This window comes from Dasypus novemcinctus, chromosome 19 (genome assembly GCF_030445035.2).
Source record: "Dasypus novemcinctus isolate mDasNov1 chromosome 19, mDasNov1.1.hap2, whole genome shotgun sequence".
NCBI classification, from domain to species: domain Eukaryota; kingdom Metazoa; phylum Chordata; class Mammalia; order Cingulata; family Dasypodidae; genus Dasypus; species Dasypus novemcinctus.
In genome coordinates, this window is record NC_080691.1 from 32,430,607 (window position 1) to 32,573,756 (window position 143,150).

The following is a 143,150-nucleotide window of genomic DNA, read 5'->3' on the forward strand; positions in this document are numbered from 1 at the left end:
TCATCACCACAAAAAGTTTTAGAATTATTTCATTACTCCAAAAAGAAAATCTCCACACCTCTTAGCATGACTTCCCTAGCTCTACATAACCACTAATCAAAGTTCATCTTTATAAATTAATTTGTATTTACATCTTATATAAATGGAATCATACAATATGTTACACAATATATTTGGTTCAGAGTAACCATACAGTATTTGTCCTTTTGTGTCTGGCTTGCTTCACTCAATATAATGTCCTCCAGGTTCATCCATGTTGTCATATGCTTTACGACTTCGTTTCTTCTTACAGCTGCATAATATTCCATCATGTGAATATACCACAGTTTGTGTCCATCACCTGGTTTGTTTCCAACTTTTGGCTATCGTGAATAATGCCACTTTGAACATAGGTGTGCAGATGTCTATTCGTGTCACTGCTCTCAATTCTTCTGGATATATACCCGGTAGAGGTATTGCAGGGTCATATGGCAAATCTATATTCAGCGTCTTTAGGAACTGCCAAACAATCCTCCACAGTGGCTGAACCATTCTGCTTTCCCACCAACAGTGGATAAGTGTTCCTATATCTCCCACATCCTCTCCAACACTTATAATTCTCTGTCTTTTCAATAGTGGCCATTCTGATAGGTGTGAAATAATATCCCATTGTAGTTTTGATATGCATTTCCCTAATCAATAGTGATGTTGAGCATTTTTTCAGGGTTTTTTTTTTGTTTTGCCATTTTTATTTCTACTCTAGACAAATGTCTATTCTAGTCTTTTGCCCAACTTTTAATTGGGTCGTTTGTCTTTTTATTGTTGAGTTGTAACAACTCTTTTTATATATCCTGGATATTAAACCCTTGTTGGACATGTGATTTCCAAATATTTTCCCCCATTGCGTTAGCTGCCGTTTCACCCTTTTTGACAAAGTCCTGTGAGGTGCAAAAGTGTTTAATTTTGAGGAGGTCCCATTTATCTATTTTTTCTTTTGTTGTGTGTGCTTTGGGTGTAAGGTCCATGAAGCCACCACTAACCACAATGTCTTCAAGATATTTCCCTACATTTTCTTCTAGTAGTTTTACAGTCCTGGCTTTTATATTTAGATCTTTGATCCATTCTGAGTTGATTCTTGTATAGAGAGTGAGATACGGGTCCTCTTTCATTCTTTTGGTTATAAAATATCTAGCTCTCCCAGCACCATTTGTTGAAGAGACTGTTTTGCCCCATTAACATGGATTTGGTAGGTTTGTTAAAAACCAGTTGAACGTATAGGTGAGGGTTTATTTCTGGACTCTCAATTCTATTCCATTGATTGATCTGTCTATCTTTATGCCAGTCCCATGCTGTTTTGACCACTGTAGCTTTGTAATAAATTTCAAGGTGAGGTAGTGAAATTCCTCCCATGTCACTCTTCTCTTTTAGAATGTTTTTGGCTATTCGAGTGTACCTTCCCTTCCAAATGAATTTGGTAGTTGCATTTTCTCATTCTGTAAAGTAGGCTTTGAAATTCTGATTGATATTGCATTGAATTTATAAATCAGTTTGGGTAGGATTGACAACCTCATGATATTTAGTTTTTCAATCCATCAACACAGAATGTCTTTCATTTGTTTAGGTTTTCAATGCTTTCTTTCAGCATCGTTTTGTAGTTTTCTGCATTTGGTCCTGTACTTCTTTGGTTAAATTGATTCCTAGATATTCTAATCTTTTTGTTGTTACTGTAAATGGAATTTTCCCCGATTTCCTCCTCAGATAGTTCAATACTAGTGTACAAAAGCATTACTGATTTTTGTGTGTTGATCTTGTGTCCTGCCACTTTGCTGAACTCATTTATTAGCTCAAGTAGCTTTGTCATGGATACTTCAGAATTTTCTAAGTACAGGATCATGTCATCTGCAAATAGTGAGAGTTCTACTTCCTCTTTTCCTATTTGGATTCCTTAATTTTTTTTTTATTTTTTATTTTTATTTTTTGCTTGTCTAATTGCCCTAGCTAGAACTTTTAGTACAATGTTGAATAACAATGGTGACAGCGGGCATCCTTGTCTTGTTCCCAATCTTAGAGGGAAAGCTTTCAACCTTTCCCCATTGAGTATGATGCTGGCTGTGGGTTTTTCATATATGCCTTTGGTCATATTGAGGAATTTCCCTTCTATCCCTATCTTTTGAAATGTTTTTATCAAGAAAGGATGCGGGACTTTGTCAAAAACCTTTTCTGCATCGATTGGGGCGATCATGTGGTTTTTTTCCCTTCAGTTTCTTAATGTGGTGTGTTGTGTTGATTGATTTTCTTATGTTGAACCAGCCTTGCATACCAGGAATAAATCCCACTTGGTCGAGATGTGTAAGTCTTTTGATATGCTGTTGGATTCTATTTGCAAGTATTCTGCTGAGAATTCTTGCATCTGTGTTCACTAGACTGATGTGTAATTTCCTTTTCTTGTAGTGTCTTTATCTGGCTTTGGTATTAGAATGATGTGGGCTTCATAAAATATGTTGGATAATTTTCCCTCCTCTTCAATTTTTCAGAAGAGTTTAAACAGGATTGGTGTTAGTTCTTTTTGTAACACTTGGTAGAATTCACCTGTGAAGCCATCTGGCCCTAGACTTTTCTTTGTTGGGAGATTTTTTAACACAGATTCAATCTCTACAAATGCGATTGGTTTGTTAAGTTTTTATATTTCTCAGTGTAGGAATCTGTGCATTTAATCTAGCTTGTCTAATTTTTTGGCATAGAGTTTCTCATAACATCCTTTTTTTTTTTTAAGATTTCTTTATTTATTTAATTCCCCCCTCCCCCGGTTGTCTGTTCTCTGTGTCTATTTGCTGCATCTTGTTTCCTTGTCCGCTTCTGTTGTCATCAGCTGCACGGGAAGTGTGGGCGGCACCATTCCTGGGCAGGCTGCACTTTCTTTCGCGCTGGGCGGCTCTCCTTACGGGCGCACTCCTTGCGCGTGAGGCTCCCCTACACAGGGGACACCCCTGCATGGCAGGGCACTCCTTGCGCACATCAGCACTGTGCATGGGCCAGCTCCACACGGGTCAAGGAGGCCCGGGGTTTGAACCGCAGACCTCCCATGTGGTAGACGGACGCCCTAACCACCGGACCAAGTCCGTTTCCCTCTCATAACATCCTCTTATGAGCCTTTTCATTTCTGTGGGGTCAGTTGTAACTTCCCCCCTTTCATTTCTGATTGTACTTATTGGAATCTTCTCTCTTTTTTTCTTTGTCAGCCTAGCTAGGGGTTTGTCAATTTTATTGATCTCAAGGAACCAGCTTTTTTTGTTGATTTTTATTTTTTGTTGTTGTTGTTCTCAATTTCACTTATTTCTGCTCTAATCTTTATTATTTCTTTTTGTTTGCTTTGGGATTGGTTTGCTATTCTTTTTCTAGTTTCTCTAGTTATTCAGATAAATCTTTGAGTTTAGCTCTTTCTTCTTTTTTAGTATCGACGTTCAGAGCTATAAATTTCCTCAAGACTGCCTTTGCCGTATCCCATAAATTTTGATAATTTGTGTGCTCATTTTAATTTGTCTCAATATATTTACTAATTTCACTTGCCATTTCTTCTTTGAAACACTGATTATTTATGAGTATGTTGTTTAGCCTTCACACATTTGGAAATTTACCTTTTTCCTATCTATTATTGATTTCCCAGTTTCATTCCATTATAATCTGAGAAGGTGCTTTGTATAATTTCAATCTTTTTATATTTATTGCTGCATTGTGCCCTAACATGTGGTCTATCCTGGAGAAAGATCCATGGGCACTTGAGAATAATATGTTAACTGCTGAGTTTGGATGCAACGTTCTGTACATGTCTGTTAGGCCTATCTCATTTATCATATTGTTCAAGTTCTGTTTCCTTGTTGATATTCTGTCTAGTTGTTCTATCTAATGATGTGAGTGGTGTGTTAAGATCTCCAACAATTATTGTAGAGATGCCTATTTTTCCCTTCCGTTTTGCTAGTTTGTCTCATGTATTTTGGGGCACTCTGGTTAGGTACATAGATATTTATGACTGTTACTTCTTCTGGTGGATTGTCCCTTTTATTAATGGCTTTCTGTATCTCTTATAACTGTTTTGCATTTAAAGTCTGTTTTGTCTGATATTAGGATAGCTACCCCTGCTCTTTTATGGTTACTATGTGTGGAGTATCTTTTTCCATCCTTTCACTTTCAGCTGATTTGTATCCCTGGGTCTAAGGTGAATCTCTTATAAGCAGCATATGGATGGTTCATGATTTTTTTTATCCATTCTGTCAGCCTATAACTTTTGATTGGGGAGTTTAATCCATTCATATTCAATGATATTACTATAAATGCCTTATTTACTTCCACCATTTTATTCTTTGGTTTTCATATGTCATATCATATTTTTGTCTGTTTTTTTACTCTTTTGGTTACCCTTTTTGCTATTCTTGCTTATGTATGCTCCTCCAGGCCTCTCTCTCCTGCCTTTTTCTTTCAGGCTCTAAAGCTTCCTTTAATATTTCCTGCAAAGGTGAATTCCTTTTTACAAGTTCTCTTAGTTTCTGTTTGTTTGTGAATATTTGAAGGACAATTTTGCTGGATAAAAAATTCTTGACTGGCAGTTTTTCCCTTTCAGTATCCTAATTGTATGATACTAGTGTCTTCTTGCCTTCCTGATTTCTGATGAGAAATCTGCACTAAGTCTCACTGGGCATCCCTTGTATGTGATGGTTTGCTTTTCCCTTGCTGCTCTGAGAATTTTCTTTTTATCTTTGACATTTGACATTCTGAGTTGTATATGTCTTAGAGTAGGACTATTTGGATTTATTCTGATTGGGGTATGCTGCACTTCTTAGGACATATAAGTTCATTTCTTTGATGAGCATTGGGGGATTTTCTGGTATTATTTCTTCAAATACTCTTTCTGTCCTTTTCCCTTCTCTTCTCCTTTGGAACTCCCATGACCCTTGTGTTTTTGTGCTTTGTATTATCATTCAACTCCCTGAGTGTCTGCTCAATTTTTTCCTTCTTCACTTTCTCTGTTCTTTTTAATTTTTTTTCCTTTTTTTTTTTCAAATTCTACTCAATTTATTCATTTTTTTTTAAATATTATATTCAAAAAAATGAGGTTCCCATTCACCCCCACCTCACCACTCCCCCCACAGTAACACTCTCCCCCATCATCATGACACATCCATTGCATCTGATGAGTACACTCTGGGCACTGCTGCACCTCATGGCCTGCAGTCCACACCATAGGCCACACTCTCCCACGTTCCATCCAGTGGGACCTGGGAGGACATACAATGTCCGGCAATTGTCCCTGCAGCACCACCCAGGACAACTCCAAGTCCCGATAATGCCTCCACATCTCATCTCTTCCTCCCATTCCCCGCACCCAGCAGCCACCATGGCCACTTTTTCCACATCAATGCCACATTTTCTCGATTATTAACTACAATAGTTCATGAATAGAATATCATTAAGTCCACTCTAATCCTTACTGTATTCCTCCTTCCTGTGGACCTTGGCTTGGTTGTGTCCATTCCACATCTATGTCAAGAGGGGGCTTAGATTCCACATGGATACTGGATGCAATCCTCCTGCTTTCAGTTGTAGGCACTCTAGGCTCCATGGTGCGGTGGTTGACATTCTTCAACTCCATGTTAGCTGAGTGGAGTGAGTCCAATAAATCAGAGTGTAGGAGCTGAAGTCTGTTGAGGCTCAGGGCCTGGCTGTCATATTGTCAGTCCATAGATTCAAATGCCCTAGATATATCTTAAACCCCAGTACCAACTACAATTCCAGTAAAGTAGCATGAAAGGCTTGTGAAAAGAGATCACATCTGAGTCCAGCTCCATCACGCAGAAACACCAGCTCCAAAGAAGGGCCAACGGACATGGCAGTGAACTCCATCTGCCATGATCATAGAACCTGTGGGTCTCCTTAGCCCTCAAGAGAACCAATACCTGGGGTTGTATCTACTTAATCTGTGTCTGAGACTCTGCTCAGGTGGGCATAAGGGCAGTCCTTCTGACAACCTCCACACTCTTTTTTAGAGACTCATAGCCATATAAACTCATTTGTCCTTTCCATTTCCCCCTTAATTTCTGTCAAACAGCATTTTTAACTCCTGTTATTATATGTAGACAGGGATATTCTGCTGGTCCGCGTTGAACCTTTAATTCAAGGTGATTTTCTAGTTACATCATCAGCTGGTAATTGGTAGTGATCCCTCAGTGCCAGGTAGGCTCATCCCCGGATGTCATGTCCCACGCTGGGGGGAAGGCATTGCATTTACATGCTGAGTTTGGCTTCGAGACTGGCCACATTTGAGTAACACGGAGGCTCTCAGGAGGGGACTCTAAGGCACAGTGCTGCTCTAGGCCTTGTTTTTATTTCAGGTGTATAGGCTCACAAGCATAGTCATTAGTATCAGGGGTTCACTATTGGACCCTCATTCCTTCCTGGTCCTTGCCGTTGCACCTAGGGGACTGCCGCTGCTCCCTTAGGGACCACGACAGAGCCCCCTCCCCCCCCAGCCAGGAACCCAGTACCCCCCCAGCTGTTGTTTTTAATTGTTTCCACTATGAGTATATCCAAACATTTCCATGCACCCTGGACACATGCCCTGTATAACTCTCTGTCAACCATATGTCCCCTGTCAATAACATCCCATACCAGTATTCCTCCGCTGCCATTGTTGAACCACTCTGTGATCCAAAACTTCCTGAAAAGAGAAGCCCAATATAATGTCAGGTTCCCTTACTAGTAAAATGGAATATAGCGATGAGTTTAAAGGTTAGATATAGAATACATATTGATTTGGAAAAATTCTACATCCTACCTTTTTCTTTTTTCCTAATTATTGAGCTTCTCTTCACAAGAGCCCTAGATCACAGTAATTCATATATACAATATACAGTACTCCCACATATCCATTATAAAACCTTTTCCCTTCCACAGTGATAATCTTTTAACTTATTCATATCATATTTGCTGAAACTGATGTACAGATATTGGGACAATAGCTTTCAAACAAGGTAACATTTGTGTTTACATTGTGGTTTATACTTTATGCTATACAGTTTTCTAAATTTTTTAGTTATCCTATGTTTTACATTATGGTTTACATTATTAGTCTGTCGTCCCCTATATGTTTTTGGTGTAATATTACATGTTTTATATCCATCCTTGTGTACTCTTGTGAAACACTTCTTTTGCCCTCACATTTACTTTGCTTCCATCTATTCTATATCTATTTCCTCCTCCCCTTGGGGCCCACAGTGACAGTCAATCTTCATTTCTTGAGGAGCCATGTTCAGAGATACTTGCAACAGTGTTGAGGGCTTGACTTGCTTAACTGCCCTAATGCCCTGGGAGCCACCCTTTCTCTTGAGAGATACAGTTCCCTCTATTTGATGGCATTAGTCCTCCCCAGGATGTGGGTCTACCTTCACTCTCATTATATGGGTCTCTACCCAATGGTATAACCCACTCTGGCAAAATGAGCATTCAGATATTCCCTAGGAGTCTGTCCTGCGTCAGATTATCCCCTTTGAGTATCTTAAACAGGTAACTTTCCTAATTATATTTTGAAAAGGTTTTCTCAGCATTATACGCTCAACCAACACCTGACAATCTCCTATGTTCATATGTTGCCCCACCCTCCCCCCAATTTCTTGGGCAATATTACCCATCCACCCATCCCTAACCCCCCTCAAACCTGCAAAGTCCCACCCAAAGGTAACCCTATCCCCCCATTTTATCTCTTCCTTGTACACATACTTCCCTCCAGCTTATCATAGATTTCACCCATGTAGATGTCAGCTTACATCCTTCCTCTACCCCCCAATTTCCTGTAAGCCTATCTTCCAGTCTCTAGCTCTCTGAGGCAGCTTGCTTATTTCATATCATTGAGGACATGTAGTATTTGTCCTTCAATGCCTGGGTTGCTTCACTCAACGTAAGGTTCTCAAGATTCATCCATGTTATCACGTGTGTTTGTAGTGTATTTGTTCTTAAAGCTGAGTAGTATTCCATTGTATGTATATACCACATTTTATTGATCCACTCATCCGTTGATGGGCATTTGGATTGATTCCAACTTTTGGCGATGGTGAACAATGCTGCTATGAACATTGGTGTACATATATCGGTTTGTGTCCTTGTTTTCAGTTCTGCTGGGTATATACCCAGCAGTGGTATTGCTGGGTCATATGGCAAATCTATGGTTAGTTTTTTGAGAAACCGCCAATCTGTCCTCCAGAATGGTTGGATCATTCTGCATTCCCACCAGCAGTGGATGAGCGTTCCCATTTCTTCACATCCTCTCCAGCATTTGTATTCTGTTTTTTTCATAGCTGCCAATCTTATGGGAGTAAGATGGTATCTCATTGTAGTTTTGATTTGCATTTCCCTGATAGCTAAAGATTTGGAGCATTTTTTCATGTGCTTTTTAGCCATTTGTATTTCTTCTTTGGAGAAGTGTCTGTTTAAATCTTTTTCCCATTTTTTAAATGGGTTGTTTATCTTTTTATTTTCAAGATATAGGAGTTCTTTATATATGGAAGTTATAAGTCTCTTATTGGATATATGGCTGCCAAATATTTTCTCCCATTGTGTAGGTTCCCTTTTTACTTTCTTGACAAACTCCTTTGAGGTGCGGAAGGCTTTAATTTTGAGGAAGTCCCATTTATCTATTTGTTCTTTTGCTGCTCGTGCTTATGGTGTGATGTTCATGAAGCCATTTCCTATTACAAGGTCTTGTAGATGTTTCCCTACACTGGTTTCCAAGGTCTTTATGGTCTTGGATCTTATATTTAGGTCTTTGATCCATCTTGAGTTGATCTTTGTATAAGGTGTGAGATGGTAATCCTCTTTCATTCTTCTACATATGGATATCCAGTTCTCCAGGCACCATTTGTTGAATAGGCCATTCTCTCCCAGTTGAGAGGGTTTGGTGGTTTTATTGAATATTATATGGCTATATATATGAGGTTCTATATCAGAACTTTCAATTCGATTCCATTGGTCTGTGTGTCTCTCCTTATGCTAATACCATGCTGTTTTCACTACTGTAGCTTTGTAATACGTTTTGAAGTCAGGTAGTGTGATTCCTCCAATTCATTGCTCTTTTTCAATATGTCTTTGGCTATTCGGGGCCTCTTTCCTTTCCAAATAAATTTCATAGTTTTTCTAGTTCCTTAAAGAAGGCTGTGTTGATTTTTATTGGGATTGCATTGAATGTGTAGATCAGTTTTGGTAGGATAGGCATCTTAATAATATTTAGTCTTCCTATCCATGAACAGGGAATAGTCTTCCATTTATTTAGGTCTTCTTTGATTTCCTTGAACAGTCTTGTATAGTTCTCAGTGTATAAATTTTTTACATCTTTAGTTAAATTTATTCCTAAATATTTCATTTTTTTATTTACTATTGTGAATGGTATTGGTTTCTTGATTTCCTCCTGATCTTGCTCATTATTGGTGTACAGAAATGCTACTGATTTTTGCACATTGATTTTATAACCTGCGACTTTACTAAACTCTATGAGTTCTAGAAGCTTTGTTGTAGACCTCTCAGGGTTTTCTATGTATAGGATTATGTCATCTGCAAATAATGAAATTTGACTTCTTCCTTTCCAATTTGAATGCCTTTTATATCTGGTTCTTGCCTCAGTGCTCGAGCAAGTACTTCTAAGACAATGTTAAATAGAAGGGGAGAGAGTGGGCATCCTTGTCTTGTTCCTGACTTTAGAGGGAAGGATTTTAGGATTTCTCCATTGTAAACGATGTTGGCTGTAGGTTTTTCATATATACTCTTTATCATGTTCAAAAAATTTCCTTGTATTCTGAACTTTTGGAGTGTTTTTATCAAGAAAGGGTGCTGTATTTTGCCAAATGCTTTTTCTGCATCTATAGATATAATCATGTGGTTTTTTTCCTTCAATCTGTTTATATGGTGTAATACGTTGATTGATTTTCTTATGTTGAACCATCCTTGCATACCTGGAATGAATCCCACTTGGTCGTGGTGTATAATTCGTTTAATGTGTTGTTGAATACGATTAGCAAGTATTTTGTTAAGTATTTTTGCGTCTAGGTTCATTAGAGAAATTGGTCTGTAATTTTCCTTTCTTGTGGTGTCTTTGTTTGGCTTTGGTACTAGGGTAATGTTGGCATCATAGAAGGAGTTAGGCAGTGTTCCTTCTGTTTTGATTTTTTGGAAGAGTTTCAGCAGGATTGGTGTTAGTTCTTTCTGGAATGTTTTGTAGAATTCACCTGTGAAGCCATCTGGCCCTGGGCTCTTCTTAGTTGGGAGGGTTTTAATGACTGATTCTATCTCTTTACTTGTGATTGGTTTGTTGAGATCATCAATTTCTTCTTCGTCAATATGGGCTGCTTATGTGTTTCTAGGAATTTGTCCATTTCCTCTGAATTGTTGTTTTTGTTGGAATATAGTTTTTCAAAGTATCCTCTTATGATAGTCTTTATTTCTGTGGGGTCAGTGGTGATGTCTCCTTTCTCATTTCTTATTTTGTGTATTTTCCTCTTCTCTCTTTTTTTCTTTGTTAGCCTCGCTAAAGGTTTGTCAATTTTATTGATCTTCTCAAAAAACCAGCTCTTGGTCTTGTTTATCTTTTCAAGTGCTTTCTTATTTTCTATTTCATTTAGCTTGCTCTTATCTTTGTTATTTCCTTCCTTCTTCTTCCTGTTGGATTACTTTGTTGTTGTTTTTCTAATTCCTCCAAATGTGCAGTTAGTTCTTCAATTTTTGCTCTTTCTTCTTTTTTGATGTATGAATTTATGGCTATAAATTTCTCTCTCAGTACTGCTTTTGCTGCATCCCATAAATTTTGGTATGTTGTGTTATCATTATCATTTGTTTAGGTAGTCATCGATTTCTTTTGAGATTTCCTCTTTGACCCACTGTTTTTCTAAGAGTGTGCTGTTTAATTTCCATATCTTGGTGTGAAATCTGGGCCTCTGGCCCTTGCAGATTTCCAGCTTCACTCCACTGTGGTCAGAGATATTATTTTGTATGATTTCGGTCTTTCTGAATTCATTAAGCCTTTCTTTGTGGCCTAGCATATGGTCTATCTTGGAGAATGATCCATGTGCACTTGAGAAAAATGTATATCCTGCTGTGTTTGGGTGTAATGATCTGTATATGTCTATTAGATCCAGCTCCTCTAATATACCGTTCAAATATTTTGTTTCTTTAGTGATTCTCTTTTGAGATGTTCTGTCCAGAGTTGATAGTGGTGTATTAAAATCCCCCACTATAATTGTAGATGCATCTATTCTTTCACTTAGTTTTTCCAGCGTTTGCCTCACTTATTTAGAGGTGCCCTTGTTAGGAGCATAAATATTTATGATTGTTCGTTCTTCTTGACAGATTGTCCCTTTCACTAATATGTAGTATCCTTCTTTGTCTCTCACAATTGTTTCGCATTTAAAGTCTATTTTGTCTGATATTAATATAGCTACTCCTGCCTTTTTTGGGTTATTGTTTGCTTGTAAGATTGTTTTCCAACCATTCACTTTCAGCCTCCATGAATCTCTGGGTCTAAGATGTGTCTCTTGTAGACAGCATATATATGGATCATATTTCCTTATCCAATGTCCCAGTCTGAATCTTTTGATAGGTGAGTTTAATCCGTTGACATTCAGTGTTATTACTTTCAAGGAATTATTTATGTTAGCAATATTTTGATTGGACTTGTGTTTGTCATATTTTGTTTGTTTTTTCTTCTCTTTTTGTCTTTTTTGTTGCTCTTACACTCTCCTCCAACTCTGTCTGTCCTGTTTTTTCCTTTCTTCCTGCAGAACTCCCTTTAGAATTTCTTGAAGGGGAGGTTTCTTGTTGGCATACTCTTTCAGTTTCTGTTTATCTGTGAATATTTTGAACTCTCCATCATTTTTGAATGCTAGTTTAGCTGGATATAGTATTCTTGGGTGGAAATTTTTTTCTTTTAGTACCTTGACTATATCATACTACTGCCTTCTTGCCTCCACAGTTTCAGATGAGAAATCAGCACTTAATCTTATGGAGCTTCCCTTGTATGTGATGGTTTTCTTTTCTCTTGCTGCTTTTAGAATTTTTTCTTTGTCTTGAGCATTGGATAATTTGACATGTATATGTCTTGGGGTGGGCCTGTTGGGGTTTATGATGTTTGGGGTGTGCTGTGCTTCTTGGATATGTACGTCTGTTTCTTTCAGTAGATTTGGGAAGTTTTCAGCCATTATTTCCTGCAACACTCCTTCTGACTCCTTTCCCTTCTCTTTCTCCTTCTAGAATGCCTATAATAAGTATGTTTGTGCGTTTTGCATTGTCATTCAGGTCCCTAAATCCTAGCTGGATTTTTTCTATCTTTTTATTGATCAATTCTACTATCTGTTTGATTTCTGATGTACTGTCTTCCACATCGCTAATTCTCTGCTCTGCCTCTTCTAATCTGCTGCTATTTGCTGCAAGTGTATTTTTGATTTCTTGAACTGTGGTGTTCATTCCCATCATATCTGTTATCTTTTTGCGTATGTCTGCAATTTCCCCTCCAAGTGTTGTCTTCATGTTGTTAACCTCTTCCTTTACTTCATTAAATTTGTCTGTGATATATGTTCTGAGATCTTTAATTACTTGTGTGAAGTTCTGCTCCCCTTCCTGGTTTTTAGTTTGTTCATTGGATTCAGCCATGTTTTCCTGATTACTGGTTTGGTTTGTAGATTTTTGTTGCTGTCTGGTCATCATTTTATCTTGACGGGTTTAATCAGTTCCTTAGCTTTTTTGTCCAGTCTTGGGGATTAATTAGCTGTTGTTTTTGTGTAAGTGTTATATCTTCTCTTTGTCACTTTGTTCTTCTTCTTCTAATTTCTTATTGCTGGCTGAGTTCACTTTGAAGGAAAGTATTAGGGCCAGGGAAAGGCAATTGTGTAAGAAAGGAAAATGTGTAAAGTAGTATTGGTAATAAATGTTAACAGAGCAACAATATGAGATCTGGGAGGATGGATATTAGATTCATGTAAGTTGTGTAGAGTTATAGCAGTAAGTAGAGTACCTATAGTGAGGTAGTCGACTGAATATGGAAGGAATACGGTATGAATTAAAAAGCTAGTGTTTTCTTGAGAGAGGGAAAGAGAAAAGAAAGGCAATAGTTTCAAGAGTGGATAAAAGACAGAAAACAAAACAAAGGTATCAGAAATTAAGAGTTAGACAATTTGGGAGATCAAAGAAAGGGAGGTGGAATATAGGAGAGACAGTAGATGATGGAGGATATCAAGATGTGGGGGAAAGGGGATAGTGTAGGTAGCCAAAATTAATTCACACTGAAATGAGGCAATGGAGGATGAGGAAACTCAGCAAATGTGAGGTGTTCCCTGCAACACCTATTGTATAATTAAGATAAAATAAAATAAGAAGAAAATGAGGGACAAGAGAGGGAAAAAAAAGAGAGAGAAGAAAGAAAGAAAGAAAAAGGGGGGTGGGGAAAGGGAGGGGAACAAGTAAGGAAAAGAAAAAAAGATATGAACAACAACAGCAACAACAACAAAAAACCCTAAATAACTGAAAAAAAAAAAAAAGACCTTGGGGGATACAATGGGAGAAAAGATTAGGAGATAATGCAATGTTAGCAATCAGGACAATAAAAAATAAAAAATTTTAAAAAATTAAAAAAACAAAACAAAAAAAGAAAAAATGCAAACGTTGAGGGCTAGGACATTCAAGGACCTCAGATGGACCTCAGGGCGTGGTGGATTCAGGGATGGAAAGTCTGTGATATTGCAGACTCAAGAGGTGTGAGTCTCTGGGGTGTGGGCCACCAGAGTTTAGGGGACACAGACCTGGCAACATCAAATCTGGTTAACAGGGAGCCTGGGAGCACCGCAGTGCAACACAGCCTTCAGGGATCCCCGCAGCTGGGTGCCAGCCCTATGGGGGAGGTCACATCCGCAAACTCTGACCTATGTGTCAGAACCCCGCAATTCACCCTCTCCCTAGGGTCTCTTCTGTGGCTGTATCATATCACCAATTCGACTTCAGGACACCTCCCACCCTGCAAGCCCCCGAAACAGCCACCTGGGGGCGCCTCTACACTGCAGCCAATTTAATGACGCTGCAGATCAGCAGCCAGGCCCAGGGGGCAGGGCTCCAGCCAGAAGCGCCGATATCAGTGTCTGAAACCGAAATTCCTACGCCTCACAAAAGATTGCCCTAATCGACTTCCAGACGTCTCCCACCCTGCAGGCCCCTGAAACAGCCTCCTGGTGATGTCTCTTTATTGTGAGTGATTTAAGGCCGCTGCAGATCGGCAGCCAGCCTTGGGGGCGGGGCTCTAGCTGGAAGTGCTATTATTCGTGTCAGAAATCAAAAATTCCCAGCCTCGCACAAAACTCCCGTCTGTCTCCCCAAATCGGTCTGCGAAGGCCTCCTGCCCTGTTAGCCCCCCAATAGCCTGCTCAGGGCTTATGAATTCCCCAGTACCGCAGAGCCTCCAGGAATCGCCGCCACGGTGCCGGTGCCGCGGCTCCGCTCACCCCAGGAGGGAGCGTCCTACGCGCAGCCCCATCTCCGTGTAAGAGAGCCTCAATTTTACCTTATACACTAATTTTCTCTGTTACCTTCCCACCAAATCAATGTCCAGACACCTCCTGCCCTGCAAAATCCCGAAACAGCCTGGTCCTGAAGAATTTCCAACGCTGCCCAGCTGCTTCTTTGCAGGAGAGACTATCAGTTGCACTCACTCAACCACCATCTTGCCCAGCCCCCCCTCTGTTCTTTTCTCTCTTCAATTCCAGCTGTTCTGTCTTCAGTGTCACTTACTCTTTCTTCTATCATTTCAAGTCTGCTGTTGTCTGCCTCTAATGTGTTTTTGTTATCAAAGATTTTTATTTTTTTTCTACTCCCCCTTGCTGCTTGTGCTCGCTGTTGCTCTCTGTGTCCATTCACTGTGTGTTCTTCTGTATCTGCTTGTCTTCTTTTCTCATCTTCTCTTTAGGAGGCACCAGGAACTGATCCTGGGACATTCTGTCATGGGAAAGAAGCATTCAATCACTTGAGCCACCTCAGCTCCCTGGTTTGTTGTGTCTCTCATTGTCTTTTCTCTATGTCTCTTTTTTGTTGCATCATCTTACTGTGTCAGCTCTCTGCATAGGATTTACTGGTGGGATGCTGTGTGTTACTGCTGCTCTGATTCTTGATTTGACCTGGATTGTTAGGATTGTCCCTGATAGTTGCTCAAACTGGGCTCTAGACCCAGTAATTGATACAGATCCACTTACAAGGGCCTTGGAGAGGAGGCTATAAAGGCCAGAAAAAGCCTTTCTTATTTTTAATTTTCTCGTGTGCACTTCCTTGGTCTGCCAGCAGATGGCACGCTTTGGCAGCCCTCTCAGGTCAATGTCTGGTTGGAATGTGTTTGTTGCAACACAGACCAGATCAATGTGATAGAGGTTCCTGCCTGGAGGCTAACAGCCTTGTAATTCAAACTTTCTCAGAGACAGTTCTCCAGCCTTCTCTGCTGCCCCTCCCTTTTCCTGGGTAGGAAATATTTCCACTCCCCTTTGAGTCCTCAACAATCAGTCCCTGTTAGTAGAGAAGGATATTGGGACTGTGGTATCTGGCAACCAAGGCAAACAATAGTGCACCCCTGCCTGGACTGGAAGGGCTCCTGGGACACAGCAGGACCTTGTGGGTCAAAGCTGAGTCAGCCTTAGGCTGTGTCCCTCTCCCTTTTCCTGGGGAGGTGCATCCTCAACAATCAGCCCTGGCTAGAAGAGAGGGAGATTGAAGGTCAGATTTCTCCAGTCCTGTGCTGGCCCCCATGGCAAACAACAGCATGGTCCCACCCAGCCTAGAAGGGCTGGTGGGATATAGTGGACCAAATTTGTGGGTCGGAAACTGAGTCAGGCTTAGACTGTGTCCCTCTCTCTCCACTTTTCTGGGGTGGTGGATCCCTGGAACCCCCTTTGTCTGTGGCCACTGGCCCAGAGGGCCTTTAGCAGGGGGGGAGGATGCAGGCAGCAGCAGCCACTGGTTTCAACTCAGAGTTCTGCTGTTGTGATTCCCTCCTTTGTCCCTCTCTCCTCTGGGCAGTGTCCAGCCTTCTCCTGGAGTTCTAAACCCTGGAAGATCTTTTTCCAGGCTGTTTCAGCCTGTCCTCCAGTTATTTTTCTGGAGGAGAAGAGAGTCTTATGTCTTTCTAGTCCACCATCTTCCCAGAAGTCTCCTGGGTAGAATTTTATAAGTGCCTCAACCAATAGACTGCAGCAGAACTGATGATGCATTATTTAGAAGGATGAATCACAAAACACTCTCCCTCCTTCCCTCCCTCTCACCCCCCACATGTGCCTTAGAAGCTCTAAACCAGTGTACCCTGCAGTCACCCACTGTGTTGCAGAAACCATGCAGCACAGCAATACCCCATAGAGATGGAGAGAGATCCCCAGGGGCCCCCAGCTTCAGCTAGTCCCCAGCTATTTGAGCCTTCCAAGTCCAGTACCAAACATGTGAGCTAGCCTTCAGGAGATTCCCGCTCCCAACCTTTGAACCATCCCAGTTGATGCCAAGTGGAACAAAGACAATTTGACTCCACCGAGCTCTGCCCACACTACAGATTCATTTTTTTTAAGCTACTGAGTTTTGGGGCAGTTTGTTATACATGGTATAGCAGTTTGATATGGTTATGGATTCCAAAAATAGATATTGGATTATGTTTGTAATCTTGGCTGTACCTGGGTGTGACTGAGTTATGATTGGGGCTTTGTTTGGACTATGTCATTAGGGCACCCTAATGGTGGGTAGGGACTCACAGATAATAGGCATGGCAAAGGACAGAGTTGCAGGTTTCTGATGTTGCAGTTCTGATGTTGGAGTTTGATGCTGAAGTCTTAAGCTGGAGCCCCAGGAAGTCAGCACGCAGAGGAAAGAGAAGCAAACCCCGGGAAGAGAGGACCTGAGGCCAGGAGAAGAACACAGAGGAATAGAGACAGCTCCTTAGACACGGCAGAAACCCCAGGGAATCAGACAGACCCATTTGCCTGATAGCCTATAGCTGACCTTGTGGAGAAACAGAGGCGCTGAGCCCAGGGGAACCCAGGAAGCCTGAACCCTCACAGACATCAGCAGCCACCTTGCTCCAACACGTGAAAATAGACTTTGGTGAGGGAAGTAACTTATGCTTTATGGCCTGGTATCTGTAAGCTCCTACCCCAAATAAATACCCCTTATAAAAACCAACCAATTTCTGGTATTTTACATCAGCACCCCTTTGGCTGACTAATACATATGGGAACTGGAACAATCCCAAAAACCAATTGAGTATTCAATGCCTCTTCTTTTAAAATGAGTTATTTTGTTCTTCTTGGGTGTTGTCCAATCAGTGGTAAAAAGAGGTTGGTAGATATGCAGCTGCACACACATGTAGGGACACATGTGTAGGAACATGCACCCATGTAGAGACATATAGACACACATAAGGCCCTGTGCACACATATGGGGGGACACACGTGCACAAATAGAAGAGTGATCAAGAGCTCCAGAACCCCACTACCTGGGTTCAAATCTCGGCCCCATCACTTACAGCTGGGTGGCCTTAGACAAGATACTTCTCTTCTCTGGACTTTGTTTCCCTCTTCTATAACATGAGGCCCATCACACAGTTTACCTCACCAGTGTCAGAAGGATTCAACAAAATCCTGTATTCACCATTGTGAATGTTATTAAAACCACTGAATTGTGCATTTGAAGTGGGTAAAATGGGGCCATTTATGTTGTATGTGTTACCACAACAAAATTTTTTTTTAAAATCTCATATCCATCTAACCAGCATTGAATGCACTTCTCTGCGATGTGCCAGACAATAGGTGATGGGGGTGTAGCAGTGAACAAAATGCAAGCCCCTGCCCCATGAAACTTATATTTCAGGGATGCGGGTGTAGAAACCACAATAAAATTAACAATAAAATACCTAGAGTAGCAGAGCATGAGGAGTCAGATTACTTCTATACGCATTCATTATGGCTGAAAAATGAAAACATGATCTAGAGTATACATTTAACAAAACATATGCATGAAGTAAAAGGGATGGCTTTTAATTGAATCCCTTTTACAAAAAAAAGGGGAGGGGGTCTGGAACAATGAGTTACAGTGCACAGTGCTTGGCACTGGGAAAGCATTTGGTGGTCAAGAACCTACCCCCCAAAAGAGGAAGGCTTGGGAAGCACGCCAGCTCAGTGCTGGCAGGACACCAGGCCAGTCTTGTCTCAAAGGGGCCACTTTTCCAACTACAGCCTCAGAGCAGCCAGGAAGGCTCAGAAGGGAGCCAGGAAGGGCCAGGCTTGGTGACCTCCTGAAAAATGCTCCCTTCCGTCCATCTCTAGTCCATGGGTTAATTTTGTGGCTGCACTCTCAGCCAATGAATTGTTCTCAAAGAGAATGAAAATATCTTTATCAGAGAAACTATGAAGAATCTGAAGGAGACCAAGAATAAAAATGCTGAAAGAAGCCAGGCACAAAAGAGCACATAGTATATGATCCATTTATAGGAAATATGCAGAATAGGCAAAGCCATATAATCAAAAAGTAGAACAATGGTTACTGGGAGGTGGAGGGAGGAGGCGGTTGGAAGGAAATGGGGAATGATGACTTAAGGGTACAAGATTTCTTTTGGGGATGATGAAAATGTTCTAAAATTTATTATAGTGATGGTTGCACAACTCTGTGAACATACTAAAAACTCAATAAATTGCACACTTTAAATGGATAAATTGTATGGTATGTGAATTATCTCTCAATAAATCTCTCTCTCTCTCTTTTTTAAAGTGTTTCTTTGGCTCTAAACTTATTTCCCCAGCTCCTCTAAGGACTACCAAAGTAGCCCCATGTCTTTGATTAGGGCTGCACTCATTTCACAATAATTTTGTTAAAGATTATTTCCTCCAAACCTGAAACAGACCCTTTCATGTCCATCCAAAGACCTATTAAGAATTCATACCTATATAAAATAAGAGAGTAAGTATTCAAAGCTTTGCTTTCTTTGCTAGCTAGGCACCCATGTTAATTCCCACATCTCCATGTTACTATGGCAACAGAGAGCTTCCACTGAAAGCTTTGGGGATGTGTCAAAAGGGACTTAGATCTGGATCCAGGGTGGTCTGCAGCCCCTTTGCCCAGCAGCTGCCGGGCCCTAGCTGCTTCACTGACCCCATGTTGCAGGCAGGGGAAGTCTTGAATCAGGTGAAGCAGAGAAATCTGAGAAGGGGAAGGATGCAAGAAGTGGCTCCTCTGGGTCCCCACTCGATCATGCAGGAAGAGAAGAGAGTGTGGATCACATCTTTTAGAGACTATGATCTAGAGCAGTGTCTTAGGCAACTGAGTCAGTCTCCATGACGACAGGACTGCATGTTTAGACAGGAGTAGGTGGCTTCTCAGGCCAAGTAAAACAGTGTGGTTGGACCTCATTCGTTAAACAGCTGGGGAAAGGCAGTCAGCCGCTGGGAGTCCACTGTCCTCACTGATGAGTCTCACGCCTGCAGGAGCCCCCTGCCTCAGAGGACCCTGAAGACACAGCAACACAAGGCCAAGGGGACCCGACGTTCACGCTGCCAGTCAATTAGGCAGGGTTATTGGCACTGAGGAGGGAAAGGTGCGGTGGGGATGACACAGGCAGCCTCCAAGACGGCCCGCAACAAGCCTCACCTCCTGGTATTCGTAGTCTTTTATAGCACCCACAGCCCCAAAACTGTTTGGTCTGTGTGACCAATAAAGCAGAGCAGAGGTGACAGTGTGTGACTTCCGAAGCTAGGACATATTGTGAGGTGACTCAGCCAACCCTGTGGACTCCCTCTGTGGAAAGGAACTGAAGCCCCTGATCAACAAGCCATGTGAGTGAGCCACCTTAGGAGGAGATCATCCAGCCTAGCCAGACCTTCAAATGACTGCAGCCCTGGCTGACATCCTGACGGCAACCTCACAGGAGTCTCTAACCCAGAGCCACTCAGTTAAGCCACTTTCACATTCTTGACCCACAGAAACTATGTAAGACAATAAATGTTGCTTTAGGTTGTTGAGTTTTGGGGGAATTTGTTACACAGCAATGGGTAACTGATATAGGGAGGATGCAAATATCCCCAGGACTATCTTAAAAAGAAAAGATGGCTTTACTAAGATTTTCCCTCCTTGCTTCTCGCCCCCAGTCCCCAAAGCATTTTTACCTAAGGAGGTGATGAGTTGATGGCTAGGGAGTCTAGAGACTTGGAATTGTGTCCTGCCTCTGTCCTTTACCTCTATCAGCCTCAGTTTCCCCACCCGTAAAATTAAGGTTTTAAAGTGGAACCTCCTAGATTTGAAATCCTAAGGTCCTATGGTAGTTAAAACTGTTAAATTCTGAGTCAAGAAGACTCAGGGTTGTGAACCCTGACTCTGTCACTTGCTTGCTGTGACCATGAGCTAATAGTCTAACTCTCTAAGCCTCAGTTTCACCCTCCATGAAGTGAGTTTAATAATATCTACTTCATGGCATTGTTACAAAGATTCAAGAAAATAATACATGCAAACTACTTCGCAGACAGGAAGTGCTCAGTAAATGGTAGTTTTCACTACCAATGAGATAGTGGGAAATCAGAGAGGTTATAGCACTTCATCGGTCTGGAACAGAGCTGAGGCAGGAGTGTTTTATTTTAAAAGCTCCCCAAGAGATTATTTGAGAAACTCCGCCCTAGAGAAACTCCCAAGCATAAGCCAAGAAATAATACAAGAATGTTCACTGCAGCTCTGTTTGTAATATGGCGGCACTGGAAACAAACCAATACCCGTCAACAGGGAAATAAAAAATAAACTGTAAAATGAACTACTACACAGCAGTGTAAAAAACGAATGAACTGGGAAACGGACTTTGGCCCAGTGGTTAGGGCGTCCGTCTACCACATGGGAGGCCCGGGCCTCCTTGACCCGTGTGGAGCTGGCCCATGCGCAGTGCTGATGCGCTCAAGGAGTGCCGTGCTACACAGGGGTGTCCCCCACGTAGGGGAGCCCCACGCGCAAGGAGTGCACCCATAAGGAGAGCCGCCCAGCGCGAAGGAGGGAGCAGCCTGCCGAGGAATGGCGCCGCCCACACTTCCCGTGCCGCTGACGACAACAGAAGCAGACAGAGAAACAAGACGCAGCAAAAAGACACAGAAAACAGACAACCGGGGGAGGGGAGGGGAATTAAATAAATAAAAATAAATCTTTAAAAAAAAAAAAAAACGAATGAACTACATGTGTGTATATCAACAGAAATATAAACTTGTAAAACATAATGCTAAACCAAAAAGAAAAATGCAGAAAGCTACCTAGAGTATACATAACATGAGAAACAAGCAGTACATTGCTATCTCTTATTTAGGAATATACACATGTGGGTGAATGTCAGGTAAGAGAATAACATACATCAAATTCAAGATGTTGGTTACCTCCAGGAGGGAAGGAAGAGAACGTGACGGGCAAGGGTTGCCATGAAGACTCAGCTGCATTCGCAATGTGGCAGGCACACAGGTGCAAAGTATATTATCTAGGCCTTCTCTTATCTGCAGTATTTTGTAATTGTGTATAGAAAAACATCTAACAGAACTGCAGTCAGGAGTTTTTTCTTCTTTTTGTTTCTTTGGGCCCTCTGTTATATCTGTAACATCCCATATTGTTTTTAAGAAATAACACATCTAGTTACTTAATAAGAAAAAGCACTATGTTTCTTTTAAGTAAAAAGTATTACTTTCGCCAAATGACTGCTCTGGAAACAACATTTATTTGCATGCCTGAGTTCTAATATATTGGTGAAAAGCAGTTCAATCCTGTTTGGTGTGAGAACTGCCCTGAAGCCTGAGCACAAGCCAGCACCCTAACACTCACTCACAAGGGTCCCCAAAACCCTGTCTCTTGGGGATGCCTCAGAAACTGGGCTGACCCCGCCGGATATGTATAAAAAGGAGGATTCAAGCAAGAGTCAAATAGGAAGTCTTCTTAGGGCCTCTTTTTTTGGCAGCAACATTAAATTAGGAGGACCAGAAAAAAAAAAAAAAAAAAATCCAGGTAGGCTGGGGAATGAGAGGAACCTGGGAGTGAGAGGAGCCATTACCAGTATGGTGTATTTTCTTTTTAATGAAGTTGAGCCATTCCAGCACCATCCCAATGCAATATAGCCTCGAGTTGGGGGTTTTGTTTTTACCAAGCAATAGAGCTTCTCTGCCAACAAGAAACACTTGACTGCTGTTTCTTAAAGATGCATAAGGTTTTTTGATTTGTTTTGTTTTGTTTTGCATAATGGACACATTTCCCATGCAGGTACTTTCCACGTTCTTTGTCAATGTGTCGAGGTAAGCTGTTAGAAAATACCTTCATGGGCCGCAGGGAGGCAATTTCCACCCCATATAGAATGCTTAAGAAGGAGAAAGCCAACTTTTCAATATCACATCAGGGACCGTATTTTGTGCATTCAACACAGTTGAAAGCAGACAGAGAATATTGAGTATAATCTCCCTATAAGGGAATGGAGTAGGGGAGTGATGCCAGGTGAAATACTGCCTCCTGGTGTCCACAATCTGCAATGTCCTTCAGAATCAAGCCTTCAAAGAAAACATCTCTGTTTTAAGAGATGTTTGTGGTGGGATCATTTACTGAGAGCCATTCCTTTGTATTGGTTCTTTCTAAATTCCCTGCTACCACTCCCTGTCCATCTTCAAAATCTAACACAGGGATGACCATTTGGAGCCTTCTGTAGCCAGTGTACAGACATGTCAATTGTTTAAACATCTGAAGATTTCTGCTTAAAATATAGACTGATATTTCTTTTGAAAAATTGGAAAATCTGGCACCTTTTGATCTGCATCCCAGCATAAAAAATGTGGGCTAGAGCTGAGAAGCTGTTGCCCACTTTGGACAAGACACATGTTGCTACATTCTCCACACTTTCCACTACCCCCTATTGTCTCTCACCCAGACAGCTTCACTTATTAACAGTTCTAGTGTAACTTCTAGATATGCTGTCCAGACCTAAGCTCATTAAACAGGTTGCAATAGTGTCCCAAGATGGAGTGGAGAAGGGAGGGTGGCTTTAAAAGTATATGATTATATCACCTTATGCCTGGGAGAGAGGTCCACAGGGCCATGACACTCAATGAGATTAGGTGACCTGACCAAGGTCAAGTGGTGAATCCTGCATTTGAACACCCAGAACCTTGCTGCTTTCCACTCTACTAACTATCCCCTCATAATTAGCTCATTGCATAGCAGACCCTCCTAATTCGGGGGATTCAGAGAAAACAATGTTCAAAGCTTTTATTCAAAAGATAAAAATGAGATGCCCCACCAACTTGATTTTTTTTTTAAAGATTTATTTATTTCTCTCCCCATCCCCCCCATTGTCTGCTCTCTGTATCCATTCACTGTGTGTTCTTCTGCATCTGCTTGCATTGTCAGGTAGTACCAAGAAACAGTGTCTCTTTTTCGTTGCATCACCTTGCTGCATCAGCTCTCCATGTGTATGGTGCCACTCCTGGGGCAGGCTGAGCTTTTATCACACAGGGTGGCTCTCCTTGTGGGGCGCATTCCTTGAACATGGGGCACCCCTACATGGGGGCACCCCTGTGTGGCAAGGCACTCCTTGTATGCGGTAGCACTGCGCATAGGCCAGTTCACCACACGGGTCAGGAGGCCCTGGGGATGGAACCCTGGACCCTCCATATGGTAGGCAGATGCTCTTATCAGTTGAGCAACGTCAGCTTCCCCCAACTTGATTTTTTGTTTCTTACAAACCCCAATGTGTTGTTCTGCTTCAGATGTTTCAGATTCAATTCATGTAAACAATATTTCTCAAGTATCCACTAGTGCCATGCCCCAAGCTGAGGTCTAGGAGTGCAGGAGACTGGGGCTAGTTACTAGATATAAACAGGGAGCCCCACAGGCAAAGGCCAAACCTGTATGTTCCCTCATTTTTCAATGTCCCTCCATAGTATCTTTCATGGACAGCACGTTTGCCCTTAATCCCAATTCTACCCTGGGTCTGCACACTTCCTTTTGTGCTGTGAGCCAGCAGCTTCCCTAAACTGGAATCAGAACGAGACCTACACAATGTAATACATCCAATTACTAGAATGAAGGAAAATAAAGCACATGATCATAGCAATTGAAGCAGAAAATGCATCTGATAATATCCAATACCCTTTCAGAAAAACAGGCATAGAGGGAAACTTTGTCAACATAATGAAGGGCAATTATGAAAAACCCACAGTTAGCATTATACTCAATGGTGAAAGACTAAAAACTTCCCCCCAAGATCAGGAACAAGATAAGGATGCCCACTTTCACCACAGCTATTCAACATCACACTGGAAGTTCTAACCAGAGCAATTAGGTAAGAAAAAGAAATAAATGGCATCCAAACTGGAAAGGAAGAAAGAAAACTATATTTATAGATGGCATGATCCTTTAGGGAAAAAATACCAAAGAATCTACATGAAAACTATCATAGTTATTTCAGCAAAGCTGCAGAGTACAAATAATTGACTCCCAAAAATTGTGTTTCTATACACCAGCAATAAATGATCCAAAATGGAAATTAAGAAAATTCCATTTACAATAGCACCTAAAAGAATAAAATATCTAGGAATAAATTTAACCAAAAGTTCTATATTTGTCATTAGGGCTAGCTGGTTTAGAGTATCATTCAAATCTTGTATTTCCTTATTGATATGCTGTCTAGATGTTTTAATCTGAAAGTGGTGTTTTAATGTAGAACCAGGAATTTCTCCCTTCAAATCTTTCAGTACTTGCTTCACATCTTTTGGGGCTCTGCTGTTAGGTGCACATATATAATTTTTATGTCTTCTTGTTGAATTGATTCCTTTTTCAGTATATAGTGACTTTCTTTGTCCCTAGTAACTGTTTTTGACTTAAGATCTATTTTAACTGAAAGTATAGCTACCCGGCTCACCTTTGGTTAGTATTCTTGGTATTTTCTCCATCCTGTCACTCCAACCTACTTGTGTCTCTGAATTTAAGTTGAGTCTCTTGCAGACGGCATATGGTTGAGTCATGCTTTTTTATCCATTCTGCCAGTTTCTGCCTTTTGACTGGAGAGTTTAATACATTTACAGTTAAAGTCGCTACTGATAATGCAGGACTTTCCTCTGCCATTTTGCTATTTAGTCTTTGTAATTCTTATACCTTTTTTGTCCCTCAATTCTCTCATTAATTTCATGAGAGAAATGATATACTTTTATATTAATTTGATTTTTTGTATTCTTCTATATGGAGTGCCTTCTCACTTCTATCTAAATACATTTTCCATATATTTTCCTTGTGGCTACCATGGGGTTAAAATTTAATATTCTAAATATATAACAATCATATTTGATTTGATACCAACTTGACTTCAATATCATACACATACACTTTTCCTATACCCCTTCTTCCCCTCATTTTTTTTGTACTTGTTATCAATTATATCTTCATACATTGTAAGTCTAAAACCATAGATTTGGGAAGCGGACTTGGGCCTATGGATAGGGCGTCCGCCAACCACATGGGAGGTCCGTGGTTCAAACCCCGGGCTTCCGTGACCTGTGTGGAGTTGGCCCATGCACAGTGCTGATGCTCACAATGAGTGCTGTGCCACGCAGGGGTGTCCCCTGTGTAGGGGAGCTCCATTCGCAAGGAGTGCGCCCTGTAAGGAGAGTTGCCCAGCGCAAAAGAAAGTGCAGCCTGCCCAGAAATGGCACCGCACACATGGAGAGCTGATACAACAAGATGACGCAACAAAAAGAAACACAGATTCCCGGTGCTGCTGATAAGGATAGAAGTGGTCACAGGAGAACACACTGGACACAGAGCAGACAACTGGGCAGGGAAGGAGGAAGAAATAAATTAAATAATAATAATAATAATAATAAATAAAACCATAGATTTATCATTACCTTTTATTTTATTTGCATTTTAGCATGGTAGACAGTAAGAAATGGATTACATAACCCAAAATATAATATAATAGTACTGGCATTTATAATTACCCAAATGGCTACCTTTAACGGAGGCCTTTATTTCTTTATGCTGCTTTAAACCACTGTCTAGTGTCCTTTTCTTTCAGTCTGAAGAATATACATTCTTCTCTAGGATACATGGATCAATCTCCAGGACAGACCATATCTTAGGTGACAAAACAAATCTCCATAAGTTCAAAAATACTGAAATCATACCATGTATCTTCTCTGACCACAATGGAATGAATCTAGAAATAACAGAGGGAGAAATGAAAAATTCACAAATATGTGGAAATTAAACAACATACTCTTAAACAATTGGTGGTTTAAAGAGAAAATCACAAGAGAAATTAGGAAATGTCTTGAGGTGGATGAAAATGAAAACATACCAAGACTTACAGGATGCAGCAAAGGCAGTGCTGAGAGGGAAATTTATAGCTTTACATGCTTATATTAAAAAAGAAGAAAGATATTAAATCAAAGACATAACCTCAAAACTAGAAGAACTAGAAAAAGAAAAGCAAACTAAACCCAAAGTGAAGAAGGCAGGACATAAAGATTAGAGTAGAGATAAATGAAATAGAGAATTAAAAAAAAAGTAGAATCAACAAAACCAAAAGTTGGTTCTTTGAAAAGAACAATAAGTACCAGAGACTTAAATCTTCAGTATGTTCATATGCCAGTTGAGCTCTGAATCTCACAGAGTTGCAGCCAACACCTACTCTCCAGATCATTGGACTCACTAAAAAAATGATGATGATGGACAACACCCATCCCCCAAAACAGAGATTATCTACAACTTGTACATTGTTAGTGGGAATGTTAAATGGTACAAGAGTTTGTTTCTTCGTTTGTTTGTTTGTTTATTTTTTTTTTAGGAGGTAACAGAGATGGAACCCAGCAGGCACTCAATCACTTGAGCTACTTCTGCTCCTGGGGCCAAACGATTTTTGAAAAGGGACAAAGATCATTCAATTGGGAAAGACAGTCTCTTCAACAAATGGTACTGGGAAAACTTGATACCCACATGCAAAAGAATGAAGGTGGACCCCTGCCTCAAATGGAACAAAGATCTAAACATAAGAGCTAATACTATAGGGAGGGGAGGGGGGGCAGTATATGGGAATCCCCTCTATTTTCTATGTAACATTTATGTAATCTAAAGCTTCTTTAAAAATAAAGGGAGAAAAATGATTCATTGGTCTACTAAAAAAAAAAATAGCTAATACATAAAACTTACAAGAAAAAATAGGGGGAAGCATCATAACCTTGGATTTGGCAATGATTTCTTAGAATAACACTGAAAGCACATACCACAAAAGAAAAAATAAACTGGACTTGACCAAAATTTAAAATTTTGCACATCAAAGGACATTATTAAGAAAATGAAAAGACAACCCACACGCAAAATGGGAGAAAAAAGTTGAAAATCATGTATCTGAAAAGGGCTTAATATCAAAAAAAAATATAAAGAACTCTTACAAGTTGGGGAAGCAGACTTGGCCCAATGGATAGGGCGTCCGCCTACCACATGGGAGGTTCGTGGTTCAAACCCCGGGCCTCCTTGACCCATGTGGAGTTGGCCCATGCACAGTGCTGATGCATGCAAGGAGTGCCCTGCCATGTGGGGGTGTCCCCCGCATAGGGGAGCCCCACGCACAAGGAGTGCGCCCCGTAAGAAGAACCACCCAGTGTGAAAGAACGTGCAGCCTGCCCAGGAATGGCGCCGCCCACTGGGAGAGCTGACGCAGCAAGATGATGCAACAAAAAGAAACACAGATTCCCAGTGCCTCTAATAAGGATAGAAGCGGTCACAGAAGAACACACAACGAATGGACACAGAGAGCAGACAACGGGGGGGGGGGGGGGGAGGGTTGGGGGGGAGAGAAATAAATAAAAAATAAATCTTTAAAAAAAAAAAAAAGAACTCTTACAACTCAACAACAAAAAGACAAATGACCCAATTTAAAAATGGGCCAAGGACCAGACTAGATAGTTCTCCAAAGAAGGTATACAAATGGCCAGTAAGTTCATGAAAAGATGATTCAATTTCAGTAGTCATCAGGGAAGTGCAAATCAAAGCCACCGTGAGATACACTTACCCACTAGGATAGCTATTTTTAAAAAAAACAAAAATGGAAAAAACAAAAAATGGAAAAATGTTGACAAGGATGCAGAGAAACAGGAAGTCTTGTACATTGTTAGTGGGAATGTTAAATGGTACAAATGTTATGGAAAACATTAAGGCAATTCTTCAGAAAGTTGAACATAGAATTACCATATAACTCAGCAACCCCACTTCTAGATATACAACAACAAGAACAGAAAACAGAGACTTAGGTATTTTGTACATCAATGTTCATAGCAGTACTATTCACAACAGCTAAAAGATGGAAGCAACTCAAGTCTTCATGAACAGATGAATGGATAAACAAAATGTGGTATAGTTATACAATGGACTATTACTTAGCCATAAAAAGGGAATGAAGTTCTGATACAGGCTCGCAACATGGGTGATCCTTGAAGACATCATGGTGAGTAAAATAAGCCAGACAAAAAAGATAAATACCATGTGATCTCACTGATATGGAATACCTAGAATAAGCAAATTCAGAGACAGAAAGTGTATAGGTTACCAGGGGACAGGGGGAGGGAGGAATGGATAATTTTTGCTTAAAAGGTACAGAGTTTCTGTTTGGTGTGAAGAAAAAATCTTGGTAATAGATGGCAGTGATGGTAGCACAATAATATAAATGTAATCAATACCTCTGAAATGTAGCTAAAAATGGTTAAAATGGGGAATTTTTGCATTTTATGCACTTTACCACAATAAAATTTTTTAAAAAGAATACCTACCCAAGGACATTGGGAACTCTCTCCCAAGGTTGGAAGAACCTGCAGTGGTAATACTCTTGTGGATAACAAAGAGTCAATGACTGGGTGCTTTTTATAAAAAGTAATTGTGATAGCTGATACTTACCAAGTGTTTGCTCTTTGCCAGGCATGTAGGAAGATCTCACTTCACACTCACACAAAACCTCATCCTATGAGGACTGTGGTCACATTATCCCCATTTTTAGAAAAGCAACGGCGGATTCCGCGTGGGGTCTCTTGCTGAATGCAACTCAGTTGGCAAGTGGCTTTGAACCCAGGGCTGTGTGGCTCCCGCAGTGAAACCCACCACCACCTCGGGTGCTGCCTGTCAAGGGGAATGGGTGTGGTGGAGGAGGTCCGATCCCCAAGTCTCAGGCCTTCTGCAAATACGGAGCTTGAAGGGAAAGGTGAGTTAAGTTGTTTATCCCCATTTTACAGATGGAGAAAGCGAGGCTCAGAATAACTCGCCCAAGGCCACCCAGAGTGAGTAACAAAGCCTGAGTCTGCACTGCTAACATTTTAATGCTTAGCATGTCTCGGGCACGACCCTGAGTGGTGAACTTCAGTATCTGTGGATTAATATGGCGACTTCAAGGGAAAATCTTTTATCTCTTTGGGAAAATAAGAGAATCAGACAGGCCCTTATCAACAGGATGTAAATAAAAACTTAAGGGCGAAAAAGAAACGGTGAGGGAAAAGGAAAAGAGGGCAAACCGGTAGCGTAGGAGAGAGACTAAGAAGAGAGGCTGATGCTTCACAGACAATTACGGGACACTGTAGATCCCCCCAGGGCCCACTGGATGGAACGTGAGAGAGTCTGGGCTATGATGTGGACCATTGACTATGGGGTGCAGTGATGCTCAGAGATGAACTTACCAGGTGCAATGGATGTATCACGATGATGGGAGAGAGTGTTGCTGTGGGGGGAGTGGGGGGCGGGGGCGGTGGGGTTGAATGGGACCTCATATATATATATTTTTTTAATGTAATTAAAAAATAATAATAAATATTAAAAAAAAAAAGAAAATGCTCTAATAATGATTGAAGTGATGTATGCACAGCTATGTGATTATACCATATACCATTGATTGTACACTTTGGATGAATCATATGCTCTATTAATATGTACCAATAAAAGTGATTTGTTGAAATAAATAAATACTTATAGCATTCGACAACAACAATAAAAAAAAAAAAAAGAAGAGAGGCTGAGAAGTCAGAGATTGACAGGTGTAAACCATTAGCATCCTCGTGTTACACCTGAGGAAACTGAGGCACAAGAGGACAGCCCTAAAAGGAGAGCAGCAGTTCTTGGCTACTCTGAGGAAAAGTTGCGCAGCCCGTCGCAGCACGTCACTTCACGCACCGTTCTCCCGCCAGTCGCTAGGCCCCACCCCCTCCCGTGTTTATTGTCTGCCGCAGGCACAAGAGCGACGCAAGAGGCAGCCAATGGGAGTGGCCCACGGCGCTGTCTATCCCAGGGAAGCAAACCCGGACGCGGGAACCCGGAAATGCGAGGGACGGACAAGAGGGGCCAGCCAATCCGCCGCTAGAAGCATGGTGGGCCGGCCAATGGCGAGTCGCCGAGGGCAGGGCCAGAGGACCAGCGGCAGAGGAGGTCCCGGGAGCCGGCTGCTGCAGAGCTTGCGAGCGCGGGGAAGGCGGCGGGAGGGCCCAGCAGTCGCGCGCGGTGAGGAGGGGGCAACCCCGAGGGGCTCGGGAGGAGCGAGCCAGGCAGGCTGCAGCAGGACAGCGAGCCTGGGGCGGGGCCCGGAAAGGGGCGGCTCCGCGGAGTGACCTTAGAGCAGTCCCCTCGCCTCTCTGGGTCTGTTTCCCCCTTCGTAGGGTAGAGGGGGCTAGACAGCCGCGCCCCCAGAACGCACCCCTTCCCCGGGTACACACTCCCGCCACCCGCGAACTTCTCTCTTGCTTTTACCGCCCTATGGAGGGCTGCCTTGGGGAAAACCGCCCAGAACACCTCATCTGCCGTGCCTCCACAGCACGCCAACGTACCCCAATTAGAGCGTACGTCAGTCCATTGCAGTTCCTTGTCAGCGAGGCAGGCTCACTCCTTAAGCCCTGAAAGGTCAGGGACCAATCTTGGCGCATCCCAGAGCAGGTTCACAGGCCCTGCTTGGGGACTCTGGATGCCGACCTACTGGGGTTTCATTCCATTTACACCCCGTGGGACTTCTGGAAAATCTCACACACTCTGTGCCTTAGTTTCCCTCGCCTGTGGAAAGGAGCTGGGGTAGTTCGTCTTTCATAGGGTGAAGTGAAGATTAAATGAGATAATGTGTCTAGCACTCAGCTCAGAGCTCAGCACACTATAGTTGCCCAATAAATGCTGATTGTTGGCACGTTGATGCTTGCATACATGACCTCTCCTCTCCCATCACCAGCCCCAAACACATGCCCATAGTGAGGTGGCTCACAGATCCCCTTTGGGGGCCCAGCATGCTCAACCTAGGTGGGAATCCTGCTGGACAGGTCAAGAAAGAAATGCCAGAGAGGGAAACTGACTTGACTGAAGCCGCACAACCCGGGCTCCACTGGCTGAATAACAGGAGGGTACTAAGAGGCGGCCATCCAGTGTTGCAATAAATTAGGCCCCTGACAGTTTTGCTTATCAAAGAATGGGCCTCAGAACAGCCCTGGCTAGTGACCGTGTCTGTGTCCGTGCCCATGTCTATGTTATCCCAAACCCCAGTGTTTGGGGTCAGAGATTTGTAATGAAAGGTAGATACTTAGAGCCATGGATTCCTGAGTTCAAGTCCTAAGGCTGTTGCTTGCTTACTGGGTTACTTTGGGCAAGGGATTTCACCTCTCTGAGAGCCTTGATTTCCTCATCTGGAGATTGGCATGATGATAGCATCAGCTCCTTGGGTAAGACTGTAGGAAATTGCACATGTGAGATACTTAGCACTTGGCACAAGGCCTGGCACACAATAAGCGCTCATTAAATGTTGAGCAGTGACATCACTTCTCATGGAGTCCAGATGCCCCAGAGGTGGTACCAGTCCTGCCAGGCTAACACACACACACCTACGCATACCCATTTATCTATACTCCTTGCCTTGCCCCTATCCCCATCCATCACCCCAATCTCTGCAGTAAAGTAAGAGGTACAGGTGGTAGGGGTCTCCAAGCCCATCTCCCCACCTGTAATCAGAAATATCTTGAACATGTCCATTTTCCTGCCTCATTTCCAACAACTCTTGGCTTGCCTTGCAGACTCTCCTCTCTCTCAGCTGACTGTGGACATGTGCAAGGAGCCCACCCCTGCGTCCAGATGACTCTCATACCAGTAGTGACTTCAGTGATGGCGGTGACCGAGCCAAAATGGGTCTCAGTGTGGGGCCGCTTCCTGTGGGTGACCCTGCTGAGCATGGTACTGGGATCCCTGCTGGCCCTGCTGCTGCCGCTGGGGGCCATGGAAGAGCAGTGCTTGGCCATGCTCAAAAGCTTCTACCTGCTCAGGAGCAAACTGGACAGGGTGCAGCACGCCGTCAGCAAGTGCACCAGCCCATCCACGGAACTTAGCGTCACCTCCAGGGATGCGGGGCTGCTGGTGGTCAAGAATAAGGCCTCTCCAGGTAAGAAAGACCGGCCTTGTCTCCTAATTGCTTGTTAATTCAGACATATTTATAGAGTGCCTACTGTATCCAGGGCACAGGGCATTACCTGAACAAGTCAGCCCTGTTCCAAGCCCAGACAAGCAGACCGACTGTGATAAGGTATCACCGGCTTCAACAGGGAGGCACAGGAGGCCATGGAAGCACACCAGGAAGGCTTCCTGGAGGAGGGAATGCCTGAGCCAAGACACTTGTTTGAGTAGGAGTGAGTGAAGGGAAAGTGCCTGAGGGGAGTATGCTCCAGGCAGAAGGAACAGCATCCAGGAGACCAGAGGGTAACAGTAAGCCTGGGGCATTTGAGGAACTAAAAGAATAGTTGAATAGATCTAGGAGGCACTCTGTGAAGGGGTGGCCAAGACAGGGCTGAGGAGGCAGGCAGAGGCTAGACTAGAGCTGAGTTTCTTTGCCTCAACACCGTTGACATTTAGGGCCTGATAATTCCTTGTTGTGGGCGGCTGTCCTCTGTACTGTAGGATGTCAAGTAGCATCCCTGGCCTCTACCCACTCGACGCTAATAGCACCCAGCCCAGTTGTGACAACCAAAGAAGTCTCCAGACATTGCTCAGTATCCCCTGAGGCACCATCCCTCCCAGGTGAGAACCACTGGGCTAAAAGAATCAAAGAACAGTCAAGGGATTGAAGCACCCATCCACTAGCCAGCATGGGGAGCTGTTAACAACCCTAAGCCTGAAGGGTCAGAAGGGACCGGCATCACCGGAACTGGGTGGGAGGTGAAGAGGAAGCTGTAGGAAAGGCTGCCTGCCAGGCACTTTGGCCAGAGAGGAACACAGCCACTCACAAGTGCAGCCCAATAGGGAAGGCACGGGGGAGAATAAATGCCCGGACTTTCTCTCCTCTCCACCCCGGGTTTCTGCCTGTGCCTCCCATCAGCCATACCCAGTCAGAAGCCAGGGGCAAGAGAGCCCAGGGAGTACCTCCCAGGCTACAGAGAAGACTTGGGGCAGGCACACAGTGACCAGTGTACCACCTCATGGGGCCCTAAGGAACAATTGCTTTAATAATGTACAGCGGTCCCAGGCACTTGAGCACATACAATGGAGCTGGGATGAGCTGAGGCCCAGGATGCTGGCTGATCATCATAGTCTCCCCAGGGAGACCAACACAGGTGACACCCCCCACACACAATGTCCTTTACCACCCCCTGCCCTCCCTGACGATACTTCCTTGGCTCTCTTCCAGCTGGTAAGTTGGAAGCCAAAGCAGCTTTGAACCAAGCCCTGGAAATGAAGCGCCAGGGCAAGCGCAAGAAAGCCCATAAGCTCTTCTTACATGCCCTCAAGATGGACCCAGATTTTGTAGATGCGCTCAACGAATTTGGCATCTTCTCAGAAGAAGACAAGGACATCATCCAGGCAGATTACTTGTACACTAGAGCATTAACTATCTCGCCCTACAATGAGAAAGCGCTGGTCAATCGGGACCGGACGCTGCCCCTCGTGGAGGAAATTGACCAGAGGTACTTCAGCATCATCGACAGCAAGGTGAAAAAGGTCATGTCCATCCCTAAGGGGAACTCTGCACTCCGCAGAGTCATGGAGGAAACGTACTACCACCACATCTACCACACAGTTGCAATTGAAGGCAACACCCTCACTCTCTCAGAAATCAGGCACATCCTTGAGACCCGCTACGCTGTGCCTGGGAAGAGCTTGGAGGAGCAGAACGAGGTCATCGGCATGCACGCGGCCATGAAGTACGTAAACACAACCCTCGTTTCCCGCATAGGGTCCGTCACCATCAGTGACGTGCTGGAGATCCACAGGCGGGTGCTGGGCTACGTAGATCCAGTAGAAGCTGGCAGGTTTCGGACAACACAAGTCCTTGTTGGACATCATGTCCCTCCCCACCCCCAAGATGTGGAAAAACAGATGCAGGAGTTCATACAGTGGCTCAATTCGGAGGATGCCATGAATCTACACCCAGTTGAGTTTGCAGCCTTAGCCCATTATAAACTAGTTTACATCCACCCGTTCATTGATGGCAATGGAAGGACCTCACGCCTGCTGATGAACCTCATCCTGATGCAGGCAGGCTACCCGCCCATAACCATCCGCAAGGAGCAGAGATCCGAGTATTACCACGTACTGGAAGTTGCCAACGAAGGCGATGTGAGGCCATTCATTCGCTTCATTGCTAAGTGTACTGAATCCACCCTAGACATCCTGCTTTTCGCCACAACTGAGTACTCGGTGGCGCTGCCAGAAGCCAAACCCAACCAGTCCGAGACACTTCTTGTGAAGCCTTAAATCTAATTCACCCTTGTTGACAAGTGGTGTCCTGGAAAAAAAAAAGATACTTAGCATTTCTAGAAACCTAGTCATCTCTGAAAGTAAAAGACCTTAATCATTCTTTACTTCCAAATGTTTTTGGTTTTAGTTTAAAAAAAAAAAAAAGCTAAATTATTAAGCCTTGTCTCTACGATAATTTATAATTCAGCCAAGTTATTTATTTTCTTCTTTTGAGCAAGCTTATGTTGTCGTGTGGTACTCGCTATGTTTGCGCTGTGGGCTGCTCTTAGCACAGTGGTCCCAGGATGCTTTGGGCATAAATACTCCTTGTGTGACTAGAACACAAGATTCTAGAGCAGAATTTGCACGAAGGTCAGGGAGAGAAACCAGGAGCTTTGGGACAAGGCCCAAGAGCACCATAGGAAGAATTCCTCCAAGACTTTGTCTGAAGCTGATTGAGAGGTTCTGTGACTTTAACAGGGAATTCACTCCTGGGAGAACCCTATCCAACTTGTGAGAAATGACTGAAAGCTTTCTGTCTTAAAGGTTTTTGCTCCCCTGCAAAGAGATTAGCATCATGACTAATTTTTACTGGTAGAGCAAACTTTTGAGATAAGAAAATAAAATAAATGTTGACTATTTCTAGTTATTTCCAGGAAGATCCATTGAGCCATAGATATTTGCAGACTTCAATGCCAGAGGCAGTTATTTCTCTGTGACAAGACTTTTTTTTCCTAATTAAAAATAGAGGAGCGGTGAGCTTGTTTTCCTTTGTGAGTCAATGCTTCTCTGACCTCACTTGCAGCAACTCAGACCAGCCTAAAGATACCTGGGTTTTTCACCTAACTGAATCATCCTGCGAATCAGGTACTGTGCAAGTGGGCAGGTGTCCCCTCACCTCCTCCTCTCCAGTTTTCTATGGGTAGGCATAAAAGAATACACCTGAGGAAAGATGCCACATCAACACTGAAGACACATTTTTGATAATGTATTAGTGTCGGTTTCTACTAAACCAAGTAAAAAACTCTGACCACAACCGGTATACGTCCCTTTGGCTGGGCTGTTTTATGCACTTACTGACCCAGCTCCCACTTCCCACAGATTCACTGTCCAACTTCCAAACTAAATAGATTGCCTTTGGAGTGGCCTTATTTTTCCAGCAACTTATAAAACAATGTAGTATGTTATATGTAATGTGGCTAAGTTTCCATTTTATGGAAGTAGAAAGATCTCTCAATCATATATGGCACAGGTGCCAAAACTACTGCTGCTATTTTGAGTCAAAATGGCCAGAAAGCATTGGATTCCTTTCCCAGTGACAGAACCGTGATGTTTAATGCTGTTACTCTTTGTTCATGTTTGAATGGCAAATATATAAAAAATACATTTCTTTTTATGTGTCTTTGATTTGATGATTCAGTTCTTGATAATAATGGGGTCACTAATGTAGCAAGTTATTCAGTTGTGTAATTAGCATATTTAGAGTCATTTTCTGAAAGGTTAAGAAAAATAAGTGGAAAGATGTAAGAAATGGCCCCAGGTGAGATTTATTCAAACCTTTATAAAAATGTTTTCATACTTATACACTGCCATAAGTAATTACTTAAACCTTATCTCTTCTACAGTCTTGGTTTTACATGCACACCAAGGAAGCCTGACAGAAGTGCTTGCTTTGTACTATAGAGCAAGAGAAATTTGCACTTTAGCTATATGTGAAGGATATTATTTTAACGAATTACTGATTCTAATAAAGTATTTTATTACAAGAATGCCTGAGACTTTGCTATCTTATTTGAGATGTTTATACTTTTTAAAAGGCTAAAGGGAGACTTCTTTCAGAACCTTAATCCTATTCTTTATATTGTTGAGAGAGGAACAGACCCAAGAGAGTAACTTCAACAGAAAAACGTCACAGAACTAGTTGGATAAACAGCCTACCTAAGTTAATAAGGATGAATTACTGATTTTTCACTGAAATGCTAATAAATGAAGTGGTCTTTCATGTTTCAATTTACCGTCAGTTTTTGATTTTCTGGAGAAAACAATCTGCTCGTAAATTTCCAGAAATCTATTTCTAGAACAGTCAACATCCCAAACCCAATTGGGTCCTGCTCAAGTTTGAAAAGGTTCATCCCTATAACGTGCCTTCATTGAATTTGAGAATATGAAACCAGATGAGAGTATTTCCTGGCAAGGACCTGACCAGTAGCTAACCCAAATAATCTCACCAACTGTATGGGCTTCAGTGATGAAGCAAGCAGACTATAGCAATACTGCAGAAGGATTTAATGTTAACAGGTTCTTCTGACTGGTACAATAGCCACTGCTAGACTTTAATATAGGAGTAGTGTCTAACAAACAAATTGCAAGTTTAAAGGAACCAATCAATTTATGGGGGGAAATTTTTATTTATGGGACTAAATTTGAAATTAACTATGTTGAGAACATAAAGGTATTGCTAATGATTTTAGGAGTAATGACAAAATTATATGGTTTCTTTTTCAAGTTCTTTTAGAGATACATAGTAAAATATTGACAGATGAAGGCTATTTTGTCTGGGATTTACCACAATATAATATGAAAAGGGGAGAGTAAGCAGGGTAGAGATGAGGAAAGATGTGCTATGAGATGAGAAATGTCAAAGCTCAAAGACAAGTACACAGGAGTTTGTTACACTATTGTGACTACTTTTATCTCTTTAAAAATTTTTCTTTAAATTTTTTAGGTTAAAAGAGGAGGTAAAGCTTAACTGATGCACAAAAACTTAAACCTACAAAATACATAAATCAGGAATTCATTTTCATTACAGATAAAAGAATTCCTGGTTTGCCCCCCACATCCCCCAAGGTGCAAGTACGCTTCCCCTACTGAACTGGCAAAGCCACAAATATTTAATAAAAGATGAGCGGTTAAAAAAGCTAAGTGCCAAATTACTGTAAACTGAAGTTTAAAATAGAAGACAAATCACAGCTGTAATAATTTAAATCAACATGACACTAGGGTTTGATTTACAAAAATTCTATTTACACATCTTTTAGGGAAAGCAAGGTACACCCATTTCAAAATACATCCATATGTGAATGAATATCTGAGTACCATTCAGTAAGAAGTTTTTAAGAACTTCAGTTTAATGAACAAAGCTAAATGGGGAGAATTTAAATTTGTACTTTCCATGGTATTTAAACAAAATCAAAGGGCTAAACTCTAGACAAAACACAGGTCACTAGTCATTAGGCAAAGAAAATGGGCCACAGCAGGTGGCATACAGAATTCTTATATAAAACAAACATTGCCAAATATTTTGCTTTTAGGAAACATAAAAACAGTGAGTTGACATGTCATTTACAAATACATCATATAAAAACACACAGCCGCCTTGAACAAAAATCCATCAAATTTTTTACGTGACTTCCCTTATTCCCACCCCTTTACTAAAATAGGCCGTTCTGGTGAATTACTAGCATCCGCCATTTTATCTTTTAAAAATTAGAGTGGTGGGCACATATGTTGTGCAGGGTATAAGACAAGTGTCTTATAAAAGGGAGCCACTTGGACCAGTGGGTTTCAAAAACTGTTCAAGTTTCACTTCTGTTTCTCACACTCTTTAAGACACAAAATATCTCAGGAAACTACAACCTGCAGAGTGAGCGTTTTCCTCCTCTTGCCCTCAATATGAGGGAGCATGTGAAGCCTCCTTACTTGGAACACCCTTCTTCCTCTCTGTCTAAACCAGAGGAAAACACACTCAGGTGCTGCCCCCAGCCACAGTGCTGTGGTAAGCAGCACCCCAGGCCCAGTGTGAAGGTGGGGGACAGGTGGGCTTCCTGGCCAGCATGAAGTAAGGCATTTTCCTTCCCTCGGCATCCCAGTCACTTTCTCAGAAGCAACTTGGCAAAGTCAGCATTGGACATCTTGGGTGCCTCAGAAGTCGCTGGGGTGGCACCTGCTGGACGTGGGGCAGGGCCGTTCTCAGCCTGGGGAACTGTAGCACTCGGGCGCTGTAGGGCACGAGGCAGGAGAGCGAGCTGGGTCCTTCCCTTCCCCCGCCTGCAAGAGCAAAGATTGAATGTCTCTTTTAAAGTACAATTCATGGCCCCTAATCTATTTGTGAAAATAAGTCAGGACAGTCTTAAATTATCCAAATGTAAAAGGTGAAAAACAAAAAACAAGTAGGATAAGATGATTCCTACCTTCTTAACTTTTCAGCTCTTAGGTAAAAATCACTTTAATAAGCTTTGTTGATTTCACAGTTTCGCAAGGACTGACCGTGTGCAACAGTCACACTGGGGTGGACAAAAATAGCTGGAATCTTTCAGACCTCGCCAAGTAACCCTGCAATTTTGCTGTCTTGTTCCTAGCAGGTGAAAGGTATGGCTTTTATTTGGATTATAGCTAAAGCTCTCCATTATCTTGGCAAGCCATACGGTTGTCAGGATTTGTTTTAAACAGACATGGATTCAATTGGCAAAGGTGATTTAGGCGAACCACCTAAAATTTTTACCTTAAATAAGTTTAAACAGATATAAACTAGCAAAAACCACTGAGAAAAGGGCTTATGCTTCTCGGGCTTACACTCAGCATGGATTTGCTCTAGATGCCCTGCTCCAGCTGAACTGGACATCATCACAACGAAGAGCAAGCCTGGGCATTTTGCTCTAGCTCATCCTAACAGAAAACTAATTCATCCATGGTTTATGCCTTCATTGTCCATGAAATGGTGCTGGCCAGGATAAAATCTGCATTAGACCAGCATAGAAACACTTACGCTCCATACATCTGCCGTGGCACCATGGGGCCCCCTGGTGCTTTCCTCGTCTCTGGCTTCTCTGGAACTTTTCTCTGAGGGGGATTGCTGATAGCCACTTTGATGACATTCTCTTTGATAGTCATGCCATCCATCTTCAAAACAGCCTGTGATGCCTGGGATTCATCTTCATACTCAACATAAGCCAGGCCCTGAAAGAGGCAAAATCCAGATCCCAGTCAGATGCTACAGATTCAGGACACAACTTCCTAATGCAGGTAAAGCGGTTCCATACTAAAACCCCTGGCTTGTACCAGTGAACCAGTTCACAGTAGGCACCTTCAGGACTACCTCCAGGTCGGGCTAAACCCAATGCCATCCTTTTAGGTTTGCTTTCCTGCCTTGTTATTGTTCCCTACTGCTATTCATGATTTTAACTTAAGAAAGCTTTTTAAGTTCAGTACCTTGTGCTGAAAGAAAGAGACGGAGGGAGGAAGGGAAAGAAAACAACAGGTAAGTATAAGTCCAGCAAACAGGCTGATGAGGCAGACTGGACCCAGGATAAGCAGCCCAGGGAAACCTTCACTGTCTCCGTGCCTTCAGCCCCCTCCCTTACTCCAGCCAATTCAAGTAACCTGGATACTGGGTGGGAGAAAGGGAATGAGAATCCAAAATCACACTTAAATGGAGCGCCAAGGATTTAATAGGAGACTGAAGGAAAAGCGGCTCAGGAGAGAAGGGGCGAGCGGGGAAAATGCAGTAAAGGGACTCGAGCAGAGGAAGTGAACTGGCTGGAGGCCTTGTTTGAAAAAGAGGAGCCTGGGGGAGGAGGTGCAGGACTGCAGAGGAGGGACGCTTCACCCCAAGGCCCCAAGTGCCTCCAGCCACAGCACTGCCCACCAGACCCCACAAGCCAGGGACTTGCACTGGGGACCCTGCTAATTCATGGTAATTTTTTTCCCCAAATATCTTATACCTTTTAGTACAATTCTCTACAAGCAGGTTAATCTGATTCCATGTGTAAGTAGAGTCAAATGTACCTATCTTTCTGTTAAAACTATCACTTGTTTCGTGGCAGCCTAAGCTATCTCTAAAAAGATATAGAATTGAAATTGGCCTGAGCCTCCCCTTTACGCAGCCACCCACCCATCCCTGTGAGACTCTCCCAAGCCCAAAAGGCGAAGTGCCATCTGCTTAGATGCAGACCTTTGGCTTGCCAGCCCGGTTAGTAACCAGCCTGAGGTCCTTCACGGTGCCATGAGCTTTACAAATTTCTTCCAGTTCCTCTTTAGTGCAGGAGAAAGGCAGACCCGAAATAAACAGTTTGTGTTTCTCCAGGGCAGTGCTGTACCTGAACACCTACAGGAAGAAGGAAGGCAAAGAAAATCAGTGGCACAAGGCAAAAGCCAGCACACCACATTCTGTTCAGTACCAGCCTCCTCCACAGAACTGGGCTCTGGGACTCAGTACTGGGGTCACCCTGGGCAAGTTGCATGGCCTCTCTAATGCTCCACTGCCTCATCTATAAACTGACCAGAGTACCAGCAGCTGTTCTCAGTCCTGGAATAAGGAGTCAACGAGGCAATATGCAAAACACTTAGCACAGTCCTTGTCACTCATAAGCATTAACAGAAGACAATCATTAATACAATTCCTAATTTGATTCTCATTATGACGTCAACCAAAGAAAGCTATATTTGACCAAGCAGTGAGTCAGACATCAGTTAACATGCGTAGGACAAACCCCAGTTAACTTGGAAGTTTAGTTCTTAATACAGGACAACAATTTTAAGTATATTCCACATATTAGTTGCTGCAAGAAAAAAATGGCTAGTCCATCTAAAGCAATCCTACCTACACGAGAGGCATTCTTTTTTTCCATAAACATACCTTAAAATCAGGATTTTTGCTCTTATCCACACAGGGGGACACAAACATTGGCCTGCCTTCTACATTCCTACGGTCCAACTCCAGTGCCTGCAGAGCTGATTTCTCTTCTTTAAATTCCACGTAGCAGTACCCTCGAAAATCCCCACGGTTGCTGAAGATGGGGCGGATCTCCACCACTTCCCCACAGGTCTCAAAGAGTGGCCTGAGCTTCCCATCAGGCTCACCCATGCTGTAGGGCAGGTTGCTGACAAAAACTGTTATGTTGTCCTTACTGCTATCGTGGGACACCTTCGGCAGGTCCCTCTTCAGGGAGGTTGCCTTGTCCTTCAGTTTTAAAGAGGCGTCGACGTCTGCAGGTGCACTTTTCCCGAAAAGTCCTGTTTCCGCTTCTATGTCTTGTGCTTCTTCAGCTGGAGGCACACTGTTCTCAACTCTTCTATGTTTGGAAGGTGGCTCTATGGGTTTTCCAAAGAAAAGCAGCAATGATTAACTGTTTCTTCTCTGCAGTGAGCTGTTCAATGTAGTTATTAAGTGAACATGCTCTTTCCACTATATATGGTTAATCTCTAACAGTTGCACTTGCTAAACATGTGTTGAGGTACCAGTACTGTGTCCTCTGTGAAGTCTTTCTTGACCAAAAAGATCTGTCCACCACTTTCTGGGCCCCAGCTACATAAGAATAAACGGGCAAGTAGAAATAATAGTCTAAGTTGCCACTGCCCACTCCTAATAATATAAAATGCCAGAAGGTCTCAGACTTCAGACAGCAAAATCTGGGACCACTCTCCTAAAAAGCCGAGGTCAGAAAGTATGGGAAAGAATCTGGAAATCTGCATTGTAATAGGCTCTCTATGTGACTCTGATATACATGTGATGTGATGTTCACAATGAAAAGCATTGCAAAGGGTCTACATTTTCTAAGTAACTTTCAATATTGTTTTAGGTCCTTCAAACAAATTTAGCAACATTCTAAGTCCAACCCACTGCCTCCTGAGGGACATTCTGAAATTCAATCTGAAGCCTCGTGCTTACAGACCTTTCAAGGTATTCTTGGTCCCCCTCCCTGCACTGCTTTCCCAATAGTCTAAACCCCACATGTTACCTTTGAGATCAACCCCAAGCTGAGCCCAGCTGGCTGGCCCGCTTATTGCTCCTGTCGCATCCACCACTGTGTCTGTCCCTCTGCTTTGCGGCAGAACTCAAACCCAAATACTTGCTGCTCACAGGAAATGCCAGGCTGTTGTGTGCTTTCATGCATTGCTAACAGTAGCTCTCTGGCTTGCCCCTTCCCACTTCATCAGCTGACACTCATTCACTCCTCGCTCCAGATGTCAAGGTGCACACATCATTTCCTCCAGGAGGAAGTCTTTCTTGCAGAGAGCAGACCCACTAGTGCTTTCTTTAGCCTACATCACAATTCACACCCATGTCTCCCACAGTCCCGATAACATGCCACTGTGGTTACATGGTCACATTTACCTTATCATTGGTCGTTTCTGAAGGCCCAGAAAAGATGCTTAAGAAATGTCAATTGAATGATGACTCCATTACTGTTGCCATCTGGTTGACAAATTTACACTAGGAAAATGTATAGTCTTTTAATGCCTGAAGACAATTCTCTACTTTATTAATTTTGCGCAAACAAATCTGACCCACAACTGCCCATAACTGAAATAAGTAATAAAAGCACTGGTAGATAATGGAACCTCATATTATTTAATATAACATTTTGTGTGATCTATGTATTTAAATTTTTTTAAAAAAGATAAAAAAATAAATGCTCTGGAAAACAAAAACAAAAAAAGCACTGGTTGAAAAATTCTACCAAGTCCAAAAACCATTAGGTGGGCTAAGCAAGGTGGAGGACTATAGCAGTGGTAGTGGGGAAGGAGTGTTGGAACCCAGGTGGGATGAAACAGATGTCCATCCATGGGGCAACGACAGTGACCCAGTATGGGAAATGGGAACCCAAGCAGAGTGAGGAGGTTTCCCATGCAGGAGAGCAGAGGTGACCATGGCCCAACACAGGGAGTGGAGAGATAAGGGAAACTGTGCAAAGAAGTGCCTGGTACAGAGTGCTGGAGCCCAAGAGGGTGGAGAGCACCCACATGGAGATAAGGCAGTGACAGGAAGTTGGTTACATACATACGAAATTGATCAAATAACACACTGAAGACAATGAGAGCCAGGTTTCTCAGCATTAAGAGAAGAGGTTTACAAATATGAAAAGGGAGAAAATAAAAAAGAACCCCTGGAATTGGAGATATTGATATGAGCTCCTTGTTTTCATTATACAAAGACACAGAAATAAATATGGGTGTGTGCATGTGCATATACACATATACTTGTGCACGCATACACACAAAACACACACACACTCCCTAGCTCTGAACTGAGAAGACCTGGGAGCAGCAATACTCCAACAGCAATGAACACACTCAGTATCCTCTAAATCTCATTCTCCGCCTAAAGGAACCCTGGAGAAATGACTCACTCCAGGACTGGGTTATGGAAAGAACCTAATGGCAAAGTAAGGAAGTACTCAAAGAATTATGCAGACATGTCAAAAGGGCAGAGAAGCCAGTTTAAAGAGACTCTTGCCAGCCAAATCTAGAGTAACTGGAGCATCAACATAAATGTGATAACAGATTATAATCATGCAGAAAATAGGTATCCATGAGTCCATATGCTAAAAATAAACAAATAATGTGAAAGTTCAATGAGGAATGAAACAATTTTCCTAGCCTCAAAATAAAAGTTCACTTTTATTAATGACAAAGAGGAAGAATAAATTCATAGTGGAGAAGCCTGGCAGAAACGACCAAAACCAAAGCGTCAAAGGAAGTGTCACCAGTAATGGAGCACATCGAAATCCAGTGCCACCTGTCAGGACTCAGTAAGGACACAGCATAGCCCTGAGCTACTCCTGCCAAGATATGTAACCTTAATTTCCTCGTGAGGAAACACCAGACAAAACCAAACTGAAGGACACGTACAAATGAGGGGTTTGTCCTCTTCCAAAGTGTCAAAGGAAAACCGAGAACCTTCTAAACTGAAGGAGACTCAAGAGACAGGACAACTAAATGCCACATGTGACCCTGAACTGGCTTCTTTTGCTACAAAGGACACTATCGGGACAAATGGAGAAACGTGAATGGGGTCTGAGCATTATATGGTAGTAAGGCATAGTCTTAAGTCCTTGTTTGCAAGACATACACTCTAAAGTATTTGAAGGATGATGGGGCAGCCATCATTCTAGCAACTTACACCTAAACGGTTTGGGGCGGGGGGAGTTCTCTGCAATTTCTCTAAGTTTGAGATGTTTCAAAGTAAAGTTTCTAAAAAGCTTTACCTTCTTCATCATCACCCCACTCTTTCTCATCATCCTCATCTGCTTTGCGTTTCTCTGCACCTCTCGTCTTTTTCTTCTTTTTCAAGGCTTTCTTTTCAGCTCGGGCCCTCTTTCGTTGTTCAGCCTTTTCTTCTTCTTGCCGGGCAAGGGCTGCTTCCTTCTCCGCAGCCTAGAGAGTTGGGAATATGAAGGGTCACTAAGTGCAGCAATTATATTAACTGTACTGACGTGTACTGAGAACAATGGTGACAGGGGAGAGGGAATGGGAAGTCATTACCCAAATGAAAAAGATCACCGAAAGGACTAACACCCACAGAACTCACTGCCGAGGCTTCTTCAGGCTTCTGAGAATTCTGTCTATACAACTGGGGTCCCAATTCGGGGGTCTTCACGTTCCATTCATTGGGTTAAGTGAGGATCCCTTGTAATGTATGAGTAATAGTATCTGCTTGGCCCTTTTTATTCTTTTTAATCTTTTTCAGTAAATTTTAAGGACAAATTCCCCCACTACATTGAAAAGTATTAATTGTTGGAACTAAGGTTTTAAAAGTAGATGGTACAAGAAAGGTTGAAATATTGACTCATATATTTCATCAATATTGTCTAAAAGGTACTTCTTAGGAAGACCTAAAAGTTTTTGACAAGAAATATTCATATAAACAGTCAAAATAGCTACCAGAGATTCCAAAGACTTCAAATAAATACCATCATTACCTTTATTCTCTGCTCATTCACACGAGCTAATCGAGTTTCAGTTTTCTGAACAGCTATGTCCCAGTCTTCCAAAGTACCTTGATAGGAGAAACAAACTTTCACTTTTTAGGTTTTTGAAGAATAACATAAAATTTCCCTAATCTCCTTATACCTCCCTCAGAGATCTCTTTTATCAGACAAAAAGAACTGGACAGTCAGGTCCCCATTTTAAGAAAAATTAATTAGGGTAGGCTCAAAATTTAGAATTTAAATAGTCCTTCTAGCTTTAACATGTCCCTTTTCTTTGAGAAAAGAGACTTGGAAACCAAAACACTATGGGTCTCAATAGCAAAGGTTATGAAAAATTCCAATGTAAAAAGTTCTAAGACATCTATATTAAACTGAAGAATTTTAAGGGCTCAAAGAGGTAAACTTTCCTTCCTCAGAGTAATAAATGTTGGGGTGTTTTTCTTGTCCTTTTGTTGTTGTCTGAGTGTTTTATTTCCAGTTCTGAGTATTTCATACCCAAAATCCAGGACAATGACCATGGATAAATTCACACTATTTTCCTATTAGTTGTAGTTACACAACTTAATAGTAATGGCTTTGAAATTTGACAAGAGATGCACATATGACCAAGGAATCCATTTAGCTGTTTGCCTCGCTAAGCTCTTTATTATGCTAGAGCAGGGTTTTCCAGCCAGGAGTGATCTTGCACCCAGACAACATTTGGCCAAATCTGGAGATATTTGTCATTGTCATGACTAGGGGAATTGCTACTAGCATCTAGTGGGGAGAGGCCAGCGTTGCTGCAAAACATGTTACAATGCACAGGACAGCCCCCTACCACAAAGAATAATGAGAATTCCTGCATTAGAGCTACATCATGCAGAGTCCTCCTTGTATTAGGAGAATGTGAGTAAAAGTGCAGAAGAACCTATTGTCACTGGGGAGCACAGGTGACATTCTAAGCTTTCAGCATCACCTGGACTGTAAAAACAGTCTGTTCTTACAGAAGCATAAAACATCAGATACTCCTACTTGAGACCAAATGATAAATGGGTCAGACTCCAAGACAGAAGCAGAGAGCTAGGGGTCCCCACCTTCTGTCCTCTCCATGGTAAGCAACACTTCACAAACGTGCTCTGGGTAATCGCTGGTGCACTGGACAGCCCGATGGAGAGCCTTCCGGCAGTGCTGGATGTCACCATGTGCCCTAGGGCAGAAAACAAACCGCTGTTACCTCCGGGACACAAAGCAGAAGGCACAGAGGGAAGGGCGGGTTTCTCCTGGCAGGCAGTGCCAAGGCATCAAAAGCTCTCTGATGATCCTAGCCTCTCAGGAGATGCTCACTTTCAAAGCTAGTCACAGCTATTCACACTATCACTGCCTTTAATGTTTTTTCCTTTTCCCACAAGAGTCCCATATCAAAAACTATGGCTTTCTTCTAAACCACTCTCCCTTAGCAGGTAGGAATTACTGAAAAATGCACCTGGGACAGTGGTCTGGTCTGTAACCATTTTTTCTGTCTCTACAACAATCAAATGTGCAACACATGAAAGGGGTTATTCAGCAACTATATGTAATCTCATAAAGTCACTAGAAAAGTTCTACTATGCAGTCCTACCCGAGCAGAGAATCATGAATCTAGGGTCTGCTGAAATTCATGCCTAGGATCATCTTTTTGAACTGACATGGAAAGATAAACTGATAACCACAATAGTTATAAAACAGTATCTTTTTTATTTAAAAAATTACAAAGAAGTATTTATATATATATGTATTAGAAAATTAGAAGAAAATTTAGAGCAGCAACTCTAAGTGTGATCTACATATCCCAGGGTTGTTCCAAACCTTTTCAGGTTTATACAAAGTTAAAACCACTTCTATAATAATACCAAACATTATTTGTCTTATTCACTGTGTTGACATTTACACTGAAGGTGCAAAAAGCAGGAAAGCGGATGTAAGTCAAGTGGCTGAGCACCTGCTTCACACGTAAAAGGTTCAATTCCCACTACCTCCTAAAAAAAACAAAAACAAAAATCAAACAAAAAAATTAACTCTCGTCAGGGAGTGGCTGAAGCTTAGAGGTTGTGCACATGCTTCCCATTACAAGGTCCTGGGTTCAATCCCTGGTACCTCCTTAAGGGGGGAAAAAAAAGCAATGGTGGCATTTAGTGCAAATTCAGGCAGTATGTGCCTTATTTTTTTTATTTTCCCTTCAGTTGGCTCCCCCATCCATTGTTCTGTTTGTTTTTCTTTAGGAGGGACCAGCAACTGAACCCAGGCCTCCTATGTGGGAGGTGGACGCCCAATCACTTGCACCACATCTGCTCCCAATACATGCCTTTTTTTTTTTAAAGATTTATTTTTTTACTTTTATTTTTATTTATTCCCCACTCCTCTAGATGGTTCTCTCATATGTCTGCTCACTGTTTGCTTGCCTTCTCCAGGAGGCAATGGAACCGAACCCAGGACCTCCCACATGAGAGGCAAGTGCCCAACAGCCTGAGCCACACCTACTCCCCACAGGACATGCCTTTTTAACACTCTGTGTGACAAATGGGAAGGACACATAAAAGCATGCCTATTACACACTGAGGAAAAATGGTTCTCTCAAAGAAACACATGTTATTGTTTGAGTTGTGAGATCCCCATGGATCTCCATTTTTCATTGAAAAGAACAGCTGACAAACTACAGTGATTCACACCTCAGTATCTGGCAGACATTTTCTCAAAAATTAACAAAGTGAGTCTGTCACTTCAAGGATAACCATTGATAGTATTTGTTGCCAGTGATAAAATCTGAGCTTTTCAAGTAAAACTTAGAATTTCAGAACTTGGACTAAGAGTTTGACAGCCTCCTACTTAAAGACATTTCTACTGAGATTGGTAAGGACACTAACAAATGTGACTTTTTTAATACTGTGTAATGAAATGTGTCAATATTTGGAATAGCTGCCTGACACAGTAAATCAATATTTTCCAAAAGAGCAATATATGATGTTACAGAAGCATATAAAAGGTCCGAAGTGCAAAATACAACCAATAGATATTAATAAGAGACCGAAAAATTCATCAATATGGTAGACTGCAACACCTCTAAGAGGCTACTTGAGTTTTGATGTCCTTTCAAGAGAATATCCACAATTATCTGAACAGACTATTAAAATATCCCTTTCTACTCTAAGCTCATATGTGCATGAAGCCAAACTGTCTTCAGAGTCTTCAATGAAAACAACATATTACAACAAATTGAATGAAGAAGCAGATATGAGAATCCTACTGTCTTCAACTAAGCCAAGCTAAAGACATTTGCAAAAGTATAAAACAAAAAAGTATAAAACCATACCACTTTTATCACTGAATTTTTTTAGATTTATTTATTTATTTCTCTCCCCTCCCCCCAACCCCCAACTGTCTGCTCTCTGTGTCCATTCACTGTATCACTTACTTATTTTTGAGATTTGGAAAATATGATCATTTTTCATTAATATACAAAGCATAGGACTATATAACACAGTGAATCCTGTGGTGGAAGTTGGAAATAAGAAAATATTCTCTCATGAATCATAACAAATATAAAATACTAATATGAGGTGTTAATAATTAGGGTGGGCTGGAGGGAAAATACACCAAATGTAAGATATGGGCTATAGTTAGTAGTAATATATATTTATTTAATTTATTGAAGTATATCATTCATACATAAACATACATGAACTAAGTGTATAGTAATAGTTATGACTTGCAAAACAAACATATATAACATCATACAGGACTCTCATTACTCACTCTACCACCAATCCCTTGCATTGTTAGGAAACGTGTTTAACTAATGATTAAAGAGCATCCTTAAAATATTACTAGAAACCAAAGTATCTTACATGTGATGTATTTTCCCCAACCCACCAAAGTATTACTATTATATCATTGATATGTGAACATACATAAACAATAAATGTATAGTAAGAGTTGTGAACTTACAAAGCAAACATGCACGACATCATACAGGAGTCCCATACATCATCCCACCACCAACCCCTTGCATTGTCGTGAGACACTTATTACAAATTATCAAAGAATATCATCAAAATCTTACTACTGGGAAGCAGATTTGGCTCAACGGATACAGCGTCCATCTACCACATGGGAGGTCCAGGGTTCAAACCCAGGGCCTTCTGATCTGTGTGATGAGCTGGCCCACGCACAGTGCTGATGTGTGCAAGGAGTGCCATGCCAGGCAGGGGTGTCCCCAGTGTAGGGAAGCCCCTCGCACAAGGAGTGCGCCCTGTAAGGAGAGCCACCCCGCACGAAGAAAGTGCAGCCTGCCCAGGAATGGCGCCGCATACACGGAGAGCTGACACAACGAGATGACGCAACAAAAAGAAACACAGATTCCAGGTGCTGCTGACAAGAATACAAGCAGACACAGAATCACACAGTGAATGGACACAGAGAGCAGATAACTGGGGGAGTGGGGTGGGCAGGGAAGGGGAGAGAAATTTAAAAAAAAATACATCTTAAAAAAAAAATAAATCTTACTACTAATTATACAGTCCTTATATTACATTTGGTGTATTTCCCCCCCAACCCACCCTATTATTTATTGAATATATTTTTATGACAGAAGTTGTAAACTTACAAAACAATCATGCACATATGCAGAATTCCCATACAAAATCCCTCCATCAACATATCACACCATGGTGGAACATTTGTTACAGAACATAAAATAATATCCTCAAGACTATTACCAGGTCCACAGTGCACATTTGGCACACTTTTTCCATACTCCCCTATTATCAACACAATACATCTTTGGCACAGACGCACGAATATTACATTACTGTTAACCAAAGTCCAGAGGTCATTCCAGTTGTGTTTTGCCCATGCTTCCCACAACCCTGCAACAGTGACATAGATCTGTTCCAGCTCACAAAGGACACTTTTGCATTTGTTCCATCAACCACAATTCTCATCCTACCTCTGGGTTTACTGTGTCATTCAGTCCCTAGATTATTCTCCAGCTTTCCTTCAATTGGCATTTACACCTAGACAACCCTTTTCAACCACATTCTCATTTATAAACCAGCTGTTACTCACTATAATGTGTTACCATCATCTCTATACATTTCCACTTTTACAGTAAAGGTCATTAAAACTTCTACAGACATTAAACATCAATACTCCATCTCAGTCCTTCTCTTATATCCTTTAAGAATCCACGACTTACCACCAGGTCTTAAAGATGTTTTCCAACATTTTCTTCTAGAAGCTTTATAATTCTTGTTTTTATATTTAGGTTTTTTTTATCCATTTTGAGTTAATTTTTGTAATAAGGTGTGAAATAGGGGTCCTCTTTCCTTCTTTTGGCTATGGATATCCAGTTCTTCTAGCACCATTTGTTGAATGAACTGTTCTGCCCTAGCTGGGTGTGTGATATGCTTGTCAAAAATCATTTCACCATAAATGTGAGGGTCTGTTTCTTTTTTTTTGTTAAGATGTATTTATGTATTTATTTCTCTCCCCTTTCCACACACCCCCCTGCCCTGGTTGTCTGTTCTCTGTGTCCATTCGCTGTGTTCTTCTGTGACCACTTCTATCCTCATCAGCGGCACCGGAAATCTGTGTTTCTTTTTGTTGCATCATCTTGTTGTGTCAGCTCTCCGTGTGTGTGATGTCATTCTTGGGCAGGCTGCACTTTCTTTCGAGCTAGGCGGCTCTCCTTACGGGGCGCACTCCTGGCACGTGGGGCTCCCCTACGCGGGGGACACCCCTACATGGCACGGCACTCCCTGCGCACATCAGCACTGTGCATGGGCCAACAGCACATGGTCAAGGAGGCCCAGGGTTTGAACCGCAGATGCCATGTGGTAGGCGGATGCCCTATCCATTGGGCCAAGTCCGCTTCCCAAGGGACTGTTTCTGAACCATCAATTTGGTTCCATTGCTCTATGTGTTTATGCCAGTGCCATGCTGTTTTTACCACTGTAGCTAAGTAATAAAATTTAAAGCCCACAAATGAGAGTCCTCCAACTTTGCTTTTCCTTTTGAAAATGCTATTCAGGACCCCTTACCCTTCCAAAGAAATTTGATAATTGTGTTTTCCATTTATTTTTTAAAATGCTGGTGGAATTTTTATTGGGATTGCACTGAATCTGCATATCAATTTGGGTAGAATTGACATCTTAATGATAGTTTCAATCAGTAAGCATAGAATGTTCTTCCAATTATTTAGGTTTTTTTGATTTAACAATGAGTTGTAGTTTTCTGAATATTAGTGATTTACATCGTTTGTTTATTCCTAAATATATGATTCTTTTAGTCACTACTGTAAATGGATTTTGTTTTCCTGACTTCCTTCTCAGATTGCACATTACTAGTGTCTTTTAAAGCCTATTTCATCTGATATAAGTATAGCTACTCTAGGGGAGCAGATGTGCCTGAGGCCATTGGCCATTCACCTCCCATGTGGAGGTCCTGGGATTGGTTATTGGTGCCTCCTGGAGAGGATCAGCAGAACAATGAGCAGACAGACAAAGAGAATCATCTGGGGGAGGGGGGATAAATTGGAAGTAAATAAAATATGGCTATTTCAACTTTTTCTGTTTTTGTTATTACTGCATGCATGGAATACCTTTTTCAAGGCTCTCACTTTCAATCTATTGTTATTCCTGGGTCTATGGTGAGTCTCTTGCAGAAAGCATATAGGTGGCTCATATTTTCTTATCTATTCTGCCAGTCTGTGTCTTTTGATTCGTGAGTTTAATCCATTAACATTCAATGTTATTACTGTAAAGGCAGTAATTATTTCACCCATTTTGACCTTTGGGTTTTATTTGTTGTATTTTATTTTCACCACTCTTTCGAGACTTTTAGTTACTTTTTACTGGTAAAATCTTCATTTCTAGACTCTCTTCCAAGCCTCTCTCTCTTGTCTTTTCAGGCTGTAGCACACCTTTAAATATTTCCTGCAAAGCTGGTCCCTTGGTTACAAACTCTCTCAGTTTATCTGTGAATATTCTAAACTTGTCCTCATTTTGAAAGACAATCTTGCCGGATATAAGATTCTTGACCAGAAGTTTTTCTCTTGCAGTATCTTAAATATATCATACCACTGTCTTCTTGCCTCCATGGTTTCTGATAAGAAATCGGCACTTAATCTTTATTGGGCATCCCTTATATTTATGCATTGCTTTTCTCTTGCTGTTCTCAGAATTCTGTCTCTGGAATTTGGCATTCTGATTAGTATGTCTCTCGGAGTTGGTCTTTTCAGATTTATTCGGATGGGAGTATATTGTGCTTCCTGGACATGGATATCCATGTCCTTCAACAGGGTTGAGAAATTTTCTAACATTATTTCTTCAAATATTCCTTCTGCCCCTTTTCCCTTCTCTTTTCCTTCTGGGACTCCCATGACACATACATTTGCACGTCTCTTGCTGCCATTTAGTTCCCTGAGACCTTGTTCAATTTTTTCCATTCTTTCCTTCATCTGTTCTTTTATATGTTCACTTAAAGAGGCAATTTCTTCAAGCTCACCAATCCTTTCTTCTGTCTCTTCAAATCTGCTATTACATGATTCCAGTATATTTTTTATTTCATTTATTATGCCTTTCATTCTTGTAAGATCTGCTATTTTTCTATGTATGCTTTCAAATTCTTCTTTGTGTTCATCCAATGTCTTCTTAATATCCTTAATTTCTTTAGCCATCTCACTGAATTTATTAAGATTTGTTTGAACATCTATAATTAGTTGTCTCAACTCCTTTATGTCATCTGAAGGCTTATCTTATTCCTTTAACTGGGCCATACCTTCCCGTTTCTTGGTGTGGATTGTAATTTTTTGTTGGTGTCTTAGCATCGGGCTTACTAGATGTATTTATTCTGGGTGCAGTTTCTCTATTTAGTTCAGGTAGGGCTTTCTTGTCCTTTCTCCTTTGCTGGTTGTATAGCAAGAGTCAAGGATGTAGTTGGTGCTGTAAGTTGTGGCGCTTCAAGATACCCTCACTGCCCCAGAGACCAATGAAGCTTCTCCCAACTTTCTCCTTTGCCAGGTGTAGGGATAGAGACACAGCCATGTGTAATAATCCAAGTTGTACAGGCCTAGACTGTAGTTGCCCAGACAGACTGATGAAGCTTCATAACCCCTTCTTCCCTGCCTGGGGTGGGGGTGGAGCTGCAGGTATGAGCAGAAATCTATGCCATGTGGGTCCAAAATGAGCGCAGTTGCCCCAGTAGACTCCAGACTATTCAGTCTATGCCAGCCAACTGACTGTACCTGCAGTCACCCAAAGAGGCTTGTGCAGGGCCCACCAGTTTCCTCCATTAGAGGTAGGGCTGAATCCTAGGCTAGGTCTACAGGCCCATCTGGGTGAAAGAAGCTAGTCCCTACCTTCGCTGTGATTTTTAGTCAGCGCAGCTTTCCCCCATGCTGGTGGTGGAGTCAAAATGGTGGCTACCAGCCTCTTTCCAACTTGGACAGATTCAAACCTTATCTTAGGGTTATACTTTAGCCAGCCAAATTCACTAATCAGTAGCTGAAGTCAGTGGTCAACCATCTCCTCCTCCTCTGTGTTTGGGAAATGAAGCTTCCAATTTTAGCCACAGAAGAGCTCCTGAGGCAGTTTGCACTGCCAGAGGACAACAACTGGCCTCCATGGCATGGCCTGTATTTTCCCACAGAGGCTGGTGCAGGTCCCCCCAGGCTTCCTTTCGGCCAGAGGTGGGGCTGGGGCTTAGGCTAGAGCTGCAATCCAAATTGGATGGAAAGCAGCAGTCCCTACAAGCACTGTGATTTTCAGTCTACCCCGCTTCCCCTTGTGCCAGGGGAAGAGTTAAAATGGTAGCTACCAACCTCTTTCTGCCTAGGACAGCTTCAAATTTCAGTTGTTCTTAGGATTACACTTTAGTCTGCTGAATTTATTATTTAGTAGCTGAAGTTGGTGCCCAACCATCTCTTCCTCCCGTTTCTGGGAAGTGGACCTTCCAATTCCAGCCGTGGAATAGCTCCTGAGGCAGCTTGTGCTGTCAATGAAGGATGGGCTCCATAGTGTGGAGAGCTCTACTTATGAATCTTCTCTGCAGGAGGACAGTCTCCTCCTTCCATCCCTTCAAGGATGTTGCAGGATGTTCTTCTGGTATCCTGGAGCCCTCAAACAGGTGCTTTAGATAGCTCTGGATGATTACGAACTGCCCTGTCACACGAGCTGGTCTAGGAGCTCCTTATTCTGCCACCATCTTGCTGGTTGTCCTTAGTAATATGTTTATAATGTTCTTTCACAATTTGTAAAAAACATTTCACAACAATGCAAGGTGTTAATGGTGGGGTGATGTCTGAGACCCTGTATGATGATACCCATGTTTGTTTTATACGTTCACAACTTTTGCTTATGTTCGTTATTGTTTATGTATGTTCATATATGAATGATATAATTCAATAAATTTTTAAATGAAAAAAGTCATTTATGTTAAGTGCAATGATTTACTATCTTAAATAAATTAATGAAATATTTTTAATTTCTCAGTTTTAATTTCTGACATGGTAAAATCAATACATATATTCCAGATAAAAAAAGTCCTTTGGGGTCCTCAATAATTTTTAAGAGTTAAAAGGGGTCCTGAGATCAAAAAAATTTGAAAACTAGTGATCCAGAAGAATACTGCTTTAATAACGGTCATTTATTTTTTTAAATATTCAACTCAAATTGAGCATGTTATTTTTTTTAATTAGGAGAAAAAAACAATCAAAAAGGCAAAAGGGGGGGTCATATTCTTTATACCTGCCCCATGTTATAATATTGGATATATTTTATTTAATTAAAATAGTTTTAAAGGTTTAGACATGTATGCTATGATTGAATTTTCATTTAAAAAACTGTTTTAAACAATTAAAAATTTGAGACAGAAAAATCTCAAAGAATATATACCAAACACCATTAACTAACAGTAGTTAGTCCTGGGTCAGTGATTTCAGGTTTTTTTCTGTTTACTTTTTAGTATTTTCCATTTTTTTTTTTTTTTAAAGATTTATTTATTTATTTAATTCCCCCCCCTCCCCTGGTTGTCTGTTCTTGGTGTCTATTTGCTGCGTCTTGTTTCTTTGTCTGCTTCTGTTGTCATCAGCGGCACAGGAAGTGTGGGCGGCGCCATTCCTGGGCAGGCTGCTTTTTCTTTTCACGCTGGGCGGCTTTCATCATGGGTGCACTCCTTGTGCGTGGGGCTCCCCCACGCGGGGGACACCCTTGCGTGGCACGGCACTCCTTGCGCGCATCAGCACTGCGCATGGCCAGCTCCACACGGGTCAAGGAGGCCCGGGGTTTGAACCGCGGACCTCCCATATGGTAGACGGACGCCCTAACCACTGGGCCAAAGTCCGTTTCCCAGTATTTTCCATTTTTATATACAAAACAAATATAATAAAAAATAAGCAGCTCCAAAAAAAACCCAGGCAGATAAAATATTCATAACCAAAAACAAAAGAAACAAACATAAAACAAAAACAAAAGAAATGCATGGCTATAAGAGTGCTAGACATAAAATAATATGAACTTCTCTAGACTTGGCCAATAAAAATACACGCAATAAGAAGAAACAGGATGAAGGAAGGTAGCCTTGTTCTGAGGAAAAGCCCAAACTGGCAGGAAATTAGCTTACACCTGATAAGAACTAGCCCAAGCTCAGTTACCTTTCCAGGTTATAATACTCGAGCCACATGTTGGCAAACTTGGCATTTCCTTTGGTCATGATACTGTCCCAGAGTTCCCGGGCTTTCTGCATATTATTGCACAGTCGCGCCTAAAAGGAATTAGTATGCTCAGTTAGGGGAAGACCCAAACCTTGTAACATCAACATCCATTACGAAAAAGACTTCTAACAGACATGCACAACTGTCAGCTGCTTCAGAAATCCCTGGAAATTCCCCAGGCCTTCCTCCAGTGGTGAAAGGCCCAGCTCAAACACTTCAGTCTTCCCAGTGGCAAGCCTAAAGTCATTTGCCAATGCCTCTAAAGAAAAGAAAACAAGAGCCCACACACATGCTAACAGTATTGGACAGTTGTTTATATTCTTATCAAACCTAACTACTAGTGTTCAATTTAAGAGGCAATTAGATCCCCTATATTTTCAATCTAACTTTTCTGTAATCTAAAACTTCTTTAAAGATTTTTGTTTTTGTTTTTAAATGTAGAGAAAGACTAATCTAGGATCCAGTTCCAGCCCTGCCATTTATAAGGTAAATGAACTTGAACAAGTTACCTAACCTCTCTGGGCCTCAGTTTCCTCATCTTTAAAATAGTTGCAATACAAACATCCTATCTAGAAACTATCTGATTCATATAATAGATTCTTTGATAAGTGTTAATTTCTTTAACCTAATTTCCCCTGCTCAAGAATAAAATATTATTACAAGTTTCCAATTCAATCAGCTGATCAAAAGCAAGTTCCATGTCTTACTCATCTTAGTGCCCCTGACCCAGTAATAAAAGTCAACTCATATCTGCAAATCACTTGTCAAACTGTGTTTTCCACACTAGACAAAAGCCTTATCAGAAAAGGGACCATATCTATCTAGTAAAGTGTCTAGAAAATAGTAGATGCACAGTAAATATGTTCTCATGAATGAGGCAATGAGGGAAAGAGGAAAAAAGTAAATGCCTGGCATTCAAACATTTGCTGAACAACTTCTACCTGAGACATAATATTTTCCCTAGGATATAAATGAATGTGCATTAAGCTAGATAAAAAACACAAATTCTTGCAGAGCCTACACCAATTACCTGGGATTCTGACTCAATTTTAACCAAGCTATTAGATAAAGGTCCTTCAAAAGTGGATGAAACAGAGAGACTTGTCAAAAACACTTACCTCGATCCTGGCCCAGTTCTGCATAATCATGCAGCTCGGATCTCCACTTTCATTGAAACCTTTAAAGAACAGAATTAGTCAAAATTAGAAAGTAATTTAGATACAAATAGCCTTTGACTGAAAATGTAAATCAACCAAGAACAGGAATTACTGCTCCACAAAGCAGTACTTTAGAGCCATACTCACGTTCTTCTACCTCCTGTTTCAGATACTCCAAAGCTCGAGTGAATGTAGATCTCAACTCTTCCAGCTCTTTACTGGAATCTGTTAGAAATTGCAAAAGAAAATGTCCAACTTTAGAGATCCATACAGCATTCCTTTTATTAATCCTACACTGAAACTTCCTGGGAGCTTATTATACAGCTGCCATCATGCTGAGGACACACAGTGGGAGAGAAAGACAACCAAAAGAGTATAGTACGGATAGCACTATGACAAAGGTGAGGACAGGGTGCTGTGTTACAAGGTGACAGAGGCGAACAGCAGAATGGCTGAAGGCTATCTACATGAGGTAAAAGCTGACATGAATGTGCAAGTACCAGTTAAGGTTTTCCTATTTGCTTTTTTCTTTGGTGGGGAGGGGCCTGGGTGATCCTACAGAAGTTCAAAGATTTAAGAGAAACACAGTGTCTTATTTACCTTTACAATCCCTAGCATGACTTGTTAAAGGGGTAAACAATTAAGATTTCTGGAAAGAAGTTATCAATAGCTAATCTACATCATTTCCCTAATCACCATATATTAGGGCAACTGGGACATCTCACAAAAAAGTATGTTAAGAATAAGTTCAGTTCTCGAGTGATACACGTAAACTTAAATACCTTGTTTGAAATCAACCCTTCTCCTGAGATAATCAAGGTACGCCTGCCAAATCTCCACATAATCAGTGGCCTGAATGAAGCCAGCATTCAAAGCTTTCTCGAAGGTCGCTGGAGTCAAAGAAAAGGTCAAGATTTGTTGGCAATTCAAAAGGAAGCCAAGATAGTTACAAGGCTATTATAAAAACCTCTATCAACTATAAAACACTATATAGCTTTAACAAAAATAGACTGCAACAAAGTAATATGAGCTAGAACAAAATGTTCAAAAAACAAGCTAATATAGCACAACACAAACTGGGTTCTAGAATTTGTTCCACAATATGCCCTGCAATAAGAGAATTCAAGGGTCGAATAGGATTGGAGAAAAGTCTATGGCTTCTTGGAAAAGCACAATGAATCATTATGGCATCTAAAAAGCTCTAAGAAGCCAAAGGCACAACCAGTTCATTTCCCCCATACAGCCCTTTTTGCCATTAATGTCCAATATCCCCAAGAAACACCTTGGGAAATGTTGAATTAATGACTTCACCACAGCTCTGTTTCTGACTTGGAACAAAAAACTCTGAAGTCCTCCTACAAAAATATCCGCACCAGAAATCACTCGATGATCAACTTCATATCGCTCCATGGCCAAGAGATACCGACTCCATAGGGCAACTGTCCAGGGGCAGTTTCTAACAGCACGATTATGTACAGATAAAACCAAATCCTTTACTTTCAGCTGCCGATCCTATGATAAAGGATTTCAGGGTTAGGAGATAAAATTCTATTATTAAGATTACATCATCATTGAGATATTTTTGGTACAATCAATTGACAAATTAGTTTCCTTTAAAATGTCTCTTGTCAAAAAACAATTTACAAGGGGAAATAAAATAAAAAGAAGACAGGTGGAAGGGGATCCTATAAACTAGAACAGCCTTTAGAGACATCAATCAATCCTAACGTATAGGCCTTCTTTGCATTCTCATTCAAATCTTTTACATATATATATACTGAAATATTTACCAATGAATAATGATTTCTGGATTTGCTTAAAAATAATATAGAAGAGTTGGGATGTAGATAAAGATAACATGAAAACTACACTAGCTATGAGTTATTAACTTGTTGAAGTTGGGTGATGGGTACATGAGGGTTCATTTTTTTAATGTCTACATTTATATGTTTAAATTTTTTCCATAATAAAATGTTTCTTATAGTCTTATTATTGAGAACACTGTACAGACTATAAGCAAAACTTTTTCCAATTAGTGATAAGTGAAAAAGAGCAGAGGGGCATCATGCAACTGACTTTTGACACACTAAATGATTTCCTTTAAATAGATTCTAAATTATTTTTTAAAACAGATAAAATAAAATTAGAACTGTTATATTGCCTTACTAGGTACTGACTGTACCGAATCCATAAGTCTGGGACAAGGCAGTTCTCAACCAGGGAACGCTCAAAGATCAACTGAATGCGAGCAGGATCTCCAATTTTCATCTCAAAATCAATATATGCTTGATATTCTGCCAGTCTTGGTGCCTCTGCTTTCAACTGGAATAAAGGAAAGTTGCATTGAGGTTGAAATGGGTTACAGAGTACTCTCAAGAAGCCAAACAAACCTTCAAATAAAACATATTTTGGTGAAACTGGCTACACCAAGAAAAGAATCAAAAAACCCTCACTATGAAAACTTATCTAACATGGGATCTACAATTTGATGAGCAGAATGACAGTCTTCCCATTTGGTGCAAAGTCCCTCATAGCAATAGTTCCAAAGACCTCCATAAACCCTTTTCTAAATCTATTCCTAGACCACAGGAAATTTAAATCATCAATCAGGAAGTGAAGTAAAGAGAAACACTTTTGCCAATGACCACAACAAGCCAGCCTTCCAAAACAGAAGTCATCTTCTTAACCTACTGCATGGAGAGAACACAACCAAACTGGGTGATTCAGTGCCTTGTGCCATTTCAGGTTTCTCATTCTAAGCCTCGGTTCCTACAAGAAAATAGGTACACACAGAAAAATGGAGGAGGCTGTACTGAATGTTTACTCATTTAAAAGCATGCAACCAAAATTTTTTTAGACAAAGTACTCTTGATCAACTTGCTTTTCTCTTCAGCCATACTCTCTTGGTGGCCATAACAAAATCCTGCTGGTTGAAAATTTCATTTGAGGCTTTGTGAAACACAAGTCATTTACACGTGAACAAGAAAGGGAGAGGGAGCAAGCAAGAAAACACACATGCTCTGTACATACAAAGACAATGGTTCAGAGCCTCAGTTTCCCATAATAATGGCAAATTAGTTACAATATTAAGGACAGAATCTAAGTGAGAGCAGAAAGCACGGCACTAATGCCAGCTTCAAATACGTTAAGAATTTGACCTTCTCAACAATCCTATGCAGCAGGTACAGTTATTCTCCCTACCTTACATATGAGGAAACTGAGGCACAGGGTGTTTGAGAGAGTACTAGCACAAAGTCAGAGAGATACAAAATGGCAGAACAAGACTTGAAAGTGAGGCAGCCTTAAGTCTGACTCTAAAAGTCTGGGCTCTTATTAATCACTAGGCCATGAAAGATACCAAAAATAGAGTCAAAAAGCCTAAGAAACTTCAAGTAGGACAAATAAAAGGACAGCCACACCTGGACCTACTGTAATGAAATTGTAGGACACCAAATCAAATGAATTTGAGAACTTAAAATCAGCCAGAAAAAAAGTGATTACTGTCAAAGAAGCAAGAGTTAAGAGCAAATATAACATCCAGAAGACAGAAAGATATATTCAATTGCTGAGAGAAAATAACTGTCAGTCTAGAATTCTATATCCTGAGCAAATAACTTTCAAGAACAAAGTAAAGACCTCTTCAGACAACAAAAACAGAAAAACTGTTACCAGCAAATCTCTAGTGGAAAAGATTCTCTTCAAGCAAAAGCGATTCCAGATCAAAGATCTCAAATGCAATCAAGGAATGAAGAGCAAAGGAAGCAAGAAATACATGTAGTAAATATAAGCAAACTGTAATTCTATAAGGCAACATTAACAGTGACTCCTGGTAGATCAAACAAACAAGAAAAGGTAAGTAAGAGTCCAAGTTTGAGGTATGGGAAATGAAGTTGAAGTACTCTAAGAACAAGAAAGGGGGGAAATGCCATTTACAAGTAATACTACTGCTAACACAGAAAATCCAAAAGAACCTATTAATTATTAATATAATAAGAATTTAGCAAGTCTGATAGATAAAAAATTTAACATAAAAACCTAATTTTACTTATCAGGAACTAAGACACCATTTACAGTAGCATCAAAAGTACTTAGAAATACATCTAACAAATATGTTCAAGACACTGGATAAATTTATAAAATGTATAAAGCTTTACAGAAAGATAAGACCTAAATAAAGAGACCTATGCCATGTCCATCAACTGGAAGATTCAATATCTTAAAAATATAAATTCTTCCCCAAACTGATCTATATAGTCTATGTCATTCCAATTAAAATGTCAATGTTTACTTTTAATAGAAACTGAAGGTGATTCTAGATTCAGATGAAAGCGCTAAGGACTATATTGAAGAAGAGTAAAATAGAGGGGACTCATCCTACATCATAAAACTACTGTCATTAAGACAGTTTAATATAAACCAGTGGAATGGCTATAGAAAGCCCAGAAATAGGCCCACACATATATGGATGCCTAACTATGACAGACATGGGACTGTGCATCAGTGAGGGAAGGATGTAATTATCAATTATTTCTCCATATGTAAAAACGAAACTGGACACTGACTTATACAATACCCAAAAATTAATTCCAGGTGGAAGACGACAAAACTATAAAACTCTTGGAAGATAATACAGTTAAATATATTAGTGACCTGGGAGCAGGAAGAGACTTTTTAAACCCAATGGAAGCACAAACCATAATGCAAAAAAACGACAAATCCAATTACATTAAAATTAAGTACGGTTCATCAAAAGACACCATTTTAAAAAGTGAAAAAACAAGCTAAATTGGGAGGGGAAAAAATTGCAATACATAAAACCAAAAATAAGCACTAAGATCCAGGACCCTATAAATCAATTAGGAAAGAAAAAGTCAATAGAAAAACAAGTCAAAGATTTGAACAGGCACTTCACAAAAAAAGGAAATCCAAACGGCCAATGTACATGAAAAGAAACTCAACTTTATTAGTAATCAGGGAAATGCAAATTAAAACCACAGTGAGATGTCATTCAAATTCATCAGCTTGGCTTTTAAAACTTAAGTATGTCAATAGCTAAGACTGGCAAGAGCAATGAGAACTCTCACATGTTACTCTTAGAGAAGTGTAAATTGCTAACTGAAAAACAGTTTAACATTACCATAAAATCTAGCAATCTCTTTCCTACTAATACCCTAGAGAAACTCTTTTTCATCTGTCCCAGAAGATACATACAAAAATGGTCAGAGCAATACTGCTCTTCCTAGCAAAAAACAGGAAACAACCAACTATCCATCAACATGGATAAATTGTGCTATACACAGACAATTTTATAGCAGTGAAAACAAATGAATAAAACCCAAAAACATGTTGAATGAAAGAAAATATATGGCATGACTCCATTACATAAAAGTTCAAAAACAAGCAAAATTAAACAATACATTAATTAAGGATATATACAGAGGTTGTAAAACTATAAAGAAAAGCAAGGGAATGATTATCACAAAAGTCAGGAAAGTGATTACCTCTCGGGAGAGGGAGGAGGAGGCAATCGGAGAGGGGCACATAGGAGACTTCTAAGGTACTGGCAATGTTCTATTCTTAACCTGGGTGGTGGGTACATGGATGTTCACTTTATTATTATGATGTAAACTGCAGTATACATTTATACACTATATATTTCACAATAAAACAAACTTTAAAGATTTACTCACAACTATCAATCAGGGAAAAGTAGATAGGGAGAAGTTTACTACAAAAGAAGCCAACACTTACCAGTGACTCTTCAAAGGGTTTATATTTCTCCAACTGCTGTTGCGCTTTGTTATAGTTCTGAATTACGGATTCTGGTATTGGGTCTTCTGACCATTCCTTATACTCTTCAAATGTGGCCTCCATATCTAGTGAAAGATGGATTCGGCCCTGTGGGTCTTCTCATTGGGTTTTATCAACCAAACAGGTTAAACCATGAGACTCAGGTACCACAAACCCCTCCCACATCCGTGGCCAGGGCAGCTCTTACAGATTGAATCTTAAGCTCTTTTGCTGAGCACACTTGGCCTTAGCATCTGTCTCCCAGGCAATCCTACCAATTAACCATTCAGAATTAAAGACACTAATAGCAACACTTTACAACACTTACCTAGTGCTTCCTATGTTCTAATACTTCACGTATGTTAACTTGTTTGATCATCACAACTCCCCATTTTGGTAGTTAAAGAAACTAGAGCATAGAGAGATTAAGTCATTTGTCTACAGTTAATGGTAGAGCCAGAACGTAAACCTTAGACAATCTGGCTCAAGCTCGTGCTCTAATCACTATGCTAAGCAGACTCATGTTGATAATGTGAGATGAAATCTGGAAGCCAGATCCATTCTAGCTTTTTCTTCATGTCACCCAAGTGTTCAATTAGACAGCCACTTTATAATTTGTTATAAATAAACCTCAAGTGAAAAGAGAAGAAACACCTGGTTAAACCAAGTTGCCCAGAGGCTGAGTATACATACTATATAATTATGCCTAGGGAAAAAGACAAGATGACAGTGCCAAACTCATCTCATATCCTAAAAAAAAATCTTCCCAGCACTGCACATCTTCAGCAACGGTGCCACAAAAAGCTCTGATTTGCCAAAATATATTCACTCAAACCCAAGAAATTCAGATATGAATAATTCTAATTGACTATGCATCTGAACAAAATCATCTTCACAAAGGAATGATGTAGTACACATAAAATCTCTACTGTTATGAAAAGAGGTTACTCTTGAATGCACAACTAAGTGATTATACCAAATACCATTGATTGTGTACTTTGGATGAACTGTATGCTTTATTACTATGTATCAATAAAATTGATATGTGTAAAAAAAAAAAAAAGGTTACTCTTGAAGAGAAAATGCTTAATAGTGGAACTCTTATCCAGTAGTTTCCCCAGGAAATACAGGATGTCAGTTTCCCTAGTTCCTTCAGAGACACTATCTTCCCCTTTCCAACAGTGTCTTAAGAGTAGGTGAGCTCTCTCTGGCTTCTGAGTCTTGCCTCTCACACTTAGAACCCTCTTGGGCTTTAACAATTCAGGAATTTTTTTACCAAGAACCCTGACCATGAGAATAGGAACACCAGCCCTAGCTGCCTCACAGGATGCTGTGGAAAGTCTATTTACAGGACATACCCCAGAGTATCCTAAAAACCACAAAGGACTGGCTGTTGACATGTTGGTTTCTCTTACCATAGAGTGGGATCGCCAACTGTCGCCGGAAGAGACTGTGAACTTTCTCAAGCTGTGAATCAAAGGTTTGTTCCCGGTCAAAAGGGGAAAGGAAGCCAGCTATAGGCTAAAGAAGCAAATTAGTAGTAAATGGCAAACTTTGGTTCCTCCTACTTCAAAAAATATTTCAACAAATTTTCAGTTTATATTAAAAAAATTATATGCCCTCTTATGCATGAGGTTTTTATGCCAAATGCTGCAAGGGGTACAAAAATAAATGTTATCTCTGCCTCTAAGTATTTATAATGGGGGTAAAGGGGAAGGAATATGTGTACCCAAAGGACTATAACGAGACAGAACATTAAGTATGAAAGCAAAGAGTCATAGCATCAGAAGTATCAAAGTATTGTTCATTTTCAGACAAGCTGATCACACTGCTTCATGCTGGTTTTAGGGTGAGTTCTGTTGTTACAGAGAGAGGGAATCAGGAAAGACTCCTGGCATTTGGGATGAGTCAGTAGGCTCTCCAGATAAAGGAAATAAGGAAACCAATTCCCAGGTGAAGGAATAGCCTACGTAGAAGTACAGTGGCAAGAAAGTACAGGAATACTCAGGGGACAGCAGGAGTCCAACAGGGGGGCGCAGAGTCCATGCAGGGATTAGATCAGCCAGGAGAAAGAGCTACAAATGCCAGGCAAAGGAAACAGCCTGGATCCCTTCATTCAAGGGTGACTCAAAGGCACCACTGCAAATTTCTGGACAGGGACATAACCAAGAATCAAGTGGGGCTACTTTAATAACAGTCTATTAGAGGGCTCCACTGTGTCCAAACAATTAACTTTGTGCACACACACCAACATGGTGGCGATGGGACACTGCCATAAAATACTACAAATCAGGGAAGCGGCTACGGCTCAATCAGTTAGGCTCCCGTCTACAATATGGGAGGCCCTGGGTTTGTGTCCCGGGGCCTCGTGAAGGCAGGCTCACCAGCATGCAGCGGAGAGCCACCGGCCCACAAGTGCCACGGAGTGCCTCCCAGCCCACAAGTGCTACGGAGAGCCAACTCAGCAAGATAATGCAACAACAACAACAACAAAAAAGGGAGACAAGTAAAAACACAGAAGAGCGCTCAGGGAATGGACACAGGAGAGCAGACAACAAGCAAGTCACAAGCGGGGGGAATACAATTTTTTAAAAAAATAATAAATACAGACACACAGAAGAACGCATAAAGAATGGACACAGCGAGCAGATAGCACACAAGCCACAAGGGAGGGGGATAAAAAAATTTTTTAATTCTACAAATCATAATCGAAGCTAAATGCACATGACGGGGGTCAAACCTCCACTCAGTTATTATTGGACAGGATTTTTTTGAAGTGACACGGTTATTCTTATACATTCACATGGGACCATGTAACTAACTTAGTAGTACTTTAAATATGAGGGAAAAAACTGTAGTCACCTATTTTTAAGTCAAAGAAATTACATTTGCTACTCCATAAAGACAGTTGATGTTATTTTACTGCCCACCAAGGGATTAGAGACCATTTTGTAAACTGTTATCAGCTCTAAGACTCATCTTATGACATTTCTTCCAAAATAATCCTTTCAGAACTACTTATAAAGACAGCCCTTGTCTATTCAAATGCAAGCATAGGTCACTGAGACCGGGGAACTTACCCGAGCAGCTTCCACGATCGCACTTTCAAACTCTCGATAAGCCTCCCATATGGCAAGTCCTTTGGTCATATGTAAACCGACGGATGAGAGAGCTCTTTCAAACACAGAGCGAACTTTCTCAAGGCCCCCTTTCTGACCAATTCCACCGATTGAGTACTGGCCATACTCTAACCATATGTTAGGACCTGAAAATGACATGCTTCTTTTAGTTTGGATATAAAATGCCCCAGGTTGGAACTGATACATAACAGAAGAAATTTATCCACCAAAAGGTATTCATTCATGCAAAGAGCTAAGAGCATCATCAATAATCTCAATTTACCCACACTAACACTGCAGCATGAAGAAATTCTATCTTAAATGAAGTTCCTACAAAGTGAATAATTGAGCTTTCACTGCATGAACAGTATATGACACGTGGTGATACATAATTGACCATGAGGCTACAGACTTGGCCCAGTGGTTAGGGCGTCCGTCTACTACATGGGAGGTCTGCAGTTCAAACCCTGGGCCTCCTTGACCCGTGTGGAGCTGGCCCATGCGCAGTGCTGATGCGCGCAAGGAGTACACCCCGTAAGGAGTGCCGCCCAGCACGAAAGAAAGTGTAGCCTGCCCAGGAATGGTGCCACACACACGGAGAACTGACACAACAATGACACAACAAAAAGAGACACAGATTCCCATGCCGCTGACAACAAAGCGGACAAAGACGACGCAGCAAATAGACACAGAGAACAGACATTCGGGGTGGGGGGGGGGAGGGGAGAGAAATAAATAAATAAATAAATCTTTTTTAAAAAGTGACCATGATTATAAAGCTTATTTATTAAAACTGAAGAATTCCAGTCATGGATTTTAGTGAAAACAGTTATAAATTTGATTCAGTCTACAAAAAGATTTCAAAGTCTAAAATCTTTCAACTTTTGAATCTTGATTCATTTTAAGCCTTCTTGTCAAACAGAAAGAACATCACCAATCCTGTTATTAGAAATCTATAATTTAAATCTGTATCTTTCATCCCCTTTAAAAAAAAAATCTATATCTTTAACGGTATTTAAGCAAAAAAGAAATAAGTCCTCAGTGTCTTTGTTTCTTTTGCTTTCTTTTCTTTTTTTTTTTTTTTTAAAGATTTTTATTTATTTATTTAATTTCCCCCCCTCCCCTGGTTGTCTGTTCTTGGTGTCTATTTGCTGCGTCTTGTTTCTTTGTCCGCTTCTGTTGTCATCAGCGGCACGGGAAGTGTGGGCGGCGCCATTCCTGGGCAGGCTGCTCTTTCTTTTCACGCTGGGCGGCTCTCCTTATGGGTGCACTCCTTGCGCGTGGGGCTCCCCCACGTGGGGGACACCCCTGCGTGGCACGGCACTCCTTGCGCGCATCAGCACTGCGCATGGCCAGCTCCACACGGGTCAAGGAGGCCCGGGGTTTGAACCGCGGACCTCCCATATGGTAGACGGACACCCTAACCACTGGGCCAAAGTCCGTTTCCCTCTTTTGCTTTCTTTTTAAACTTTTTACATACTCCCATAGCTTTAAGACCAGACTAATTAATTAAACTCTTTATGAATTCATTCTTAGTAAACATTTTGCCTTTTGAGTCACTTTTCAAGGTCTGAAAATAATTTCAAAAACCTATACATTAACTTTTTAAAATAAAAATACTAAAATGATAAATAACGCAACTTGAGAATTATTTCCTTGAGGCTTGTTGTTTTTTTTTAAAGATTTATCTTTTATTTATTTCTCTCCTCCCCCCCAGTTGTCTGTGTCCATTTGCTGTGTGTTCTTCCGTGTCTGCTTGTATTCTTGTCAAGAGCACCGGGAATCTGCGTCTCTTTTTGTTCTGTCATCTTGCCGCCTCAGCTCTCCGTGTGTGCGGCCCCATTTCTGGGCAGGCTGCACTTTTTTCACACAGGTGGCTCTCCTTACCGGGCGCGCTCCTTACGTGTGGGGCTCCCCTACATGGGGGACACCCCCATATGGCACGGCACTCCTTGTGCACATCAGCACTGCACATGGGCCAGTTTCACACAGGTCAGGAGGCCCTGAGTTTAAACCTTGGACCTCCCATGTGGTAGGCGGATGCTCTATCCATTGAGCCAAATCCGCTTCCCTTGAGGTTTGCTTTTTCAATGGGAAACCTATTTCAAAGAACTTAACCGAAGTTTAGCTCCTCTGTTTTCACTTACAAATTCTGAGGTGCCATATGGGCTGCAAAATAAAAATGGAAATGAATTAGCTGCTGAATCTGAGGTCCTTAGTGAGGGTAAGATAAATGGTCTGACAGTTTACAGATGGTCTATGAAAGAGCTCCTCCTCTTAAGAGAAGGTAATTTTCGCCAATAGATTACATCATGTCTCCTCCCAATATTCATATGACCTAGAGAGAGGAAAATATGGTGAAAAGTATTGTAAATTCAGAAAAACCAAGATTAGAGAGTCCACAATGACTTAAGAGGCAAACAAAAAAATGTCACTAGATCCCAGGCTTCAAAATAGGCATGAGTCCTCGCTAAAGACTGCACAAGGAAGGCAGAAGTGGCTTCTGAAGATTCAAAACAAGTGCCACAACTTCCATGCTCTAAAGCTCCTGAAAATAATAAGGCCCTCAGGCCCTTTTTTCAATACTACCTATGAGGCACAATTCTAAGAAGGTTGGTTATCTGGCTTCCTGAATGCAAGGCCTTAAGATATTCAGTCATTCTGATGGTGAGGATCCAGCTTCCTGACCCACAGGAGACCTGAAGCAGCTGGTAGAACAGTAAGACAAGCTAACATCAGCACTAAGCAACAATGACGAAAGACCAAAAACTCATTACCATGTGGAGGGACAAAAGATTATTAAAGAAAAAAAGCTGATGTCTGTTATGATGACTGAGACACAGGAAAGTGGTATGAGAGCATCAGAGAACACAGGAAGATATGTACTCTTAACTCTACCAGTGGTTCTAAAAGAGGACATATATCCAGCACTGAATCAGAGGTACAAGCAGAGCTTTTAAAAGCACATTTAGAATAATTTTATATTCCTAAAACGTTTATTACTGTCATTATTCAAGCTATAATTTTTTTTTATCTTCTTGGCTGTTAAAGGAGTCTATCTTTACATATCAATGCTACTCATAAGGGGAAACACTCAGAGTAGGAAGTGAAGATAATGAGAAATAGGGAAGGATGATTAAGTAAAAATGACATTTTTGTAAAGGCTTTTTTTTCCCTCTCCCTTCCCCACCCCCCCACCCCAGTTGTCTGTTCTCTGTGTCCATTTGCTGCGTGTTCTTCTTTTTGTCCGCTTCTGTTGTTATCAGCAGCAGAGGAATCTGTGTCTTTGTTGTTGCATCATCTTGCTGCATCAGCTCTCCCTGTGTGTGGCTCCATTCCTGGGCAGGCTGAACTTTTTTCACGCTGGGTGGCTCTCCTTACAGGGCGCACTCCTTGCCCGTGGGGCTCCCCTACGCAGGGGACACCCCTGTGTGGCACGGCACTCCTTGTGCGCATCAGCACTGCACGTGGGCCAGCTCACACGGGTCAAGGAGGCCCCGGGTTTGAACCCCAGACCTCCCATGTGGTAGACGGATGCCCTAACCACTGGGCCAAGTCTGCTTCCCTGTAAAGGCTTTTTAAAAGCATTCTGTCCATAACACCGACTGATAACGGTTCTCAATGGATGTAGAGAAAATACTTAAGGTAACTATACTACAAATAGGAAAGAGAGGGAGAGTAAAGGGACTTTAAAAGGAGGTAAGGTTTCTACAGCATCACTTGCCCTGGCAAAATGTCAGGTCTGGAACAAGAGTGATCTTTATGGTGATGGAATAGTACTGTATCTTTCTTTTTTTGGGTCTAATTTCATTTACTTAGTATAATGTTTTGGGTTTTTTTGTCTGAAATTAACATCCTGATTGCAGTGGTGGTTACACAAAATATCACAGAACTTTACACACACATTTTACTCATGTTAATTTCCTGGTTTTGATTTTATACTGTAGTTGTGTAAGATGTTCCCCATTGGGGAAACTGGGAGAATACACGTGACTTCTCTGTTCTTCCAGCTTCCCGTGAAATTTATAATTACAGTCATCCTCATTATTCAAGGATTCTTTATTTGCAAATTCACCAACTCACTAAAATTTACTAGTAACCCCAAAATCAATAACTGAAGTGTTTTCGCAGTCATTCATGGACACACAAAGAGCAGTGAAAAATCTGAACCAGTCAATGCTCATGGTCTCAGCTGAGGTCTCATACTGTAAACCAGTGTCCTTTGTAAAGTATATTCAGTGACACATTTTTAGCATTTTTGTACTTTTTTTGGTGATTTCCCTGTTTAAAACGGACCCCAAGCATAGTGCTCAAGTGCTGTCCAGGTATTCCTAAGAGCAAGAAGGCTGTGATGTGCTTTAGGGAGAAAAACATGTGTGCTGGATAAGCTTCATTCAGACATGAGTTGTAGTGTTGTTGACCATGAGTTCAATGTTAGTGAGTCAACAATATACATTAAATAAGGAATTTTAAATGGAAACAAAATGATAAAAGGTTATATATTGATGTGTTGATGAAATGTTATGATCAAAAGTTTGTAGGGGGAAATGGACTTGGCCCAGTGGTTAGGGCATCCGTCTACCACATGGGAGGTCCGCAGTTCAAACCCCGGGCCTCCTTGACCCGTGTGGAGCTGGCCCACGTGCAGTGCTGATGTGCGCAAGGAGTGCCCTGCCATGCAGGGGTGTCCCCCGCGTAGGGGAGGCCCACGCGCAAGGAGCACACCCCATAAGGAGAGCCGCCCAGCGCGAAAGAAAGTGCAGCCTGCCCAGGAATGGTGCCGCCCACACTTCCCATGTGCTGACTACAACAGAAGCGGACAAAGAAACAAGACGCAGCAAACAGACACAGAGAACAGACAACCGGGTGGGGGGGAAGGAATTAAATAAAATAAATAAATCTTAAAAAAAAAAAAAAAAAGTTTGTAGGGACCTAATCCTGTACTTCCCTGAGGAGCAATAATTCACTATTCACTAACCAATATTTGCTGCAACTTTATAAAACATCACTACCATAAATAACAAGAATCGACTGGCTGTATTTCAAAATTAATAGTTTTTCAGGTTTTTTTTAAATATTAAAAAAAAATACATTCTGTCTAAAACCTCTTGGAAAAAATTCAGCGTGTTAAAGGTAACCTTTAACCACCCATGTGCATTCTGCCTGCCAGATAAATGCTAGGCCTGAATATAGTTATTCTATTACAAATACTTCTTTCATTTTTATTTTAAAACCTAACACCCTGATCAACTGAAGACCTCAGACGAAGATAGAAGTAACTGACCTCAAATCTTTCTGATTGCTAGATTAGTGCTCTCTTGTGGGCAGATCTCACAATACAATCTAAGACAGCAGAGACTGATGCTTGGTGACACAGTCAGAAATCAGGGAACCCTAGAAAATGCCCACGGGGAACTTACAAATGTAATCCTGCACGGCTTTCTCAAAGAGGTCGTATACGTGCTCTCTGTCCAGGCTGTCTAGGGCCATGCTGATCTCATCATGTAGCCACTCCAGCCAGAGCTCTACGAGAAAACAGCAACTCTTACATTACCACTTCCCTCACCAAAGGACAGGCTGACAGCAGAGAACTTTACCAGGAGTCACAAGCGCACAAACATTTCATCCACTTACACAACATGGCGGTTCATGAAAATTCAACTGTTAAAACCTGAACCAACATACAGAAAGTCTTTTGCTTCCAAATAAGATCATAACATCCTATACCTGTTGGGCATTTTGATTTTTTGCAAAGTACTTATACATACATTTTTCTCTTTCTGCTTTTATCATAACCCTGGAAGGAATGTTTAATAGCAAGATTAATAATAGCAACACCTATCTAAGCATTTAAGACAAGCCAGGCATGCATGCATTGTGTTATGCACAGAACAGTTTGTCTAATCCACGCATTGAAAGCTGAAACTACTGTCATCCTTTTTTTTTACTGCTGGGAAAACTGAGTCTTAGAGTGTTTACATAGCTCGTGTAAAGTCACACAGCTAGTAAATAGTATGCATAGCCAGGACTGAATCTAGACAATGATTTCAGCATCCATACTTAGCAATTACGCTTTGCAGGGAGTGGGCAGGGTGTAAGGGGGAAAGCATAGTTGGATCTAGGACCAAGCTTTTCTGACTCCTGCCCAAAGGATAATATTATACATATTCATGAAAATTTAAGTACAAGGATACTCAGTGCAATTTTTTCTAAAAAGCAAATGAGTAAAAACAACTAAATGCCCAATTATTATGAAATTACTCTGGTATGAAACAATAACCTTAAAAATTATTTCTAGAAGTTTAATTATAATATATTTACAATTTTCTGGTTCTGACAGAATGGGTTAAAGACATAATGGAACAAAGAATAGAGAAAAAACGGTGGTGGGGGGAGTTACACAGAAAATTTTTGCCATAATGTTAAGATTACTGGGGTTTCTTCTTTCCACTATACTATATTTTCCAAATTTTCTATGAGGATGCCTACTTGCAACATTGAAAAAATGGCAAACTCTTCTTTAATTTTCTGTGTTTATAAAAGCAGACTGACAGCTGAAGTATTACCTTCAGTCAAAGGAAAGATCTCACTCATCTTCTGGCGGGCCATCCTCACTTTGGTAAGCTCCCCCTCCAGCCGGAGTAACTTAATGAGGTCCACATGGCAGTTGTAGTCATAGATATTGATGGACAGCTAAATGGAAAAGTAACAGAGGTTAAAATTAAAAATGCCCTCATCAAAATAATTTAGCTTTTGTCACCAGTGAGTGGCAACACACTTACCTGTCAAAAATTCAAAATAAATGTGTTATCTGGAAAAGCCACTGAAACATCTACGCAACACTTACCTACAGAAAAAGGAAGACAAAATGATGACAGAAGAGACTTTTCATAATAAACACAAAGGGCCCCCAAATTTGTTACTGGATCCTGTTAAAACATATTTGGGTTCTCTCTGAAATAAAGGAGGCATTTTAACGATGGCAGGTTATTAACTTTAACAAATTAATTAACTTTTCTAAGTCTCCATTTTCTCATCTACAAAATGGGGATAATACTATTTCCTAACTCATAAAGTTGTTGTAAGGATTTAAAAGGTAGTTTTGTAAGGTGTTTAGCACAATGACAGGTACATCACAAGAACCCTTTTATTTTACTAAACAAAAAAAAAAAAGATGAAAACTCTCATTGGAGAAACAAGAATGGCAAAAGGATGGTATCTGTGGAGGATGAGTTGTAGGTAGATAAAGGTTACTTTTCAAAATAAAAATTAAAACAAATTACTTTTTTAAAAGATAAGGGGGAAATTGAAAGAGTCACTAGCCAACCTATCCTAAAAGAGGGACTAAAGAAAAGTTCTTTACATAGAAAGGAAATTATAAAAGAAGGAATCTTGGAGCATCAGGAAGGAAGATAGAATGAAAAAGGCAGAAATATGGGCATGTACAATAGACAATCCTCCTAAGATTGTGTTTTAACAAGACAATGATATTTAAAAGAAGGAATGAGGGAAGTGGATTTGGCCCAATGGTTAGGGAGTCCGCCTACGACATGAAAGGTCCAGGGTTCAAACCCAGGGCCTCCTGACCCATGTGGTGAAGCTGGCCCCCGTGCAGTGCTGATGCGCGCAAGGAGTGCCGTGTCATGCGGGGTGTCCCCCGTGTAGGGGAGCCCCACGCACAAGAAGTGCACTCTGTAAGAAGAGCCCTCCAGCACGAAAAAAGTGCAGCCTGCCCAGGAATAGCATTGCACACACGGAGAGCTGACAGCAGCAAGATGACACAACAAAAAGAGACACAGATTCCGGGTGCCCTGACAAGAATGCGGACACAGAAGAACACACAGCCAATGGACACAGAGCAGACAACTGGGGAGGGGCAGGGAAGGGGAGAGAAATAAATAAATAAATAAATCTTTAAACAAATAAATAAATAAAAGAAGGGATGATAAAAATTTTTAAAAAGTAAAACAAAAAAAAATTAAAAATAAGAGAAAGGATGGTAAGGGGACCTAATGGAAATAAGGTTTCCAGACTTAACTCAAAGTGGTAAAAGATCCTAAGAGACTGTAAGTCAAATATGTATATTGTAATATCCAGAATAACTACTAAGAAAATGATACAAAGCAATATACCTAAAAATACTATAAATAAATCAAAATGGAGCCCTAAGAAATGCTCAAGTAACCTAAAGGAAGACAGGAAGAGAGAAATAGAAGAACAAGAAACAGAGAAAACAAATAGAAACAAATAATAAAATGGTAAACTTAATAAGTAAAGTATTAATAATTACTTTAAATGTAAAAAAGATCTAAGTACACCAATTAAAAGGCAGAGAATGGCAGGCTGGATTTTTTTAAAAAGCACAACCCAACCATATGCTGATACAAAAACTCACTTCAGGGAAGGAGATGTAGCTCAAGTGATAGGGCTTCCACCTAACATATGGGAGGACCCAGGTTCAATCCCTGGGGCCTCCTGGTGAAAAAGAAGAAGAGAAAGCGTACTTGCGCGGTGAGCCAGTGCCCAAGTAGCAAGTCAGTGCCTGTGTGGTGAGGTGAGTGCCCACACAGCAAGTCGAATGCCCACATGGTGAGCCAGTGCCCGCCACGTGAGTCACATAGCAAGACGATGACCCAAAAAAGAAAGACGAAGGAGAGAGTCAAGGTGAAGCATGGCAGAAACTAGGAACTGAGGTACCTCAGGGAACCTCTCTCCACATTAGAGGTCCCCAGGATTGAATCCCAGTGAATCCTAGAGAAGAAAAAAATGAGAAGACCAAAAGAGAAATAGATACAGATCACAGAATGAATGGATAAAGACAGTAAAAACAACAGGGTGGCAGGAGGGGGAAAGGAAGAGGGGAATGAATAAATAAATAAATCTTAAAAGAAATACTCACTTCAAATTCAATGACAGGGAAGGGGATATAGCTCAGTGGTCGAGCACCTGCTTCTCATGTACGAGATCCCAGGTTCAATCCCCAGTACCTCCTTTTAAAAAAAAAAAATTCAACAACATAGGCTGGTTGAAAGTAAAAGTAAAAGGATGGAAAAATATACCACACGAACATTTTTTAAAAAAAGCAAACATGGTAATATTAACATATAAAATATCAGAGCAAAGGAAACTAGTAGAGGGAGTAGAAGTGGCTCAAGCTGTTGAGCACCCGCCTCCCATACGGGAGATCCTCGGTTCAGTTCCTGGTGCCTCCTGAAAAAACAAAAACAAACAACAAGCAAATGATAAAACCAACTCAGAGTCACCCAGGACAAATAACAAGGAGATGATGATGGACAATGGCCATTCCAAGGAACAGAGTCTGCAAATGCAAGCAAGATAGTGCCAACCATCTGCCCCATGGCATCTAAGCCCCCTCTTAATTAGAGGTGGAGTGCACATCACCATCCAAGAATCCTCAGGACTGGAGAACAAACGATAGACTAGAGCAGACTTACTGGTATTCTACTATAGACTTGTTGTGATTCTAGCAATGGAAGAACTTACTGATCACTGATGTGGAGGCAGTGGCCACTGGAGGTTCTGAGGGGAGGAAGAGGGAAAAACAGATGCAATATGGGGACATTTTCAGGACTTGGGAATTGTCCTGAAAGACAGATACAGGCCATTATATATCTTGCCATAACTTACAAAATTGTGCAGGAGAGAGTGTAAACTCAATGTAAACTCTAATCCATGCTTAGTGGTAGTGCTCCAAGTGTGTTCGTCAATTGTAAAAAAAGTACCACACTAATGAAGGATGTGTTAATGTGGGAAAATATGGGAGGAGTAGGGAGCAGGGTATACGGGAACCCCCTACATTTTTTATGTAACATTTATGTAATATAAGTATCTCTTTAAAAAATTTTTTAACTCTATTAAAAAAAAAAAATAAACCTCAGGGAAGCCCACGTGGCTCTGTAGTTTAGTGCCAGCTTCCTACATACAAGGTCCCAGTTCAATCCCTGGTACCTAAAAAAAAACGAAAAAAAAACTGACAAGAGCTTAAAGGAAAAATAGACTAGAACATCCACAAATGTATTTGGGGGCTTCAATACCCGCTTCTTTCAAGAAGCTGAGAGAACTGCTAAGCAGAAAAAAACACAGCATAGAAAAACTCAACACCATCACCAACTAATAGGATTTGACTGACATATAAGAACACTCCAACAACAGCAGAATGTTCAAGTGCACCTGGAACATTCAGCAAGAGAAATCATATCTGGACCATAAAATGAACCTCAACAAATTATAAAAGAAATGAAATTACACAGAGTACGTTTTCTTACTGTAATGGAATCAAATTAGAAATCACTGGCAAACACAATAGGAAAATCTCTAAGCACTTGGAAATTAGCAATACACTTACAAATAAAGTATGGGTCAAAGAGGAAATCTCAAGGAAAATTAAAATACATAGACCTGGGAGAAAAGGGAAACACAATGTAAGATGCAGCTAAAGTAGAGAGAAGAGAAATTTTTAGAGTTAAATATGCACAGGAGAAAAGGTCTCAAATCAATAATACAGATTCTTACCTCAAAAAATTAGAAAAAGAGCAAAATAACCCCAAACAAGCAGAAAGGAGGAAATAATAAGAGCAGAAATTAATGAAATTACAAAGGGGAAAATAATAGAGAAAAATCAGTGATACAAATAGCTGGTTCTTTGAGAGAGAAAAAAATCAATCAATTTGATAAACCTCTAGCCAGACTGACAAAAATTTAAAAGATGACACATATTGCCAGTATCAGGAAACAAGGGGTATCAGTAAAGAACCTGCAGTCATTACAAGGATAGTAAGGGAACACTACAAATAACTTTATACTCATAAATTCAACAACTTAGCAAAAACAAACCAATTCCTCAAAACGCACAAACTACCAAAATTCAACCAGGATTAAATACATAATCTGAAGAATCCTATAACCATTTAAAAAAGTTGAATCCATAATTTCAAAGCTCCTAAAAAAAAGAAGTCTTCAAACCCATATGGTTTACTGGACAAAATCCAACTATTTGTGATTAAAAATTCAGCAAGGGGAGTGGATGTAGCTCAAACAGTTGAGTGCCTGCTTCCCAAATAGAAGGTCCCAGGTTCAATCCTTAGTGACTCCCAAAAAACAAGAACAACAAGCAAACAAATGAAAAAACCAACTCAGTGGTTGTGCGCCGGCTTCCCATATATGAGGTACCCCCAACATAGGAGATCCCGGGGTTCAATCCCCAGCCCTGGCACCTAAAAAAAAAAAAAAAAAAATTCCAGCAATTCAGGAATAGAGGGTATCTCGCCCTGAAGTAGTCAGAGTAGACATCATACCAAATCCTCAAGACTGAGGAATGAACAAATATAAGCAGGGAGTGTAACAATGGACCAAAGCAGATTTACTGTCACTCTACTTTTTATCTTGTGTTAATGGAGTAACTTGCAACATTGATATAAATACAGTGGTTGCCAGGGGTTTAAAGCGGAGGGGAAAGGATGAATAGGTGGACCACAGGACATTTTTAAGGTAGTGAAACTGTTCTGTTTGATACTGTAATGATGGACACATGACACGTACATTTGTCAAAGCCTATAAAACCATACAGCACAAAATGTAAACCATAATGTAAACTACAGACTTTGGTTAGTATCAGTGCTTCAGTACTAGTTCATCAATTTTTTTTTAACAAATGTACCACACTAACGTAAAATGTTAATAGGGGAAACTATGTATGTGTAGTGGTGATGGTATCTTACGGGAACTCTCTGTACTTTCTGTGTAAATCTAAAACTTCTCTCGGGAAACGGACTTGGCCCAGTGGTTAGGGCGTCCGTCTACCACATGGGAGGTCCGCGGTTCAAACCCCGGGCCTCCTTGACCCGTGTGGAGCTGGCCATGCGCAGTGCTGATGCGCGCAAGGAGTGTCCTGCCACACAGGGGTGTCCCCCGCGTAGGGGAGCCCCACGTGCAAGGAGTGCGCCCCGTAAGGAGAGCCGCCCAGCGCGAAAGAAAGAGCAGCCTGCCCAGGAATGGCACCGCCCACACTTCCCGTGCCGCTGACGACAACAGAGGCGGACAAAGAAACAAGACGCAGCAAATAGACACAGAGAACAGACAACAGGGGGAGGGGGGAGAATTAAATACATAAATAAATCTTTAAAAAATAAAAATAAAAACTTCTCTCAAAAAATAAAAGAATAGAGGGTAACTAACTCAACTTGATAATGAGCATTTATAACAAACCTACAGCTAACATCATTCTTAATGATAAAAGGTTGAATGCCTCTTAAATGAGGAGCAAGGGAAAGAGGTCCACTCTTGCCACTCTTTTTTAACATATTCCTAGATGTTCTAGCCAGAGTGATAAAGCAAAAAAAGAAAAGATAAACATATTGGAAAGGAAGAAATAAAACTCAAAATTTGCAGGCATGATTGTCTATATCGAAAATCTCATCAAGGAATATTAATAACAACTCCTAGAATAAGTTTAGCAAGGTCGCAGGATACGAGATCAGTACACAGAAATCATGCAGTAAACATGGCAACTGCCATGTAATTCAACAAATTGCATGCTTCAACATTTTCCCCAGAAAAATAAAAATATGTTCATACAAACACCTGTGCATGAATGTTCACAGGAGTTTTATTTGCAACAGTCAAAAACTGGAAACAACCCAGAGGTCCTTTAATGGATGGTTAACTGTGGTACATTCATACCATGGAATACCACCCAGCCACAAAAAGGAATAAGCTGGGAAACGGACTTTGGCCCAGTGGTTAGGGCGTCCGTCTACCATATAGGAGGTCCGCGGTTCAAACCCCGGGCCTCCTTGACCCGTGTGGAGCTGGCCATGCACAGTGCTGATGCACGCAAGGAGTGCCGTGCCACGCAAGGGTGTCCCCCGCGTGGGGGAGCCCCACGCGCAAGGAGTGCGCCCGTGAGGAAAGCCGCCCAGCGTGAAAAGAAAGTGCAGCCTGCCCAGGAATGGCGCCGCCCACACTTCCCTGCCGCTGACGACAACAGAAGCGGACAAAGAAACAAGACGCAGCAAATAGACACCAAGAACAGACAACCAGGGGAGGGGGGGAAATTAAATAAATAAATAAATCTTTAAAAAAAAAAAAACAAAAAGGAATAAGCTAATGATACACGCAACTCAGATAAATTTAGAGGGAATTATGCTCAGTACAAAAAAAAACAATTCTAAAAGGTTATATACTGATTCTAGTATGATTCCATCTATATAACATTCTTTTTAAGAATTCAAAAGATATTTAGGGAATGGGTGTCACTCAAGCAGTTAAGCTCACACCTCCCACACGGGAGGTCCCAGGTTCAGTTCCCTGTGCCTTCTGGGAAAAAAAAAAAATCAACAAGCAAAACAAGCAAAAAAACCAACTCAGGGAAGCCGATGTAGCTTGGTGGTTGAGTGCCAGCTTCCCAGAGACAAGGTCCCAGGTACCTCAAAAAAAAAAAAAAAAAATGGAGAAAATGAAATTACTGATGCAAGTAAAATCTCATTTTAAATATATGTATACAAACACACATTTTTATATATGGTATAAAAACATATATATGAATAGATCAAGTTTGGAAAAAGTACATTTAGCAGTTGACAATTGACTTTTCCAATATTCTACATTCTTACTCTGAGAAAGAAATAACATTAAATAAGTAGTACTTTAGCTAATATCCGTAAGCATATATGCAAATAAGTTTTTTTGAAACTTACTTTTTTTAAGATTTTTTATTTATTTCTCTCCCCCACTGCCCCATGTCTGCTGTGTCCATTTGCTATATGTTCTTCTGTGTCCACTTGCATTCTTGTCAAGAGCACCAGGAATCAGCATCTTTTTTTTAGATTTTTTCATATTTCTTTCTCTCCCCTTCCCCGCTCTCCCCCCCCTCCAGTTGTCTGCTTTCTGTGTCTATTTGCTGTGTGTTCTTCTGTGTCTGCTTATATTCTTGTCAGCAGCAACAGGAATCTGTGCCTCTTTTTGTTGTGTCATCTTGCTGCATCAGCTCTCCGTGTGTGTGGCACCATTCCTGGCAGGCTACACTTTTTTCACACTGGGAGGCTCTCCTTACATGGCGCACTTCTTGCACGTGGGGCTCCCCTACGCGGGGGATACCCCTGCATGGCACGGCACTCCTTGCGCACATCAGCACTGTGCATGGACCAGCTCATCACACAGGTCAGGAGGCCCTGGGCTTGAACCCTGGTCCTCCCGTGTGGTAGGCGGCCGCTCTATCCACTTCCCTTTGTCTCTTTTTGTTGCATCATCTTGCTGCCACGAGCTCTCCATGTGTGTGGCGCCACTCCTGGGCAGTCTGCACTTTTTTCGCGCATGGCAGCTCTCCTTACAGGACGCGCTCCTTGCGTGTGGGGCTCCCCTACGTGGCACAGCACTCCTTTCGTGCATCAGCACGGTGCCATGGGCCAGTTTACCACATGGGTCAGGAGGCCCTAGGTTTGAACCCTGGACCTCCCATATGGTGTGCGGGTGCTCTGTCAGTTGAGCCAAATCTACTTCCCAAGTTATGTTCTTTTAAAACCGAATTACAGCTTAAACCTGAAGAATTCACGTCAGTTTTCAAAATGTAAATAAAATTCTAGCACACATTGTGGCAGCTTTTCCAATAGTTGTACAAAAGGGAAAAGATTGTTTCTAGTTAAATATTTGTTATCACTTATTCTACTATTATTTGCTCCTAGCCAAGATCCAATAGTTACACATTGGAAATGTGTTTATTAAACTATTTTGACACCTCCTAATATATAGTTTACTTAGGAAAACCTTAATAATAAACTTCCTTTTTATAGTAGCTAGATTCTCAGATACAGCTTATTTATCAAAGTTCTGTTAAGTATCACATAATTCTTAATGCAGGTAGTATCTTAGACTACAAAACTTAGGGTTTTCATAAAACCAGCATTCGATGCTTAGTTGTAGGTTTGTCATCAAAAAGTGCTGCTTCAGAAAGTGGACTTAGCCCAGTGGTTAGGGCATCCATCTACCACATGGGAGGTGCACGGTTCAAACCCCGGGCCTCCCTGACCCATGTGGAGCTGGCCCATGCGCAGTGCTGATGTGCACAAGGAGTGCTGTGCCACGCAGGGGTGTCCCCCGCATAGGGGAGCCCCACGCAGAAGGAGTGAGCCCTGTAAGGAGAGCCGCCCAGCATGAAAGTACAGTCTGCCCAGGAATGGCACCGCACATACAGAGAGCTGACACAACAAGATGATGCAACAAAAAGAAACACAGATTCCCTTGCCTCTGACAACAAAAGCAGACAAAGAAGATGCAGCAAATAGACACAGAGAACAGACAACCGGGTGGGGGTGGGGGGGAGGATAAATAAATAAATAAATCTTAAAAAAAAAAGTGCTACTTCACACTCTGGTTGGAAATCTTTTCTGATACATCCATGAATATTCCTTGTGAAACTGTTTTTTCCCTTTTCTCTTTTAGAGGCAATCTCTTATTTTAAATAATATTCTCTAAAAATTCTGCAATTGCAGTTTGAGAATTAGAAACTTTTTGTTCATTAAATTCCTGAGCACAAATCTGCTTATGGTATAAGTAGTTGGCAAAGGAACAAGCAGTCCATCTGCAGGATTTTTTGACTCTTTCTTAAGTAGTCAAAATGTTTCTCTACTGCAGTTTGTAAAGAGGATACTTGAAGAATTTCCTGATGATCCATTAAGAAAGAAACTAATCTTGCAGCAAGAATCTCATCCAGATCGATTTTATCAGCACAGCACCGATGTTTTGTAGCCTAAGATACTAACTGAATTAAAAACACCCAGAAAAAGTATGTATCATCAGAGATATTGTACCCATTGCATCATGAAGTTTGGGCATATCAACATTTGACTCATATGTGAAATCATACACATTAAAAGCTGAAGCTTTCTACAATTTGCTGGGGGATGTAACAAGCAACATAATTGTAGTGCATTGATGGCAACCTTCTCCTAAACGATGCTACAACAAATTTTGTGGGCCAGGCAACATAAAAGCTGGAGAGAAAGAATTTTCTGAAAGTTCTACTGTACTTTTGTAATCTTCTATTGTTGGTGCTAGACTCAACCAGGTTCACTTTCCATAGCTATCTGTATATTTGTGCTGCCTTGTCCAAGATGATTGACATGATTTGGTTTCATGCTCATTTCAGCCACTGGTATATTGAAAGAGTAGCTATTCTTTCTTATACTACTTCTTAAAATCAAACTCTGAGATCTACAAAGCTGCTTTGGCTTGCATTGCCCTACTACACAATTCCCCCTCATCTTTTTTTTTTTTTTAACAATACACTTTTTTTTTTTTAAGATTTATTATTTCTTTCTTTCCCCTTCCCCCGCCCCTCCCCCGCCCCCCCCCCCCCCCCACAATCTGCTCTCTGTATCCATTGGCTGTGTGTTCTTCTGTGTCTGCTTGCATTCTCGGCGGCACCAGGAATCTATGTCTCTATTTGTTGCTCCATCTTGCTGCGTCAGCTCTCCATTTGTGCAGCACCACTCCTGGGTGGGCCGACGCTTTTTTCACACAGGGCGGCTCAATGCAGGCTGCACTCCTTGTGTGGGGGGCTCCCCTACACGGGGGACACCCCTGTGTGGCATGGCACTCCTTGCATGCAGCAGCACCATGCATGGGCGAGCTAACCACACGGGCCAGGAGGCCCTGAGTTTGACCCTTAGACCTCCTATACGGTAGGCGGAGGCTCTATCAGTTAAGCCACGTCTGCTTCCCTCCCCCTCATCTTGAACAAAGTAGAAGTTCTCTTAAAATCAATACAGGGTGGCTTTTGAATATCTTCCTCTAAATGAAGATTCTCTATATATTCTTATTTGGGCTTAGACTCTAAAAATTGTTTATTAGTTTGTCCTTCTATGTTCAGAAAAGACTGATGGAAAATACTGGAGACCTCCTTACCTGAACTCCCTGGAACATCTACAATTCCTTCCAAAGAACAGAACCTTGGTCTGATGTTAAAAGGTAGAACATGCATACTACTTAAGCCTATTAAATTATAACAACTTCCTCCCATTACATCATTAGCACTTGGTCTTGTTTCTTAAATTAACTAGCTGTATTTTCTTAGCATATCTTTCTTGAAATCCTTGATCATTTATCTGCAGGCTCTCAACAGACTATGATTCTTCTTTATTTTTGTCTTTATGAAGCAGACTGAAAAGATGACACTCAGTTGATCTGAAGGAATTCAAACTGTTTAGGTGAAGGATCTTTGAAGACTGTGGATCAGTCTGAATTTTACGTTTCCCCTGGGTCTATATGAACCTGTGATGTAGCCACAACCAACGAAAATATTCACAAATAATTCATAATACCCAAAGTTAAGTACAGGCTCAGGAAGATCTACAAAATAATCTGCAATTATTCTGAATACATCTCTTTCAAATCGAACATAAATTGGGGTGATTCATATCATTACTCTTGGCCAGTTTGCCTGACACCTCATGGCAGATAATAACCAGTGAAGGAGTTCATGACTGATTGGTCTGGTTGTGTAACCACTCCGTGTTTACTTGTATTGATCATGTTGTTCATTAAATACTAAAGAATAACTTGTATTGGATTTATGACTTCTTCCAGAGATGGCCCATTAGATCAGAATAATATATCTCCAAACTTCAACATCTTGCTGGCTTACTTCTATATGATCAACTGTTTCCTTGATCTTCATCAATTATTTCACACTTTAATTTCTCTGTATTTTCCTGAAAGAAACGTAATCCATGCTTTTTAGAAGTTGTACAAGGTATATTTCGTACTTTTAAAAAACTATCTTTATCATTAGATAAGTTCTCTAAACTCTTTTTTCTCAATTCTGGATACCTTCGTAAAAAGGGTTTAAATGGAAAAGTTGTAGGAAATCTGAATAAGTGATTATTGTCACTGAGATTTTCTGATCTCCATCTACCTTTGATATCTTCAATTATATGATACTTAAGAAAATTTCTCAACAGTTGAATAGTCTGTCACTTGTAACTTCAGGACCAAAGTTGTTATTATTTCTTAATAGGTTATAAAGCCAATCTATTGCTTCACCTGCTGTGAAACAACTGCCATATTTTTTTAAAGTATTGCCTATGTTTTCTGAAAGGCATTTCTGATAGAAAAGATGTGGTAACTTCACTCAACAGCTTGGTGGCCTAATAAGGCCTGGGGGGCACACCTCATTCTCCATTCCACATACTGGGCCCAGATCTCTGACAGCACTGGGTACCACTCATGGCTGCAGAAGGTGACTTGCAGTGACCATGGCGCACATGTTGATTCTATAATGTTCTTGAAATGGCAAAATTATAGAAATAGAGAACAGATGAGTGGGTGACAGGAGGTCAGGAACAGTGGCTATAAAAAGGGCAACAAGTCCTTATGACGATGACACTTCTATATCTTGAATGTGTGTGTTGTCAATATCTGGGTTGTGATATTGTACTATAGTTTTGCACAATGTTACCACTGAGAGCAGATGTAGCTCAACTGGTTGAGCACCTGCTTCCCCTGTACGAAGTCCTGAGTTCAATCTCTGGTACCTTCTAAAACCAAACAAACAAAAAAACCAACTCTCATTAAGGAACAGATGTAGGTTGAGCGCCTGCTTCCCATGTACACGGTCATCCCTGATACCTCCTAAAATAAAAATAAATAAGGGAAGCAGACTTGGCCCAATGGACAGGGCATCCGCCCACCATATGGAAGGTCCATGGTTCAAATCCCGGGCCTCCATGACCCATGTGGAGCTGGCCCACGCGCAGTGCTGATGCGCGCAAGGAGTGCTGTGTCACGCAGCGGTGTCCCCCGTGTAGGGGAGACCCACGTGCAAGGAGTGCTCCCCATAAGGAGAGCAACCCAGTGCGAAAGAAAGTGCAGCCTGCCCAAGAATGGCACACACGGAGAGCTGACACAACAAGATGACACCAACAAAAAGAAACACAGATTCCCGGTGCCTCTGATGAGGACAGAGGCGGTCACAGAAGAACACACAGCGAATGGACACAGAAAGCAGACAACTGGGGGGAGGGGGAAAGGGGAGAAAAATAAAAAAATAAATATTTAAAAATAAATAAAAGCGCTGAGCACAGTGACCAGTAAAGAATGCATTCATTAAAGTACTAATCCCTTCTTTTAAAAAAATTTAAAATGTTACCACTACAGGGAACTGGGTAAAATGTACACAAGATCTCTATTATTTCTTTTTTTTTTTTTAGATTTATTTTTATTTTACTTATTTCCACCCCCCTTGTCTGCTCTCTGGGTCCATTCGCTGAGTGTTGTTCTGTGTATGCTTGTATTCTTGTCAGCAGCACCACTCCTGGACAGGCTGTACTTTCTTTCATGTGGGGCAGCTCTCCTTCCAGGGCACACTCCTTGCGCGTGGGGCTCCCCTACACGGGGAACACCCCTGCGTGGCAAGGCGTTCCTTGTGCACATCAGTACTGCGAGGGGGCCAGCTCACCACACGGGTCAGGAGGCCCTGGGTTTGAACCCTGGACCTCCCATATGGTAGGCAGACGCTCTATCCATTGAGCCAAATCTGCTTCCCTCTATTATTTCTGACAACAGCATGGATATCTAAAATTATCTCAAAATAAAATGTTCACTTAAAAAAAAAAGCTATTATATAAATTAAGGTAGGGGTTATCTTAAGTCTCTACACCAAGACTAGATTAGTATTTATCCTTCCAACACGTGGCACATTTCATCAATAAAAAGATAGCAAATTACCTATACTTCATTCAAGTAACAGTCAATGTACTCTAACAACGCAGATATTGGCTATTTCATTAAAACACAAAGACAGTCTATGAATTTGATAACTTGAACTTCAGAATAAAAATTCAGCAATTAACAAGCAAGTAAATGTTTGTGTTTTTTGGTGTGGTTTTTTGTTTTGTTTTAGTAAATCTTTAAATAGGGGAAAAAAATAACCAGGATTACAGGATTATATATGTATATACATACACACATATGTTTTAAACAAGAGCCCATTATCTTTCATTGTCGATTACAGTAATAAAAGGTCTTCCTTGGCTTCCCAGTGCCCTGAAACCATGCACAAATCCCTGCCTCACTTGGGAAGTATGCATGCCAGGACCCCCCACCTCTACAACCACACCTCAAACCTCTGGGCCCTCAACAGATTCCCATTTCTGTAACTCAGACATTCTAAGCTCTCTGATCTCAGGGGCTTGGCACCAGCTGCTCTTTGAGTATGTAAGGCTCTCCCCCAGCTCTTTGCATGACCACTCCTCTCAACCTTCAGGTATCTGATTAAATGTTACCTCCTCACAGAGACCTGGCCATCCTTTCTAAAGTAACCCCTACCTCCTACAAGATGCCTTCCATCTTATTATTATGCTTATTTCCATTAACTAAAGTCTCCATGAGACAGGCACCTCGTATCATGTACTGTTCACAGATAGTTGTCACTTATCCAGCACACAAAATTCAATTAATTAGAGGCCAATCTCACTCAAGAGCATGAATATAAAAATCCCTATTAAATTACTAATAATCCAGTAATATATAAAAAGAATAATAGAGAATGACCAAGCTGGGTTTATTCCAGGAATACAGGGGTGGTTTTACATTAGACAAGTCAATTATTATAGTTCTCCACATTAAGAGATTCAAAGAGAAAAAAAAAGAAAATGACCATCTCAATGCAGAAAAAACATCGGATAAAAATGTCCATTCATGATTAAAAATAAAATGTTAGCAAATAAGGAAAACAAAGCATTCCCTTAACCTGATAAAACAGCTACAGAAGTCCACAATAAATGACTCCTAATGATGAAATATTACAAGTTCTTTTAGAATCAGGATCAACACAAAGATCCCCAGTATTATCTTCTTTTCAATCCTGTACTAGAGGTCTGAGGCTGGGTCAGACAAGAAAAAGAAAATGACATAAGGAGAGAAAAGAGTGAAAATTATAATTATTCCCTGATAATGACTCTATAATAAACCAAAAATAATCTACAGACGCATCATTAGAAATAAAGAGCAAGATTAGAAAGAAGGCAAGCAGTAAAGGCTATGTATAAAAATCAATTACAGGGTGGCAGACTTGGCCCAGTGGTTAGGGCGTCCGTCTACCACATGGGAGGTCCGCAGTTCAAACCCCGGGCCTCCTTGACCTGTGTGGAGCTGGGCCGTGCGCAATGCTGATGCGCGCAAGGAGTGCCGTGCCACGCAGGGGTGTCCCTGCGTAGGGGAGCCCCACGTGCAAGGAGTGCGCCCTGTAAGGAGAGCCGCCCAGCGCGAAAGAAAGTGCAGCCTGCCCAGGAATGGTGCCGCACATATGGAGAGCTGGCACAACAAGATGACGCAACAAAAAGAAACACAGATTCCCGTGCTGCTGACAACAACAGAACAGAAGCGGACAAAGAAGATGCAGCAAATAGACACAGAGAACAGACAACCTGTGTGGGGAGAAATAAATAAATCTTAGAAAAAAAATAAATTACATTTCTATAAACTGGCAAGCTTAAAAATACATATACAACAGGGAAAAAAATTACACACACAGAGTACCTAGGGATACATTTAACAAAAGATGTACAAGACCTGGAGAAATATTTTTAAATTTTTTGAAAGATATCAAAGATCTAGATAAATTGAGACTACACCATGTCTGTAGAGAGAACAATCAATATGGCAAAAATGTCAATTCTCCCCCAAACAATCCATAAATTCAATGCAATTCCAATAAAAAACCTGACACGGTTTTCACAGACCTTGAAAAAAAATTATTCTAAAATTTATATGGAAGAGCCAAAATACACCTGAAGAAAAAAACAATTAAGTCAGAGGATTTGTTTTGCCAGATAGCAAGCCTCATCAATAGTAAATAAGACTGTGGAATTGGCAAGGGATAGACAAACTGACCAATGGAATAGGAGAGAGCGCAGAAACAAAACCCAAGCTGACGGAAAATGCACGACAGAGCTGGCACTGGTGGTATTCACTACAATGAATTCATGATCCATGATTTTAACTCCCAATTTGAAAAACACTAACTTAGAGATAACTCTTACAGGTGTTCAACAATAGCATTGTTCAATAGTAACAATGTTCATTTTCACTTCTAATGGGGAGGGGGGATGGACAAAACTTGGAAACAACCCAAATGCCCACTGAGAGGAGCAGAGGTAGACTAACTACATGAGTGAAAAATGAATGACCTGCAGCTACACGTAACACAGATAAATCTCAGGAAAAATGCTGAGTAAAAGCAGTCCCAGAAGATTATATAGAGTATGACACACTTTTAATAAGGCTCAAAAATAGACAAAAGCAAGCTATATTGCTTAGGAATATATACTTAGGTAATAAAACTATACACGTGTTCCTATGAAGCACAAAGATTCAAGAAAGTAGCTACCTGGTCTGTCTGGGGGTTTTTTTTGGCAGGGAGAGCACAGGAGTCAATGCAGAGCAATAGAATAGGGAAAAGCCCACAGATACTCTTAAAACAGAAGGGGTATTAAGTGGGTTCATTTGATCACCATACTTAATATTTTACACGTGACCTACTTTGTATGTATCAAATAACATACAAAAAGGTAATAAAAAAGAAACAATAACAGATAAGAACATGACCTATAATTTCAACAACAACAAAAAAAAACCCTCAAAACTTTTAACAAGGTTCTATTCATGAGTTATAAAATTTACCCCATACCATGATTACCAGAGGGGTTGAAAGAGCACTGGGCAACGTTAGGACATGAGTGGTATAATCCCTACTGATTTCGGTTTCCATGAAGTAGTAGTAATAAAATTTCCAGTTTCCAACTGGACTAACACAACATACTGATATTTCAAAACTGATTGTAGGGGAAGTAGACTTGGCTCAACGGATAGAGCGTCCGCCTACCACATGGAGGTCCACGGTTCAAACCCAGGGCCTCCTGACCCATGTGGAGCTGGCCCACATGCAGTGCTGATGCGCACAAGGAGTGCCATGCCATGCAGGGGTGTCCCCCACGTAGGGGGGTGCCCCGTAAGGAGAGCCGCCCACCGTGAAAGAAAGTCCAGCCTGCCCAGGAGTGGCGCCGCACACACAGAACTGACGCAACAAGATGATGCAACAATAACAACAAAAAAAAGAGACAAGCGGACACAGAATAACACACAGCAAGTGGACACAGAGAACAGACAACTGGAGCAGGGGTAGGTGTAAGGGGAGATTAATAAATAAAAAATAATAATAATGAAAAAAAACTTATTGTCAGGACTGTCACACAGGGAGCAGATGTGACTCAAACAACTGAGTGCCTGCTTCCCACATGGGTTCAGTTCCCAGTGCCTCCTAAACAACAACAAAAGCAAACAACAAGCAAAAACAAACAGAAAAACCAACTCAGGGGAGCCCATGATGTGGCTCAGTGGTTGAGCATCAATGCTCAATCCCGGCCCCTCCTCGTACCTGAAAATAAGACTGTCACACAAGTAACAAGAGCTAAAGAAGCGAGGTTTGTGAAAGATGTACTTTCTTCATTGCAGAACATTCAAGGTTATCCCGTCACACCATCATTCTCAACTCACTGGTATCTGAATGTGCTTTTTCAGTATGAAAGGGACTGGAGAGTCCTTGCTACTTAATGTCAGGAATGTCTATGAAAGTGCCACAAACATGAATACCAATTTTTAAAAAAAGGATAAAAATCACTAAAATAGAGGATCTGCCTCTAAGGTGGCTTTGGGTCTAAACTCCTGATGAAACCAGGTCAAAATAATGAAGATACTATATATGGGGAGGTGTTTCAAAAGCATGTTTATTAAATGCATACTGCAATGCATTTAAAAGAGACATTTCGGACCATTGACTATGGGGTGCAGTGATGCTCAGAGATGAACTTACCAGGTGCAATGGATGTATCACGATGATGGGAAAGAGTGTTGCTGTGGGGGGAGTGGGGGGCGGGGGCGGTGGGGTTGAATGGGACCTCATATATTTTTTTAATGTAATTAAAAAATAATAATAAATAAATATTAAAAATAAATAAATAAATAAATAAATAAAAGAGACATTTCCATAAAGGTCAATCAATACTCACACACACACACACACATATTCTGGTCTATTTAGTCTCAGAAAACCATTAGTGACAAAGAATGCTTTAAAGGAAAAGGAGGCTTCTTGACATAGATGTGGAATGGAGACAACCAAGCCAAGGTCCACAGGAAGGAGGAATACAGTAAGGATTAGAGTGGACTTAGTGATATTCTATTCGTGAACTACTGTGGTTAATAATCAAGAAAATGTGGCACTGGTGTGGAAAAAGTGGCCATGGTGGCTGCTGGGTGCAGGGAATGAGAGGAAGAGATGAGATGTGGAGGCATTTTCGGGACTTGGAGTTGTCCTGGGTGGTGCTCCAGGGACAATTGCCGGACATTGTATGTCCTCCCATGGCCCACTGGATGGAACGTGGGAGAGTGTGGCCTATGGTGTGGACCGCAGGCCATGGGGTGCAGCGATGCCCAGAGATGTACTCACCAGATACAATGGATGTGTCATAATGATGGGGGAGAGTGTTACTGTGGGGGGAGTGGTGGGGTGGGGGCGGTGGGGGTGAATGGGGACCTCATATTTTTTTAATGTAGTATTTTTTTAAAAATGAATAAATTGAGTAGAATTTGGAAAAAAAAATAAAGGAAAAGGAGGCTTAGCCAATACACAAAATTATCCACTGATTTCCTAACTCCCTAGCAGTGTGAAAAGTGCCACAACCTACCTGGACCTCAAATGAGAGTGGAGAAAAAAGAGAGGCCTGGTAGAAAAAAAACAACTGGTGCAATCACAGGAAAGGCAGGGAAAGGAGAGTGTAACTGACCTGTACATAGCACCTACTACGTGCCAAACTTGATCCCCACAAGAGCCCCATGAGAGGCACTATAACAATCCCCATTTTACCAACTGGGATAAAAGAGGCTAAGACTTGAAATAACTTGTCCAAGGTCTTTTGAGAGTGAGTGGATGACCTGAATGATGCACAGTTGCAAAGCTATATTCTTTGTACTGCATCATGCTGCACTGACAAATCTGCTTAAAGCACCATGAGGTGCTACTTTTAGTTTCAGCACCCAAACACAACTAATGATAGTCTTTCCTTTTGTTACATGGACAGATATCACAGCAAATCACGAGCTTTCATAAAATAAACACTCAAGGATGAGAAACAGAACATGCAGACATAGCAAGGCGAGTTTTTCACTGATCTATTTGGAAGTTACTCATCATTATGCTCCACTCTAAGAGCAGTTACAGCAGGAACTAGTGGTTGTGGGATTACGACCAGGTGGGAGGAAGGTTTGGAAAAATTGGAAAAATCATTATCTAAATCCCAGGACAAAGAGGATTAGGCCACGGGCCCTTCAGTTCACCAGAGCTTCTAAGCTCCATTCCACTCTCGGTGACCTAAGGAGCAGCAGGCAAAGACAGAAATCAGTATGCAGCCTCTGATGCTTCAGGGACTTCATCTCTCAGTTCCAAGCCCCCCTTCCTACTAAAACAGGTGATCTTCATAAAACAGGAAGGTCAAAAAGAGCTGGCTCATCGAAAAACCCACACTTAGAAGTATGATTTCAATATAGGCAGGGACACAGTAAGCTTGGCACCTAGAACCACAGTGTAACTGCTAATGAATGAAAGCGTTCTTACTTATAAAAAGGAAAACTGGAAACCCCGACTGGTTATTTTGACAATAAGATGTGATGATGAGTGAGATAAGCTAGCCAATGAATGATAGCATTATTTCATAACTTAATACAAATATCAGTTAAATTCAAAGTTTAATGCCTGACTCGCCACCTGTAGGACGTGTAATTTTGAGCAAGAATTCCCTCCACGAGCTTCAGATGCCTCCAATAAAACCGGGAAAACGCTATTCCCTTCACTGGGTCGTTGCTATGATTCAATGGAATAACGCTTACACAGCGCTCTGCACGCAGAAAGTGCTCAAATGATGGGAGCTACGGTGATTAAGAGTTTCTGCGGCTCCGGTGGTTTTATTACCGCGTCGGACCAGGTAGGCGCCCCAGGCGCAATAGGATGAGGGGCGAGCCGGGACCTAGGGGCCCGAGGGAAGGAGCCCGCTGCCCACCCCGGGCACACCTGCTCCTCCAGCCGCTCGATTTCCAGCTGGTTCTTCTCCTCCTCTTCGTCGTACTCCCACTCGTAGTCCCCCGGGGAGCTCTCGGCGGAGGAAGCCATGGCGTACTCCTCGTCCCCATCGCTCTCACTCACGCCTTCCTCCTGCTGATCCCACTCTGGCCCGATGGTCTTATACGTCGCAGCGGCCACAGCCCGAGATAACACTTTCCTCCTCGTCCTCGTCGACTTAGCCTCATCCTCCTCTCCCTCTGCCTTGGGCCCTGCCTTAGGTTCAGCCTCTGATTCTGAAGCTGTGGCTGCAGCCGAAGTCGCCATTTTGCGCCTCCGAAGATTCTCGGGTCTTGGCTCCGCCGCCGAAAACCGCTTTAAGTAGAAGCTGCCCGCGGCGTGCGCCTGATCAAAACCCCACTCTCTCTCCATCGAAAGGGAGATTGTGAGCCCTGGATGAACAGGAAAATCTCGACATACACTCAGTTCATACTATTTTTATATACTTATAAGAGCTCCAGACACAGGAACATCTCACTAACATGACATGTGTTCCGTTACAACTTCGGACAGAAGTTGGATCTTTGGACAGGAAGTGAGGGCCATAGAGGAGGTCATGGGGCCAGTATGATTAGGATTTGGAGCCATGTTTAGAAGGTCAAAGTGATTTCTTGGAACGAACCCCACTGCCTAGCCTGATCGGGCGCGTGGTTCAGTCTCCCGAACAACTGAGCCCGAAAGGCAGAGAAAACTCCAAGTCCTCAGGGAAGGATCGATAGCACCATTCATGAGAAAAATCCATTTCCGAAAAGGGTCTTCCCTTTACGTAATGACTGGTACGTATCAAGGTGTTAAATATTCTGAGTCCGATTTTATAAACTCACATTCTGCAAATCTGTATTAATTACACGACTAAACATTTATTTAGAAACTCAGTTGCCTGGTATTGTCATACGAATTTTGTCTGCGGTTGGTTTCTACATTGAGAAATATATAGAAATACGCATTTTTTAAAAAGCAGGGCATGGTATTCGCTTCCTTCGTAATTAAGCTTCCCATTTTTGAGGTAGTAAAGTATTATCTTGTTTATTGTTTTGGGCAACAATTATGTTTTGCTTTCTGTTAGTCCAGAGCCTAGTATAGCGCCCTGACACGCAGTGGGTAGTCAATACATTTGGCTGAATGGATGGAGGAATTATCCCTAAATTAATACAAAAGGGAAGACCGAATCTTAAAAGAGCTGATGCCATTGGCTTAAGGTCATACAGACAAGGACTGTGTTCGAATCCGAACTGTACCGAACCATTTGAGCGGTAATGACTAAACGTCTATGAACTTCAGCTTGTTTGGCTGCAAAATTAGTTAGGAAGGGTAGACTAGGTGATTCTCTGTGCCGCACTCCAGCGGTGAGCTTAGTCAGCTTCAACTTGGGTCCCGCTTTCCAGCCTTAGATCCTCACCCATCCAGAATCCAGCACCCAAGTCAAAAGCCCTTTCGGTCCTTCAGACCTTCCCGCGCCCCGCCCGGCCCCCGGAAGGGCGTGGCCAGGGTAGGGCCAAGGAGCCGACAGCACGAAATGCGAGTGCGCAGGCGCAAAGGCGCTGTGACCTAAGGGCGGGCGCTGGAGCCGAATCTCCAAGCGGAGTCGGAGACGCGCCCCTCAGCTCCGGACTCGCTCTCGGCTGGCGCAGGCGCGTCCCCGCAAGATGGCGGCGGCTGGAGCGGGGCGGTTGAGGCGAGCTGCGTCAGCCTTGCTGCTGCGGAGTCCGCGCCTGCCCGTGCGCGAGCTGTCCGCCCCCGCCCGTCTCTATCACAAGAAGGTAGGGGCGGGTAAGGGGGTGTGCAGGGCCCGCACTGGCCAGGGAGCGGGAGCGGGAGGACCCCGAGGGCACGCTGGAGGAGTCGCGCCCCCCCACGTCTTTGCCTGGACTGCTCGCTGCCCAGTAACACTAACCACAATCCAAACAAAAATAATAGCTCGCGCATATCCAGGGGCGACTTCCGACGAGCCCAGGTGCTTCACGGCCATTCGACGTCCCAGCAGGGGAGGAACAAATGCCTGACTCCAAGGCCCCTCACCACTTCCGAGTCTCACCCCGGCACCGGCTGCAAGTCAGAACCGCTGCCCTGCCTGGGTGACGCTGGGCAAGTTACGCCCCTCGCTGACCTTCGGTTTCCACAATTGTAAAACGGGCTTCTTAGCAGTCCCCTCCTACCAGAGTTAACAGTGCTCGTGGCGTGCTCGGCGTGGCGCATGGGCGCAACATTCGGGCGCTATTTATGGTAATACTGTTATTGTTGTAATAAAAGTATCTCCAGCCTTGTAGTGGGCCTCGGCGATGACGGGAGAACTGGTCTCTACCCTTATGGAGCTCACAGCCGCCTTCTGGAGTCGTACATGTAACCAACAGTGATGTTTTTGTTATGTTTTGGTTTTCTGGCGAGAGGGTGCATACTTTGCAACCCTGCCTTCTGGAGTTTAAAGTATCCTAGAGATGAGACTCTTTCAGTCGGTAGATTACTAAAGATTACTGTCATTCAACATATGACAGTAACCAGATTAGATATGTTGTGGGTCCTTGAGCTTGGAGTCAAAATCCATGGAAGGATAGGAGGGCGAAGGAAACTAGACGATTAGGATGCTCTTAAAGCCTTCTCTTAGCCAGTTTGATTGGACAGTTCTGGCTTCAGCATGTTTGCCAAGGCCTACAGGATTGACGTCTCCACCCCCCAGCGTGTTTTGTTAACAGGACACTCAGCGAATATAGGCTAAGAGACTTTCAGCCACCAGGGTGCACTGCTCAACCAGCCTGATTTCAGTGTTTGTGTAACAGTCACCTTGAAGTTTCTGAAGGCCTTCGATTTCTGGGCCATGGTTATTTTAGAATTTTTAAATTTAATTGTCATCATTATTTGGAAATAACAAAAATGCTATTTGAACCTAAATTTGGTGGCTTGAATGGGTAAAAGTCAATTATTTGTGTATCTCATAGGGTCTGTGAAGGTATTTGGAGAGGAGATACAAAAAGACTTTGGGTCATGAATAGTTCTTGTTGACGTGTGTAGACTGGGGTTTTTCCTGATTGCTTCCCAGGTTCCAGATTCCAGGCCCTGTGCCAGTCTCTGAGGAAGTCTAGACTTAGTCAAATTTGGTCGCCAACTTCCAGGAGCTTACATTCAAGCCGAGGAGACCAATATAAAAACGATTGCTGATTTCTTATAACTCTCTCATTTCAGGTTGTTGATCATTACGAAAACCCTAGAAATGTGGGGTCCCTTGACAAGACATCTAAAAATGTTGGAACTGGATTGGTGGGGGCTCCAGCTTGTGGTGATGTAATGAAATTACAGGTGAGGCTGGTTTTCATATTCACAGTTAATACCAGTAATCTCTATGCTTATACGGTGCTTTCTAGTCTACAGAGCATTTGCACATAGAGCATTTCATTTGGGCTCCGTCTTTATTCCTGTGAAATGAGATGAGTGGATGTTAAAAGTGCCTAGAGCATGGACTGCATCCTAGTTCTGCTTGTATACTCTCCTGACACTTTGTGAAATGAACCGAACTCACCTTTCTACTCACGTATCAGTTTAAATATCAGCTTCAGCTGAGTAAAAAGTTTTTTGGCTTTTACTCATTAAAGAAAACAACAACCATTAAGCTAGCAAGCCCCAGTGAGATGAGAAATGAAATAAATCAGACCTCTTCCCAAATTAGAAACAACATGAACAAGGTGGCTGCTGCTTTAGGTAAACTGCAGCTGTATCTGCAACTTCATCATGGTGGCTGGGAGCTTGCCATAGGTTTTCATGCTTATCTTGGAAAACAGAAACAAGGCAGGAAGGAACCACTAAATGTTTAATTTGATACTCAAAAAAAAAAAAGTATTAACCAGAGACCTTTATTGCCTGCTCTTCCAATGTTTAAAGAATCACCAGGTTGACCCCAGCACTATGAGCAGATTTCTTCAAATAGGACTTTCATAGCTAAAAAGCAGGCTGGGGGCGGGGCAGGCTGGGGAGGAAGAGGAAGGGGTATATTTTTCAGCTGATCTTTGTAAGTTATAGTATAATTTCCTACTTTAACTTTTCATCACTGAGCTCTTTGAAACAAAGCAAACTCAGTAATTAAATGTCAAAAATTAAAGTGTGGAAGCAAGACCAAAGCTTTGGAGAGTCCCAGTGCACCCTGCGTGAATCTCAGGTTCCTTGGTTTTCCAGGACAGCACCAGGAATCACTCGCTTAACGCCTCATCTCTTTTCTAGATTCAAGTGGATGAAAAAGGGAAGATTGTGGATGCTAGGTTTAAAACATTTGGCTGTGGTTCTGCTATTGCCTCCAGCTCATTAGCCACTGAATGGGTGAAAGGGAAAACAGTAAGTTTGTTTGTTTTTGATCATTTTATTTGTTGGGCGCTTTTGGTGTTTGTTTTTTAATTAAGTAGGAAAAAAAATCCTCATTTCTTTCTCTCTCCCTGAAAAAGTAGAATTTAAAAGGAATCTTTGGCTTTTTCCAAAGTTGCTGATGTTCTTATTTTCTTACACATTTAACTCAGGTCAGGGTTCTCTAGGGAAACAAAATCAACAGGAGATGTCTGTAAATAGTATGAGATTTTTAAAAATTCTCTCACATGATCCTGGGGATGCACAAGTTCAGATTCCGCAGACAGGCTGCAAAGCAGGAGATCAGATGAGAGTCCTTGATGAGTTTCTGGGAGATGCTGGCCATACAAAGATGAGCTGGGAAATTCTGAATGCTGAAATCACTTCCCTTTTTAAGGCATGCAACTGATTGGATAAATGTCACTCATTGCTGATGCCAATCTCCCTGGTTGATGGTAGATATAATCAGCCATCTATGCAATAAACTCACTGATGACTAAAGTCCATAAATGTCCTTGTATTATAGTTAGCCCAGTGCTTGCTTGACCAAACAACTAGGCACAATTACCTGGCTGAGTTGACATATTAGCCTAACCATCGCAAATGATTTATTTTCTTGTTTATTCTCTCCCACCATGTTTCAGGAAGGATTGCAGATGGCTTGTAAGGATTCATGAAATATCAGACTGGCCTGAATTAAGAGAGAGAATAAAGAATCAAAACACAGCAAGGGTTAGGGGCAAAAGAAACAAAATGAGAACCATGATCCAGGTTTCTGGTCAGCAGTCCCTCTGGTGATGGAGATAAGAAAGTCTAGACCATCTTTTCCATTCTTTTTTCTGCCAAAGCCTCTTTGCCCCACAGCTGCAGAGGTAGAAGACCCCAAACCCAGTGATGAGCTGGACTTCTGAAATCCAGACATCCCAAAGGCAGGCATCATTAAAACTTTCCAGAAGCCAACCTGCAGGGCTTTGGGGCCCTGAGGGACCAGTTTCCAGGAGCCAAGTCTTAGAGGAGTATGCTCTGGAGAACTGGCCAGCTCCCCAGCAAAGCTCTTTGCCAGGCCACATGTCACCATTTAATGGCTCTGGGCCTTCTGGCTGGTAAGCTCCTCTGGGCCAAAGAATCACTGACCTAACCTGTTCCAGACAGGAGGTGGCTCTGACGTGATCTATCCTCAGGGAAAGTGGGGAGATGAGACAGGGCACCTATGTTCCTAGGACCTGGCCCTGATGGGACCATGAGTTATGATCAGAAAATGGAGAGAGAGGGCCTTTCTTTAACCTTGAGATCCACTCTTCTGAGTTTCCGGGAACAGAACTTGAGTTACAATAGATTAGCAGAATTGGAAGATTGGGGGGCAGCCAGATATAGCAAGAGTGTCTGGCTTTTGAGGAAATCTGGTTTCCTTAAGGCAGTGGGACTATGTTCTGCCTGGACAAGGAGCTGCCTGCCTCTCGTTATCCCCCAAGCATCCTTTCCAGCATGCCCCTGAGTTAAGGGGAGCATGATATATAGCTAGGAAAGCAGAATTCAGCAGCCATGCCTCAGCTGCTGGTTTCAGCACCATCTCCACACAGGTTTTTGAATCAGCATGGAGGAGACTCTTCTTCAAGCAAAGGATGGAACCAGAGATATCCCATCCTGAGTCCTGTCCGTGTCACTGCCACAGTTCTGGATTGCCTTTGCTTTATCTCACACCTCTCTGACCTTTCCTGAGGCCATTGAGCACCTCTAGTTGAAGGGATTTATTCTAAACATTTTGTGTAGACACAGCTGAGAGCCTGAGAGGCAAAACCAGCATAGGCTATACTGCTTTCTGAAAAAAAAGACTCATGTTGCTTAGGATCAGACTGATCCCTAAGAACAGGTTCTACTCCCAGCTTGTGGAAGTGTCTTTGCCTCCCTTGCTTACCCAGTCAAGTAATGCAAACGCGTATACATCATACTTGAGAATCCTAGCTGCAGGATTCTGACATGCAAGCGGGAGCCCCGAGAAGGTCCTCATTCTCTGTTTTGAGTTATTAAACAGAAATCACCCCCCACTAACCTGTTTTGACAGCCTCTTTGGCTTCCTTTTTTTCATTGTCTGTTCCCCACAAGATAAATCTTTGCTAAAACTGCTTCTCTTTCCCTTATAACTCTCAGGTTGAAGAAGCCTTGACCATCAAAAACACAGATATCGCCAAGGAACTCTGCCTTCCTCCTGTGAAACTGCACTGCTCAAGTAAGTCTGCGTTCCCAAATTCCAAGGAGCTTGGACAGTTTGGAGAATTTTCGTATGGCATCATACTTTTGTGATGGAGTAGTGGGGTAAAGAGAATCCGTGAGCCTTTCTGGTCGTGAAGTCCTTCTTTATTACCCTTGGAGAGCTGAGCTCATGGGTTCCCTCTCTACAACCCCAGAAGGTTAGAGTCCCCATGGTCTCAGCCATCTCTAAGAGAACCATACCAGCAGGCAGCATGTACCAGGTGGCATGCTGAACACTTGACGAGCATCACCTGGAGACCTCCACTCCACAATAGGTATCATTACCCCCTCTTAGAGTTGAGGAAATGGGGCCTCAGGTTAAGTCACCCAAGTCACACGCCTTCAAATAAGTGGGAGAGGCAGGATTCAGGCTGCATTCTTTGACTGTAGATGCTGTTCCCACCCCCACTGTACTGAAGTCATAGCCAGCAGAGGAGAAAAGTCAGCTTTACCACCATCCTGCACATGGTGCATTTCATCACTTCTTATCTAAGTGCTGTTACCATCAGGGTTTGCATCTGTGTATGTAGATGACTAAGCCTAGTTGTGCAATATTCCTGTCCTTAAGAGAAAGCCCAGGTGCCTTAAGACTTACACTTGCTTTCCAGTTTGTTCTCTGTATTAAATTTGTTTTTTTCCATCCTCTGTTAACCTTCTCAGGGAAGGAAGGAACGAGTAACAGTAACCTTCAACTATTGATGAAGCTTTACCAACCACAGATTAGTTAAAAATCAGTAGAGAGCCAGGTTTCTTGCCAGGGGGAAGACTTAGGAGAACAGCTGGGGGCTGAGGTAGGCCTCGCTAACACAGTCGTCAGGAAGCCTGCTAAGCCCTGAGTTCCTTCCACTTGAGATGGAATTTCAAGTACCCACGAGGAAAGGTCAGAGCTTGTAAACATTATCATACAGTTTCAGAAAAAGTTCAGCCTTTACTTTAGGCCTTTTTGGGGCTACTGAGACCTTTAGCTACTGGTATTCTGCTGTTTGCTTGCTTTCTCTTGTCTCTCCAGCTCATAATTTTCATCTTCCCCCATGGCCTCACTTTTATTGTTGATGCCCAAATAAAAGTTTTCAAACTTGAGATCACTAGAGGGTGATGTGGCAGATGCTACCTGTCAGTGTCATGGCCTAGGTCATGCCAGCTAGCCTGATCTCTCTACTGCGTTGTTTTCAGACTTTCATGTGAGCAGAAGAGAACTAACGTATTTTGTGACCTTACTAAGTGTCAGACTCTATTTGAAAATCAGGAAAGCTGATATAGCTCAAGTGGTTGAGCTCCTGTTTCCCCCCATGTACGAGGCCCTGGGTTCAATCTCCAGTACCACCTTAAAAATAAATAAATACACCAACTCATTCAGTCCTCACGCTATCCCAACAAGCATGATTTTCCCAGTTTTACAGAAGAAAAAGAGGATTCCGAGAGGCTAAGGAACTAGCCTAGAATCCCATGTATTTAAGCCCCAGTCTTTTGCTCCAAAGTCGGGGCTCGTGCCACCCCGCAGGAGTAATCCCACACAGGAAACAGCTGGCTGACCTTCCGAGTTTGCGCATCACCTGCAGCACCCTGGTAGGTTACTCTGTTAAGCCTTTCCACCCTTAGATTCTGTTCCAAAAAACATTGAGTCTAGAAACCTATGTTCTCCCTCTTTCTGTTATTCTCAGTGCTGGCTGAAGATGCAATCAAGGCTGCGCTGGCTGATTACAAACTGAAACAAGAACCCAAGAAAGAAGAGACAGAGAAGCAGTGAGCCCTTGGCGAAGCCTCCAGCCGACCACACCGGCTGTTTCCCCACCCGTGGTACAGTCACCTTAGATGTCCAGTAGCCCCTCATGTTACAAAAAAAGAGCTATGAGATGAGTACAGTATTCGCTGTTCACGTTATGGCTCTAATTAGCAAGTGAAATACACAGTTTAATTGTTCTGAATCCTGTGGTTTCTTTCAGCCCACTTATCTCGCCTTAACCCATTTATTGTATATTCTGAATTGTGTATGGCCTCAGAACTGAAATCAGTAATGAAGTCTCAAGTGTTCGGTAGCCTTTGAAGTGCATAAATATCTAATTTTACCCAATTCTGATTTGGGAAAGGCTACCAGGATGCCTTGGTATGATTATTTGATAGAACCAATTATTGTACATAAAACAGATCTGCGTATATATACTATAATGAATAAAAGAATGTAAGACAATGTTTTTCTCTGGTAAGTCTTGTCTCTTGGATCCCTCGCTCACTCCAGAGTGCTTCCCAAAGCTTCCCATATGTTGGAGTGAGGTGACATTTATACCTTTCTGAGCAAATTGAGCAATAATGACCTTGCAAAGATTTTTACAAGGCCAAACAAACATATATAATGATTTATGAAACAAAGGTGAAAGGAAATGCTCATCACTTTTCAATGCTTTTTGCAAAAATAATAGATTATCCACTCAAAGTGAATCATAAGGATTCTTATTGTAATTTTACTGGTTTGTAAAAACCTTAAATCTGAGAAACATTGGTTTAGATGATGTCCTAAAGCTGTGGGCCAAATATATAAAGATCAGTTGAGGAATGAGTGTAAATACAGATTTCTAGGCCCCCAGGATTTTTCACTTAAGTCTGGGCAGATGCTTTTTTTTTTTTAAGATTTATTTTTATTTATTTCTCTCCCCTTCCCCCACTTGGCTGCTCTGTGTCCATTTGCTGTGTGTTCTTCTGTGTCCACTTGCATTGTCAGGCAGCACTGGTAAATTGCGTCTCTTGTTGCGTCATCAGCTCTCCGTGTGTGTGGCGCCACTCCTGCACTTTTTTCATGTGGGGCAGCTCTCCTTGCGGGGTGCACTTCTTGCACGTGGGGCACCCCTATGCGGGGGTGCCCCTGCATGGCACGGCACTCATTGTGCGCAGCACCACTGCACATGGGCCAGCTCACCACACGGGTCAGGAGGCCCTGGGTATTGAACCCTGGACCCTCCATACTCTACCAGTTGAGGCATGTCCGCTTTCCTGGGCAGATGATCTTGATGCCCCTAACTTTGGAGAACCTCCTGGGTGGTTTTGTGTGGTAAAAAAGAATCTAAGCCACAGGGGTGAAACTTTGATGATTTTCTATCCTGCATAAGTATAAAACTTAAAGAGTTCATTTTGAACTGTCTCAAAGTAAACAATGCAGAAAGATCTTTTCAAAACATCCATCCCTGACTCAGGATGAATTACATTCTAATCACTCTTCCTCCTACGTCTTTATCTCCCCCCAATCTTGAGGGGCACGATGTACCTATTCTGAGACACCTACAGTCAAGAACCAGCTAAAATCCACTAAAGGATGCTCAATTTTTAAAGAAAACTGAACAATCGACGGAGACTCCCTCAATACTTCAAAAGCAAGATGTGTTTGTTTTTTGTAATGGTGGGTTTTTTTGTTCAGGCATAAATGGGTTGCCTCTGCTCTTAAGTAAACCTCCTTTAAAAAAAAAAGACAAAACTGGATTCTGGTGAGGATCACAGAACTTCAAAGGCCATTCCCTCTGTAGACTGGAGAGAAAGGGCCACAAAGCAGGGCCTTTATAAGAATCTCAAATTAGAACTACTGGGTGGACCTGTGTAAAATTGTCCTGGGTTGAAAGTTCTATTTAATTCGCAATCCCTCTAGGCTGAGCTTGTCTCTTTCCCTTCTTTATTACAAGTGGCAACACTGCAATTCCTAACCACTTTGTGATTTGTAAAATGAGAGGTTTTTGTCCTGTTAACATCCTCTGAGAGTTGAAAGTGAATTCTGGACATCAGAAGCTGTTTTTAAACAGCCAAAGCAATATTACCAGACTACCCCAAACCTCAGAATATGGCTGTGTAGCTAAAAGAATTGGGAATGAGTGAATATTGTTTTGGGTTTTTTATTTATATGAAACCTACCACTTTTCCAGAGTTTTTTTGGTTTTTTTGAGGTACTGGGGCCAGGGATCAAACCTGGGACTTCATATGTGGAAAGCCAGCGCTCAACCACAAGTCACAGTGGCTCTCCTAAGTTGGTTTTTTCATTTGTTTGCCTTTTTTTTTTTTTTAGGAGGCACTGGGAACTGAACCCAGGACCTCCCATTGGGAAGCAGGTTCCTAACCTCTTGAGCCAAATCCACTCCCCAGGACAAGTATAATTTTAACCACATGAGGGCATCGTGTACACTTCAGTGAACTTATTTTGAGATTTTTATTATTTTCTTTTTGGCAGTCTCCAAGTGGATCTTAACATTTCTAGGTAAATTCTTCCATCAGAAATCTTGACATCTAAGTTAAAACAGTCTATTGTGCACCTGCTACATGCCAGGTCCCTTACATTTGTAATCCCATAGTTAACAGAACAAACCTCTGCCGTGTACACTATTTCAAACAAAGAAACTGACTCAAGAGGCCAATTGACTTTCAAGATTTTGAGGCTGGGCTGAGTGACTCCAAAGCCTGCACTTTTCCTGCCTTGTTTCCTTCCAGCAGAACAACCAGGGCCTCTAAGCCTATATCAGAGGCTCACCTGGGCTTGAACAATCACCTGAGAAGGTGAACCAACACGGGAGGAGCCCATTTCATTCATTGGTTCCCAACTTGGTTGCACTTAAGTGTCGCTAGGAGTCCAACTAAATCCCAACACCCAATTAAAGCAGATTCTCTTGGGGTGGGGCCTGGGGCACTGCTATTTTTTAAAGCTCCCCAGGAGTTTCTGATGTGCAACCACAGGTCGGAACTGATGTGAAGCACTATGCACTTTGCAAAGCAGTTTGCTAAAACTTTGATTTGGTCTTCACAGTTTTGTGAGAAAGGTGTCACTTCCCACCTCCTAACAGCCCTCAAGCCCTCACTTTCTCTTCCTTTCTGCCTCTGCCCTAGTTCAGGCCCCCAGTGTCTCTCACCTGGCCTCCTTGTTGGTCTGCCTGTCTTCAGTCTCCCTAATCTGCTCTGCTTCCCCCATGGCTGCTGGAGAGGTCTCTCTAAACAAAACCGGTCCATGGCTCCCCATTGCCCTCAGAATAAATTCCAGGGAAGCGGATGTGCCTCAACTGATAGAGCATCTGCGTACCATATGGGAGGGTCCAGGGTTCAATACCCAGGGCCTCCTGGCCCATGTGGTGAGCTGGCCCACGCTCAGTGCTGCCACGCACAACAAGTTCCATGCCACAAAGGGGTGTCCCCCACGTAGGGGCCCCCACACGCAAGGAATGTGCCCCACAAGGAGAGCCGCCCCGCACAAAGAAAGCACAGCCAGCCCAGGAATGGTGCCACACGCACGGAGAGCTGATGCAGCAAGATGACACAACGAAAAGAGGCACAGATTCCTGGTGCTGCCTGACAAGAATGCAAGTGGACACAGAAGAACACACAGCAATGGACACAGAGAGCAGACAAGGGGGAAGGGGAAAGAAATAAATAAAATAAATCTTTAAAAAATAAAATAAATTCCAAACTTCCTACCACAATCCCTTTGCTCCAGCCACACTGAACCTTGCCTCAGGCCTTGGCTTATGTGTTCCTCCCCTCACTATCCTTCCCTTAACTCCCACTCAGCCTTGGAGCTTCATCTACAGCATCACCTCCTCTGGGAAGAATTCCTGGATTCCCCCAAGCTGGGCTGGGAGCCGCTCCTTTCTGCTCCATGGTTCCCTGTACTTACCCCATGTTAGGGATTGACCATGTCCCCCATAAAAGGCATATTCAGATCCCAGCATCTGGACCTGTGAGTGAGAACCCATTTTTAAGTAGGACCTTTGAAGACATTATTAGTTAAGGTATGCCCAAACTGAAGGAAGGTGGGGCTTAATCCAATATTGCTGAAGTCCTTTTGAGCAAGGAAGTTGGACACAGAAGAGAGAAGCCACAGGGACAGCCAGAAGCTGCAAGTTAACAGAACACAGAAGAGAAAGGAAAGGACATTGCCATGTGCATTGCCATGTGATGGGTAAACTGAGGACCAAGGATCTCCAGTAGCTAGAATGCCACAGTCTGCAGGGAGAAAGCACGCCTTGCTGATGCCCCAATTTTGGACTTCTAGCCTCAAAACCATAACCCAATAAATTGCTTCTTTTTAGTCAACTCATTGTACAGTATTTGTTTTAGCAGTCAAAAAACTAACATACTCCATCATGGACATATTTCTGAGGTCATTCCATATTGGTTCATGTAGACCTGCCTATCTTAGCAAAAGCTGTACAGTATTTCATGTGCAATGGTCCATAATCTATTTAACCAGTTCTCTATCGATGATTATGTAGGTTGTTTCCAGTACAGCATTTTAATTATGGGCCCCAGCATCTGATACAGTACTTGGCCCTTAACAAGGGCTCCATGAATGCTTATCAAGTGGGTACATGGGCAGATGACAGTTGGATGGGTGGGTGTGTAGGTGGATGGATGGATGGATGGATGGATGGATGGATGGATGAATGGATGGATAGAAAAACAGAGGCTCAAAGAGGTGAAATGACCCTCCCCTGGTCACACAACTAGAAAGTGATAGGGCAGAGTTCCAGTTGAGGTTTTATCCCCATCTACTACCCACTCCAAAGCACTACACCACAGCTATGACCACATCTCTAATCCATCCTAAATAGTATTCCTGGATTTTGGCTACTCAGGACCATATCAAAATGCACAGTTATAGAACCTCACTTTTAGCATTGTCCTGTCAAAATCAGTTTCCCTATCATGGAGCTTTCTTTAAAAAGCCAAGTAAATGAGGGGTGCCTTTTGATTTTAGTCCCCTTGAACTTGGCACAACAGTGCAGACTTTGTGTTCATGTTCATGACAGAGCTGAAGACCTCTGTGTCCCACTAAGTCTTGGCATAGACGGGGGAACCTGCAGAGGAGTTTCAAGCCCGAGAAGCAGATGGATGTGGAGCCCGTCCACGGCCAGTGTCTCTCTATGGCACGTCTCCTTGCTTTCCCCATTCTCCAAAGTGACATTAGTGACCCATAAAAAGGTCATGTTCCAGAGAAGACCAAACAGAGAGGAGCAGGGAGGCAGCAGCAAGGCAGAGTAGAGTAAATTTGGGGTGTTAAGGTCCAACAGAATGGGTTCAGATGCTGGCTCCACTGCGTGACCTAGAGCAAGAGACCCAACTTTCCCATACCTCCGTGTATTCATCTGCAAAACGAAAATGAAAATAGTACCTAAGTGGTCAGGTTGATGTGACAATTGAATGAAGTACTGTATGTAAAGCATGTAGCACATTTTAAAAAGTTTCTTTTTATGGTGATGGTTTTTATTATGATTAACTCATTGGCCTTGATGATATGCCAGGCACCGTGCTGGTGTTTTATATAGATCAGCTCATTTACTCTTCACAGAAACCCTAATGTGACGACTATCCCATTTTACAGATGAAACTGAAAGATAAAGTGATGTGCCTAGCAGGCAGGAAGTGGTGGGTCCAGGATCTAGCCCAAGGCTATCTGATCTAGAACCCAGATGCTTGCTCCTACTCTAGCTATTATCTCTACTACTATTCCCACGATTGCTATTAGTACTGGTATTATGACCATTACTACTATTGTTATTATTACTATTACTACTACTATTACCATACTTACCACTATACCCTCAAGTTTTCCAGCTTATGGTGCTTCATCATGGAACCAGCCCTCACAATGAGGCCTCTAAAATTATGCAGAGCCATTGCCTGGCTGCTCCCATGAGGGAGACACACAGACGTGACGTCTGTCACATGTGGCTTAGTAGACAAGCTCACTCCACAGTGCTTGGCCAACCACAGGGCACTGCTACTTCCCAGGCCCAGTGCCAAATACCACCGCCGCGACCACCACCACCACCACTATCAACTCTCCCCAGCCCAGCTGTCTTTGGAAATGCCATACTAAACCCCCCAGCTATGGCCTCATCTCAGGAAAGCCCAGCTCCCAGAATAGCACAAAAGACTGTCCAGGTATGGACAACCCTCATGGCCCTGGAGCTGCTGGTTCAAAGGACGTCCTAGCACCCCACATCCTTCCCTCAAGGCCTCAGGCCCACAGGAAGCCCCATTGGAGAACCTGGGGTGGCTCTCTCTCTTCCCAAATACCCCCCATCACCTACAGGCCTGTGACACTGACTCCTAGGAGCAGGACCACAGGACATTAGGGAAGAACGCTGGATGGGGACTCGGGCTTAACTTCTCACCCAGCTCTGCCATGATCTTTCTGTGTGATCTTACGCAGAAAGTTAACTTCTCTGAACCTCAATTTTCCTTTCTCAAAAATTGAGAGAATATTAGTTCTACAGTCATAGAATTGTGGTGAGGATTGAGTGAATTATCACGTGTAAAGTGAAAACAAATACAGTGCCAAACCTATAGTAAATGCTCAGTAAATGTTAGCTATCATCATCACCACCATCGTCACCATCACCATTACCATCACCATCATCATCATGGTTGTCACCACTGTCATCACGGTCATTGTCAACGTCATCAACGTCATCACCATAACCAACGCTTTCGTCATCCTCATCACCGTTATCGTCATTACCATTATTGTCATTTCTTTTTTTTTTTAGATTTATTTATTTATTTCCCCTCTCTTCCCCTCCTCCCGCCCTGCTGTTTTTGCAGTCTGTATTGCCTTCTCTTCTCATTTTCTCTCCTCTAGGATTCACTGGGACTCAATCCTGGAGACCTCTAATGGAGAGAGAGGTTCCCCGTCAACTGCGCCACCTCGGTTCTTGGTTTCTGCTGCGCTTCACCTTGACTCTCCCCTTGTTTCTCTTTTGATGTGTGTTCATCTTGCTGCGTGACTCACTTGCATGAGGCACTGACTCACCACGTGGACACTCATGTGGGCACTGGCTCACCATGTGGGCACTTGTGCGGGCACTGACTTGCCACGTGGGCATGCTTCTCTTCTTCTTTTTCACCAGGAGGCCCCAGGGATCGAACCCTGGTCCTCCCATATAGTAGGCGGAAGCTGTATCACTTGAGCCACTTCCGCGTCCCCATTGTTGTCATTTCACCATTCACCATAATCAACACCATCTCGTTGTCATCACTACCATCATCATCATTAACATCAATACCAGCGTGGTCATCATCATCATCACCATGATCATCACCTCCTTCGCTATTGTCACCGTCATCATTGTCAACAGCGTCAGCGTCATCACCTTGACGGTCATTGCCATCATCGTCACCATCATCTCCTCAGGTCAGATTCCCCAGGAAGCAGACTCTGAGACAAGATTAGCATGCAGGGCGTTTACCTAGGAGAGTGCCTGGGATCAGCCTGGGTGGAAGAGAGGGTAAGAAAGCAGGTGTGGGCATTGGGAGATGGGCAGTAACACAGAACCAACAAAGATGCCAGCCAGCTGCATGGGGAGTTCTGTCTGGATGGCCCCTTAGGGTTGTCCTGCATTGGGGCAGGACATAAAATTTATCACACTATTGAGTTCAGGACTTCATCCTCCCACTCTTTTTCCAAAGGAGATTTCCATTTTATGAGTAGAGCAGCTAAGGGCAATGCTTAGCACCAATGAATAAATCAGTAAATGATGGAATTCCAGGCATTTGTTGGTCTTACTATCTGGAGGCAACGGACTTTGTGGGAGCTTCTCATACTGTCCCATTTGCCCTTCAGCCCCAGAATCTTGCTCACTTTCCCACAATAACTGGGTCCCAGGGGACTGTGCCATTTCAAGTGGGTGCTCATCCACTTTGACCCTAAAGGCTCAAGACAGCCCAGCCCTGTCCTCTTGGCCAAGACTGCTTGGGCGGCCGCTGGGATCCGTGTCTCCCTTGACCTTTCCCACTCTTTTTTCTAGGGAAGTGAACCACAGGGCAATCTCCTCACGTGGGTGAGCCCTTTTCTGGCCATGCTGACCGAGCTGAGGGCCTCACGGGGGAGGCCCTGGCGTGGGACGCCTGCACTGCGCGGCCATGGGCAAGCGAGGCCCTCACGCATCTGTCCTCCTCATTTGGACAGCCTGAGACGGGTTGGTGGGAGCACTAAGTGAGATATCATGGACGAAGTGCCTAGGACAGCTGGGTACACAGTAGATGCTCACTAAATGTTCATTCCTCCACAGGACAAGCCCTTACCAGGCAGCCTGGGGCTGGGGAAAGTCAGGAGGAGGGTCACGCCCCTGCTTTGTGACGTGCCCTGACTCCTTGTCCCATCTACCTCTGACCTGGGCTCTGCCTGCTTCTCCCCCTCGCCCCTCCCACTCCAGTCTCACTGGCCCTCCCTGCTGTCCTTCAAACTCTCCAAACTCGGTCCCACCTCAGGACCTTTGCTCTTGCAATGTGCTCTCTGTCTAGAGCACTATTCTCCCAAAAGGTCACTGGTTCCTCCATTCAGGTCCCACCTTCCCACCCAGCCCTTCCCAACCACCCTGGCTTACATCACTACCTCATCACACTAGGAATTTTCTCCACAGCTCACTTAACTCTGAAGTTACCACATTCAGGGAGGCAAGATAGCTGAGGGGTCACCTTGAAATCTCCCATCCCTAGAGATGCTCCCTAAAGCCTCCTTCTTGTAGCAGGCACACCCACAGAGGGCTCTGGAAAAGGCGAAGAGTCCAGAGACCAGATTCGGACTCCCTGGGCCACTCTTCCTCCCTCTCTGGATTTGCATTTTCTCTGCCTGCAAAAGGAAGGGGTTGGACCCGATGGACGCCTATTCCCTTCCAGCTCAAACAAAAAGATTCCACAAACTTGGATAACTTCTCACTGCAGCCAAGAACCAGCTCACGCCAGAACATGATTCATCTCCGATGGTTCTGCCTAGCAACCGGCCCTTCTCCCCACGCCCGGAACCACCAACCACCCCCCCCCAAAGATAAATTCCTCCCCTACCACACACCCTCCCCACCTCCCCGCTGCTGCTGCGTCCATCCAGGAGAGGAAGGCCGGGCTTCCGTACCACCCCCCTGCATCTGCCACCCACCGGTGCTCCAAACCCAACCTCAGAATGGCTCCGGCTCACTCTGAAACAACTTGGGGGGGGGCCGGGGGAGCCGTTCCCCTCCTGGGATTACGACAGGAAACAGCCCAAGTCAGGCCGGCACAAAGCGCTGACCCAAGCACCGCGGATCGGATTGTCTCTATGCCGATGCCTCGCCCTCCTCCTCCATGCAGCTCCTCAGGCCGTGGAGAGCGTCCGCATTTTAGAGACGGGCGAACATGGGCGAGGAGGAGGGGTCCGTGCTCGAGACAAAACCAGCTCGTTCAGATGGTCTGAGGGACATTTTAATCCCGTTCCTTCCCTCTGAGGAAAAAATGGTATCCTCATTTTTGTAGATACCGGGAAAGCATTTGGTAATTTCCATACCCATTTCTGACCAAAACTGGCAATCTAAGAATAGAAAGGAATTTTCTTAACTTGATAGAGGATATTTACCACAAAACCACAGCAAACATCTTGCCTGCTGGTAAAGCTTTGAGAACGTTCCTATTATGATCAGGAACAACACAAGGATGTCCATTACCGCCGCTCCACATCAAATTAGAAGTTCTGGCCAATGCAATAAGATACCACACACACACACACAAAGAATAAATGAAGTGGAAGCAGATGTGGCTCAACTGATAGAGCATCCACCTATCATACAGGGAGTCCAGGGCTCAAACCCAGGGCCTCCTGGCCCGTGCGGTGAGCTGGCCCACGTGCGGTACTGCCGCGTGCAAGGAGTGCATCCCGCAGGGAGAGCCCCCCACATGAAAAAAGCACAGCCCGCCCAGGAATGGCGCCACACACACAGAGCTGACACAGCAAGATGACACAACAAAAAGAGACACAGATTCCCAGTGCCGCAGAGAATGCAAGCGGACATAGGAGAGCACACAGCACATGAACACAGAGAGCAGGCAATGGTGAGGGGGAAGGGGAAAGGAATAAATAAGATAAATTTTTTAAGAAAATAAAGAGGGAAGTGGACTTGGCCCAGTGGTTAGGGCGTCCGCCTACCACATGGGAGGTCCGCGGTTCAAACCCCGGGCCTCCTTGACCCATGTGGAGCTGGCCCATGCGCAGTGCTGATGCGCACAAAGAGTGCCCTGCCACGCAGGGGTGTCCCCCGCATAGGGGAGCCCCATGTGCAAGGAGTGCGCCCCGTAAGGAGAGCCGCCCAGCGCGAAAGAAAGTGCAGCCTGCCCAAGAATGGCATCGCACACACGGAGAGCTGACACAGCAAGATGACGCAACAAAAAAAAGAAACACAGATTCCCGATGCCGGTGATAAGGATAGAAGCAGTCACAGAAGAACACACAGCAAATGGATACAGAGAGCAGACAACTGGGGTGGGGAGGGAAAGGGGAGAGAAATAAATTAAAAAAATTAGAATTAAAAAAAGAATAATATTTTAAGAGAAAAAAAAAAAAAAGAATAAGTGAAGAGCTTGGAAAGGAAGTGATGACTGTCACTTGTGATGCTCCAAGCATCCACCTGGAGATCCTTCTTCTTTTTTTTTTTTTTTAAAGATTTATTTATTTATTTAATTTCCCCCCCTCCCCTGGTTGTCTGTTCTTGGTGTCTATTTGTTGCGTCTTGTTTCTTTGTCTGCTTTTGTTTCTTTGTCCGCTTCTGTTGTCGTCAGCGGCACGGGAAGTGTGGGCGGCACCATTCCTGGGCAGGCTGCTCTTTCCTTTCACGCTGGGCGGCTCTCCCTATGGGTGCACTCCTTGCGCGTGGAGCTCCCCCACGCGGGGGACACCCTTGCGTGGCACTGCACTCCTTGCGCGCATCAGTGCTGCACATGGCCAGCTCCACACGGGTCAAGGAGGCCCAGGGTTTGAACCGCGGACTGGAGATCCTTCTTGAATGAGCCCTGGACAGAGCCCTGGGTTAGACGCCTGCCTCAGCCATTGTCTTTCTGGGAACCTTTGGGTCTCAGTTTCCCTAATTGTAACTGGAGTGGTTGGACTAGACCAGTTATTTATGAACTATGCTGCACAAAGCCCCCGAGGGACCCCTGCAGGGGGAGGCAGACGGGTGAAACTCTAGCTATCCCATTCCCCTTCAAACACAACAGCCCTGCTGTCATCTGACTTACACGTTAAGGTGCCTTGCAAGAGTTCATTTGAGAAATGATTCTGTAACTCAAAAAAAAAGGCTGAAAATCACTGGCTATGCCACCAACACAAATATCAACCGCGCTTAGAAACAGTTTACTCAAGAAGAGCGACTCCAGAATCAACTGTATGAAAAGGCCCCCATCTCACCAGTAACCGGGGAACTACCACTAAAACCACAATGGCACACCATGTCTCTCCTACCCATTTGGCAAAAAGATTGAAAACTAGCTGGTGTCGTCACCAAGGACGGGGTAGAAGGGCTCTCCTAAACCAGGCTGGAGATGGAAACTGGTGACGCATTTTGGGAAGGCCATTTGGCAGCACTTCTAAATATACTTTCTGCCTATGCCCTTTGACCCAGCAATCCCACCGGGAGGGCTGCCCCCGGCCAGAGCGCTCCCACGTGGCCGCAAAGACACACGCAGGGACGGCCTTGGAAGTGTGTAGTGACGCAAAGGCCCTGCGGCGCCGCCGTCTGTGGCTTCCTTCCGTGAGGACGCCACGGCCTGCTCTGCACCTGGCGCAGAGGCCCCGAAGCAGCTCCATTCCAAGGACACCCAGAGCCAGGGTGAGCGCAAGTCTGGACTCTCACCGCAAACAGGTGGCTCCACCTGTGAGTCTAGACTCTCCTGCCATAGGAGCTCTTTCCCCCTAGCTCCAGAAAGACCACAAAACACAAGGCCGGGCCTGGGAGACCTGGGATCTAAACCAGGGCTTCCCCACTCACCGCTCGTGACCTTGGACCAGTCGCCTCGCTCTCTGGCGCCTCATTTGCTAACACTTCGCGGAGCAGGAAGGAATGCTTTCCTCGTCGGGAAAACGAAGCCACTCCAACCACCTTTGTGGCAGTTTTGAGAAAATCACATGAAATTATTTATGTGACAAGCAAATTGTGAAATCTTGAATATGGTGGTTCCATACCTCTGAGAGTCAAAGTCTGAGCCTCCCACTTGACAAAATCGTCAATTATCTAATCCTCCCACTCCGCGGAGCATGTGTGTTGTTTCCTTTGTTTCCACTTTGTATAAACAACACTGGCACAAACATCCTTGCACCTACATCTCAGTACCCACACACAGGCATCGCCGTAGACAGGTTCCAAAAGAGAATTTCTGGGGCACAGGGCAAAGGGCATCTGCAACACTGTAGATCTGCTCCCACCCTAGACTGCACAAAACCAGACAACGGGAAGAATCGAATCTAGACGGAGACCGAATGTGCTTGTCTTAGGAGAGGCCATGGGAAGAATTCAAGGGAGCTTCTGCCTGGCCCCCCACGGCTGCTCCAGCCTTCCCAGCCAGAACGCTGTGCAGACCAGGCCGCGGGCCAGTCGGTCTTTGGGCGCATCCTGTTTGGCTTGGGTTCGCGAGGGCTCCACCTGCATTTTCTCCCGTGAGCCTGGCGGAGGGACCTGTGCCTTCATACTGAAGCCCCGAGGCCCTGAGGTCTTGCAGCCTGGATACGGAAGCACTGGGATTCGAACCCAAGACCCCAGGGCTCAGACACGTGCATCTTTCCACAGCAGGCCTGGCGGGGTCCTGCCAGGGTGGAGCCGCTGTTTTCATAGACGAGAAGGTAACCGAGGCGCCCCGGGGTAGAGCGGCAATGTCCCAGGTCACCTAGCAACAAATCCCGCCGGGTCCCCCGCTCTTCCAGCTCCCCCAGAAATAGCCGTGGCGCCTGCCCCACATGCGCCCGAGCCGCCCAGACCCCCGCCCCGTGTCGCCACCATGTCGCCGGCATCGCTTGCCGCAGACAACGTCTAAGCCCTGGCCAGGGTCTTGCCCGCACCTCAAAGGGAAAGAGAACAGCTGCCGCGTGACCCCCGGCCTCCCCCAGGCACCGGACCCCTGCGGAGGGGCCGGGGCTGGGGGCCATGTCGCCACCAGAGCAGGACCTGGGGCAGCCTCCCTTCTCCAACCTCGCCCCCCCCACCCTGTCCCCCACTCCCCGCCCTGCTCCTCCACCAACGCTTCCAGGATCCCATCCTGTCTAGAAGTTTCACTCATCGAGGAGTCACAGACACTGTGATTCCCAAGTTTCTGAGCTAGACCTGGAAAGAAGAAGGGATCCTCAGAGCCGGCGGAACGTTGGGAGACAGAAGTTTCCCCTTTTCTCTTGTGCGGACGCTGTGCTTCCCGGTTTACAGCTCGTCGCTGCTCTCATCCACCCAGAGCCCAGGCGGACTCTGTTCTAAGCATTTTGAGTGAATGAACTCATTTACCCCTTCCACCAACCCCCCCCCAGGGGGACGCAAACTTTATCCCCATTTCACAAATGAGGAAAACCAGGCCCAGAGAGGTTAAGTGACTTTCTCAAGGTCACACAGCTCTGAGAGGTGGCAGAATGGAGAGCCAACCCACATCGGTGGAAGCCTGCATCCCTAACCAACATGCTACCCTGCCTTGCACATTTGTGGAGCGCCTTCACAGTTGTTAACCTCACAACATTCTGCAGAGTGGAGGGAGGCAAGGTAAGGGCTGTGGGCCCAGCTTTATAGGAACCCACAGCACAGACAGGTTGGTGACTTGCCCAAAATTAACGCAGCTGAGGAGGGGCCAAGCTGGGTCTCCTGGTTCCAGGGCCCTGACCCTTTTTTTCCTTTCTCCCCCCACCTCCCACCTCTCGCTGCCCCAAATCCCAACCCACAGCCCCTGTGCAATCCCAGGCGCTCCTCTTCCCCCTCCAGACCCCCCAAGCCCCAAGGGAGAGGCCACAGGGGACCAACCCCAAGCCTGAATTCCCCCACCTCCCAGGGCACCGCAGATGCCCCTACAGAAGTGGTGGGTGCCTGCCATGATGGGTCAGCTTGGCTGGGCCACAGGACCCAGCTATGTAATCAAACACTGATCAATGTGTCGCCGCGAAGGTGTTCTGTCGCCGTTAGCAGCTGCAGTGAGGAGCGTACCCTCCATACTGCGGGTGGGCCTCACCCAATCAGATGGGGGCCTTCAGAATGACAGCGGAGGCTGCCTGGGGAAGAAATCCTGCCCGAGCGTCCAGCCTGCCCGCCTGCCCGCCTGCCCGCCTGCCCGCCTGCCCGCCTGCCCACCTGCCCGCCTGCCCACCTGCCCGCCTGCCCACCTGCCCGCCTGCCCTGTGGATTTTGGTCTTGGCATGAGCCAGTTCCTTAAAATAAATCTCTTTACATATACCCCTGTTAGTTCTGTTTCTCTAAAGAGTCCTGACCTATCCCCTGCGCTGGGCACCACAGAAGCCTCTGGCATCAGGGACCCTGGGAAGCGCAGATTTATGGGCAGGGTGCTTTATCCTCTGCAGCTGCCCTCATAAATGCTGGACCTGCCTGGCGGGGAGGAAGCAGCTGCGGGACCCTCCAGGGCCCTGGAGCCGGCGCCAAATCCCTCCTGCTATTCTGAGCAGCCTGAGGAATCCTGAAATTAAGACCTCCCGGAAAAACGGCAAATCCCTGTCCCACTCTAGACAGCCTCCGTCCTTCACCCCAAACCAGGTGGAGAGATAGGGAGAAGGCGGAACCAAGCTGGACACGGCCCGAGACGGCCTGGCCCTGTCTGGGCCTCAGTGTAAAATGGGGGGTTCGTCTAAGTGGCGGGTTCCCGTACCTTGGAGTGCGTCAGAATCACCTGGCGAGCTAGAGCGAGTCCCCTGCTACACGGCGACCCCTGGGGTTCTGAGGTCATCGGAACTTCAAAGGTTCCCCAAGGTCACTTCCGCTCCAAGGTCCTGACAATTCGAGGTTCTGTGATCCACGAACTGGCTGTGCCACCTTGGGCAAGTGAGTCGACCCCTCTGAATCTCTGCTCTTCTCATCTATAAACTGAAGAGAGATAATGACATCTCATCAAGATTGTGGGGGGAAAATAATAAAATAACATCAGTGGTTCATAGCAGCTTTATTTGTAATAGCCCCAACCTGGAAACATCCCACTTTGTCCATCAGGTGGATGGATAAACTGTGGTACAGCCATACACTAGAATACTAGGCAGCGGTGAAAAGGAATGAACGATGGATGCACAGCAACGGGAACACATCCCAAAATATTTATGCTGGGTGGAGGAAGCCAGACTAAAAAATGAGTATGCTCTGAATGGTTCCTTTGACATGAAACTGTAGGAAATGAAAACTTAATCATGGTGACAGAAAGCAGATTAATAGCTGCCTGGTGGGGGTGGAAAAAGGCAAGAGAGAAGAATACAAAGGGGCTTGGAGGAAGCAGACTTGGCCCAGTGGTTAGGGCGTCCGTCTACCACATGGGAGGTCCGCGGTTCAAACCCCGCCCTCCTTGACCCGTGTGCAGCTGGCCCATGTGCAGTGCTGATGCACGCAAGGAGTGCCCTGCCACTCAGGGGTGTCCCCCGCGTAGGGGAGCCCCACGCGCAAGGAGTGTGCCCCGTAAGGAGAGCCGCCCAGCGTGAAAGAAAGTGCAGCCTGCCCGGGAATGGCGCTGCCCCATTGGAGAGCTGACACAACAAGATGACGCAACGAAAAGAAACACAGATTCCCATGCCGCTGACAACAGAAGCGGACAAAGAAGACGCAGCAAATAGACACAGAGAACAGACAACTGGGGGCGGGGGGAGGAGGAATAAAAATAAAATAAATAAATCTTTAAAAAAAAACAAAGGGGCTTGGAGAAACTTGCTGGGGGCTCAAAAGTTTCTATCTTGACCGTGGGGATAATTTCATGAGCACACCCAGAGGTCAAAGCGTACACTTTCAATGTGTGGTTTATTGTATGTCAGTTATTCCTCAAAAAGCTGTTAATGTTAATAACATAGGCCAAGTGCCAGGCACCTGCATAACAGTCAATTCATAAATGGCAGCTGTTAATCACCATGATGCATCTGGATGATTCCTTGATTAATTTTCATCTCCTCCACCAGAATAAGGCGCAGGAGGGCAGCAGCCGGGTCTCCTGTCGCTGACAGTGCGCCCCACTACCTGGCAGGTGCGCATTAAACGCCTGTGGCTGGAAAACAGTCTAGGACTTGCTACTTGCTGCCGAGTCCCCCAGAACCCGGAGGGCTGATTAATCCCAACCAGGGAAGACGTGACTCCTCACCTCTACGTGCGAGAACCAAGACGGGCCTGACCCCAGGGCCGCTAGGCAGTCACTGCCAACACCCAACACCAGGGCGGAAGAGAGACGAGGAAGTGGGACAAGCGAGGAAGTGCAGTCCATACAAACCCCAGATCCCTGACCATCAGTACTGGGGCTCGGCCTCTGGGCCAAAGGCATGTTCCGAAACAAGGTGGGAAGCTCAGCCCAGAAGAGCTCAGGCTGGGCTCAAATCCTGATCACACCCCGCTGTGTGACCTCAGACAAGTCACTGCCCCTCTCTGAGCCTCATCTGAAAGATAGAGGTCATGCTATTGCTCCTCTCTGTGTGGGGTGTGTGGTGAGAGTTAAAGGTAATTAAATGTGGACGTGGACATGTTGGCACACATGCCTCGCACGCATGTGCACACAGGAAGGACCCGCTGTGTGCCAGGCATGGAGCCAAGTGCCAGAGAGACAGTGGTGGACAGAGAGCCCCGCAGCCCTTCCACAGCTGGACTTTGCTCTGGGCAGTGACAGCCGCCCAGCCGCGCCCTCAGAGGTTCTGATTTCATTGGCCTGAGTCAGGATTGTTAAAAGAGCCCAGGTGGGAAGAGGACGAGGCTCAGGTGATAGAGCGTCCACCTACCATGTGGAGGGCCCAGGGTTTGATCCCCCGGGCCTCCTTGACCCGTGTGGAGCTGGCCCATGCGCAGTGCTGATGCGCGCAAGGAGTGCCCTGCCACGCAGGGGTGTCCCCGCGTAGGGGAGCCCCACGCACAAGGAGTGCGCCCGTAAGGAGAGCCGCCCAGCGTGAAAGGAAGTGCAGCCTGCCCGGGAATGGCACCGCACACAGAGAGAGCTGACACAACAGTGGAGCTGGCCTATGCGCAGTGCTGATGCGCGCAAGGAGTGCCGTGCCACACAGGGGTGTCCCCGCATAGGGGAGCCCCACGCGCAAGGAGAGCCGCCCAGCGCGAAAGAAAGTGCAGCCTGCCCGGGAATGGCACCGCACACACACGGAGAGCTGACACAAGAAGATGACACAAGAAAACGAAGCACAGATTCCTGTGCCACTGACAACAGAAGCAGACAAAAAAGATGCAGCAAATCGACACAGAGAGCAGACAACCGGGGGGAGGGGGCGGGGGAGAGAAATAAATAAATAAATCTTAAAAAAAAAAAGTGCCCAGGTGCTCCCAATGTGCGGGGCAGAGCCCCTGCCAGGGGGACAGGGTCAGCCCCACTTTTCACACAGGGAAACCGAGGCCCAGGGAGCTGAGGTGACTTGCCCAAGGCCACACAGCCAGGCAAGGGTGGAGCTGGGGCTGAGCCCGGAGCCGCCGGGTCCCCACGAGAGGGTGGGCGTGGAGAGCGCGCGCGTGCCCAGCGGGGCTGGGGGACCTTTGGGAGACGGGGGCTCCGCCGCTCCTGCCCAGCGCCCCGGCTGGAGGGCCGCTTCCCGCCGGGGCTCCTCAGCCCCCACCCACGTGCCCAGAGCCCCCGCCTCCGGCGCCGGCTCGGCCCTCCCCTCCCCCCGGCGGCAGCAGGCCCGGCCCGGAAGGACTCCCGGGCTGGGGCCGCTGCGCGGTTTACAAGCCCTGGCTGGGACAGTGACAGTGGCGGCCTGTTCAGGCCCTGGGAACCGGGACGGGCGCCCTCCTCCCCGCTCGCCTGCCCCCGCCCCCGCCGCCTCTCCCCGGGGGGCTCCCCTGCCCGCTGTGCCACTGCGGAGGGGGGAGGAGATGGGAAGGGCTGGAAGCGAGTGGGGCCCTGCTGCCCCCTCCCGCGGGAGTTGAGCATTCCCTCATGGAAGCGGCACAGCGGCGGCCGGGAGGCTGGAACCCTGGCTGTGTGAGCTGGGCGCCTGGCCTCCCCTCTCTGGGCCCCAGGGTCCCCGCCTGGTTCCTGGGGGTAAGGGCGGTTCCATGTACAGGGTTGTGAGCCTCACTGAGTCCAGGCGCATCCCCTGGTATACAGCAGGTGCCAAGCCTCATGGCTCATTAATGGTGAGCAGAGGGGTTGTCTAGGCCAGAAACTAAAGAACGAGGAGGAATTGGCAAGGGTGTAGGGAAGGGTGTCTTTGGCAGACAGAACAGCAGGTGTAGGAGCTCAGAGGTAAAGATGGGTTGACTCCTGGGCTGGGGCTCAGGCCACCTCCTTCATCTTTCCCTCCACCCGTCCTGGGGGCGACGCAGCTACGGCTAAGACCACCCACTCCATGTCCTCAGGAGGGCCCAGCTGGGTGTCAAGGTGGGGGGGGAGCGCTGACCAGGGAGGTGCTGACCGGGAAGCTCCTCCCTGCTCCCCGAGGAGCTCCCGCCTGGAAACATCTCACCAGGTTTTTGCCTTTCGCAGGGAAGCTTAATGCGTATCCCCGCAAAGGGAACCTCCGGTGAGTTCAGGAGCAAGAAGAGAGACTGTCGCACGCAGAGAGGTTGAGCAACTTGGCCAAGGTCACACAGCACCTGGGGATTGAACTCCCCTGATGCTCTTCGGTAGGAGCCTGGCTGGGCTGAGAAAGGGAGGGCCCTTCCCCGCTGGGTGAGACAGAGGCCCCTGTGTGCTGTGAAACCCAAACCCTGGCCGCCTCCGGGCGGATGTGGGGTTGGCGGAGGCGAGGGGCTGCCCCTGGCCCCGGTGAGCCGGCTGGTGGTCCCAGGGAGAAGAGGGAGAAGTCTCGGCGGGGACTTGCCACGAAAGGCGAGGAGGAGCCTGGCCGGGGAGCAGATGAAGGCCGCCTCCAACCCCAAGGACCCCGCCAAGGGCGCGGGAAGCGTGACCTTGTCCGCGTGCCAGCCCTGGGAGGGTGGGTTCGCAGGGGCAGAGGGCGAGGGGAGGAATCCCAGGAGATGGGAACCTAGGCTCATCTTACAGCCGGGAAACAGAGAGGCAGTGTGACTCAGCAGTGGTCACACAGCCGAGTAGTGGAGCCGGGCGTGGAACCAGGTCTGCACGGCTGCAGGTCCAGAGCTAGGGGGGCTGCAAGCTCCCAGCACCTTCCCACCCTCCCTCTCCCACCCCCGTCTGCCCCATCAGCCTCTAGAAACAGCTGCCCCCACCTCCAGGGATCAGCCCTGGGAAATGCCCCCCCCCGCCCCCCTAGACCCGCCCCTCCTTCAGGAAACCAGCGAGACTCAGGGCAGGAGAACGCTTTATTGTGCTGGTGTGTTATAGCTCAGCAGCTGCGGGGCTGGGCAGAGGCTGGGGGGCTCGAGGCAGAGGGACGGGGACAGGAGCCCCCCAGAACCTCCACGAATTAGGGCGGAGCCCAGGCTCCCTGTCGAGGCCTGAAGGCGGCGGTGGACTCGGGCTGCGTGCGAGTAGACGTGGACGGGGGGCGGGAAGCTGGGGCCCCCTGCTCCGGGCTGGTGTCGGGAGCTCTCCCCTGCCCCCACGCCCCGGGCTCTCCCAGGGTGGACCGCCCCTCACACACGGTCCCCCCACCCTCTAGGCTGCTTGAGGGGGCTCAGAGGTAGGGCCTAATCCACTCAGCCCCCTCCCAGCAGCAGTAGCGGGATGAGAAATTCCCCCTCAGGCAGGGGCTGCTGGGGCAGTGGAGAAGCCCCCACACCCCTATCCCTGGGTCAGCCAGAAACTGGGGGCCCCTTCCAGAAAAGTTAGAGCGGTATCTTCGGAGTGTTCTTTGCAGGATTTTACTCTGTTAGCTGTTTAGAAACATGAAAAGTTAAAAGTACTCAGTGGTCAAAATAAGTTTTGAGAAAGGTCAAGCCACACCGAATGCAGCAGGGACCTTTCCTGGAGGAGTCCACACTCGGGGGTGCTTGCAGGGTGGGAAGAAAGGCAGTGTTTCCTCCTCTCATTGGGCCGTGAGAACTTTTTTTTTTTCCCACCAAGGGTACCGCGGGGAGCCCAGTTTGAGAAATGCCTGATCAGCGCAGGGTCCCGATGGGCCTAGGGCTGCCTGCAGCTGTTTCTAGGGTGACCGAGCCCACCCTGCCACGGTTCTGATCAGAGGCGGAGCGACGCTGAGCTATTCGGGCCGTGGGCCGCGAGGAAGGGCGGGCGGCGGTCCTGAAGTAGCGCTTGATCCCGGCTGCGTTTTGCTGAGCTGGCATCTTTAAAAGGGCCTCCCAATCCACCGCTTCCAAAACTCGGGTTATTCTGGCTTCCTTCTCTACGCTGATGCCAAAGCAGTGAGGTTGGCGCTGAGGTTCCCGTGTCCCGCTGGCCGTGGCCGAGTCCTGCGCCGTTGTCCCGCGTGCCCACCCCCGCTGGCCCAGGGGACAGGCGCGGCCCCGCGGGGCTGTGGAGGCCCACGGGCCTGGGACCCCCGCGAGGCCGCAGGGGCAGGACACGCGGAGATGCGCAGCGGGGAGGGCCAGGGGAGGGGGTGTCCGCGCCCCGTCGGTCAGCGCCCACGGCCGGGAGGCCTGTTAGTCGCTGGGGGTGACGCTGCCGCAGGCACAGGGGCTCTCGGGGGCACCGGCTGGCTCCCCGGCTTCCTGAGCTGGCAAAGGGGCGGCCGCTGGCTCCCCTGGGCCCTCGGCGGCGGCCGGGCCCCCCTCGGGCGGCTCCCCAGCGGGCCCCCGCTGCTCGGCCGGGCTGCCCGGCGCCCCCTGGCTGCCCCCCTCCTCCTCCGCCGCCGCCGCGGGCTCGGGCCTGCCCTCCGCCTTCCTGGCCGCGTCGCCGCCGCCCGGGGCGGCCTTGGCCGGGGACTTGAGGTTCTGGCTGGCGGCGAGGATGTCGGCCTGCAGCTGCTGCGACGAGTCCAGCGCGTCCTCGGCCCGGCCGTCGGGGGCGCGGTCGGGGACCTCGCTGAAGGCGCAGGGGCCGCCGGCGCGGTCGCGCTGGTCCACGTACTTCTTCTTGGGGAAGGACGAGGGGTAGTAGGCCGACGCCTTGTGCTTCTGGCGGGTGACCACGGCGGCGCAGACGATGAACATGAGCAGGAGCGCCAGCGAGCCCACCACGGCAATGAGCATCGCGTACTGCCGGAAGAAGTCCACGATCCCGTCCAGGAGGTTGGTGGGGGGCGCCGGGCCCCCCGCGCCCGTGGGCTGGGGCCCCGCCGACGTGGGGCCGAGGGCCGGGCTGCGGGACGGCGGGGGGCTCGGGGAGGAGGCGGAGGAGCCCTCGGCCTCCCCGCTGCCCACCACGTCCTCGGGGAAGGTGGGCTGCAGGGCTATGGAGTGCGCTGCCGCGGGCACGGCGCTCAGAAGCAGCAGCGCGCAGGCGACCAGGCAGGGGGCCGCCGCGGGGGCCATGTCGTCGTCGGGACCTGCGGGGACATCGGGGAGGGGAGGGGTCAGGGCGGGACCCCGGCCTCTCGGGACTCAGAGGCGGGGCCCACCAGACCCTGCGGAGGTGCAGGGAGCGCCAGGCGTGTTCTAGCGGGTGCTGACCCTTCCCCGGCCTTTGTCCCCCCCCCCCACCATACGACAGACTGCATTTGTTCAGACTTGGGGTACCCCTGTGCCCCCACTTGACCCTGAGGTCCTGGAGGGCAGGGACGGAAAGCGAATCCATCTCGGAGTCCTCAGGGTCCTGCACCATATCTGGTATTGGTATACAGCAGGTGCTCAATAAATGTTTCTTGCCCGACCAGCTGAATTAATAATAACTTTAGCGACAAGTAAGCAATAGCAGGCGCTACTTTCTGTTTCTTACCATGGGATTCTGCATTGCATCCTGATAACCACCCCCCAATGGGGGAGCTATCATTGTCCCCATTTTGCAGGTGAGGAAACTGAGGCACAGAGAGGTTAAGTGACTTGGCAAGGAAAAGCTGGAGGTCAGATGCAGATATGAAGGGAGAAGTGACCCTAGGACTGAATAAGGGAGAAACCTAGTGACAGCCAACCGCGTGAGAACCTTCCCCTCGAGGACCCCTCCCCAGCCACCCCCCAGCCTCTCGCGGTCCTGGACCCCTCAGGGCCCCCTCCCCCACGCACTGGGGGGCTGCGGCGGCTCTGCTCCGCCAAGCGCCAGCACCTCAGATGCTTTCTCAAAACTTCCCAGGACCTCCTCGCGGTTCGAAGCGTCCAGAGGTTCTGAGCTTAGCAGAGGACCGGGCTGCCGGGGACGCCGGGGTGGGAGCACCTGCCCGTGGCTGGCCCCTCCCTCCAGGCTCAAAGGCGAGCTGGGAGGGCCCCTGGCTGGGGCCTGGGGGGCCTCGTGCCTGAGACGGAGGCGGAGCTGGAGGCTGCGGACCCAGCCCAAGCCCCCAGCCCCCTCCACCACCACTGGCTGGGAACCAGATGACCCCGCCTCCCTCCCCCGCCCCCCGGGAAGCCTGAACCCCGGGACCCCACCTGGTGCAGACAGCCCGGCTGATTAATAAGCTCCTCCCGGCCCCGTGTGGGAAGGAAGGACCCGGTTTCTAGAACACGAACTCCCCCAGCCGGGGTGAGGGGCTGGTGCTCTGACAAACCCAGGGACCTCTCACCCCCAGGCTGTCCCTTGAGGACCCTCCCCTAGTTCCCCCAAAGACGGGTGGAGCTAGAAGCCCCAAGACAGAAAAGCCTTGGGATTCCCTACCTGAGCCACCACCCCTCTCGGCAGATGGGGAGACAGGCCCAGAGAAGGCAAGGTGCATGTCCAAGGTCACACAGCAATTTCCGGGGCTGGAGGAGGAAGGCAGGTCCCGGCACCTTGCCTACTGGTCATACCTTGTCCTAGACCTCAGGCCCTGCGCCCTCACCTGTGTGGTCAGGTGAGGTAGGTGGGGTAAGAAGGAGGCTGGACCTTTTAGCAGCTTGTTCTAAGTGGTCCTAATTAAATGTCATTCATTGAAATTAATTGTACTGATGTAAATTGGGACAAACTGGTCCAATGACCCTTATGGGTCGATGGCCAAAAAATAATTCCAGGCTATAAAAAGAGGCAAAAAATACTCAACAGGGGTTAATCTTAACTGAGCTGGTCGTTCCGTGCTTTCACCATGACTTACTCATCTGAACCCGTCTCATGGATTCAATTCAAGAAGCCAGGAAGGGTGGGCGCCTTATACAGAAGAAGAGACAGAGGTTCAGAGAAAGAAAGTTCAGGATGCGAAGGGGCGGAGCTGGGATTTGATCCTTGCTTTGTATGATTCTAAGAGCCCAGGAGATTGGACACGCACACTCACCACACACTCATACATGCGCCACTCAAGCGTGCCACATGTACTCTCTCTCTCACACACACACACACACACACACCACCGTGCATAAATCCGGTGCCCAGGGCAGGCCCAGAAATGGGGCTGCACCCCTCGTGGATGTCACCCGTCAGCCGGAGCCAGGGCTGAGGGCCCCTGCGAATGTCAGGAGCCGGCCAGGCCCTCCCCTCTCAGGCGCCAGTTAGCAAAGTTCCCTACAGACAACCTGGAGCTTGGGGTCTTTGTCTTGCCAGTCCCCTCCCTGCCCCTCCGCCTCAAATCAAGCCCGGGGGGCACATTTAATGGCAGCAGCAGGAGCTCCTCGCCATGGAAGGCAACTCGAACCAGTAAAATGGCTAAAGACCTGGGGGCCTCCCCCGGCGGGACGACTGTGCAGTTCATTCGCTGGAGTTCTGTGGGTTCCAGTCTGTACATTGGGGTCCTGCCCCAGCACGTTCTAGTTCTGTGGTCTGGCCTCTGTGGGCCTCACCGTCCCCTTCTGTACACTGGGGTGAGGTGGTGACCACAGGTCCTACCTCCCAGAGCTGTTAGGGTCACTTGAGAGAACATTCAGAAAGTCTCTAGTGCAGAGTTGCCGCTCAATGCAGGGAAAACGGGATTCAGGAGCGGCTGAATGCTCACCTTGGCAGGGCTCCAGGATCAGCCAACATTTTCCCACCCTGACCTGCTGATGGGGGGCAGAGCGTAAGGCCACAAAGGATTTTCTCCTTGTCTCCCCCATTATTCAGGAAAAGACCAACTGTTTTACCCCATTGAGTGGAATCTCCTAATCTCTGTCCCCAAAGAATTCGGGAACAAACACACACACACTTACTTGCACACTCACACTCTGACACATACACGCTCCCATCCACACTCTCACAGTCTCTTACTGACACGCTCATTCTCACATGCTCACCCATGCGCACGCGCACACTCACATACACTCGTTCACGCACACTCACATAGTCCACTCACCCTCTCACATGCACACTATATCCACACCCACAGGTGTGAGCTGGAGCCTTGGGCTCAAGGAGGCCAGCCTGGCTCCCCAAGTGCATACAAACTAACTAGAACAGTTTCCTTTTAAAAACATCACACGGCCCTGGAGCCAAGACCCTGACTCTCAGAGACACCCCACTCCTTCCTAACTCCCTGAGAAAGGCCAGGGCAAAATGGGGGTCACTATTCCCCGTGGGGCCAGCCGGGGCTACCTGGAGATGGCTGCGTGACCTGACGAGGCCCTGCCCTCTCTGGGCCTCAGTTTCCCATCTGCAGAATAGAAGAGCTGGCCTGGACCAACTCCGAAACGATCCTTCTGCCCCCCAGGACCTCCCACCTCTTTCTGGGGGAAGACAGAACCCCAGGCCCTGAGGCCTCCGGGCTGCCCTGACCTTTTGGGTCCTAAGTATTTCCAGAGACTCAAAAACTCACAGGCCATTAGGAGCTGGGCCAGGCCCACCTGCAAGGGGAAACTGAGGCCCCGAAGCTGGGCAGGGCCTTGCCCAGGGGCAACGAGTCCGGGCAGAGCCAGGCAGAGCCCTGAGCAGAGAGGCAGGGTCAGGGGGTCACGTCCCAGCTCCATGTCCGGGGACCAGGCACTCGGCTCCCCGCAGCTCGGTTTCCTCATCTGTGCCATGGGCATAATGGCTACTTCCCCATCTATTGCTAGGGCAAGAAACGGCAGTGCCAGGCGTCCCCCCTGGAGGCCAGGGCCTCTCTTTAAGGACCATCTCCTGCAGGGTTTGGGGTTTTTTTTTAATGTGAGGGGTCTACTCGCCATCACGAATATTCCAGAGGAATCCACTGCCGAGGCTGGGGCACCCCCAAAACGGGAGGCCGAGGGGCCAGAGCCATGCCCCACCCCCACCCGGAGCCGGTGGCCCGAGGGGGAGGGGCGGCCCACGGAAACCTGGCTTCCATTAGTGGCTTTGAGGAAGGGGGATCGGCTGAGCCGCTGCCCCCCTGCTCCGGGGCCAGCCCAGGACAGGGCCTCTCGGAGAGGAGGCCCGGGGCGGGGAGCGGGTGCCGAGGGCTGAGAGCCCACACAGCCCCCCAGGCCTGCTCACGAGCCACCGCAGCGGGGGCTCAGACGCCCAGACACAGCACCCGGGCTCGCCGACTTCGACGCGGCACCCAGACACTCCAGCGGCACGGACACACAAAGGACACACACGGACACACAACCCACGGGCACTTGGGCAGCACACGCGCCGGCGCCGCCCGCTGACACACGGGCGAGACCCACGGCAGGGACAACCGCCTGGCCACGCGACCCTCACGCCGAGGCTGGGGCGACCGCGTGCAGACTCACACCCCTCCGGCGTGACCCCAGCGCTGCACACGGGCCCCGGGCCCGCGCGCTCACACTTGCACGCCAAACGCACGCAGCCCACACGCACTTCGGGACGCTCCTTAGAGGGCTCAGCCCGACCCCCCAGCCCCGAGCCCCGGGGCACCCCCGGGCTCTCGGCACCCCGGGACTCACCGGGTCCTCGGCGCACAGGCCCGGCCAGGTGGAGGCGCGAGGAGGGGGCTCCGGGCCCTCGGCGTGTCCCTGCCGCTGCCCTGCGGGCGCTGCTCTGGGCCGCGGCCGCCCGCCCTCCCGCCTCCTCCCTCCTCCCGCCCCCTCCTCCCCGCCCCTCCCTCCTCCCGCCCCCTCCTCCCCTGCTCCTCCCCCCTCCCGCCCCCGCGCGGCCGGGCCGCGGGGCCAGCTTGATTTCATTAGGAGGGCTTGGGGTGGAGACGCGGCAGCAGGCGGGGCTGCGCTCGGGCCACACACCAGCCCACCCCGGCTCGTGCCCACGTGGGGCCCCCTCTGTGTCCCCCGCTCAGGGGGCTCTTCCTCCCAGACGGTGCGTTCCCCAGGGCAGGCCGAGGGGGGCAGACAGACAGGCAGGGCTGTCCCGCCATACGCCCCCAGAGCACCGTGCCTCCAGCCCGGCCTGGGGTCCTCCCCCCGCACCCCAACTCCAAAAGGGACCAGGTCAGGGGCGGTCAGAGGTCCCTGGAGCTGAGAGAGAAGCTTCCCCGACCTTGGCTCCGGCTGTGACTCAGGTTTTCCACGGCTTGGGGTGCAGCGCGGGAGCCGGGGTGGACTTAAGGGAGAGCATGAGCGGAGGCCTGATGGGGGGTGCCGGCCTGAGGCGGGGAGAGTAGTCCTGGCACCCACTGGGTGCTGGGAGGGCCCTCCCCTCCTACGGGCCTCAGCTTTCCCATTTGCAGGGGTGGGTGGGAAGATTTCCCCCTCCGACAGTCGGATCCGCAGCCTCACGGTGCCCCCAAAGGGAGTGGCTTGGGCAGGGGTTGTGGCCCCATTTCACAAGTGGGGAAACTGAGGCAGGGTGAATTCAAGTGGCTTGACAGGGCTCCTGGACCATGGCTTGTCTGCTGACCTGAGGGAGTCCCTTGCATTCATTTATTTGGGCCCATTCATTCATTCAGCCATGTCTAAGGAGCACCTGTAGCCTGCCAGGCACTCGCTGAGCAGGTGTCAGAGGTGAAGCAGACACAGCCGGGCCTTCCGGGAGCTCGCAGCCTGTCGGGGAGAAAGACACATAAGTACAGTACTTTTTTACAAAACAGAAGAGGCTCTGTGACAGGGGCCAGGCCAGGCCAAGGGCTCGGGCAACCCCGGAATGGAGAGGTCGGTCCTCTGAGAGAGAGCGGCAGGGAAGTGGTCTTGGAGGCCACGGCCGTGGACAAGCAGGTTCTGGGCAAGAGGAGCTCCTGGAAAGGGCGTTCCAGGGAAAGGAGCAGCAGGATACAGGCCTGGTGGCCGGGGAACTGCCCCACGCACCGTAATTACACGAGGCTGGAGAGGGCAAAAGGAGGAGCAGGTCCTGAGCGTTGGAGCCGACAGCAGGGACCGAGTTCAAGTCTCAGGAGCTTCCTTCCGTATTCATCCAGGAGGCAGGAGGGAGCGAGGAAGGTTACCAGCCTGTGTCTGCCCTCGGACACTAGGACACTAGATTATCGTTGATCTCTTTGGTCCCTGCAGCCCCCCTCTCACCTCCAAAAAAAAGGCTGAGGGCAGTTGTTTGGTTTGGGCGATAGAACCAGAGAACTTTCCATCTTCTCTTGAGACTGCCTCAAACCCTGCATCTTAGAGGGAAAGGGGAACCATCCACAGACAGACACACAGGATGCACAGACACATCCGCCGATGTAGCAGCAGGGCCGCGTCCGCGCTCATGCCCCCAAGTGCAGGTGGCCCTCACAGATGTGTGTCCAGCAGCTTCACCCCCGTTCAAGACGGCCAGGGCTACAGGGAATCCGACCCCCAGGAATCAAGGGGCGGTGGCGGAAGCTGGTGTAGCGCAGTGGTTAAGCACCTGCTTCGCATGTACGAGATCACAGGTTCAATTCCCACTACCTCCAAAAAAGGAAGGATGGGCAGAGGCACAACGAACCCTTCCAGGGCCTGCTCTCAGCATGTGTGAGCCCACCCTGCGCTGCTGTTCCCCTCCAACAAGGGCAAAGCAGCCCCACACGTGGAGCCCTGGAGGCAGGCAGACCTGGGTTCAACTCCTGCCCCACACAGACCCTTTGTTTCCTCATCTGTAAAATAGAACCCCGACTGCTCGCAAGGCTGCTGGGAGAAATCAGAGGCGCCAGCGAGCATATGCACACTGCAGTAAAAAGGCATTGGCTGGAGGCCAAGTGTATTTGTTTTCTGTGGCTACTGTGACTATTTTTACAAATTAGTGGCTTAAAACAACACAAAAGTATTGTCTTACCGTTCTGGTAGTCAGAAGCCTGCAATGGGCCCCACTGGGCTAAAAGCAAAGTGTTGGCAGGATTGTGTTTCTTCTGGAGGCTTCCAGGCGGGGATCTGTGATCTTGCCCTTGCCAGCTTCTAGAGGCCACCTGCTTTCCTTGCCTCCGGGGCCCCTGCCGCCACCTTCAAAGCCAATAGCAAGGGCTGAGTCCTCCTCACGCAGTCCTCTCCGGTTCTCTCTTCTCAATCTTCTTCCACTTTTAAGAACTCTTGGGAAGCGGATGTGACTCAGCTGATGAGCGTCGGCCTACCACATGGGAGGTCCAGGGTTCAAACCCAGGGCCACCTAACTCGTGTGGTGAGCTGGCCCATGCGCAGTGCTGATGGGCACAAGGAGTGCCGTGCCATGCAGGGGTGTCCCCTGCGTAGGGGAGCCCCACGCGCAAGGAGTGCACCCCGTAATTGAGCTGCCCCTGGTGAGAAAAGTACCAGCCCTCCCAGGAGCGGCGCCACACACATGGAGAGCTGACGCAGCAAGATGGCGCAACAAAAGAGACACAGATTCCCGGTGCCGCTGAGAATGCAAGTGGACACAGAAGAACACGCAGCAAAATGGACACAGAGAGCAGACAATGGGTGGGGGGGGAAGGGGAGAGAAATAAATAAAATAAAGCTTAAAAAAAAAAAAGAACTCTTGCAATGCCCTTGGGCCTACCAGGTAATCCCTTCTAAGATCCTTCATCACCTCTGCAAAGTCCCTTTTCCCTGGAAGGGAACTTGGTCACAGGTTTGGCGAGTTAGGACATGGCCATCTTTGGCGGGGAGGGGGCCACTTTTCTGCGTCCCAAACCGAAGTTGAATATCGCTACTTGCTCTCCGTGAAGCTGGAATCATCCGCCCTCCAGACACCGGGGCTTCCCCACCCTGGAGAGCCTAGCACTGCGCCTCAAGCACTGCAGGCTCCATAAGTGCTCAGGGAGAGGTGGATGCAAAAGCAAAGCCCATTTGACAGATGCAGAAACCGAGGTTCACGGAGGCACGACCTGCCCAGGACCCAGCAGCACGTCGGACGGCAGCGCTCGTTCTTCTGCCCCAGCCCCTGTGTCAGAGCCTCTTGGAAATGGAACTGCCAGGCTGTGACCCACCCCCCCAAGGGGCCCATTTTCCCCAGCAGGAAACTCTGCCTCCATCTGCCCTGTTAAAGAGCTGTCAAACCAAGTCAACACACACACATATATATGCACACACATGTGCATGTACATACACATACATGCATACGTACATGGATGCACACACCACAACATGCAGAGATTTACATGCATATACACACTCTCCTTAACCTAAACATCCCAACCCGGAATCTGAGGATAGAACATCGAAATTGTCAGTCACTGATGGAAACACAGAGCCCCGAGTTCCAGCCTCAGCTCAAACCCCAACAGTGTGGCTGGCAAATCACCATTCCTCTCTGGGCCATGGCTAAATGCGGGGTTGGACTAGACACTCACCACGGCCTGCCAGCACTAAAGTCCCAACATTCTACCTTTCTACATTTCTTTCACTCTACAAATATTTCTTGAGCACCTACTTTGCACCCAGCCCAGTGATGAGCAAACACAGGCATGGATCTTACACCATAGAGGGGAGACCTGCAATAAGCAAGTAAATAAACAAATGAATATCTAATTGCAAACCGGGCTACGGGTTAGTGAGGAAGGGGTAGTTCAAGGGCCATTGGAGCCCTTGCCAGGGGGCTAGCCTAGTCCTGGGTTTCCGGGGGCCTCCATGAGGAAGTGAGGTTAGAGCTGTTTGTGAATTGAGGAGGAAGAATTTAGGAAGGTGAGGATATGAGAGGGATCCCAGCTGAGAACAGCATGTGCAAAGGCCCTGAGGTAGATGGGGCAGCTACAAAAGTTTACTATCATGCAAGAGTCCATGGGCCAGGTCCATGGGGGCCAGAAACTTGGCCTGTTCTGTGTGCTGCTGAAACTCCAGTACCTAGGACAGTGCTAGGAACACAATAGATGCTCCATAAATGCTTATTGGCGGCACGAATGACCTCTCTGACCTCCATTCCTGCATTTCCAGGGTTTGACAAGCTGGTGCTTGGCGTTCACTCGAGCCGCCCTGTCGGTATCCCGGGCTAGATGCTCCCCGTGGCCCACAGTGCTGGGGTTCCAGGGGGCTCAGCCAGGCCTGTGGCGTGGAACGGGCTGGGCCACTTGCTTGTAACTTGTAATTTCGGGGACAGAGAGCAGTGGCCGGGCCCCCTGCCCAGGCTTGCATCGACTCAGAGACTCCACCCCGGGCCACCGTGCAATTAGCCGCCACGGTCCCCGCCCTGCTGAGTGGCCAGAGCTCGGGGGGAGGGAGAGCCCGGGAAGTGCCCCCCACCCGGGGCCTCGGGCAGGGTCCCCCCATCCGAGGCCGGGGCGAGCTGCCCGGCCACCACTCCTTCCCCACCGCAGTCCCTGGTGGGCCCAGGGCCACTTGTAATTGCACAGCCCCAAGGCCGCTGGGGCTGCCCTTGGGGCAAAAATAGCCCGAGCTTTTCATGTGGCTGGGGAGGCCAGCGCCGCGGCCCCATCCAAGTCCAGGCCTGGCCTGCGGGAGGACGCCCGTGGGGTGGCCTCCGGCCTGGGCTCCAGGGGGACAGAGTGGGCCTTGTCCAGGCAGGCCAGGAGCTCTGCGTGAAAGCTGCCTGGGCTCCGGTGTCCCTGTCTGTGAACTAGGTGTCCTCACTTATCTCACACTTTACTGAGCACCTGCAAGTCAGGAACTGTCCTGGGTACCAGGTAGATGGCGGAGAACGAGCTAGACACTGCCACACCTTCGCTCGGGCTGCTACCTCTGCCTGAAGCACTGTCCTCAATTGTCACCACCTCCGAGAAGCCCTCCTGGAACACCCAGCCTGGGGGGAGGGAGATCAGTGACCTCTTCAGTGCTGCCACATCCCCCAAATCCCCACCCACTTGGAGCATGGGGTACACTGGGCTGTCATTACCTTTTTTTTTCTTAAAGGAAGTACCGGGGATTGAATCCAGGGCCTTGTACATGGGAAGCAGGAGCTTAACCACTGAGCTACATTCACTCCCTAATGAGAGTTGGTTTTTTCAGTTGTTTGTTTAGGAGGTACCAGGGATCGAACCCGGGACCTCACCCGTGGGAAGCAGGCGCTCAACCCCTTAAGCTCCATCTGCTCCCCTGGCCATTGCCTATTCACATGTGAGCTTCCAGGAGGAACCAGGGCCTTCTCTGTTACCATATCTCCAGTATCCGTGCCTGGAACATAGTTGGTGCTCAATAAATGCCTATCCACTGACCGAATGACTCTAACTCAACCATGAGCAATGTTATAGATGGGGAAACTGAGGCCCAGGGAGAAGACAGAATTGACTGGAGGTACACGGACATTGTTTGTTCATTGGCTCATGTGACGAATATTTACTGGGCACATGTCCTGCACCAGGGAACAAGACGACGAAGATATTCTGGCAGTGTGCAATGAGATCAAGGAAATAAAAAGGGTGAGGAGAGAGGGAGTAGCTAGGCAGGGGGCCGGAAGAGGCACCAGGCAGCTATTTTCGAGATTGTGGTCAGGGACGGCCTGCTTGAGGAGGTGTCTGGATAGGAGGAACCAGCCACGCAAGGAGCGGGAGGAGGGGAGCCTCCCGGTAGGGAGAACAACAAGTGCAAAGGTCGGGGCTGGGAAGGGGCTGAGCACGAGGCCAGCGGGGAGAAATGGGGCTGGGTCCTGGTCTGTTCTCACTAGGAAGAATTGGAGGTTGGAAATTGGGAGATCCACAGTGCCTCCTGGCTCTGCCCCTCACATTGTGTGACCAGGAAGGGTCAGAGGAGGCGCCTTCAAACTCTGGCGTTCTGTGACTCCAGGTAAAATTTCCACTTGTTCAAGATCCGTCCCACCTCCCAGGTGGAAAGCTCCCCCGCTGCCGGTGGGGGCGGAAATGGCACAGCCACGTGGGAAAACTGTTTGGCAGGTTGTTTGTTTAAGGATGTATTTATTTATTTCTCTCCCTTCCCTCCCCCCCATTGTCTGCTCTCTGTGTCCATTTGTTGTGTGTTCTTCCGTGTCTACCTGTATTCTTGTCAGCAGCACCGGGAACTTGTGTCTTTTTTTCTTGCGTCATCTTGCTGCATCAGCTCTCCGCGTGTGCGGTGTCACTCCTGGACAGTCTGTGCTTTTTTCACGTGGGGCGGCTCTCCTTACGGGTGCACTCCTTGCACGTGGGGCTCCTCTACGCGGGGACACCCCTGCGTGGTGCAGCACTCCTTGCGCGCATCAGCACTGCGCGTGGGCCAGCTCCACATGGGTCGAGGAGGTTCCTGGGTTTGAACCCTGGACCTCCATTATGGTAGGCGGATGCTCTTTCAGTTGAGCCAAATCCGCTTCCTGGCAGGTTTTTTTTAACAACGTTAACCATACATGTCCCACATGACCCAGCAACTGCACTGCCAGTTATTTACCTGAGAGAAAGGAAAACACATGTCCTCACAGACAAAAACGTCCAGAGCAGCTTAATTCATAATAACCCCAAATGGAATCAAACCAGATGTGCATCAACAGGAGAATGGGTGAGCGGATTGCAGTACATCCATACAAAGGAATACTACTCAGCCACGAAAAGGACGAGACTGTGGGTCCACACAACGTGGATGAAACTTTTAAGCAGGCTGAAGAGAAGTGGACACAGGAGGGTACACACCAGATGATTCCATGTACATAAAATCCTAGCACAGGCCAAAGTACGCTTGAGGAGACAAGCCAGGAGAGCAGTTACCCTTGGGGGAAGAGAATAATGACTGGGAAGAGGCAAGGAAACTTCTAGAGCTGAAGATGTATAATATCTAGCTCTGGATGGTGGCTACACGTATGGAAAAAATCAAGCTGTGCACAATGTAGGTTATGACTCAAATTTTTTTAAGAAAATAGAAGAACTCCGTATCTCTCTCTCTTTTTTTTAGGGGGGTAGTATCCCATTCGCTGAGGGCAGGGGGTCTCGGGGCCGGTGGATCTCGGGCTTCCTGTGGCCGCCGGTGGCCCGGCCAGCTGCGCGCGCCCTTGTAAACATTTACATTCCCCGGCCCCGGCTCCAGGAGCGGCTTTATTAGCCGCACAGGGAGCCGTCTCGTGAGGCGGGAATGTAAACACGCGGCCGCCACGCCGCAGACCTGGCCTCGGGCTCCGCCAGCTGCCGCGGGCCCGGGCAAGTCCTCGCGCCGGGAGCCTCCGCGCCCCCTCCGCAGACACGCGCGCGCTCGCACACGGAGGGGAGCGGAGCTGGCAGCCTCTGCAGCCCTAGGGGAAACGGCCCGTCCATCTGGGAGCAGGGGAGGAGCCAGCCAAGGGCAGAGGCAAGAACCTTCCAGAGACCAATGGGGAGGGCTTGGGGCCGAGCCTCAGGGGCCCCGAGTTACCCAAACAGACAGGTGAGTCGGCTCCCTGCTCCCCGCCCACCCCGCCCAGCTTTACCCAGAGGCTCCGACCTGACTTTACACCAAAGCTTCTCCCCCATTTTCCCTCCTTCTTTCCCTCTTTCCATCCTTTCCCTCCCTCCCCTCCCCTCCCCTCCCCTCCCTCTCCCCTTCCCTCTCCTCCCCTCTCCTCTCCTCCCTCTCCCCTTCCTCCCCTCCCCTCTTCTCTCCTTCCTCCCCTCTCCCCTTCCCCTTCCTTCCCCTCCCCTCCTCTCCCCTTCCCTTCCTCTATCTTTTCATTCTTTTTTTACTCTTTTCCCCTCTGCACCAAGGCCCCCTCATTTACACCTCCCCCCACATATACATCTTTTGTATGTAGACCGCTCTGAGACCCATCTGGGGGTGGGAGGGGCATCCAGTCCTCAGCCCTCCCCTCGGCTCCTTCCCTGCCCCCCTGCCCTCCAGCCCCGCCGCTGAGCTCCCAGCAGCTGCCCCGAGCCAGCCTTCAGCATCGGGCTGTGTCTCCCATGCCCCCAGACCCAGCCTCCAGGGAGGGGTGGGTGGCAGGGGGAGGTAGAGCCCACCAGAGACCAGCCAGGACCAACCTGCCCCTCAGGGACCTCCTGGTTCTGCTGCTTCCCAACGGGGTGACCTTTCTGGGCCTCAGTTTCCTCGTCTGTAAAATGGAGGTTCTAACAGCACCCACCTCTTGGGGTTATTGTGAGAATGCAGCGAGCCCTGGGCACCCCACGCCTAATAACCATGCGAAGAAGATGGGCAGCGGCCGTGGGCGACTGAGGCTGCCACAGCTCAATACGGCTCCTGGTCGAACGGGATGGCGCAGTCGAGCGGCCCAGATCCCGCCTGGGTAGATCAGCAGGAGCCCCCCCCCGGGGGTCTGTGCAGACCCGGATCTGGGCTGCCCGCTGGCGTGCACCGCCCAGCCTGGCTCACGAACATGTGGAACCCAGGGACCCCCCGACCCCCAGCCCGATCTCCCTGAGCAGGCCAGGCGCACAGAGGCTGGGGGGTGGGGTGGGGGTGCAGGGCTGGGCCCAGCAGCTGGGAACATCTGGTTTGAATTGTCGCTGGAAGCACGAGCCAGGCAGCCAAGGAATTTGCAAGCTAATTTTAGGCCAAAAGACAGAACTCAGCAGGGCGGGTCTAGCTCCCCAAACCACAGGAGTGGGGGCTGTGGGGCAGCCCGGGATGGGGCTGGGAGGCTGGGGCTGCGTGGAGGCCTCGCTAGCGCCCCTGGGATCACCCTGGCTGCCTGCGGCCCGGACTCTCCCTCCCAGGACAGACGCGAACGGGCACCCACGGAGCCCAGGCATGGGGCTGCTTTCACGTCCCCTTGTCCCAGCCTGGGGTAGGAAGGTCTCGACTCCCCTTCTCAAGGGAGAGGAAGCGGAGGCTCCGAGAGGTCGGCGAGCCGTCCAACCTCACGCCGCTAATCAGCAGTGGAGCTGGGATTCAAACCACCTGCCTGACTCGAAAGCCCTAAACCCGAAAACCTGGGCCCCAGGGCCTCAGCCCCCAACTCTGTGCCCCTGGAGCACACACATTGCCTTGCCTCAGTCCTCACCCCCTTTGCAAAGCCTCCCTTGCTTGTTCGTTGCCTGAGCACCTACTGTGGCACGGCGCTGGGGCAGGGACACCAGAGCAGATGTGACCGCGGATCTGTATGTCAACAATGTCCCTCCAGTCAGTCATCTGGGCCTTGAAGGGAAAAGAGGGGGATGTCGTAGGGAATGACGGGGAGCAGGGGTGCAGGGAGGCCCCCTTTGAGAAGGCAACATGTGAGCTGAGACCTAAAGAATGTGAAGATGCTGGACAGGCAGACATTTGGGAAGAGCGTAGCAGGCAGAGCACACGGCAAGTGCAAAGGCACTGAGGCAGGGGCACATGAAGAAGGGGAAGAAGCCAGAGCAGGGGAGCGAGACAGGGGCTTGTTGTCACGCAGCCAAGAAATATATTTCTCAATAATCGAGATGGGTGCCTGAGTCAGGCAGGAGTTGGGAACAAGAACCTTCAGCTGGTGGGATTAGGGGACCCCACCGCCCCACGATTTGCTTAGGGCTGCCAAAACTCTCTGGCAAAATCACTTGAAGCCTGTCCCTCCCGGGGGGTTCAGAGGCCAGATACAAGGACAGACAATGGGGTCTCCAGAGGCGCAGGACTAAGGTTGGAGGGGAGCGCAGTTCCAGGCAGACAGTGCTGCCAATATGAGAGCCCCTCCTCACAGGCCTCCCCGGCAGGGTCCATGGGCCTGGGAAAGGGGGCTGCGCTCGCACCATGTTAGCGCTAAGGTCTCCTTGATGGGGGGCTCATGCCTCTCCCCTTCTTTCTGGGCAGCAGCAGTGACGAAGCTGTCCCTCTGCAAGGCCCAGCGGTGGCCAGTGGCCTGCCTTCTTGGGCATGGTGGGGCCCAGCTCTGGCAGCCCCGGGTGGCAGAGCAGGTGCAACCGTGACGACAGCTTTGCTCCTGCCAGGAGGTACTGGCTCAGCCACAAGGATGTCAGCAACCACGACTGGCTCCTAGGTCTGCATGAGCCACCCTGGGATTCTGGAGACCTCCGGGAAGAGGAGCTCTGGGGACTCCGTGCTCACATTTGGGACCACATACTTCTTCGTAGAGGTGTGTACTCGTCAGGGTTCTCTAGGGAAACAGAGCCGAAGGTAGATGCCTGTAAATCGTTGAGATTTTATAAAATCGTCTCCTGCGACCACAGGGATGCACGAGTCCAAGTTCCACAGGGCAGGCTGCGAGCCAGGGACTCCGATGAAGGTCCTCCGTGAGTTCCCCGGGAGACGCTGGCTGTCTGAAGCAGAGATGGGAATTCTCTCTCTGAATGCTGAAATCACTTCTCCTTTTATGGCCTCCAACTGATTGGCTGAGACGTCACTCGTGGCTGAAGGCAATCTCCTTGGTTGATTGTAGATGCAAACAGGCATCTATGCAACCAGTTCGTTGATGACTAAAGTCCACGGAATATCCTTGCATTATAGTTGGTTCAGCGCTTGTTTGTCCAAACAACTGGGCACCACTACCTGGCCAAATTGACACATGACCCTAAGCATCATGCAGTGGTTGTCTGTGCATTATAAGATATTTGACTACATCCCTGGCCTCGACCCACTAGATGCCTTATCACACACACACATACCCCACCGTGGTGACATCCAAAAATGTCTCCAGTGTTGCCAAATATCCCCGGGAGAGTGGGAACCATCCTTGCTGGGGACCGTTGTCTCAGAGCCTTGCTGTTTGGGTATTAACAGCTTCAAGACTTTACTCACCATCTGGTCTGGGACTCTCAAACTGCCTGATACTTATGGTTTCATTCTGCTCATTGAGGGAATTTAGGAAAACACAGAAAAGTCGAAAGCAAATAAAGCCCACTCAGAATCCCGTACTCTGCAGGTCACCTCTCTGGATAAGTTGGTGCATTTCCTTTCAGTCTTTTTTTCTGGTTGATCTTCCTGATAGATATGATTTATTGAGTGCTTAGGCTCCATGCTAAGTGCTCTTCATGTCTTCTCCCATGAATCCTCCCAACACCCCTAAGAGGCTGCATGATTATTATTCCCATTTCACAGATGAGAATCTGGAGGCTTAGAGGGATTCATTTAACATTATATCATGGGCATTTCCCCATTATCCTTCAGACCCTTCATTTTCAATTGATGAGTAATATTCCATTAATCCTGCAGCTGGGGCTGCCTTACTTCATTTTTATTTTTATATGTTTTAGGAGGCACCAGGGATTAACCCAGGATCTCTTACCTGTGAAGCAGGCACTCAACCACTGAGCCACACCCACTCCACTTTTTTTTCTTACTTTCTGAACCTATCTCAGTTACTGGACTATTCCACTAATGTCTCCCAGTCATCTGCTTTGTGCCAGGGTCTCCCCAGCAGCTGGTTGTAGAAATGAATCCCAATTCCTGCCCACAGAATGTGGGTAGAGTAAGTGATGGGTGAGGTGCTGAGTGATCTGTGCCCCTAAAAGCTCAGCACTTGGGGTTCTGCCCACTTCCACACCCCTGGGAGGCAGAGTGCCACCCAAGTCCTCCAGGCTGCCCAGTTTGGACCCTGAATTCACATGACACCTCACACACAGAGGTTTGATCTTCTGTTAACCGTCTCTAGATGCAGCTGAGCTACATACAATGAAATGCTTTGGGAAGATTCTGGAGAGATGTTCCCATAGTAGCTTTTTAAAAAATATGGTAACATACACACACACACACACATATATAACACAAAATTACCATTTTCACCATTTTTAAGGGAACAATTCAGTGGCATTAATTACCTTTACAATGTTGTATTACCATCAAAACCATTGATGACCAAAACTTCATCACCCAGAACAGAAACTCTCTACCCACTCAACAATATCTCCCCATTTCCCACCCTGTCTCCTGGTAATCTGCAGTCTACTTTCTGTCTCTTAGAATCACTTATTCTAACTATTTCTTATAACATGCAGTTGCTTAGGGTCTTTTTTTTTTTTTTTTTTTTTAAAGATTTATTTATTTATTTAATTTCCCCCCTCCCCTGGTTGTCTGTTCTTGGTGTCTATTTGCTGCGTCTTGTTTCTTTGTCTGCTTCTGTTGTCATCAGCAGCACGGGAAGTGTGGGCGGCGCCATTCCTGGGCAGGCTGCACTTTCTTTTCACGCTGGGCAGCTTTCCTCACGGGCGCACTCCTTGCGCGTGGGGTTCCCCCACGCGGGGGACACCCTTGCGTGGCACGGCACTCCTTGCACGCATCAGCACTGCGCTCCACACGGGTCAAGGAGGCCCGGGGTTTGAACTGAGGACCTCCCATGTGGTAGACGGACGCCCTAACCACTGGGCCAAAGTCCGTTTCCCTGCTTAGGGTCTTTATCTGTCTTCTCCACTGAAGGAGAGAAGATGCTCACCAGGAGGAGACACAGCTTGAGAGAGAAGGAAGGCTAGAGGGACTGTGGCGGGAGCATCTGCCAGATGGGCCCTGAAGCCACGGGGAGCCCTTTCCACCATGGCACCCCTTTGTAATGGCAAAAATGTTCCAGAGCCTACATGATGGGGCATCTTCTCTGGGGTCAGCACCCACCACATCCACCAGGTCCACACCCCACCCCACCCATGAGATCTGCTTCCCGCCCTGGCCACCCACTCCTGACCCTTGGAACTCTCCCTCCAGCAGGGAATGTGGTGGTTTGGAGCTGTGTGTGCCCCAGAAAACAGGTTCTTAAACCTCATCCATTCTTATGGGTGGGAACCCGTTGTGTGTAGGACCTTTTGATGAGGCTACTTCAGATAAGCTGTGGCCCAGCTCAATCAGGGCAGGTCTTACTCCTATTACTGGAGTCCTTTTGAAGTGAGATGGAATTCAGAAAGAAATAGAAAGCCACGGGAAGCGAGAAGGCAGAGGCCAGAGAGGCCGCCATGGGCACTGCCACGGGGCAGAGGAGCCCAGGACGCAGGGTCACCGGCAGCCAGCCGGAACGCCACAGTCCTCAGGAGAAAGCACCACCTGAGCAATGCCTGGATTTGGACTTTTTCCTGGCCTCCAAACCGTGAGCTAAGAAAGTCCCATTGTTTACGCCAGCCCATTGCATGATATCTGCTTGAGCGGCCCAGGAATCTAAAACAGGGAGCCAATACTCCCAGAAGGGAAATCAGGACGTGCCCAAGGTCCCACCGAGCTCAGTCCAGGGCTGGTGGAATTAGATGGCTCCTCTGCCCCCACCGCCCACCCTGGCGCCACCCCCTCTCTGGCCCCAGGGAGCTGTGTGGGCACCAAGGGGGACCCAGTGGCTGCCTCCCAGTTGAACTCTCCAGCGGGAACTCTGTTCTGCTGCCGATGGGAAGTCAAGCCAAGAGTCTGGCTTGAACCTCGGAGATTTGGGGAGTTCCCAGCCCCTTCTCAAGAAGCCAGCCTCCGCAGGACTAGTGACCCCAGGTCTGTGATTTACAAGCTGTGTGGCTTTGGACAAGTCACAGAAGCTCTCTGAGCTTCAGTTTCCTCACCTATAAAATGGGGTTAAGAATAGGACCTACCTCGCAGGGTGAGGAGTAGAGAGAGAAAGCAAGCAACATGCTGAGCACGCAGGAGTGAGCCGCTGCCCTGGCTGCTCGCGAGGCTGGTGCAGTTCATCTCACTTTCATTATTCCCAGTGCCCTGGAGGCCCCATCAGGTCAACCCTCAGGTCAGAAAGGAGATTTCAGCCCCGCCCCCTCCGTCAGGGCCCCTCAACCCCAGCTCTCGTCCTTCCTTCTTCCCAGGGACCACTCCATCCTGCAGGGCCTTTGCACCCTCCCTCCAGTTCAGCGCCCCCTCCTCCCGCAGCCTCCCCCCCCCCCCGCAGCCACTCGGGCCCCTCCCAGCCACGCCAGTCTTGTCCTCTCCCCCAGGGCACCCTTCTGCTCCCCAAGGAGCTGTGGCCAGGGCTGGAACATTCTTCCCTCCGCACCCCGGCCCTGCCGACAGCTGCACCCTTCCCAAGCATCTCCCTCCTGACTCTCCCCCAACCCTTGGTAAAACCAGGCCCCTCACCCACGGCCTGAGCCTCTGGCACCTCTCTGGCAGGTCTCTGGGCCCAGACATAATCTGACATTTTTGTGGGTGATATTTCGATTAGTCTGTGCCTTCCCTCCCTTCTAGACTGTGAGCCCCAGAGGGTGTCATCTGTCTGCCCTGCTCATGTGGCCTCCCAAGCTGATTTCCCAGCACGCCCTGTGTGCCCCAGAACAGTCTGCGGCTGGGCCGAGTGGCAGATGGGGGCAGGGTCTGGGGTGGGAGTTTGGGGAGGGGCTCCCCACATGCCACTGCTGGGGTGGCATCCCCAGCTCCTAAGAGACAAGGGGCCTGTGAGTCAACTTAGCAGACCGCCAGCCCCTTTCCTGTCTGCCCTCCTTCCTTCCCTGCCTGCAGAGCTGAAGTCAGCAGAGTCTGGTTTCTTAGCAGTGGTTCGGCTCTCAGGACCTCAGTGTCCTCGCAGGAAAATGGGATCACAGCACCGCATGGGGGTTTGGGAGGCCCAAATGAGATCGTGCTGATCAAGGGTTGACCTGGGCCTGGGCATGCAGTAGGTGCTCAGTAAACACCAGCTGCTTGCCCCCAGCCATTCCTCTCTGTCCTCTGCCCCAGCTCTGTCATATCCTGCTGTAGCAAGGAGGGGGCTGGTTCTGCTCCGGGGTGATTGAACCCATCACCCTCCCAAACACCTTCCCTGGAGCCACAAAGGGTGAGTCATGGGGGACTTCCAAGAGCCAGGACAGGTCAGGGGGGTCAGGGTCTGGGGCTCGGGATTCCCCCAGAACCCCACTGTGATCTCAAGACTGGTGTCACGTCCTAGTAAGAGCATCGCTTTCCCACTCGGGCCTGGATGCTAATCCCAAATCCTCATGGGTGACCTGGCGCAGGTGACACAGCCACCCTGAGCCTCAGCTCCCTTTTCTGCAAAATGGAGAGAGTACTAGTATCTCCTCAGGAAGTTTTTGGAGGCAATTCGCAGAGATACTGCAGATGCGTGTGCTCAGGAAATGCTGGCTGCGTGGACGAGGGGGCGATGCAGGACGCTAGCCTTTGAGGGTGAGGGGAGTCCAGCAGGGGCCAGGTCAGGCCGGGTGCAGGGGCCCGCCTGAACGCTCTCATTTTCAGAATTTGGGGATCCAGTCGTTTAATATACCTATTGTATTTATTTTATTATATTGTATTAACATAGAATAGCATTTAAATAATATATTTTAAAACAAGCTCATAAATACTCAGAACTCACCTCGTCTTAATTATTTTAGCACATTTTACTGTTACCTACGTTCCTGAGGTTATTTACGTGTATCATCTTGTGCATGTTGCATCTCTTTAATACCTCAAAATCCCGCCATGGGAGCATTTGCACCGCGGAAATTAGCAAACGCTACAATTCGGGGCTCTTTCCCCCAGGGAGTCAGTTGTTAAACTTTTACCAGCACCGCGCTGGGCTTGGAGCTCCCTCCTGGCTAAAGGACCTCTCCTCCTTCCTCCTCAAAGGACAGACCCCTTGGAGCGTCCCCATGGCTCTAGGAGCAAGGTGGCAGGCGCCCCCTGCTGGCTAATTCGAGCACCCATCCATGAATACGCTGAATTAAATTCTGCACTTGGAGAGAGAGGTCCCCTTCCCCCAACAGAGAGATGGACAACCAGACCTGTGTGGACACAGCATCCTTGGATGAACTGGGGTACTCTGGAACCCTCGGGGGAAAGGGGACACCTGCCCCCTGCCCAGAAGGACGGGATGATGAGATCCCTGGGAATCATCTGGGTGTCCCCAAGCCCTTCCGCATCTGGGTTCCCAGCCCTTGGCCCTCCCTCCTTGAGCTTCCGACCTCTCCCAAAGGGAAGGTAGACCCACGTTTCTTCTAACCACCAGCCTGCCTTCTCCAGGGCCAGCCCACCCTGAGCAACCCCTTCTCTTCCATCACCCACTTCTTCCACAGAGCACCTTCAGCACACCCTTCCTGTGGGTATCAGACTTGTCTGAAAGGTTCACACGGAGGGGTCAGGCACCACCATTTCCAGAAATGTAGCACCAGGTCCCCAGTTCCCGCTGACTGTCCCCAGCGGACCTGTAGCCTGTGACGTCCTTCCCCAGCCTGCCCCCATCATGCCTCTCGTCTTCTCCCCCCACCCTTCTCTTCCAGACTCGACCCTCTCTTGGAATTCTCTCTTTGCAGGCTCAAGTGGGTAGTTCCTCATCCTTCTTTCCCAAAAAGAAGCCACTGCAGGTATTTCATTACTCTCCTAGAGGGCAGAACAGTGTACATTTTAAGCATCAGTTTCCTTCCTTCTAGATGAAGATGACCTGGAGGCAGGAGATCATGACTTTTTG

The 143,150-nt window shown here is 45.9% G+C and overlaps 5 protein-coding genes and 1 pseudogene across 10 annotated transcripts in view; 2 read left to right on the forward strand and 4 right to left on the reverse strand.

The window, feature by feature from the left end:
* Positions 1-30,435: 30,435 nt before the first annotated feature.
* Positions 30,436-36,498, forward strand: FICD (FIC domain protein adenylyltransferase). Its single transcript, XM_004470172.5, has 3 exons — positions 30,436-30,534; positions 32,079-32,440; positions 33,680-36,498. Exons 2-3 carry the CDS (start codon positions 32,137-32,139, stop codon positions 34,744-34,746), a joined length of 1,371 nt encoding a protein of 456 aa, XP_004470229.1. The 5' UTR covers positions 30,436-30,534; positions 32,079-32,136; the 3' UTR covers positions 34,747-36,498.
* Positions 36,499-37,116: 618 nt separating this feature from the next.
* On the reverse strand, positions 37,117-92,912 carry SART3 (spliceosome associated factor 3, U4/U6 recycling protein). 4 transcript variants are annotated; one of them, XM_071209826.1, is made up of 20 exons: positions 92,364-92,902; positions 73,009-73,073; positions 72,793-72,919; positions 71,647-71,751; positions 66,188-66,372; positions 64,523-64,574; positions 63,069-63,193; positions 59,484-59,639; positions 58,691-58,829; positions 58,100-58,207; positions 57,465-57,542; positions 57,279-57,337; positions 56,101-56,210; positions 46,511-46,623; positions 45,429-45,505; positions 44,715-44,883; positions 41,363-41,817; positions 40,679-40,831; positions 39,494-39,684; positions 37,117-38,775 (listed from the first exon to the last, which is right to left on the reverse strand). In XM_071209826.1, exons 3-20 carry the CDS (start codon positions 72,833-72,835, stop codon positions 38,598-38,600), a joined length of 2,496 nt encoding a protein of 831 aa, XP_071065927.1. In that variant the 5' UTR covers positions 72,836-72,919; positions 73,009-73,073; positions 92,364-92,902; the 3' UTR covers positions 37,117-38,597. The 4 variants fall into 4 exon arrangements, with proteins under 4 accessions (XP_071065927.1, XP_071065928.1, XP_023447955.2 ...); XM_071209827.1 differs by lacking the exon at positions 92,364-92,902 and adding an exon at positions 75,126-75,144; XM_023592187.3 differs by lacking the exon at positions 73,009-73,073 and having other exon boundaries at positions 92,364-92,912.
* Positions 83,316-84,468, reverse strand: LOC139437014 (DEP domain-containing protein 1A pseudogene; annotated as a pseudogene).
* Positions 92,913-93,945: 1,033 nt separating the features above from the next.
* On the forward strand, positions 93,946-101,176 carry ISCU (iron-sulfur cluster assembly enzyme). Of its 3 annotated transcripts, none has more exons than XR_011646515.1 (6): positions 93,946-94,171; positions 95,589-95,702; positions 96,618-96,728; positions 98,883-98,961; positions 100,377-100,550; positions 100,646-101,176. XR_011646515.1 is itself a non-coding variant. In XM_004470174.5 (5 exons), the coding sequence occupies exons 1-5, from the start codon at positions 94,058-94,060 to the stop codon at positions 100,729-100,731; spliced, it is 504 nt and encodes a 167-aa protein (XP_004470231.1). In that variant the 5' UTR covers positions 93,949-94,057; the 3' UTR covers positions 100,732-101,176. The 3 variants fall into 3 exon arrangements, 1 of the variants encoding a protein (XP_004470231.1); XR_002798892.3 differs by having other exon boundaries at positions 100,463-100,550; positions 100,646-100,782; XM_004470174.5 differs by lacking the exon at positions 100,377-100,550 and having other exon boundaries at positions 93,949-94,171.
* An 18,987-nt stretch (positions 101,177-120,163) lies between these two features.
* On the reverse strand, positions 120,164-126,735 carry TMEM119 (transmembrane protein 119). Its single transcript, XM_058281492.1, has 2 exons — positions 126,620-126,735; positions 120,164-122,268 (listed from the first exon to the last, which is right to left on the reverse strand). Exon 2 carries the CDS (start codon positions 122,252-122,254, stop codon positions 121,424-121,426), a length of 831 nt encoding a protein of 276 aa, XP_058137475.1. The 5' UTR covers positions 122,255-122,268; positions 126,620-126,735; the 3' UTR covers positions 120,164-121,423.
* Positions 126,736-143,137: 16,402 nt separating this feature from the next.
* SELPLG (selectin P ligand) overlaps positions 143,138-143,150 on the reverse strand; it is an 8,886-nt gene continuing 8,873 nt past the window's right edge. The window contains exon 2 of the mRNA XM_004470176.5: positions 143,138-143,150. This exon is cut by the window's right edge and continues 3,291 nt beyond it. The gene's annotated coding sequence lies outside the window, so the exon portion shown is untranslated.

Bases quoted from the DNA above. Each gene is read 5' to 3' on its own strand.
- FICD (XM_004470172.5), top strand. From the start codon at position 32,137: ATGACTCTCATACCAGTAGTGACTTCAGTGATGGCGGTGACCGAGCCA. The intron at 32,441-33,679 runs GTAAGAAAGACC...GCTCTCTTCCAG, and splicing joins CAAGAATAAGGCCTCTCCAG to CTGGTAAGTTGGAAGCCAAA.
- ISCU (XM_004470174.5), top strand. From the start codon at position 94,058: ATGGCGGCGGCTGGAGCGGGGCGGTTGAGGCGAGCTGCGTCAGCCTTG. The intron at 96,729-98,882 runs GTAAGTTTGTTT...TATAACTCTCAG, and splicing joins AATGGGTGAAAGGGAAAACA to GTTGAAGAAGCCTTGACCAT. The intron at 98,962-100,645 runs GTAAGTCTGCGT...TGTTATTCTCAG, and splicing joins TGTGAAACTGCACTGCTCAA to TGCTGGCTGAAGATGCAATC.
- SART3 (XM_058281488.1), bottom strand. From the start codon at position 92,783: ATGGAGAGAGAGTGGGGTTTTGATCAGGCGCACGCCGCGGGCAGCTTC. The intron at 64,629-66,187 runs GTAAGTTCCCCG...TTGCTTCTTTAG, and splicing joins CGATCGTGGAAGCTGCTCGG to CCTATAGCTGGCTTCCTTTC. The intron at 38,776-39,493 runs GTAAGTGTTTCT...TTGCTCTTGCAG, and splicing joins CCACGGCAGATGTATGGAGC to GCGGGGGAAGGGAAGGACCC.
- TMEM119 (XM_058281492.1), bottom strand. From the start codon at position 122,254: ATGGCCCCCGCGGCGGCCCCCTGCCTGGTCGCCTGCGCGCTGCTGCTT.